Genomic DNA, 144,179 nt, shown 5'->3' on the forward strand with positions numbered 1-144,179 from the left:
CACCTCCGAACAAGCTCAGCTGCATCTTTCTTCATGGTGGACCAGTAATATCTCCGTCGTAGAACTTTATAAGCCAATGATTTACGTCCCAAGTGATTTTCATAAATTTCTTTATGGACTTCTTGGAGAGCATAGTCGGCTTCAGTAGGTCTCAAATATTTAAGTAGAGAAAGAGAGAACGATATTTTGTACAACTGTCCATTCATCAAGATACTGTGAAGCCATCCACCTGAGTCATTTGGCTTCTAAGAAATCTTTGAAAAGAGTACCATCGATTAAGTATTAAATAATCGAATTTATCCAGCCTGATTCATCATTTATTTGTAGCACTTCGTCGACCTTATCGATACTCAATTGTTCGAGATATTCAATAAATATTCAGTCAAGTAGATTCAAGTAGATTGAAAGAAGTAGTTGTGAGTCAAAAAAGTACGTCGGCACATGTATTTTTACTTCTTAGAATATGAGAGATCTCAAAATATTTGACGGTTTGGACAAGATCCCTCACTTTTTGAAGGTACTTCATCATGGTTGGGTCTCAAGCTTCAAATTCACCTTTGACCTGTCCAGTGATTAGTTGTGAGTCAGTGAAGACCTTCAAGTTGTCTGTGCCAAGCTCTTTAGCAATCTTCAAGTTGGCTAGCAATCCTTCATATTCGGCTTGATTATTGGATGCTTTGAAATTGAATCGAAGGACATATTCAGTCACAATCCCTTCGGAGTCGGTGAGGATGAGACCGACTCTACTCCCTTGGGCATTGGATGCTCTATTAACATGTAGCACCTATACCGATTTAGGTTCGACCTCTAGATTCTCAACTTGCTCCGATTGGTCGTCAGATTTATGCTTAGGTTTGTCGTCGGGTATAGTACACTTAACGACAAAGTCGGTAAAGACTTAAGCCTTCATTGATGATCATGGATGATACTATATGTCGAATTTATGGAGTTTGATCACCCACTTTGCCATCCGATCAGAGGTATCTACTCGATGTAAGATCACCTTCAAAAGTTGGTCTGTCAAGATGACCACCGAGTGAGCTTGAAAGTATGATCAAAGATGCTGAGTCGATATGATCAGAGCATAGATCATTTTCTTCACTTTCAAATATTTGGTCTAAGCATTGTAAGGTACTTTGCTCATATAGTATATTGGTCATTGAATCCGATTTTCATCTTCTCAAACAAAAATCAAGCTGACCACTTTCGAAGAAGTTGCCAAGTAGAGATACAACACTTCTCCCTCTTTTGGTTTTGTGAGTAGTAGGAGAGACATCAAGTATTTTTTCAAAACTTTGAAGGACTGTCAGTATTTATCCGACCATGAGAAGTCCTTCGTTTGCCATAGGATCTTGAAGAGGGGCAGACACCTTTCTGTTGACTTCAAAATGAATCGACTGAGTACGTCAATCTTTCTGTTTAGTTACTATATCTCTTTCTTAGAATTAGGATGCTTCATATCGATAATAGCCTTTATTTTCTCTGGATCAGTCTCGATTCTCCATTGCAACATGAAAAATATGAGAAATTTTCTAACAGTTACCTCGAATGTACACTTGATTGGATTCAACTTCATCCGATATTATCGAAGTGTGTCGAAGGCTTCTTCTAAGTTTCGGACATGATCGTGGGTCTCGACACTTTTCACCAGTATGTCATCGATGTAGACTTCCATGTTCTATCCAATTTGTTTCTTGAAAATTATTGACCAATCGTTGATAGGTTGCTTCGATATTTTTTAAATCGAATGACATCACTTTGTAGTAGTAGATGCCCTTGTTGGTTGTGAAGGCTATTTTTTTTCATCTTCAGGCACCATTCGGATCTGATTCCATCCCAAAAAAGCATCCATGAAGCTTAGGAGTTTGTATCCTGATGTTGCATTAACTAACTGACCGATCTTCGATAGAGAAAAGCTGTCTTTCAGACATGCTTCGTTCAAATTAGTATAGTCGATGCAAATCCTTCATTTTTCGTTAGCTTTTTCACCATTATGACGTTGGCTAGCTAATCTGGATAGTTGCCTTCCTTGATGAAGCCTGTCGCAAGAAGATTGTCTTGTCCACTTCTTCATTAGTGACGTTCTGCCTCTCTGGCACAAAAGATCTTTTCTTGTCTCACCGATTTGGCTTTTAGATCGACGTTCAACCAATGAGTTATTATTTTTGAAAAAATTCCTGACGTATCCACTGTCAACCAAGCAAAAATATCGATGTTGGCTCTTAGTAGTTCTACCAGTTGCTTTCGCTTCGACTCAGATAATTGTGACCTAATTTGAATAGTTTTAGTCGGATCCTCTCTCAATGGGATCGAAATCGATTGTTCGACGGGTTCGTCCCTTTCTTCATTATCTCTCTAGTCCAGTTTGTCAATGGACAGAGGATCTTCAGGTTTGTTGCCTTCGGCAGAAATCATGAAGCAGCATTGGGTCAGTTGCTGATCCTCTTGCATCTCTCTGACTCTACTCTTTATTGGGAATCGGATGAGGAGATGATAAGTTGAACTATCACTTTCAATGCATTAAGTCCCGATCGTCTGAATATGGTGTTGTAAGCTGAAGGAACTCAGACAACTGTGAATGTTAAAAGAATGGTGCTTTATCGTCGTTCGATTCCTGCAATCAGAGGGAGAGTAATTTTGCCCTCCACATTAACTGAATCTCCAATAAAACTGACCAAGGGTGTAGAGACTCTTCTGAGTCGTTCAGTCAACAGTCGCATTTGGAAGAAAGCAGAGTAAAATAACATGTCTGTAGAGCTTTCATTATCTACAAATTTTTTTTATATCATAATATGCTATTGTCATAGAGACGATGACAGCATCATCATGAGAAATTTGTACTCATCGAACATCATCATCCGAAAAAGAGATTATATTATCATGTCGTTGCTTTTTTGATAACTCTTCTTCGAAGTTTCCCTCTCAGTCTCTCGGTCATCCGAAATCATATTGATGACTCCCACCATTGGTCGATTGTCGATTGCTTCCTCAAGTTGATACTGAGGTTGTTGATCAGCAAGAGATTGAGTCGGGCAATCACATCAAAATTTTTCGAGATAGCCTCATCGAATCAGGACTTCTATTTCATCCCTAAGTTGAATGCACTATTTGGTGTCATGACTATGATCACGATGAAATCGACAGTACTTCTTATCACGGCTCCTCGATGGTGCTTTCATTGATGGAGGGTGATGGAGGTACTCTTCTCCCTCGATCTCTATCAGAATCTGCGTACGAGGGACAGAGAGAGGATTGTTAAAGTCATACCTGAAACCAAAATTATTCGATCTCAAACTCTGTCGATGGGATGAAGCTCCTTTGTTGTTTGCTGTCCAATTTGGCTCAGTTGGAGCTCCACTCTTCTTTTATTTTTTCTTCTGATCTTTTCCTTCCGATTGATACCGGTCCATAGCACTTTCATCTATGCAAATGTATTTGTACGCACACTCCAAAAGTTCGGTATATGTCCAAGGGAGGGTCTTATCCAAAGAATAGGTAAATCTGGATCCTCTCAAATCTTTCGTCATAGCCGAGATAGCCATATCTTCGTTGAGGTCTTGGACCTCAAGTGTGACAATGTTGAAATGTGCCACAAAGCTTCACAGAGTCTCTCCTTCATTTTGCTTGATGAAGAAGAGACAGTCGGATGTTCACGGCATTCTTCTGCTGGTACTGAAGTGGGCCACAAATGATTATTCTAGTTGCTCGAAGGAGTAAATATTTTTCGATTGGAGCCTAGAATATCAAGCTCGAGAAGCTTTTCGAATAGTAGCGGAGAAGCCAAGACATAGGAGGGTGTCAGTTACCCCATGAATCATCATGAGAGCTTTGTAGCTCTCCAAATGATCGACGGGGTTGGTAGAGCCATCATCAGACTCCATCTGTGGCATCTTGAACCAAGTCGGGTTCGGCTTGTCTAAGATGCACCGAGAGAAAGGTGGAGATGTATGGATGCCAAGGTCATTGGAGGAGCCTCAGCCATCCAACTGAAGCTAGTTGAGTCGGCGATCGATTTTCTTGAACTTGCGCTCATAATCATCGAGTCGCCATTGCTGATAGAATACTGGGATAGAATCTTCTAAAGAATTTGAGAAAGGAGAAGGAGAAGGTGAACGCAGCCTTTTTCCCTTCTTAATGTTATGGTGGCGAGAAAGAAAAGTAGACCATCGCTGTCGGCAGGCGGTACGGTGGAGTGCTGGAAAGGTGGTGGCTTAACATGATGGGAATGTCGAGTTGATCATCATTTCGAAGATGGAGAAGGAGATTGTCGAAGGACGTGGCAACTATGCCTAAATGGCATTGTACGCGCTGCTGGCTCTTCTGCCATCGGTTGCTGCTGCTGTTGCTGTGTTTGTTGCTGTTAGAGGCTATATACTGCCTTCATCAGTATTTTCATTTGCTACATCAAACCAGCATATTATTGTACGTCCATAGTAATAACTGGACACACGGAACTAGGCTTTGCCGGTGGAAGTGGAGGTTGAAGATTTTTTCGATGGAAAGAGTGCCTGGCAAAGCCAGTAGAATTGTTCTGAGCTCTTATTTTTGTCATGATTGGATTAGTTGTCCCCTCTACCTAACATGCCAATCTGTTGTGGCCAATCCCTGGTTGTGTCTAACTCCGACGAAGAGCAATCTGCAAATGAAGTCCACTGGTCAGAATTGTATCTGGCGGAGATACTCCGATGCCTAAGTCCATGGGGAGTGGTGAATAGCAGATATTTTAAAATAGAATATAGCAGAATCTAGCCCTGAAGTGTCTTACCATAGTTGTTCCCTTATCTCCCCTTTATATAGGTAATTTAAGTGTAACTGTCTGTAACGGTTTGGCACGTGGGATCCCGCTTATCTCAGCATTATGTAATCATGGAGTGGATAGTTAATACTTACTAATAATCATGGGAAGTAGCCGTTACGTACTTTTTACGTTGGTGGTTTCTGATATACTAACTATGTATCGATGATTATAATATACCGACTGACTATCGATTGGTGACTTTGATATACCGACTGGCCATCGGTTATGAAGTCGATTGAATCGTTATAGTTGATTTGGATTCATCAGAAAAGTCGATTGAGAATTACCGACTGTCTGTCGGTATACCGACTGATAGTCGGATGCCCATATCTTTGGTGCAGATAGAAAGTCGGACGATGAGTCTTGTAGATATCATAATTGAATTAGAATTCATTCAGCGGTCTGGCTTTGACGGTTCTTCATAGGGTACCGACATATATTCGGATGGCCAACCATGAATCGAAGGGAGCAGGTCCGATTGCCCCAACAGGATTATCTCCAATCAAACATAATGATCATCTTCTGGTGTCATTTTTCAATATAATTTTTCTACAAAACAAACATAATAAAAATTATTTTTATTTATAATTATTTTTTAAATAAATAATTTTTAAAAATCATTAGACTATTCCATTAGGATACATCCCAGCCAAATGGATCTGAGTTATAAGACAATCTCACCAACATGGAATTGAAATAAAGGATTATTTGACCCTTATGAGGCATCACATATCCACAAAAAACCTGATAGTGCGGCTAATTAAATGGTAATTTATATGGCCAACCACATTGAAACTAAATTATGGGACTCCACGGCTGCTCTTTCTCCTCAATTTTCAACTATTTTTTTTCTTCCATCAAAAAAAAAAATTTTTTTTTTTTTTTTGACTCTCACGGATTATGCTAAAATAGTTTAATATATCCGGTTTACCCAAAAAAAAAAAAACAAAAAAAACAAAAACAAAAACAAAGGAGGAACTCCTTGTTAGCACCATTCACTTTACCCGAAGACTCGAAAAGCCTTAGAGCAGCTATCGACACAACTAAGATTCACTTCTTCGTGCTAAGGAATATCCTCCAAAGTTCCCAACAGGAAGCCAACACTGTTGTGCCCATTCTTTTGAGTTTCTCGTAGGAATTCTCTTCTGAGTCCATGGAGATGGTAGTGTTGCTGGCCCACCTTTAACATTTGCACAGGTTTTGATTGCGGACCAGATGCTTTTGGTAAAAGATGGATGCAGTAAAAGATGATCAGCAGTTTGTAGCTTGGACATGGCTCATTAACCTTTAATCCTTTTTCTCACCAGCAGATCTTTTGTGTCTATACTCTTCTTAAGAGCTAGCCAAGTAAAAACCAGGATCTCAGTCTCAATTACATCACTAGGCACCAGGCTCATGTTAGGTCCAACCCATGCTTGACCAACATGTCTGGCCCAACTCCAGCCCAATGTGAGACATGCTTGGGCCAAAATCAGGTTGAATGATACCAAAACATTCCTCCATCTAATCAAATTTTGATCCTTGCTTCAATCACATTTTGATTTTTTTTTTTTAAAAAAAACCCTTCCGGTTCGGTTAAATGTTCGATATTAGATAGAACAAAAGGTCCCTAAAACTACAGCTGACTGATGGGAAAAATGGCAGGTTAATTACATACACACACATATGTACATGGAATGCCCAACATGAGGATTCTGGATGGAAGAATCATTTTGGAAACGACAAGGTGGAGTGGAGAATGTGAGGCTCACCTGGAGGAAAATGGACATCCCATGGAATTCCCATTCCAGGGCAATGCACATATATCTGTATGCAGTTTGTTTTTGCATTGCACATTTTTGTTGGTTATTTAAGATTAAATATAATTTTTGCCAAGCATCAATTGTTACCATCTTGATTTTTAACACACAGAATTGTTCCATATTGATCGTTTTCATTGCTTTCAAATCTTGATTCCCATTTTCTTCAAGTTTTACTGAGACTATATATATATATATATATATATATATATATATATATATAAGAACACACGCTTGGAATCTAGAGAGATTTTCATAATTCCATTACCTCATTTATTTTGTACTTAAATATGGAAAGATAGCATGGAACTGATGATATAGTGAACACAAGGAATTAGATAACAAATTAAAGTAGTCAGCCTATCTTATCAAAAAGATATTCATATTTACCATAGAAAAGTGAAGTCCAGTTATCAGCATTGATAAACTCATTATGGATTATTACTAAAAAAATTAGAAATTAAATTGAGACTAGAGAAGAAAAAATACATGGCTGATTATTGTCAGCTATTCTTATGGAAAATCACACAGGGCTGACTCTTGTGTTGATATGCAGGCTAATTGACAATTAAAAAAAAAAATAAAGAAAATTAAAGAGAGGAGCAAAACTCTTTGGCTATTAACATGTCATTGTTATGATCAATATCAAAGTAGGACCTAATTTAATATTTTTATTTCCCTTTGTTGCTTTCTATGTTTTATATTGATCCTACAAATTTGGAAAAAAGAAAAAAAAAAAAAACAAATGACCAATCAACATTGTTTAAGAATAATCAAGTCCAGAAAGTCAAACAAATGAGTGCTTTGAAATTAAATAATTATTGGCTAATTATTTTACCTTAATTAATAATGAACATCTTCTTCACCTTGCATTTCACATCTTTCTTGTCTTTTACATATTTTACATCCATTTTAGATTTTTATTGCACCTTTCTCTTCCATTTGCTTTGGAATAAGTATTTAGTTAATTTGAGTTAAAAATAGTTGAACCAAAAAAAAAATTATAATATAAAAAAATAAGAAATGAATATCATGCAAAATAAAGAGAAAAGAAGTTGAATAAGGATGTAAGGTAAATATAAAGCAATCATAAAGACATGCACAAATCATAAGGTGCAAGTTGATAGATTTGAAATCGGCACAGATTAGCTTGAATATTATCATCACGCTAATCTTTTGAAATTAAAAAGCACAAAATTTTGATGTTTAAAAAATAAAATATAAAAACAAGGATCTGTGAAAAAATTATGAAAAAATACAAAATTTATATACAAATCTTCCTCTAAATAAGCTAGCAAGACAAAAGGACTTTGCTTAAATATGATAAATCAAACAAGGAATATGATAATACACTAATAAACTGCCCATAAGCACTAAATATGATAATGCATGAAAAAGAAAAAGAAATATACATGTAACACAAACGGGAAATTTTAATTGAACATCTGTAATTACAAGTTACAGAAAAGAACGGAATGTGAAAAGGCATTGAAAAAAACAGGTAACATCCTAATCCGGTTGCACGGACCTCAAGTACATAATAAAAAAATCATTTTCTAAAATCAAATAATATACAAATCTAATAAAAGTTATATGACTCATGGAACCGGTGCCATCTAAATTGACCCAATATACGTACAGCCTTGAGAGTGAGAGAGAGCGAGACCAGAGAGCTTTGGGTCCCTTCCCAGCTCTAAAATCCAAAAGGAGATAAAAGAAATTACAAGGAAAAGGAAACAGAGTCCTCTCAAGTTCACAACTCCCCCCTCCCCCAATATATCTCCCTTCCAATTCTCCAGGATAAAACCAACCAAGCGAGAAGCCCTCTCCTCTCCAATTCTATTTCTCTCCGCCCCTCAGAGGTAACCCCAACCGCTGCTCCTCTCCAACCCAAGTGCAGTCCTCCGGGAAAAAAAATCCCATATCGAGATAGAAACTAAAATTTCGGAAGCGTAAGAAGAAGGAATAGAGAGAAAGAGAGAGAGATTTTTGTGAGAGTTAGAAGGAAGGGGGAAAGCAAAGAAAGAAAGAAGGGAAGAATCAGAGAAAGACTGGACTCTCCTTTCCCTCCGCCGCAAGGTCTCTCCTCACTATAAATATAAAATCGCATCTAAATTCTAATCCTCACCCCTCCCCCAACTCCTCCTCTCTTTCTTCTATTGAAGCGCGACTCTTGAAGCAAAACGGGAAACACCGCCGCCGAAATCGAAGCGAGGGTTAGGGTTTCCCACTTCCCCTGCAACTTCTCGCAGAGGGGAGGAGGGTTTGATTTCGAATCTCCTCTCCCCGTCCCATCTCTTTGCCCCCTTCCTGTCTCTAGGGTTTCTCTCAAAATCGCTGTTTTTTTTTTTTTCCTGGATTCTTGGTTCCTGGTTTCCCCGATCCTAGGGTTTCGGTTCGGCACCAATCTTCTACAAAAGATGGTCCCTTGGATGGATTAAGGTTCTTCTTCGTTCTTCCCATCTTTTTTTGGTTCGATTTCTGCACGATTTTTCTTTTCTTTTTTCGTTTTTTTTTTTTTTTTGGGTTGAGATGAGGGTCTCTTAAGGGCATTTGGAGGTTCTTCTTTTTCTATGAATTAGGGTTCGTTTTTGCGATGAGGATATTCTGATTCCTTGGCTTGTTTGGTTTGAAACGTGGGTGTGTCTGATTCGTTCGGAAGCCAGTTGGAGATACCCACTAATCTTCTGCTGCATTCTTGAAGCCGTCTGAGGTATTTGGATTTTGGGCGCTTGAAGCTTTTCTGGAGGAATACAAAGGTGGGGTGGCTTCGGCATCCCAAGTGGATGCCGGGTTCTGGCCTCCATTAGGCCAGCAGGGGCGTCGCAATTTCCAGATTGAGATCAGGAGTCAGTTTGGAGGTTGGATTATAGAGGGTGGAGGGTGGATTGAAAGTCTGCAGATATAGCAAATTTTTTTGTTTAGATGATGGTCTGTATTCGTTATGGAGCGAGGTGAGCCGACATTTGTTCCCGAGTGGTATAAAAGTTCGTCTACCAGCGCCAGTGGCAGTAGCAGTTCAAACCACCATAGTGGGTCTTCCTCGCATTTAGGTATTAAATTATTGATTCTTGTATTTGTCTTACGGGTTATTTGTTATTTATATTCATTGTATTGCTTGAGCTGCAACTTATTTGAGCTTTTTATTGCTTTAGACGACCATGGTGTTGGACATTCCTCAAGAAACAGATTGTTGGTGAGTGCGAGTGAGCATGATGCTCCCCGAAGCTCCCCTTTCCGGAGGAGTGCAAGCAGTAATGGATCCATGAGCCATGATAAGGATAACTCTTTGCACTCACGGCCATATGCTAGTTTTGGTAGGAGCTATCGTGATAGGGATTGGGAGAAGGAGAAGGATGTCGACCTTCGTGACAAAGATAGGTCCCATTTGGTGGACAATGGATTCGGTGACTATTCTGATTCATTCATGGGAAGTAGGTCTGAGAAAGACACACTCAGGCGCTCCCACTCTATGGTATCAGGAAAGCGAGTTGAGTCATTGCTTAAAAGACCGGGGAATGATTTGAAAAATGGTATACTATCTGGGGTGAGTATTATTGGTGGCATCGGTAAAACGTCCTTCGAGAGAGACTTTCCATCTCTCGGAGCTGAAGAAAAGCTGGGCCAACCAGAAATAGGCAGGATTTCTTCTCCTGGTCTTACCTCTGCAATTCAGAACCTTCCTAAAGGGATTGGCATTGATGGTTGGACCTCAGCTCTGGTAGATGTTCCAGTTACAGTTGGAGGCAGTGGAACAGTTCCTTCATCCACTCCACAAAACACTTCTGCAAGTCTGGGATCTACTGTTTCGAGTAGTAGTACAGGGTTAAACATGGCCGAAACACTGGCTCAGGTACCTTCACGAGTTCGTACACCACCTCAGGTAACTTAGTAAATCTATTGCTTTCTTTATTTTTTAGGTACTTGTATATAAATGACATTTTTTCTTTGATTTCCTGGTTGTAGTTATCCATTGATACCCAGAGGATTGAAGAACGGACTCGTCTACAATACAGCAAGCTGATACCTGTGACTCCTTCAATGCCTAAAAGCTCGGTAGGTCTCTTAGTACGTGCATTGCATGGTTTGCTTATATAATTGTCAGAAATTTGTAGCATTTTCTTCAGGCATATATGTATTTTGAAATTGTATTTAAACATGCATGCATGATCTCTAAGAAAATGGATATTCACTAGGTGGTAAGATTTCAAATCATGTTCAGTACGCTTTTACTGGTGCTTAGTTGGAAATTGCAAAGTTTTTTTATTGGTGATCCGAAGAAAGTTCATGATGATGTTTTATCCACTATCTCGAGTGCATGTCGGTTTTGGTTTTTTATTTGTTTTCTTGCTTCCATTTGATGTTGTCAAAATGTTGCATTCTCAAAAGGAAAGTTAATCTAGTGATAACACTTTTGGAATAGCACATCCTCTATTCAAGTATAAGCTTTTGTTTCGATTATGGCCTTTTTGATTTTAGTAATAAGATTCATTGATATTGCTGCTCATGTTTGCTGAAACATAGCTGTCATTCAGTTCCCTTGCTTTTGTTCACTATTGAGCATGAACAAACTATATCATACTAGTTGATAAAAGTCGAGAATTTTACTAGCTGACAAAAGTTTGAGAATTTACTATTAGGTTCGTGAAGAAAACATAGGAGTTTATATTAAACATTTTGATTTTGAAATGCTTGTCAAGTATTGCTACTTTACTGCAAAGTTGGGAACAGAAAGGTGAGAGTTCTTATCAGACATTGTGATTTTGGTCAAGGACTTTGTTGAGCTAGGTTAAACAAGAGTTCAAGGGTAGTGTTACTGGGGTCTGGAAGGAGGTCAATTTCCACTTGATAATCAATTTTTCTTTTCAAATTTACAAGTCTTTCACTTCTCCTTTCAGAAAAAAAAAAGTTATAACCATGTACGATTTCATGCAAGACTAGCAATGATGCAAATGATGGCGGACATTTGGTGATTATACTGAATCTTTGAAATTTGTAACTGAAAATTACTAAATGGTTGAATCCTTAGCTTTTAAGCTTAGAATAATATCTGCCATTCTAGGTATACCCAATGGAGGGGAGTACAGAGGTGTTTGAGGTTGGGTGAAGGTTTGCTTGAAGATTTGAGAAGATGGAGGGGATATTAGATTGTCAGCAATGTAGCTATTCCCAGGTTGGTTATGTTCCTTCAGGAGGATAGGGTAGTTGTTTTCTGTAGGACAATCTTCTTTTTTGGTAGAGTGTTCCTCTATCAAGGTGTTCAAGCTGAGTCCTGTTGACAGTAAATGGCTTTAGGAAAGTTTAAGGTATTTGGGATCAGGAAGCAAACTTTGGGGAATAAGTTTCATTTGAAGGTTGGGGAATAAGTTTCATTTGAAGTTTGTATCGTTTTTAGAGAAAATTATTGGTGGCTGTTAAATAACGTTGTAGTTTTTTTTTGTTATGATACTGAGTTCAGTAGGGAGGTGAAGGTCACTGAATTAAGAATGATCCAAAAAAAGTAGTAGTAGTAGATGCGTGATATGTCTTGCATGCTTTTTTTTTATGCGATGGGATTTTCATGATCAAAGTTGGTTCACCTAGTTAGGCAAGAACATGTGGCTTAAGAAGTGGGTAGTTTGGTAGTGGAGTATGCTAACATATCTTGACATTTATCAAATACACATACGTGAGCACGATTTTACTAAAATTGTGGGATAGTTTTGATGTGCTTTTGGCATATTAGTGTCATGGGCATGTGGATCATTTGCAAGCGTGGATTAGAAGATTGTACATGTTTTCTATTAGGACTCCAATAGAGTCAAAGCTCTCTTTTTTTATAATCTAATCGTATCTTGTATGTAATTTTGGAACTAGTTGAGATGGTATGGATGTATTCAATAAAGACTTGAAGAAGACTCGCTTGAAAGGATGCTTGATATATATGAGGGGCATGGATAGAGAACAATAGAACTGTTTGGTGAGTTGATCTGGGAGGTAATGTGAAGTATTTGAGGAATATTAGAATGTTTTATGTGATTCTGACAATGGACAAAGTGTAATAAAGGGGTCTAAGAATGGAGTGACCATCAAAAGGATTTGGAACAGCTTCACCATTAGACCATCATGTGGAACAATTTGTGACATAGAGCATCTGGTTCTTCTCTGTTTGCTTGAATAAGTTTGATGCTTTGTCATTCAAGACTCTTGGAAGATTGTTTTCTGTTTGGTCCATCTGTGAATATTTTTGTTGTCTATAAGGCACTTCCTTCTTTTTATGCTTTGAATACCTGTTGCAGGTGTATCATTTCAACCATGGTTAATTATGCAAGACTTATGCTTCATTTTTTTGTCAATGAGGCATTTTGGATTTCTAAATACCTTTCATTATCTGGGTTGGAAGCTCAGTGAGTTTACTAGCCTTGATTATTAGACTACAGCATATGCAGGAGGACGTTGGTAGTGGTAGCTCCAATAAGCAGGAAACTGATTGGCAGTCTTGTTGGATAATGTCATCAAAAAATTTTTTGAGAAGAGCTTATAAAATTATATAACTTTGAATTACCTCTTAATCACAATTGGGAGGTAATTAGGGCTAGAATTTGGCTTAATGTAGTTTTAAGGGAGAAAATTCTGTGGAATTTTAATGTGACGGCTAACGGAAAGGAATTTTAAGGTGATTTACAAGATATATCTAAACGAAATATCCTTAATTAAGAATTAAGCTTTAACATTTTGATGATGCTGTAGCTTCGAGTTGTGTTATTGTTTTGGGTTTGGATGTTGCAATCAGAGGAGTTCAGTTGACGTGATGTTCTGGTGTTAGTTTTGTTTTTTATAACTAGAGAGTGACGTGCTACACACTTGAGTGAAGATGTATGGCCTCCTGAGTGAAGCCTCATGAATGCCGTTTGGGAGTTTGAATATAATAGTGGAATAGATTTGCTGATCTTGAGCAGTGCTTGTTGGTTAACATTTTTTATGGCTTATTGGATTTATTCTATGGATTAATGTATTAGAAATTTGATTGTGTATATTGGTGGTTGAATGCTTAGGATATTATGGGTGACCTGAACTTATGGAGTTTTATGATTTGTGCATCATGTGTATGCCTTCATATTCAACTACACTTCCAGTGGATCTCTTCATTTGCATATACTCATCTATTCTAGCTTTGTGCCATTTACAGGTGCAACAATTATTTTTACAATACTATAAATAAAAGTTTGATCGATATATTTTTACATCAAGTGTATGATTAGCTTTATTTTCATATTTATTAGAACTTGCAACAATTATTTGTACAATAATATAATGTACAGTTTGCTCAATATATTATTTACATCAAGTGTATGAGTAGCTTTATTTCATGCTTCTTAAAGCTTTGCCTGGGTCGATATCAAATGGATAATTCTTGGGGTCAATATGGTGAATTTTGTTGGCTCCATATATCTTTTGCGACAATATCTTTTCACATGTCAGATGTGATTTTGCTATTTGTATACAGCTTAGTCCAAACTAATGGAATCTGCACCAAAACTAGGTTCTAACCAAAGGCTATCCTTGTTGGAAACCTAACTTAGGTTGTCTCAACATACAATTTCTGTAAAAAAAAAAAATCTAATAATTTCTGATTTTACCCTGTTTCCATATCTATGAAGCAAATATCAGATATTGGGAATGGGTAACTTAAATTTTGTGGATTGCTAGGGTCGTATTCTCTTATTTGTCATTTTATTACGAAGCATGGTTTGCTTTTGTTGATCATCGAATAACACCTCATGGTTTATTGTATTCATGATTAGAGTTTAGTGCTTGTGACCAAGGTTCGCTGTCTTGATACCGGACCCCATACCAGTACCATCCTATTATAGTGTCGGTACATAGTTCGGTATGGTACAACATTGTCAGTATGGCAAACACTGCCTGTGACATTGTAGTTGCACTTTGCCACCTCTAAAGCAAGTTGAAGGGTAACCTCCTGTTTTTCATGTTGTATCTATAATGGAGTACCATGTTGGTTCATTAGTGAACTTTGCTGTCTTTCTCTGATCACATCCTCATTGGATAAATGTTTTGCATCTCTGCCATGTCTAATGTGCACAATTCATTGTTCCAATTTTGTAAAGCTTCATCGTAGATGGGTGGCATACAAATTTTTTGCAACCATATGACCGATAGCCATTCAAGGACAGAACTAGTTCGAGCCTATATATGGGATTGTTATATTTGGAACCAAGAAAGATCAGTTCTTGATGAAACCTGTATGTTTGGGTCTGTTTAGCTGTAACTTTAGGGAGTACGAAGTCACTGGTGAATTTGAGAGGGTATTGGGCTTGATGAAAACAAGCTGGAAGGGGTTGTTCTGAACGAAAGACATCAGCAATCATAGTTATGTCCAGTGTGTGGATCAGACCTCCAGTTTGCTATCTATATCTGCAGTAAACTGCATATCTTCTCTAGATAGTAGGTGATAATTTTGGATGTTGGATGTCCCTTGTTTGCTTAGGGCCTTAGATCACCTAAAGGCTAAAGCCATTGTAGCTTACTCCATTGTAGCATTTTTAAAGGAACTCTTGCATTGTTATTAGAAAGTTCCATACTTTTCCCTATGGTTGTCCCTAATTTAACATGCAAGATTTCAATTAAAAACTCTACCAATGATTTCCTTTAAAATGCTAATATTTGTACATCTCTAAAGTACCTTGGATGATGCTTTCTTATCGTTTCTATAGTTGACTTCGCATTTGACTTCTGCATTGGAATATTGTTTAACATTTCCTTTAGTTGTGGCTCAGAGGTTGGAGAGTAGCTGCAAGATCATTTGTAGACTTTTTTCTAGTTAAACACTCAATGGTTTTTAAATGTGGCGAGTATTTTCTTGATCACATGTATGATGCTATTGTTTGTATAATGATTACATTGGGGATATATTGATAAATGTTACTGTTGAACTATTAATGTTCCTATCATGCTGAACATTCCAAACTTCATTCAAGGGTTTAACTGCTTTTTCTTGTTTTCCTTGCAATTGTCTAAGATGTATGTTGGCTGTTGAAGTGAAATTTTGTAGGTCTAGTGAATTTTGTGATTTAAAATTTATTTTTATGAAGTGTCTCATATATATGTGCAATATGTTTAATATATCCAATAGAGCTTGATTTGTTTGAAATTCTAGTTGCTTATTCAAATTACAAAGTGATATTGGTGGACAAATATGATTGTGATTGCCTTGGTTTGAAGGCCGGATAACAGTGGAGCATATTGTAATTGAATTTGACAAGTTATGGGTTTGTGTATGTTGGAAGATAGCAACTATTGTAATACATAAAGAGGATCTTAGTCTTTAATATTAGTGGTTGTATTTCATATTGGAGGCATGAAATGAGGGTAGGGTGAGAGGGACCAATGATGTTAGGCCATCAAGATCAAAACTAACTAGTGCTCCAGATTCCAAGGAAGTGCTCATACTGTCATACATCTATAAATTGCTAAAATTTTGTTGATTGTTATATATTTAAGAGGTCTTCACTGATTGAGTAAAAAGTGAAGGGAAAACTAGAATGTTTTGTGCTTCGAAGTAATAACCGCAGGTCAAAATTCATGAGTAGGAATCTTAGTTGAAGACTTAGTATGCATTAAGAGTCAAAGTAGTACTCTATAGCAAGCTAGGTCCGCATGGAATTTAAAATTAAGAGAGCCATGGGAAGGTTCTTTGTATAAGATTCTTAATGGATCAATCATAAGATTTATGGTCTTATGACCACCGTACTGATTAACCATCAAAACAATAAGAAATTACAATTCTGCCGCTGTTTCCATCCATAAAAGCATCGATTATAAAAACCAAAATTTTGTTCCAACTTTGTTTGGTTCTTTAAGCCTCCAAGATATGTGGCTTCGATTTTCTGGTAAAGCCTATTTTAGTCTATTTTTAGGGTTTTGGTAACTTTCAACCATGGATAACCTTGTTAATTGTCCTTGAAAATAGATTTGGTGCTTTGAGGATTATGTTTAATGAAGCTTTAAGCTTCATGGTAGATTTTCCTCTAGTTATCCTTTACTTGAGGAGTCTCACATGTTTTTCCTTTTTTGGTTCTTGTACATGCTCCTTTTCTTCTATTTGTTTTTGCCATCCTTTTCTCTTTTGGCTTCAAGCCAGATCAATAGTTACTTCCTGGATTTTTGGAGTTATATTTCAAGGAGCGTTTTTTCTGGAGGCAGAGATTGTAAATTTGGTCTGCCTTTTTTTTTTTTCCAAAATAAAAAATGCTTTTGCTTTTTTCCTTGTGCATTTTGGTTTGTCACTTTCTAGAAACTTATTGCTTTTATGCGTTGTTGGGTCCACTTTCATTCTTATCTTGGTCTATGCTTTCTACGGGGTTCTCTGGGAACTTGTAATTCTGGGTTCTTTTTTATTTGTCAGAATGTGGTAGTCGAACTATTATGTGGATTTTTTTTTTTAAATCCATGTATGGACAGAAATTGCTGTTGTGCTTGTATGGTTGTTATATATTTGATCGTGTTCGTGGCTTATATATAATGGTGTGAGCAAGATGATTTACCATAGCACTAGTCTATAAGAACTGGTTGTGCAATATGTTGGTCTGTGCCTATGGGACTCAGCCACAAGGGCACACTATTTTACTGTGTTTGGTAGAAACTCTAATCTACTGTAGTTGAAATATTATATGGAGATTTCTTTTTTTGACTTTTTATTTTTACATATCATTATCCTTATCAACTTCTGGGGACAGGGTAGAGGGGAGAAGAGTAGTGATTTTGCAGCACCTTGTGGGCTGCTTAGGAGTTCAAGGCTTTCGATTTTTCCCTTCAATTAATTATCTTTGTGGACTAAGCTCTTTATACTTTGTATGGCATGTTTTTTCTATAAGCTTGGTGACATTGTTCCCTCCATTTTGGATTTCAGATGTAAGGCTTGTTGTGGCCTACTTATGGGCCTCTGCTGGCATTTGTTGCACATGCTGCTGTTGTCTCAATTGATTTTCCTTTTTTAAAACTTTGATTTTTAAGTTAGATATATTTTGAAGAATGAAAGAGCCTTTTAGGAAAGCACTTTATAACCATTTAAATTACTGTCAAATGAACAAAGTCTGCTTTCCACAGTCTCCATCTTTTGTCTCAATGGTGAACACTACATTGGAACTAAAATATATTTATCTATGACAAATTTAATATATTACTTTCTTATTGTCTTAGGATCTGTTTGTTCACATTTAGATGTTGACCTAAAGTTTAGATATATGGGTTCTGTTTTATGATTAGGGAGCATTCAGACGTACAGCAAAAACATGATGTGAGTGCATTAAAGGATTGAAGTACCAATAGTGCCTGTTGGCATGAACCTGCTCATATGTTGAGAGTGCTGAACTGGCATGTGGCAAGGCATTGTCCGTCTGTGTGCACGTGGCAATACCATGCCAAGCACCGCATGACACAACATGTCTTATACCAGTTAAGCAATGGTACAACACCGGCATGCAACCATTAAACCTTGATTGCATGTTCTTGAAATTACTAGTATTTCCGTACAAGTGGGTGTACTGAAAGATCATAAAATGACTAAATTTTTTGAATTTAAATATTCAACTTTGAATAGAACTTTTCAAATTCATGTTCAATCGTTTCACTTTACACTCTTTTATCTTTTAACTTTCTTTTTAAGTGCAGTAACTTACTGAAAGAAAAAATTATCTCTTGGTTTAGAAAAACTGAATTAAGATAAAATCACTGACTTGTGATTTTGAATTAGAATACTTCTAAGTGCAGCAGTCTTGATCATATAACATTTTGGTTTCTTACTAGATTTTGTAAAATTAAATCTTTTAAATGTGGGTTATCTCCCAGCTGCACCTTTGCCCTCCCCCTATCTTCACCTCTTCATTTATTTAAAATGCCCACATAGTAATTTACAATGTGCCAAACTTGTGAACTGTTTTCCTGGATTAGATGCTTTTCTACAAGGACTGACTTCCATGCATTTTGTGTATTCATGGATACAAAAAATTATCCGGTTTGTAGAGCAACCAATTGCACCCTGAAATTGTATTTATCATGCAAAAACGAATATATTTTTCTGATTCGTTTTACTTTTGTTTGAGCATCTTCTGTCGATAAAATAGTGCTGATGAGGAAGGGCTGAGAATCTGTTAGCTATTAGGTCCTCTTGTGTTTTTTGAATTTTAGTTGGTTCAGGTCTCTTTCATCATTTAAGGTCATTTGTTTTAAAAAAAGTAATTGTAGTTGGGGACTTTGTTACCTAAACTGGATTCGGTTGTGGTTTGGATGAAGTGAAGTTCTTAACAAGATCGCGCAACATTGTACTTGGAAATGGGTGTGGAACCCTAGTTTTAAGACTCTGTCTACTATGCTCGGGTTGCATCTTGGATGGGCAAGCTTTGGCCAAGCATATCCTTGACTAGCACCACCAGTTTTGGTCAAGCATAACCTTGACTATTAGCGCACCCACCAATCAATGCTGCTTGAAGGTTTTATGGTGTTTTTTATGTAAGGAGTATTTTTTACCATATTTAGAAATGATTACAATGGCAACTTAAAAACACAACTTGTAGATTCAAGCATCCATTCTAGCTTTATAATTGCATCATGTGGTGTGCCTTGATCAGTTACATCTTTCATTCAAATTATCATAGTGATTCATAGGGACCAAGGCTTAAATTTGAACATGGGCATAGTTGTATCTTTTTTTTTTCTTTTTCTTTTCATATTATTAGGATTGATTTTTATTAAATTAATTACTTGGATTAAGTATTTTTTTTGTTTTTTGGCTTAAGTTATCATGCATTTTACTCATAGTGGAATGAATTCCAAAGTAGATTGAGTAGGTCTAGAGGAAACTTAATTTGTAGTTCTGTTTCGCTTTTGTGCTTGTTGGAGTCTATGCTTTGGTAGATGGCTTTGCTTGGCTTGAGGATTTGCAACTATGATTATGGATCTGATGAGCTCCATATTTTCATTATCGTTTCTTGAAGTCTGGTTAAACTATCATATCTATCCTAATTTTGATCTATCCATCAAACTGGTATTAGAGCAAATGTTCTTGCTGAGCACAAGTCTGATCTATCTGTTTAGTATGTGGATGAGTAATAATTGTGCAAGTTGTCTTGATCATGAAGCAAGGATGCTTAATGTCAAGGTCTTAAATACTGCAGGACTTGGCCTTTCTAGTTTTTTAATGGAATGGGATTGTGCAGTGTGCTCACATTGAGGGCAGTTGACATCTCGCCCCATCCTGGTCTATTTCACAACCTCATCCTGTCTACATACTCAGTGCCTTCCTGTCTCAATTCTCTGGATGTGGTATGCCCCACTATCCCACCAGTACGTAGAACCTGAGTTAACCTTGTAAAAGCTGGAAGACATTATCAGATTGTGTGGTGAGGAGGTTCTGATTGTAAGGATGGGTAAGTTGCTTTAGGCACTAGTGGATGACTCAACCATGATGGATTAATGATAGACTGCTCAATATAGGAAACTCTACTATGGCCACCAGTTGGAGATCCCTTTTGGTCCATTTGTTATCATACGCTCAACAGTCAAATTGTCTTTTGGACCATTGATTCAAAGTAGTGAATGGTAGATTATTATGCAATCAGCTTTTGCATTCTAGAAGCCCCCTAATATGCTCACATAGAGCTTTTGTAAAATGCCAAAACATTGTTAGGAGTTTTGCTTCCCTCTAATACAACTTCAATGCAAATGTTGATTCCATCTCAGTGACCATTGGCAGGAATCTATAGTTTCCCGCTATCCTCTGATGTGAATGTTTCATACCATATGCAATTCAATTTTGATGGATTTTGAACTTAGCTTGACTAGGTATGACTTAACATGCAGATAGAGATAACAGAGGAAGAAGAAGAGGGAGGACGTGAATTAGCTATGTAAATGTTCTACCATAAAAAAGTAATGACTTATAAATTATAACTTTTCCTACTAGGCCATGCTCATATCATGGAGCACTTTTAAAAATTTAAGTTGTAATTTTAAGCAATTCTCTTTGTTATTCAAATTTAAATTAGATCTAATGCTTTTTAAATTGTAAGTATTCGGTTTCATACTAAATAGATACTCTAGGTTATGTGATTCTTAATCAGCCTAAATGAGAGAAAATTGCATGGTAGATAATAAGATTGTGCTTCTGGTATACCAGATTCATATCGACCTGAAACAAGTTGAAATTGCATTGTGATCAGAAGTCCACTTATGTGATGTTCTCTAAAGAGCTTCCTTTAGGTTTATATTCCTGAGCCTAGTTATTTTGTAATTTGAATTTTTTATTTGTGTTTTTTGATGGGATCTTAATAGAAACATGTTGCGATGTTTTTTCTGTGATTTTGGCATGTTCTACATCTATTGTTTCAATTGTGTGAAATTTGCATGCATGTTGAGAAACGATTTTTGTGCTCTTTGTGATCATTTTAGAGTCTAAGAATTCCCTTGGAGCTTTTTCACATTATGTTTATTGTTTTGTTTTTTCAAGCTTTGGAGATTGAAGTAGCCCCACCATTACTTGGATTCATATGAAGTTTAAGATTTTCTAAAAAGGAGATGGAAGTGTGAGATCTTACCCTCTTATTTAGCCAGCGAATTATTCACCTGATATCAAGGTTATCTTGATTGGCATCCGGGGAGAACCCGAGCCAAATCTGGAGGCAAACATTTCTTTTGGTACTTACGGACATCTTATTGTGCTTCACATTGACCTTTGAAATATGATCAGCCATCTAATCTCACTGCAGATCCATCCAATTAGAATTTTAATGATTTTCCATGTTCTGCTTGACATGTTCTTTTTTTATAATCTCATTCTATATTAGGTTGTGGGAAATGCACATAGAGCTTCAGAATCTAATATCGGACAATATTTTCAAAAGTCTCGGTTTTGATTCCTATGGAAGATAAATGGAATCCCTGTATATAATGTGTGAAGGAGCTACAATTTGGCAATGAAAATGATAGACAGAAGAAAAGAGGAGGAGGAGATGGTGGGGAGGCAATTTTTATTGCAATGCACAAAGTAACTACCAAATAATAATGCAGATAGTATGACCCAAGCACAAAGCATGATTTTGATTGACAACTTGCTGAAAGATGCACCAATCCAAATGGGTTCCAGGCATTAATTTGAAGTGTAACAGTGTTGTTGATTTTAAACTGAAATGTAATACAAAACTCTAGGGAGATTGCCGGACTAAATTTGTTTTAGTTTATTAAAATGAGTTCCAAATGATCCCTTGAAATATGCTCCGTATTTGGATCAATGATATCAGACAAGTGAAATTTGCTGGGAGATATCCAGTTAAGAAATATTTTTTGAAGTCGACAACTTCATTCTTTAGCTTTTTCATTTTTTAGGGTTTTATTTGACGAATGTCAATGCTTGGATGCATTATTCAAGGTCTCTGCCAACATTCCTTATATTGGAAAGTTTGTTGAATTTATAGCTTTTTTTTATGAGCATAATATGAATTTGATTCAAAATTGAGCTCTGATATTCACATGGCAGGCAGACTCTTGTTTAACATTCATTTTTTTTTTTTTGCTCTTTTAGGCTCTCAACTCTTCAGAGAAGTCAAAAGCCAAAGGAGCAAGAATTGGAGATCTTGGTGGTCCTTCCAAGGTTGGGCAGCCGCCATCTCAACTAGTCAGTCTCACCCCCCGTGCACCTGCTAGAACAGAGACTTCAAAGGTGTCTCAGGTGGGAAATTTTCAAGTCCTCAACCGTGAGAGAAATGGCCTCTCTCCTACTGCCAAAGATAGCCCAGGTCTGATGAATGCCAGCAGAATTGCAACCCCACACAGCAGTGTTCAGACAACTGCAATTCATCAACCAAAGGGTGCTGTTAACCCGAAGCTGAAGCCAGACGGCAAGGCAGGTGCTCCATCTTCTACTCAGAGTTCCTTTGGGGAAAAAAGGCCTATTTCTCAGGCGCAGAATCGTAATGATTTCTTCAATATCATTCGGAAGAAATCACCTACAAGCCATTCTGCTGATATTACTGAGCCAAGCTGTGTTGCCTCCGCATCCTGCTCGGCGAAGTTGGATGAGCAGGTAACAGGGACTTCCACTTCTGTTAATCAAGGAAAGGACAGTTCTGCATCTTGTTCTGAATTGGAGTGCCCAGTGGAGGATGGGAATGGTTGTACTGAAGATAGTACCGGTGTCTGTGAAGTGTCCAGCAGGTCTGTTCCTGGCAATGAAGAGGAGAGTTCATCTTCAGACCCTGCTGTCCCAGATTCTGGTCCTGGCAATGCGGGAGAGAGTTCTTCGGGCCCTGTTCTTGCCCCAGCATCTGCTCCTGACAGCATCGATGGAAGTTCATCTTCAGACCCTGTTGTTGTTCCAAGTGAGGAAGAATTAGACTTACTGCGACGACTTGGATGGGATGAAAATGCAGAGGGAGATGCTCTAACACCTGAGGAGATTGATGATTTTGTCCGTCGGGTAACTGATGCTATCTGAGAAGGATTATAATTTTGTTAATGGTGTTTGGTTGAGATTTTTATTAATTTGAGGAACCCAATAATTATATATATTTTCTAACCTTTTGCAGTATAAGGGTCGAAGGACATCTTTGAGGGTGGGCCAACGTGAGATACGGCCATTGAGGATGGTGCTTCCAGACTCAGGTCAGAGTGACGTAGCTGGCAATCGTTTGAATTGAACTCATCTGAGAAGTGGAAGCGTGATTTTGCTGAACAACCACTGCTTCCATGGCTAAGAAGGCTCAAATTTTTGCGGTCAAAGGAATTTTTCAATTGACTTCAAGAGGATTTGAAATGCGAAGAAAATGGAGTGGTATGGAAATCTGCGAGGTTAAAAGAAGAGGAAGTAGTTTTTTCCTGTCTTGCTTCCAAAAAGAAACGTGATGTGAAATGCAAAATAAGATGCATTGCTTCAGTCCTCAAACTCATGTGCTGTCCTACCAAACTTTAGGGTGCTTTTTCATAGAAGCCTCTTCCCTTTTGATTTTGTTGGATTGGTTGAGGGTTAACAGGAAAGGTAGATAGGGTACTAGGGTACAAGAAAATTGCACAGTTTGGAAACATCAGGGCTTTTTTACCTTTTTGTCTTTTGTTTTATTTTCTTTTTAACTTTTTGGCAATATTCAAAGAAAGATTATGGTGCTTTTAGTGATAGAGAGGAAAAGTAGCCAGTTTCATCAACCTGGACCCGCTTTTGCATGAATCAATGCAGTAGTTATTGTATGGGGATGCACCTAAATGAACCTCATCAATAGGAATGGCAGCTAGTTGATTTGCTTTCTTTGTTTATTTTTTATTTTTAGTGAACACAAGGCCTAAGATCCATAATGAAGGGGTTGATTATCTAGAACGGGTATTTGAATGCCGAGGCGTCAGGCCTTTTTGCTTCAGCATTGTCGGTGGCCTGTACCTGGTTTTATGTGGCTATTGTTGACAGATATTGCTTTGTGATGGGCTTCGGAACCCTTGAATGTGGTTGGAAGAATGCGTGAGAAAGATGCAAGCAGTATCAAATGTGGAATTTTAGTTTGTACAAATCACTGAAAGATAATAAAACATTTTTGCAACTGAATATTTGAGGGCAGCATTTATTGGTATTCTCAACTTGCAAGCACAGTTTATTAACATTGGCATTTGATGGATGGCTGTGATTGCAATATATTTGATAAATACATTCTTTACTTGTCTCAAATACTTTTGCTAACTCATCAATTTGAGTTCGTATAGAGAGAATTTACAGATAAGAGGATAATATTTGAGGTAACGGGATTAACAAGCTCCACAGCAGCATTCAAGAAAACCGAAGGTCTTACAGCGGTGGGAGTTCATTTTGCATTCGTTCTAATTAATTAATCTCTCCACAACCCTTCCACCTCCCTTTTTGGGATGTTAAGAAAATTATCTGGCCGAGAATTAAGAGAGCAGCAAGAAAGCTTGATGTGATTCTTTAAAGTAAAATAATTTGGTACCGTAACTACGTTATACGGTCATGGTTAGAATTCGCCTATAAGTGCCACCGTGAGCTCCAATCTGGCTTTGAACACAATACTCAATTGTTGAGATCTTGAACTTCTTCACCTAAAACTTCTTCGCCGTGGGCCCCTCTCTCTCTCTCCGGAGGAAAATAAATGAATAAACATAGAATTCTTCTTGGTCACACTCACGCCGTCGTGTTAGCAATTATTTTCGTGTTAGCAATTATTGAAAAATGAGCCAATATCTCAAATGATCATGGCAGAAAATTTATGAATTGTCCTTGTTCTAATCAGGTCTAGTTTTAGTTTGGTAATCTAATTTCACCCATTGCCTTGGTTCTTAATGATCTGTTCGTGCCCCCCTTTTTTTGATTTTTTGGATGCTTCTAGATTAGATCCTGACTGCCAAACAGTATGTTTTATCTGCAGAGTCGTCCATCATTTGTCCTTTTCTTTTTAAACGGCCAAGCACTTCTATATTCTTGGCACAATAATAGTTGAGATTTTACCAAGCAAACGTAGCCTTGCGGATAATACTTATATATATATATATATATATATATATATATATATATATATATACATACATTCATGCATTCATCTCATCAAGATTTGAGTGCATATCCAGTACTCTTTTCTGCACCCAAATACATGATCGGCTTTGCAGGATATGAACCAAGACAACACAGGAACTATCCCAAAAAAAAAAAAATCTTAAAAAAAAAAAAATCATACTACTGTTGACACTCTCAGACACAATGGAAAAGGAAAACTTTATTCATCGCCTTCCAAGAATCTGCTTGTAAATCAGGACAGGATCCAACCTCCAGCATGCTCTCATTTTTAGTTAATTCCATCAATCATTACCATGGGTGGAGGAACCGGATCCCAAAGAAGATGCCAGCCGTCTCATCACAAACGGATGCTCTAATAGTTGAGCAGCAGAAGGCCGTTCATCTGGGCTAACCTTCACACATTGACTGATAAAATCACGGGCATCTCTTGACAAGGAGTTGGGGATAAGAGGTGGTTCGCCACGGCCAATCCTAAATAAAGCTTGAGTCTGCAAATTAGAGAGAATGAACAATTAGTCATAACATCTTGATGCATTGAGTGGCTACTAAATCCTTCCAACAATTATAAAACTGATTGTTTGCAGCTTGCATCATGAAACAAAAATGAGAATATCTTCAGTCTTTCAAATTTGACTTAAAAAGGAAAAGGCAAGCATAGAGGTTGCATGATATATAGGCAAGAAAAACTAATAAGATGGAGACATCTAAAGGAGTTGCAATTTCTACGCCAGCTGCGTTAACTGCTAGAAGCACTTTCTATGACACCAAGACCCCAATGTTAATTATGATCTTCTGCTGTTTACTTTCAGGAGAGATTGTTTATTCTTCTGTAACTTTATAAGATGGGCAAGACATTTTCGTCGCTGAGAATTGGATTCATCATCTCAAACTCCTGTGTTTTATAAAATGGCATGAAATTTTCATAAATAAGAATTAGATTTATTTTCTGAAACTCTTGTATATTTCTGGTATTGGAAGTGGCCATTTGCTGGTCAAGGTCTGTCATATAACCATCGAGGGGTCTGATCAGCTCAATCATGAAGGAAATTCTACATTTAGGCTCGAACTACTTGCTATATGTCACAAATAAAACCTGATGACATAATCCGACCAACCAGCCAACTCGAACAGGTTGCACCTCCAATCCTCTTAGGTTTGATCCAACCAGTTTGTTGGCATACAGGTACAGGGACATACCAGACAGATCTGACCAAGTTGTTTTATATGTCAATACCGGTGTTTTTCCATCACTTTATGAGCAACGTCCCATAAAGATATTTCCTTAATTACAACTTCAAATAATAGACGAGCTACCAGACAAGCTTGCTGCTAGAGCTACTTTTACCTTCCTTTGTGGGATATAGTTTATTAAACAGTTGTATATGATTTGAACCAAGTTTCTTATAATATCTGGTCACTCTGAATAGACTCACCCTCTCCAAAATTATAGCAAGGATAAATTATTCTGAATAAAAGATGCGGCAATAAGCATATTGTTACTTGAACTACTATCTAGCTGTTCCTAATTGCATTATAGAGTACTGACATAGATGTGGAACAAGTTTGAAGAAAAGGCTTCAGCTTGAAAGTTAAAACATGGAACAATTTTGAGCAAGGGATGAAAAGTACACAAACAGCCTGTTACTTCAACGCTGCCATAAGTCAGTCCTAAATGATAAAACAGATATTGAATTTTGAAGGGACCTCACAACCCACATGTATCAGAATGTACATGAGCGTCTTTATCTGAAAGCATGAGTGCTAAGACCAAAATACTAAAAAAAGGTTTGCTTTGACACTTACTTTCACATAAGCATAAGTAAGACAATTTATATTGGAAACAAAAGTAGCAGCCGCTAGCTACTTATAATGAAAGCATTCTTTAAGGATGCTTCAAATTTGAGAGATGATCCCATATATGAAATCTCAAATCTATAAGAAAGTTAGTAAAAGAGTTCATTCAGCTTAGCCAACGCACACTCGTTTCCAGAAAAAGTTCGGCAAACAGCAGAGGCAATCCAATGGATTGAGGAATGAGATCTAATGGTTCATGCAAGTTGTGTCATTTCTGGGTGCAACGCATTCAGACTGTTGTATCTCTAGTGGTGATCATCCACATCATGAGGAGATCGATCAGCTCATGATATGAACCAAAGCAATTCACTTGTTTGCGAACTCGCTTTGGCACAGGGAGGTTAAAATCAACCACAATGGGTAGTATTTCTACCTAGCTACCCATCATCTACATAACCACCTTTTACAACATTATTTATTCCTTTATTTTAAAGGAAACTTTGAGTCCTTGCTACCTCCAACTGGCCCTTTCTGCATCTTCCAATCCAGAAGCACTTCTTATCATAATGGGCTGTGTATAGCATAAAGTTGAACCTGCGAGCCATAATATCAAACTTTTCTAAACTTGCTACCCCTTTCTTCCTTCATCTGCATTCTTGATTCATTCTCCTCCATAAACTAATCCCGTAAGTGTTCCACATTTTCTGTGCCCTTCTACTCATCTTATCTCATCCTCCAGGATTTATTACCCAATCCCAGTGCTAACGTAGGTGTTCAGAATTTGAAAGCAAGTTCAACTGGAGCTATTGAATTAAATCCTTATATTCCTTTTTTTTCAATTTTATAACATACCGTTTATGCATATAAACCTTATCCTGTTAATATATTGTATACTTAGATGACCTCTCTTTTGTATTGAAAAATTACATGTCCTGAACTATTCAAGTCATCTAGATGCAACTGATTATTAGTGAAATTCTATGGACCCTGTGCTTGCTATTCCACAGCTGGCTGTTCCAAAAGTGTAGATAGCTTTCAGCTGTTAAGGAATCTAGACTTGAGGCATCAAATAAATAGGTTTGTAGTTAAGGCACGTGAACTTTCAGATGTAAAAGAAATCAAGCAGGAATATTGTTTATTATTTTGTTACTGAACTGGCAGAAAAGTCCTTTCAAGACAAAAAAGAACAGTAGCTATCTATTTCAAATAAACAGATTACTCACCCACTCCAGATTGGGATAAGGAAGTTGCTGTGTTAACATCTCCAAGACAGTGCACCCAAGACTCCAAATATCAGCTGCAGGCCCATATGTTTTTCTAGGATCAACAACCTGAAAATGAGAACTCCCCATTTAATAGGAATTTGCAGAGCCATGCACAAATTTATGTAATGGCATCCTTAAAAGTTACATGCAATACTATTCTAAAAACAGTAGATGATGAAAAAAATAACAACATCATCCTCCATTCAGTCACAAAAGGTAAAGACTCCATCCACAAGTCCAACAGGAAAAATAATCTGTAAAAGAGTTGTAAGAGATTATCTGATTTGGGTTTGGATCCAGAGATACCTGAACCCAATAACCTGATGAATAACATAGCATAACATATGCGCATACATCCACATATAACTGTTTATGTGCATGTGTTTTCTTTTTCCAAGGAATTTAAGTTGAAATTTAGATGAGAAGCAAACATGTTCTTCATCTCCAGGTCAGTATATGGTTAGGAATCACCACCAGCAAATGCTTAAATCTGGACTCAAATTGAGTATAAGGTCAGATACAGTGCCATTACAGAACACATAGCGCACATTCAGTGGGAGTGAAAAAGTAACAAGTGCATTGTGAAGAATGGAAAGGCTACATCATCTACCTTGGGAGAGCAATCATATCATCTAAGCTTGATTTTTAAACAGACTTGATTCTATATATTGGTGCAAGTTATAAAAGAACAACGAACAACTACAATACATGACACCCCTAAAGGCATCCTTTACTTTTCGAACGATTTGCCAGATAATGTCCTGCATATAGTAATCAGTACTAATAGGCAGCAATTATTCACAATGAAGAGTAATGCATCTATACAAAGACAAATATGTTAATTTGAGGATCACTTATTTATACCCTTTCAAGCTTTTGCAAGTATCTGTCCTCATTCTAGTTTGCAGCAACATAAATATCAGATCAAAGATATCTAGAAAGATCATTTTACCACAAGATCTATCTAGCAGCTAGCCTGTTTAAAATGTGAAGAAATTTAGGACAAGCTACTAATCAGGTTGGTTGGTCAATATAAGACAAATCTCAAGATTTATTTCAACTTTCAAAAGATTTGATCAAACAAACAAAAAAAATCATGGAGTGTGTCTAAGACATGATTTCTGCATAATTCACAAAGGCAACATATAACAGCCACCTACCATTACTATTACCATGCAAAGAAAGGATGTGCATCACCACGAAATGAAGTGACCCTCAATGCATAGCTGTGTTATTTAGTTATTACAAACTTACATATAATTGCAGCCACTATACATGTGAGGATCCATGCAGGCATGTCCTTAGTTCCATATTGGTTGTGTGCTGGGAAGATCTTGGATGCTCAAGCAATATGAAGAATTCCAAAATATAACTTCTGGCTAGTCTTTTTGGGTGAGGTCCTAAGTCACCATAAATAGCATCAAAGCCGATCTGACCAATGGCACTTGTGGACTAGGGGACATTGCAGCTGTGGATTATGGTGTTTGTGATTTTGATTTGGACAATTTCCCTTGACAAGAATGCTAAGGCTTAAATAGGTGGAATGTGAGATGACCTATGCAGACATGTATTTAGTCCCACATCAATTATTAACTAGGAAGATTTTGGATACTTAAACATAGGCAAGGCCCTCAAAATATAACTTTTGGCGAGTCTTTTTTGGTGAGATCCTGGGATGTTGCAATTTTGTCGTATTATTATCACTATCTCAAACGCAAAGACACAATATTAGAAATGAAAGAAATCAATTTAAGACTCAATAAGTGGACTTTGTGATGAACTCAAATGAAAATGAAACAGAAGTATTTCATCTTCAGACTTAAGTAAAATTTAATACTAGAGCAAACTGCGATGAGATGCTTTTTATGCACAAGCTTGTAACAACTATTTCAATATAAGATATCTTAGATCTGTTTTAATCGGATACTACTTAAATTCTTTCTTTAACATAATCAGTTCGCCTGTTTCTTGTTCTAACTTTGTGAAATTAAGCCCATATCATTACTATTATATTTTTTCTATTCTTCATCTGCCCATAAAATATGCAATGATATATATCCATAAAATATGCAGTGCTAAAGTTTCTTATTTCAATTGCTTTGCATCAGTCACAACCAGCATAAAGGAACTTCTCTACAAAAATAACTGCACACAAGGGATGCATGACCATACAAATTAAATAATCTCGGAAAGCATGAAACCAATTCATAGGCCCCAACCATCAGCAGGACCCTCATTTTCATATATTTTTCTTTTTCTTTTTTTTTTTGGGACTCCATGTCTGTAGTGGCATTTTTTTTTCACAACACATATTCCCCATATACAAAAAGACACAAGTTTAACATGAAAAAAGGTGTTATATATGCCTTTTGCATTGCATTGCTCACTACTTTCAGAATTTATGGAGTTAAGATGATGCCTAATGGCATATGACGTCCATTACAGATGGTTAAATAAATAAAAGAATATTAAGCTAACCTCTGGAGCCATCCAGTACACACTTCCTTTACATGATTTCAGCATGTCAAACTTGGTGATCTGATAATGTACATAGGAGAAGCACTGCATCAGCTAACTTCCAAACATTTGAAAAGTCACATGCATTGAGAGAGAGAGAGAGAGAGAGACTGACCTCCTTAGCCAATCCAAAATCAGCAAGTTTTACAGATCCATTTACATGAACCAAAATGTTGGCGCATTTAATATCCCTGGCAAGAAAACAGGACAATAACATCAGTTGAAGAAAAGGATTGCCTCATCTATATACTAAGAAACTGCTGAAATTAGGAATGTTTTGAATCACTAATAATCAAAATTACATCATACAAACCAGATTTATCTTGAATAATATACCATGATAAAGTCTTGTAATCCGATGTTTGTATATTTTTCATGTACATAACATATCAGTGTAGATTTTTTTTGTTAGAAGATGCTTAATTATTTAATAATTTTTTTCTATTTTTTGTTGGAAAGGTTCAACCATTAAAGCCTTTAACTCTTAACTAATTCATTTAAGTTTAGTCCCACACTGGAGAATATATGCAAGTTGAGTTGTATTTAGTACTTCCTCAACTAGCGGACTATAGTTGGGTATGTGGGCCTTTCACCAGACATGCAAATGTGCACTCAACTAGGCAGGCTATGCATGCTGCATTGCAAGCACAAGCGGTTACTGGGCTAGCCGATGGAGAGGCCTTCATGACCAGGCTAGCTGTTCCAGATGGCTTTATTAGCCCATAATGCCTACTATCCCCCTAGCCGCTTATTGCAACTTCTATAGGCCAGGAGATTGGTGCACATGCCATGGTCAGGTACACCACACAGATTAGAGATCAGAAGTCCCTTTCTCCTTATGACAGCTAACCATTGCTCTCCTTCTTGCTTGCCAACAATTTCCATCACTTTCATTGCTACCTTTTTCCACATTTTATACAGTTTCAAAAGTATTAATGTCAAGCTACTGAAGGAGTCATTCGGGTCAAGCTTTAAACATGCTCATGTCGCACCAGAAAGAAGCCAAACTAAAATAGGGAACAATTGTACGTTGGGAGCATTAGAGCCACCTACCTTGCATGAGAGGCTACAATGCCAAGCATGCCTCTGATCCAATTTCCTCTATATTTTTTATTTTGAATTTCATATTATTTTCAAAATTATTTTTCTCCTGAATTAATATTTCAATTTTAACATGATTTTCATCATATAAATTCCTGATTTATTCAATTTATTTTCAGTTACCTCCAACAATCTAAAAGCGCTATTGGGCTTAAATCAATTTACAACTTTTGGAAAAACTTTGTTAAATTATGTTATATGCATGCTTAGATTCTGATTTATAGATGTAGAAATCAAATCCTCTTATACATGTTGATATTCTCCATATTCTGTGGTTGATCAAGTAATTAGATATTTTTAGGATCAATTTCCATCAATTTTCTATTTTACAAACATTATTGGATTATAGAAACTTTTACTATTTTACATTGTTTTGTATCTGGATAAGCATCCATAGTCTATATTAAACACAAAACAGTAAACAAATAAACACCTGTGACTTTCTGGGAGCATATAGTCTGCACTGATAAACAATTTTGCATCTATATTATATTGCTGTTATCTATTCCAAAATTTTGGTAATGCACGAATCTGCCTTCGGTAAACACATTCTACATCACAGTAAGCACAATTCTGATCTAGTAAATAACTGTAGTCTGTAGTGGTAGTTTGTTTTCTGTTCATTGTTTCAGATTTTTCAGCATACAGTAACATGTTTTGAATAAATAATTTCTGCACCTGTGTAAATACTAGCTGTATTCTGATAAATAGAAACCCTATTTTTCAGTCTTACATGCACACTGATTTTGTGGCCTAATTTCTGACATCAGCATTTTCAAAAATGATTCTTAAAGCTTGATTTATATCAGTTAATTATTGTAGTAATTCAGAATTACTAACTAAAGACCTAAAGAACTAGACAAAGATTTCTTTGCCTTGCTTTTGAAAGTGAACCTTCCTCTTATGCGGAGACTGTCCTCTTCCAATACACCTTTCTAGAAGAAAGCTATCAAGAGTGAGTTTGAGTCCGTCTTTCAAAGTAAGACTTGAATCCTTTCCAATGTTCCTTCTGGTTGTAAGACATTAGGTTGTAGATGGGTATTCCATAGAAAGCTATAGCAAGATAAGTCAACAGAAAAATATAAGACCTGGTTATTAGCCAAAGATTTCCATCAAAAGAAATGTAAAGATTACTTCGATACTTATTCACCTGTACCTCAGACTACAACTCTTAGGATCCTCACAGTTACTTCTATTCATAAGTTGATAATCCATGAAATGGATATGAAAACTGCTTTTCTAAATGGGTATCTTGAAGAAGAGATCTACATGAAAAAGAGGTTTATCATTAAAGGCAAGAAAACAAAGTTTGTAAATTAGTAAAATCCCCATATGGCCTCAAACAACCTCCAAAGCAATGACACGAGAAATATGACAAAACTATCTTATCCTTTGGATTTTCTTTCAACGATCATAATAAATGTGTCTATTTCAAGATGCCTGTGTTATCCCTTTGTCCCCATGTAGATGAGCCTGATCTTAAGTACAACTCTCAAAATAATAGAAGAAACTCAATCCTTTCCATCCAGCAAATTTAGCATGAAAGATCTAGGAGAGGCTGATGTAATCCTAGGGATGAAGATATTAAATCCCCCAAAGTGACTGCTCTCTCTCATTCCATTGAAAAGATGATCAAGAAATTTGAGTATTATGATATAAAATGTCCATCCATTCCTTATGATCCTAGTGTACATGTAATAAAAAATCTTAATGAACCTATATCACAACTTAGATACTCTCAATCTGCAGAAACGGTTTTCTGATCTCAACAAAAGCAACATTCTACTACTGGAAGCTCTCAGTCATGTAAGGAAGATGCTTAATATGTCTTTCCAAACACTGAAGGGAAGTTTGGACAGAGAAATTGATATTTATCAAGAAAAAGACCCAGGATGTCGAACTATTGAAGACAAATTATTTAATGTGTCTTTGTAATCTGCAGCTGTCCTTAAGGTATGATGTGAGTTTAATCAAAATGGTATTTCTGGCCCTCCTTTCTTTGGTCATCTTTTGCTGTCAGTTTCCCAATTTCTGTATTATCTTGATAGCAGAACAGGGTACCTTGTATCCGTTTTTTCTCCTGCTCCTTGATACACTTACAATTTTTATTGCTTCGCAGACAATGAAGGGAAATAATCAAAGACCTTGCAGAACAGTGAACGTGACTACCTCAAATCAGGAGCCTCAAATATTTGACTTATTGTGTCTAATAATCCAAAAGGAAGATGAGAAGAGAAGAAGGAGAAGAAGAGGAAGAAGGAGAAGAAAAAGGGCAGCAAATATGGGCTTCAATAAGTAACTTTCTTTTGATATGTGAGAATGCACCCTTTTTCTAAGCTAAGATTACTTAGTGGCATATATTCATCATAAAAATGAACAACAATCGAGGAACAAAGGATCAGATTATAGGGTGTTGTATCAAAATATCGGAACACAACATCAAGAAACCCAATGTATGAGTAAAGTATATTCATATAAACTAAAACAGCTGCCTCACCTGTGCACCACATTTCGGTCATGAAGATACTTCAAACCATTTAAGATCTGCCTGGTAAATGCAGAGACTTGACAATCGACCAGACGATACTTCTGATAGAGAGATGCAAGAGATCCTTGAGTAACAAGCTCAAGGAAGATAAACAGTTTGGAATCTTCCTGCAAGATAATCCATGTCTTAGTAAAAAGAAATAGTAACACAACAGAGTATGCAACCACAGATCTGCAGTAGAATAGGCAATACAACAGTATTGATCAACTCAAAACAAATAAACTACAATATCCAGCAATTCTGTAAGCATAAGTTCATAATGACCAATAAGCTATAAGAAATTCAGACTTATGATAACATTTTCTTTTCATACACCATAGTCACCACGCAACAAGAAATAATCAACTTCAAGGAGTGCCAAACAGTTTGGTGTCTCAACAGTGAAACATCAGGGGGGAATCAGGAAAAAGAAACTTAAGAGAATTCATTTATCATTGGAACTAAATGTTAATAGAATAGAAATATTGATGCAAGGCTCAATAACTCAATTGTACATCAAATTGTCTATGCAAGAGTACCTTGTCTGTTCCATAATATTGAACTATGTTTTCGTGTTCAAACTGACTTAAAAGCACAATTTCCTGAAAGGATAAGTCACAAGTTAGAAGATAACATGCTCGATAAAAGAATTATGAAAACAAACAGATGAATTTTCAATTGACATATTTGAAGGAGTCAATAAAGTTTCACGACATTCACAAGAAAGAGAAAAGGAATAACTCAAGAACAATAGCGGGCAGAATAAATATTAAGGCATCTAGTGTAACACGGTTAAAATAGAGTTGATGACACCCCACCTGCTCAAGTTGAAGAATGCATTGTTGGGCATTGCTTCCATGGTCAAGCAAAGATACTTCTTTAACAGCAAAGAATACACCCTCACTGTGAAGATAACAGAAATAAGCATAGTCGATCACAAAAAATGCCAACATGACTCATACCAGTATGATAACAAACTAAACATAGCTAATATCCTGCAGAGGAAGTGATATTGGCCAGAAAATTATTTTTATTTGCTACTCCATGGAGTTGGATATATGATTATTATATACAGAACTCAAGTCTGATACACTGTGCAGATAAATATGTTTCATAAAAGACTAGCGTAGGACCTCACGACAAAGGATCATAATCAAGTTGCAGAGAAGATATTTCTCAAATAGGATTGATAATTGTAACCACCAAACGAAGTTCAGACAATAAAAACAGATACAATCCAGCTCATGCAAAGATATAATAGTACTATTTTCAAGAGTAAAGGAGAACTTCAAAAAAAAAAAAAAAAAAAAGAGTACTAGCGATTAAGAGAAGCTTTTGAGGATTTTGTGCGCAGATATTCCAAAAACATAATAGCAAAATACAGTTATAGAGAGGAATTTGCAGATCTCTTATCAAGTGACTAAGAGCTTTTGAAGCTCCTGGATGAAGGATTTCAATAGTCATATGTTGCATTTGAGTCCCTTAGCTTCTATGCACCTCCTTTTGTACTTTTTCCTATTTTTCTCCTCTCTGCCTCCTCTTTGAGAACTCTCCTCTCTTTGCATTGTTTTGGTAGTAGACTAGAGCTCAAGGCACTTACATAAATTTTTTCCCTCTCTTGTTGGTTCCAACCTTTTCTTTTAACAGGAATTCTTTTTGAAAGCGAACAAAGGCCCAGGTGCATAAGCAGATATTTTCACATGTAAGGTGTTGGCAATTAGCATTTTGGCATGAGACAAAAAAAAAGTGCCTTTTGTTCACAAGCAAGTACAGCAGTTACTAGCCCTCATCTATAGTCATAGAGTGGGGCTTTTCTTGGGAATGGGCTTAATGTAATAATAAGAAGTTGTGCAATCAATAAGATTTTTTATGACTTTCATGTGTCAATAACATTGTTACATTGTCTTTAGCAATCCAAAATAGGTTTAGTTAATCAAATTAGTGGTCTTCTATTTAAAGGGGTACAGGTTGAAAGTTGATTGTAAATAATAAACATTTACAGCATCAACATTTTGGAGGGGAGTTAGTTTAAAAGTGGAGAATCTTTCTCCTATTGTTGCAACTTAGCTCTGCCACCATCTTCTGCTTTAAATATATTAGACTAGTGGATCACCGACTCTAAACATGGAAATCAGAGATAATGATCAAGAAGAATAATTTTGAATATAACAAAGTGTAATTCCCAGTGATGACATTGATTATTAATCACCATTGTCAAAGTATTTTTTAAAGAAAATTTTATTTGATGCCCTAAATGAGAGAACAGACCAATCCATGAAAAGTACCAATGGGTGTTTCCCTGTTTTTTGTGGCTGAAGCTTAGAAAGAATAATAACTGGTGATGCAAAGAGAAATGCGCGGTGTGCCACCAGCCAAAGCCGAAATTCAAAGAAATGTTGGGTTCGGATTGTCTTGAAACTTCAGGACTTTGTGATTACAGAATTACCGCCTATTTCTATAAAATCTGAGAAATCAAAAATGATAAAGATAAAGATAAAGACAAGATTAAAAACAAAGTGTAGTAAACTGACAGTTTCATTGATCTTCTCTGATGATTGTATTATACCATTACATCATTTAAATAAAGTTAAAATACAGTTACACCCCACTCACCCACTCTTGCAAAACCATTTTATCTTTTAAATGGTTCCCAGTGTTACTTTTGTTTTCTCTGGAACATCCACGTGTTTCCTTTCTTTGCACCAATTTCACTCGCTTCTTTGCACGAACTTCACTCGCCCGTTCACCAAACCCAAACCACTTATGGTGCAATTTAATGGTACAAACAGGGTGACAATCATGTTAAACTTATCAACTTGATTTAATTTTTGGCTATTCTAAATGCATGAAAGTTCAAACACTACCAGTCAACCAAAGTGATAGGTAAAAGAATTAAAGAAACTCTTGACGGATCATTTGTTGGGGTACCCCATACTAACTGCATAGTTAGAACTCCCCTCTTCAAATTTTGGAACATCCCAAGGTAGATTTATGACTCTATCTCACCTCTTATCAACATGTACTAGAAATGGTTCTCGATCATCATCATCGTCATCTTCATAACTGTGTGCGACCTATTGCTAAAATTCACGCTAATGCCTCTTTGAGGATTTAAAATTCACGAGCAATATGAAATATATCTGACGAAAAAAACACCTACATAATTTGCAAACCTAATCATCATCATTTGTGTGCGACCTATTGCTAAAATTCACTCTAATGCCTCTTTGAGGATTTAAAATTCACGAGCAATATGCAATATATCTGACGACAAAAATACTTACATAAATTGATCATAATGGAATGACTTCAATTATGCTTGCTTCACAAAACGTTGAGGAATTATCCACTGACAAGGACTAAATTTTAAAATACCAATAAATTATCAAATAAATGCAGTTCTAACAGAAATCAGTTGCAGTTACTCATAAAAAGGTGACACAGATATGAGAATAGGAGTTGAGAGGGAAGTAGGAGTTATGTGAATGGTGCAGAAACATTTGTCATGGCTTAACAGATTGTTGTGATGGTTATATGCACGTGTAAAAATCTACACAAAAAAAAACATAGATGAAGAAGATGCAGCAGCTTATAAGGTTGCACGATTACTTACTCGCTGATTGCTTCATAGACCATCCCAAATGAACCGCTCCCAAGAAGCCCACCTCGCATCCATGTCCTGATCCTCCTCATGAACTTGCCATTCGGCGAGACGATAAACATTGTTTCAGTAGTTGTACTTGAGGTGTCGTCGTCAATGGTGGAGTATGACGATGTCCCGGTAAAGCTCTCGGAGGTCTCCCCCAATGTCAACTCCACCACTGCAACCTCTCCACCAGCAGGAGCTTCTTCCTCCTCGTCCTCCTCTGAGTTGAAGGATTTCCTTCTCCCCCCTTCCGCGCCAAGATCATTGTTTTCTTCATCAGGAGCAAAGGACCTCAATATATCCCAGGTCGAGCCTACCTTGTCAATGGCAGGAATGGAGATTGATGGAGGCGGCGCGAGTGGCCTCCCTGGTGGAGGGGGAAGAATCAAAATTGCAGGGGGAGGAGCAAGAGCTGGAGGGCGAACACCTCTAATTCCTCCGTCTCCTCCTTTTACAACTGGGAATGGAGTTGAATTCTTCGGACTTTCACCATCAAGAACCTTACTTTCAGCCACGGGCTTGTCAGGCTGGCTTGGAACTTTCACCTGGACAACCTGCCGGCCGACGGATTTTTCAGCCGATAAGCTAGAAGGACCGGCAGGAGTAGAATTCGGGGCAAAGGTGGGATCTTGTGGCCTGGGGCTATCAGGGTAGAGGCGGGACCTGGGGAGGAGGTCGGAAGAGGACCGGACCTTGCGGGCCTCCCAGGCGGCTACAGGAATGGCGAAGTCCTCAGGTCCCGTCAACCCAAGGCTTCGGCAGAGGAGATCGACCTCGCCCTCCACGCTGCCCCCAATTCGGAAACTCTTCTGGTCCAACAACGACGACGGCGGGAGGTCCAGCGATCGGGTGATGCGGATTCGGGGGGACTCGTCCGACGAAGTGGAGGACCACGACACACCGCCACCAACCACCGACGACGACGCGTCGTAGTCGATGTTCTTCTCTGCGTTCCGTCGCTCCAGCCGCCGCGTCCCCCTCCCCTTCCCCTGGAGCTGCCGCAGCTGCTCCATCTCCCCCCGCTCCGACCGAAAGGCGTCTCTTTTATGGCTCCGAAAGAACATAGGCGAAAGACCGCCAAAATCCCATCAGAAAAATCAGGAAAAAAAGAGATCTTGGAAGAATTCCAAGACCGTCGGAGTGAAGAAGATGCCCAAACTGAAGCTGGAGAAGAGAAGAAGAGAAAGAATGAGGAAGGAAGAGGAAAAAAGTGGCAATACAGGATAGATTTTTGATCTTTCGGAGCTGAGGATAAGGAGGTTTCGGGAAACCGTAGGGTTTGGAATAAGCTTGGAAGAAAGAAAGGGAACAGGAGTGAGAGAGTTGACCGGTCACAGGAGAGAACGCGGCCGTGGGGAAGACTTCGCGGGAGGGGGTAAAAATCCACGGATGGATGGCTCGTGTCATCCCATCTCATCTCATGGCATCACATGGCATCGGGATGGTGGAATGGATGATGAACGACGATGCCTCTTTTTTGGAACCACAGGGACGGAATTAGCGTCGATGATTAATTGATATATATATATATATATATATATCTAGAAAAATAGGAAAGAAATCGGTAATTGAGATGGAGGTGGAGGGATGGGGTCCACAGAGCTCGCTACGTGGCTGGCGGTGAGGCGTAGGAGAGGGGGAGGTCAAAAATCGCGGTCGTAGCATGTCGGAGGGAACAGCCGTTGGCTGGCATGATATGCCTGTTCAGTGTTTTTTACTTCCGATATTAACGCTTTGTTACACTTGCTTTTTGAGCGTGGGGGCAATAAGCTGACCTCAAGGAATTATTTGATCCACGAAAAAATATATATATATTTTACTAAAATATGAATATATATTTTAAAAAATAATTGATAACATAAATTCATTATATCCAAAAAAAATTTTGATATATTTTATTGACTATAAAAAAAGATACAAGAAGAAGATTTTTCGAAATAACTTAAATTTGATAGAGCATTTAGCTACCTAAGAATATTATGGAAAATGTTTTATATTTTTAAAATATTGACTACAAGAAGAAAAAAGATAAGCTATTAGGATTAAGGATATTTTTGAAAAAATATTTTGATGTTCTACATGTGCCTCTATTTTTCATGAGAGATAAAAAATTTATATTTATTTTCATATAAAAATATTTTTTCATCCTCTTCCTTGAAACTCTAATAGAATATAAGCTACTTCATAATTTTTTGTTGACCACACTCCACTATCCTTTTATAGCGAACCAAATCTGTCCCAAAAGATATTGAGAAGGGAATTAGAGTGAATTTACTAATCTGCAAGATAATATGGAACTATTCTCCCTCTTTGAGAGAAAAAAATTAGAAAAAATTGGAAGATACTAATTTTATTCTCATTTTTCAAATACAGATAAATTTTTAAACATAATTTATTTTAATTTTATTTATTAATATAAAAATATTCTTATATACTCCAATTTATTGTAGACCTTGTTCAAAATGTAAGATACTAGTTTTCAAGAAAACATGCATTTAATTGCTTTTCAAAAACCTTCACGTTTTGTAAAATCTAGAAAATAAGATTTAAGAGACAGGGATATATTATATATCATGATAAATTTGTTTTATAAAGAACCATAACTACCATCATTTATCAGAAAAATATCAAAAATTCTATTCCTCTAAATAAAAAAAGACCTATACAAGATTATCAAACGCATGAGAACTACATCAATTCCCTCATGCTATATTATTTGGATCTTTATTATCCTTATAGGGAAAGAAATTATATCCAATACATATGATTATGTCCCAGATCGATCACAACCACTTATGTCTAGAGATTTTATTCATCAAGCGTTCATCATAAGTACAAGTGGCTGCTAATGGCATTGTCCGTCTGTGATATATACGGTGTAAGATATAATTTTTTTAGTAGAGACTTACAGTATTAGTCTTTTAACAACAAAATAACTAAGAATGACTTTGGTTAGTCACTAAAAAAATATTTTTTTATTTTTAATTTTTAAAAAATAAAAATTAAAAAGTAATATTTGATAACACCATAAAAAATATTTAGTAACATCATAAAAAATAAAAATTAAAATTAAAATAATTAAAATAATTATTTTATATGCAAAGTAAAAATTTTTTACTTTTTAAAAATTAATTTTCTATTTTTTTTTTTACTTTCGCACCTCTAAAATATCAAATCAAAAAGTAAAGAGTCCGAATGCTTCTCTTTCATCGAGCTCTCACCTTCCCATCCCCTTTTCCCTTTCTTCCTAAACCCTTCTCTCTCATCGAGCTGTTCACCTGCCATCTCTAAATATTACTTTTTATTTTATAGCAATGTAATTATCAAATATATTTTTTATTTTTTATTTTTATTCAATAGTAAAAATTAAAAAAAATAAAAAATATTTTTTAAAATTAAAAATCAAAAAGCGTAACCAAACGCACTCTAAATGTGCACCTGCATGCATATCATGCCAATGAATAGTGCAAAAACCTGGCTTGGTTGCATGAAAAAAATTTTAAGGGACCACCTAAAGGTCTAGCGAATGTAAATGAAGACATCTGAGATTCGTATCAAAGGGTTGCGCAAATATAGTCTTCGAGATGGACTTCCCTTGAACTTTGAACGTGACAAGAACAAGGAGAGCATGTAGAAGAAGATTAATAATAATTTATCATCAGGACACTTTATTTGTCAACAAAATACTGTAACTTATATCTCTTCCATTAGTTGGTACACTACGTCAAAGATAGGTGGGCGTCAAACAGGGCTGGGGCGCAATTAAGGTCAGCATCTTGCTGAAGCAATGCATACACAATCCAAGATCTCCCTTGAAAGCAGGTCATTAGAAAAAGGTGTCCAAAGTTAAATCCAAGTCATGCTAGTAACAGTTCTCGTTTTTAGATAATAAATACATATATTTTTTTATTTCTTTATAAATAATTTATATTAAAATCTGTAAATATTGCATATAAGCATCTCTCTTTTGGATAGCTGCTGAGCTACGTGCACAACCATTTTAAAACTATGCTATTTTCATCAGGTGGAAAATCGATAAATTGTCACTAACTTCTCTTAAACTTTAATCACTCTGATCATTATATCTTACTTCTCCTTTATGGTTACACCCGTATAACAGCAAACAACCATACTTAATCTAAAACCCAAAGAAATAAAAATATAGATATGTCAAGGGGACCATTTTGAAATATTATGCAAGTGAAGATCAGAGGAGTTCGCATTAGTTCTCTAGAAAGACTTCATAGATATCTGTTATGGAGTAGAGAGGGCTTCTTTAGTCCACATCGATTAGAGTCAAGCGAGAGTATGGCTTATATAGATTAGAATCTTCTCTTCCACGTGAGCATCTTTTAAAGGACAAAATCGTGAGGTTCTAAATGACCAAGGTCCACTGAAGTCTAAGCCCACTGAAGCTCAAAGATAGTCATGAGCCAAAGAATACCACGTATGCGGAGATCCGATCCATTGACCCATAACCGCAACATTGGCACCGTCTGTGGGAACCCTCCTATCCATACATACTTCTCTTGACTGGGGGCTGTATTGTGGTGTAGAGAGGTTTCTTTATCCCACATCGGTTATATAGAAGTCTTCCATAGAGAGCTTTTAAAGGGCAAAATCGTGCTGCTCTAAATGATAAAACTCACTGAAGTCCAAAGATGTCATGAGCCAAAACGGATAATACTTACGTATGCGGAGATCCGACCATTGACTAACAATATCTAAATCAGATTTTGATGAACATTCTTCTATCTTGTTAAATATATTTTGGATTAGAATTTACAGATATTATATGATAGAGCAGCAAGCTCTACTTAGAGCCCGCCACAAGCAGAAGAGAAACAGGGAGGGAGTTGCCAACAGCAAAGCACCAAAGAAATAGAGCAAAAAAAAAAAAAACATCCAAAGAAAAGCTTCAAGGGCAAAACAAAACCCATATCCCCATTCACCTTAATAAAACGGGGGTAGATCTGCTACCTCCTGTTCATGTCAAAAAAAAAAAAAAACCTTCGATCTGGATGTAGCGCATATCCCTGTAGAAGGCTAAAGTTTTCTCTTTTACATTTGCATATATGCTCAAAAGAGATCTGATAAAAAAAATTTGATCTGATCCCTGTTAAGATTTGATGCTTGAGATTCGGTCCATATTGAGCCATAATGAGATCTGCGATGAGAAATGCAGTCCAACGAGTCCAAGATCACCTCAAATAAAGTCCGAATATCCGATTGAAATTGACACGAAATTCAGAGCAGCGACGTCATGGCCGCATGCGGCCCAGGCATGGCAGCGCGCAGCCTGAGCTCAACAGCGTGCAGCCCTGCGACAGGCCGTGGCCCAAGCCCAGGACGCGCACGGGCACAGCCCAGGCCCGCACTGCTTGCCTGGAGCCCATAGCCGATCCACCATGGACCGAGCAGTGCACAAGGAGGCTTCTGGACCGAGGGGGCGTTTCCCCTCGATTTCATATTTCACGTCCGTTTCTCGTGGTCCACGGCTTATTCTGTGGACCGATGTGCGATCGGACGGTATGGAAGTTTCAGTCGAGATCCAATGGTTCCAGGGTTTTTCACGGTCTCTAAGAGTCCTTATCATATTCTAACTTGTTTTTTAAGGCTATAAAGGCCTGATATGTGAACAGAGAGTGGGTTTTGTGGATGGTGTGTCACATGACTTCATTAGCTATGGAAAACCCAGAGAGAGAACAGAGAGGTGATGCGACACTGAGAGGAGCAAGAGCAGGACTCTTGGACAGTAGACAGCGATCACTTCAAAGGTTCAAAGAGTCTTCCTAGAAAAGGGCTTTTATGAGAGAGAACTTCTTGTTAGGAAAAATTGGGTGTACGAGGGTTGAGGATGAGATCTTCTCTTTAATATTTTTTTTTCTCATAGTGAAGTTTGCATGCCCCATAGAGGCAAGCCATTTTTTGGCTGATCCACGTATTTGATTGTTTCTATTTTATTTCTTCTTTTTTCCTGCTACAATGCCGGTATCAAAAAGATCCTGGGAGTGGTGTCTGACCAGACATCCACTTACAAGTGGTATCAGAGCGAGGCGGTACAAAGATGCATATTGCAGGAGTGGTGAGCAAGACTGAAGATGGAGAAGACAGGATCAATCAAGATGAAGATCAACAAGTTTGATGGAAAGAACAATTTCTTCTTGTGACAGGTAAGGATGAAGGACGTGCTCATCCAACAAAGGTTGATCGATGCTCTCGTGCGAGGAGAAGCCGACCACCATGAAAGTGCAGGATTGGAGATGGCTACAAATACAGACGATGGTACCATCTGTATGTACCTAATGGATGAGGTGATGATCATATGCTTAGCGAGATTTTTCCGATGATGCTGTGGTCGAAGCTCGAGAATTGTACATGGTGAAATCTCTCACCAATACTTTTTTCTCTAGATGTAGTTCTACCAGCTGCGGATAATTGAGGGACAGAGCGTGCAGGAGCATCTCAGCCACTTCTAGAAGATCCTCATCGATCTCCTCAACATTGGTAAAATATTGAGGAGAAGATAAGGGCGCTGATTTTGCTAGCGTCGCTTTCTCCTTCGCATGAGTCCTTGATGATTGCTCTTCTAGTGAAGAAAAGCACCATCAAGATGACGAGGTCACCGCGGTGATTTCTCAAACGAGATTCTCAAGAAGGAGAATCCAGCTTCAAGCTCAGGTGGCGGCAGTCAGCTTTGGTGTTTCTGAAGGAGCAGGAGGTGGTAGACGGAGCGACAAGAGATCGTGATGAGGCAGTCCAAATCCAGGACGAGGGACATGAGCAAGACCAGATGTTATCGGTTAACGAGTTGGGCATCTAGTCAAAATTGCTCTCAACTCAGGATCGGACGATGGCTGCTGTAGTGACGACCAGTAGCGATTCAGAGGGAGATGTCCTTGAGATATCTGACGAGTATCTACTTCTTTCCAGCAGTGGATCTTAGATTCTGCATGCACCTATCATGTATGCTGCAAAGAGAACAATTCAACTCCTTAGAGAACAGTGATGGCATGTTTATTGCCGGATGATCGAGCTGTGCGATCAGAGACATCGGGACGGTTAGCTGGAGGACACATATGGTGCAGTAAGGAGATTAGAGAAGGTCCGATCATACCTAATTTCAAGTGGAATCTTATCTCACTGAGTAGACTGGATTCGAGAGACTACAGGATGGTAGCTGGTGGAGGAATCTGAAGGTACTACGTGGGATAGGATTATTCTAAGGAGAAGAAGAGACGGAGGGCATTACTACTTGACGGGAAGCCCAATGCCAGGTGGAGCTTCGGGAGCCAGGAAGAGCTTAGAATGAATGGAGCTCCAAGTGGAGGTGGATCGGACACGAGATGCGAGACTCGTGAGGATGAAAGGCGATATCGTAAGGTGAGATTCTTATTGCTGCAGGATGACATCTCGAGCAGGTCTCAGTCATAGGAGCACAGCATACGATGGAGATGAGATCGAGCAATCTGGTTCGACTCCCATATTTGTCCATCCATGATCAGCAGGCGATTGCCCCAGAGCATGGGGCGAGGAGATCCAGAAGCTCTCATATTAGAGGAGATCGAATGTCGAGTCGAGGTAGAGATTGTTAGAATTTGACGTCTTGAATTCATCCACATTAAGCCTACAGCGAGGTTAGCGATGAAAAACGAAATCCAACAAGCATAAGATCATCTCAAACGGAGTCCAGATGAAGAGATACGTCCGATTGAAATTGGCATAAAATTCGAAGTGGCGGAGGACTGTCGACGGCCGGTAGCGGGCTGGCGGAGCGGCAGTGGTGCGGCCGCGCACGGCGGTGCGCGGCCTCACGCAGCGCGGCCCAGGCCAGGTGCGCGGCCTCACGCAGCGGCGGCCCAGCCAGGGCGCACACGCGGGCGTGGCCCAAGCCTAGGCGTGTGTGCCGGGCGCTGCCCAGCCCACATGCGCACCCGCGTGGGTTCAGAGCCCGAATATTCCGATCCATGGTGGATCGGGCAGTGCACGATTGGGTTTGTGGACCGAGGGGCATTTTCCTCATTTCTCGTGGTCCACTATAGATCGACGTCATTTCTGGGTGGTTTCTCACGGTCTATGATTTTTTTCATGACCAGATTGTGATCTAACGGTCCTGGGTGTTGCCGGTCATGATCCAAGGGTCCAGGGAGGATTTTAGTGCTGTAAGGAGTCTGTTTCCGATGTAACTTGGGTTTTAGGCCTTTAAAATCCTCTGATCACCGAACAGAAAGGTGTGGCACAGTTTTGGATGGCACAAACCCAGGAGAGAGAGAGCAGATGCGATGTGCCAACAGGAGCAGAGCAAAGACTCCAGAGAGGCTGTTGGAGAGCGGACAGCGATCGCTTTAAGGGTTCAGGGGTTCTTCTAGAAGAGCTTTTGTGAAGGAGAACTTTCTGTGACGGAGATTGGTGTATGAAGTTGATGATGAGATCTCTTTTTGTAATATTTTTTTTTATAATGAAGTTACATGCTTATGAGACGAGCCTTTTTGACTGATCCACGTATTTGACTGCTTTCTGTTTATTTTCTTTCTTTCTGCTGTAATACGTATCGAAAAGATCTTGAAAGATGTATTCTGATCAGACATTCACTAATGTGTTGTAACTAGTAATAATTTTAAATTATAATAAAAAAATCCATTGAAATCATATCGTAGAATGAAAATTAAGGACAAGCAAAGACAATAAGTTAAGGGGCAGATGAGCCGGACTACGTACACTCATATAATAAAACTAAGTTCTAATTTTTTTGAAACATTGTTTCTTATTTTTATAATCAAATATTTATTTGAGATCATAGTAGAATGAAAAAAATATGAACAAATAAAGATCATAATAAGGATGCCGAATAAAGATCCACTGAAAGCTCGTCAATCTAATTAAAAATATATATATTCATAATATTATTTTTTATTTATGATATATATTATTAAATTTAATAATTTAAAATATAATATTAAATTATATTTTATTTTAATTTGAAGTTAAATATGATTTAGTTGACAAGTTAATGTTGAATATTATTTTTTTTCAATCAAATTAATTTGATCTTAAATATTAAATTTAATTTTAAATTTAAATATTTTAACCAAATGAAACTCAGATCAGATATTTGACTCTGTCCGGCTCTATTGCATCCCTGTAACAAACCAAGAGATTGGATAATGCCATGACAATTTTCTATAAAACCTTGGCATTCCATCCGAATAGATGGGTGTAGAGTCTTCAAGCGTGGGGAAGGAGTCAAAGTGGATTCCGTTCCAAACAAGTGCCCGACGACCGATAATACGTAGACGATGAACGGATGAGATTTATAAAAGTCTACCACCTAAAGTTGCCTGCATGCTATTCTATTCAATAGACGATGGCTGACAAATGTCAAGTATGTTGCTTTATCTAGCAGCAGAGGTTATAAAAATAAACAATTTACGGATAATGCAATAAATTTATTACTTCATACAGCATCAAAAATCTCATCAATTAACAAGGATGGTGTAAAATAATATCATGACCTTCGTCAAACGAGCACTGGAGTGAAGCCTAATATCTTGCAACTGGAAGCAGAGATATTTTTTGCATGAATGGCGGCCCGTTTGCTAGAAGAGTTGGGATTGTATCATTCGCGTGAAACACTGATTGCGAACATCGATCATTGGATCACACACTATATAAATCTTCAAGCATTCCGACTACATTCCTCCATCTGTTGCATAGATCTCGAAATAATCATTGCATGATCTGATGATGGGTTAAGAAAGATGAAACCTTCCTTCCAAAGATTCACCTCCAGCCCTTGCCAGACTGGCGCGCCAAGAGCCTTGCACAAGACTACAAGAAAAGATCCACCGGTGAATGGCAAAATAAACAGCTGTGAACAGCCCGGCCAATCACAATCAAATGAAGCTGATTCATTGTTTATGGCGATTAATGCCAGAAGGCGGCATTTTTAATTAATGAATCGGGGTAACTTCCAGTACAAGGGATAATTTCAAAAAGAAACCTAGTGATCGCTTTCGAGTTTTGGTGAAGAGGAAGGGCAAGGCCTCCGAGTCCACCACGTGCGTGGAAAATGAGAAGATGCGTTCACGCGTCCCGGTCAAGGTCGATCGCATGCCGCAACATGACCACTCAGCTTCGCACGTGACAATTGAGAGAGAGTGGTGTCTTAAGTTGAATTAATTAAGGTGGAGGGTTAAGGAAATTTGAAGAGAACGTTACTATTTTTTTTTGAGGCCACCACCACCTCCACCATTATTATTATTTTTTATATTTTTAGTTCTGAAAATTAAAAAATAAAGTGATGCCAAATTAGTGGTCCTTACTTTTTGGTGACTAAAGATCTATAGCAAGAGATGGTGAGCAAAATTTAAAATATCTCAACCAATATAATAATTTTATGGCTATTAGCTTCTTCTCATTTCTTTTTTGAAAAGTACATATAATTCAATAGGATTGTAATGGCCTGGCTTGTCACATGGAGAGTTTGTTTGAATGAACAGCTGCAAATTTGATTGAATTTGTGAATTAGATCAGTAAAATTACTTAAACAATAGATTTACGCACAAATTGAGTTGGACTACATCCATAGCTATCTAGTATTGATTTTGGAGTGAGTCGGTCCAATCTCATAGGTCTTTTTTTTTTTATGGATTTCAAGCCACCCTATTCCAAAATCAATCTTGAAGAGTTATGATATAGGTCTAGTCCAATCTATAAGTTTTTATCTAACTGATGTTATCAGCCCAATCCATGAATTCAAACGGGCCTTAAGAATTTAGAGTTCAATATGGTGGGAGAAGAGAATTCTTTGTGCACCACGGGTGGTATAGAAAATCTGATGTGATTGATCACGTAGCAACCGCTTCCAATGTACATTGAATGTTTGTAATTTCGTTTTTCGTTTAAAAATTTTATATGATAAAAATATTCTTATCATTTGGAAAAAATTATGACATCATATGACATATTATAATTTTCTATACGTAGGATATCGAAAAATTTTGACATCTGCATCAAATTATAATTTTTTACATGCAGGATGTCATGATATAGCGCAAGATGTCATAATATGGAAGGGAGAAAAAAGATGGAAAAAAGAGAAAAAAGGAGGTAAAATTAAAAACTACGTTCCACGATAAAAATAGGATGGACAAGAGAGGAAAAGAGAGATAAAATTAAAAATCATGTTCCATTAGATGAGAAAAAGAGATGGAATAGATCTATAAAATATATAAATTTACCATTATATATAGAGAGAGAGAGAGAGACACACACGCAAGGAAATTCTTTCCCTCCAAAACCCACTGATTTGGTGGGATTGAAAAATGAGATTTGGAAGGTTTCGTGGAAACCCCCCAAAACTTTTTCCTTAACTTAAAAGTTTTGTGGAATGTGGCAAGATTTCTTGGAAACCCTTCCTTTCTCTCTCTTTCCCACCAAAACCTTCATATGGAACATAATGTTAATGACTGCAACTTTATTTATTTATTTAAAAATTTTGAATGATAAAAATATTATTATTCTTTAAAAAAATTATGACATCTCGTGCATATTATGACATTGTACGTTATATTATGACATCTTGTGGATATAAATTATGATTTTTGGATGTAGGATGTCATAATGTAAACATAGGATATCATAATTTTTTCAAAAAATAAGAGCATTTTTGTCATTCAAAATTTTAAACGAAAAAGTAAAATTGTAAATATTAAATACACTTTGAAAAGTGGTGACTATGTGAACCAATCAGACAAGACAGTGCACTCTATGTCGGATTTTCTACACCTGAACTAGTCAACGACCCATGCGTTACGCAAGGCCGGATGTACGACAATAATTTTTTTTCTAAATCTTATCATATTAAAAAATATATATATATAAATAATAAAATAATATTTATTCAAATTTTTATGTTATTTCATATTCTCAACTACCTATATAAATAGATTTTAATTATAAAAATATATAATACCATATATTAATAATATAATTTAATATGAAGAAGTGTTTCTAGGTGGCACCACAAAATTTATTGAAGAAGCAAATTTGGCAATACTTCAATACTCTTTTATAATATATATATATATAATATATATATATATATATATATATATATGATAAGTCAAGAATATTCAAGATTAGGCAACGTCACAGCTCAACATGGAACCTGGCACGCTAAGTGACGTCATGAGCAACTTGGACTTCTCGTGAGGCGCAGATGCAACTAATTGTGCTATGGAATGGCTAGAAGAAAGCAAAATATTTTTCCCATTGCTTATAATCTTTTCATCTTGACCACTCCATGTGGGAAAAAGAGTAGTTGATGAGTCCGCTGACCAATCTGGAATTGTCAATCACCGTAGAAGCTTACCTTTTCGCTACATCTATCCCTTCCTCCAAGTCAATCTAAGAGCCATTAGAATTCTTATATGCATCTTTCGAGTCAACTACCTTGGCTTTCCTTGTTTTCTCCAGGAATTTTCTGGTCTATGCCACACACAATGGATTCATGATCTCATGTCTCTAGAGGCAAATACCGAGGCCGCTGATATCAGAAAACTAAGAACTCTTGGGTCAACTCTTTTAACGTGTCCTTGGTCATGAGCTTTCCATTCTACGTAGCGTTTGTAGAAACAAAGTATATCGTAATAAAAGATCGTGAAAAGTATAACATAAGCAAAATAAGCCAATGCTTATCGGAGCATAAATTAAGATAAGTAGAGAAATTTATCATCATAGCGTGAAGTATGATTCAAAAGACATTGTAAATCATAATTAACGGTACAAGTTATTTGCTTTGGGAGTCATGTATTGATTCTATATTGAAAATGTAAAGATATAATGCACGTATACGTATGTATATACATACACACATGGTTAAATGTACAAAAGTAGATACATACGTAGATACGATGTATGTGAGTGTGTATGTGTGTACATACATACATACGTCCGATACTTTCTATTCCCTTTTGCTGGGCATATTACAGCATCCTAAGGGACTCAGATATTGATATTTTGCATCAGGGTGATGGATTTAGAACTTGGACGAAGGTTCAAGAGGGTTACAAGTCTGTTACATCGCAGGATGATCCACATGACTTCAATCTTGCTTTTCCCGAGGAGCTTGCTTGGGATAGATCGACTTCCTTTAGCTACCCTACTTCATGTTTAAGGGGTGAGCCACCTGATCATCTAATTAGATCCTATGTGGTCCCAAAGATGCATTGTAGAGAGCTATGCAAGTTTGGATCTCCACCACATTGTTAATCTTCGAAATGAAAGGCGCTCACACAATTGTTGTACCTTGTGTTTTTGACTACTACCACATATGTTTGGCATCTGTTGAGACAAATTTCGGATACAAACTTGGCAATCTAATCTTGATCAAACGACCAGGCCAAAACTCTCAGGAGGTTGGTAGACCTTGCTGAACCACTCATCCACAGGCTGAAAGTTTTGGATTCTCTTTCAGGTTGATTTTCACTTCTTACCCAAGTGTTAGACCTTAACATTGGTTGCATTTTTGAAGTTCCTGCCAAATCAACCATGTCAACGTTATGCCTTGGATGGTGCACCTCGTGGACTGATCTCAACCTTAGCACTTACAAATTCTTTTCCATCTTGATTATATGGAATTCCTTCCTTTCTTTGGAATGGAAACCTTGGATGAACGGTAACCCTATCCACCACGTCCAGCTGTACCTCTCATTCCTCGGCCACGACCATAAAAACCTCCTCTGACTGGTCCGGTTTGAACAAAGTATTGGTCTGAATCATCTGACCAATCTTCTTCTTCATCACCCCAGGCAAATCTTTTCTTCATCGGATGAGTCTGTGCTGATCTCCCAAACAACTTGTCTGGCTACTTATAACCAACTTGATTCCTCGTAGTGAACTCAAGTGATGAACCAATCCTAAGCTGTCCTAATCCCAGAGAAGGAGATGACATAACTTCCTTTCCTTTTGCTTGGTTTAATTTTCCTGTAACCTGATTGCCTTGAGACATCTTAGGAACATCCATCACCATCTTTTCCTTCTTACTTTCTTCTTTCTGTTGATTCATAATTGATGCAAAAGAAGGAGCCCCACTCTCCATCTTGTTTGAAGGTGTCGTCTGAGTCTTGGTTGGAGTTGCTTGCTTGCTCATACAATCAGCTAAACACTTATCAACTATTTCAGCAATCTTTTCTTTTGTAACTTCAATTTTCTGTTTACCTGCATCATCAGCTTCTTCATCCTCCAATACTTTTCTAAATATCTTTCCAACTAACTTAGGATGCGTTTGGTTAGCATTAAAAAAATATTTTAAAAAAAAAAAAAAAAAAAAAAAAAAAAAAAAAAAAAAAAAAAAAAAAAAATTAAAAAAAAAATTTTTTTTTATTTTTTATTTTTTTTGCAATTAAAACAAAAAAAATAAAGAGCCGAATCTTCTCCTCGTCGAGCTTTTCACCTCCCCACCCTCTTCTCTCTCTTTCTGAACCTTCTCCCTTGTCAGCTCTTCACCCTTGGCTTTTCAATATGTTTTTTTTTTTTGCTTTACCATAGCAAAAAAAAAAAAAAAAAAAAAAAAAAAAAAAAAAAAAAAAAAAAATTGAAACTCCCAACGTTGTTTTTTTTTTTTTTTTTTTTTTTTTTTTTTTTTTTTTTTTTTTTTTTTTTTTTTTTTTTTTTTTTTTTTTTTTTTTTTTTTTTTTTTTTTTTTTTTTTTTTTTTTTTTTTTTTTTTTTTTTTTTTTTTTTTTTTTTTTTTTTTTTTTTTTTTTTTTTTTTTTTTTTTTTTTTTTTTTTTTTTTTTTTTTTTTTTTTTTTTTTTTTTTTTTTTTTTTTTTTTTTTGCTTTTATTAGTCCTGAATTGAGCATGGAACATAGATTCCAACTGGTTCCAACTTTAAATTGAGTTTGGTGGCAAACTTATATACCAATTAAAGGCTACACCAGTCAATAAATTACCAAATAGCCTAAGTTTGATATAGTCATTGACATCCCCACCCTTGACTGTGAACCTACCTACATGCTCTAAGGTTGATTGGTTATCTTCACCTGAAAAGGTTGCAAATTCAGGTATCTTACACCTCTAGACAAAGGATAATATGTGTCAATCCAATCAGGATAAAGCTTTCGATATGTTGGCCTTAACATAGGCCTCAAACCATGACCAAATTGTTCTTGGATCAAATTTTGAACTTGTTCTCTCAACCTTGGATCAAATTTTGTTGTCCAAATACCGGCGCATAACCTTGATGGCTTGGAGGATAATAAGGATTAGCTATTGGAGGTTGCCCCCAACCTTGGTTAAGTTGAAAATGATTATTAACTTGAGGTATGCCTTGCTGCCCCCATGCTTGGTTACCTTGTTGGTTGACATTAGCTTGCTGACCAATGTGATTGAAATAATCTCAAGCTTGGTTATTTTCAAGAACATTAGCTTGCCCCCAACCTACGTTTTGTTGAACTCCTAATCCAACATTTGGTTGTGCACCATAATGTGATTTGGTCGAACCCCTTGACCTAGGTTAGGTCGAACACCTAAACCGACATTTGCTTGTGCCCTCAAACCATGATTTGGTTGAGCACCAACACATTGGTGAACTTGATCTCCTAAGCCATGATTTGGCTGAACATCTACACATTGGTTACCTTGTGCACCTTGGTTAACTTGCACTCCCAATCCTAAATTTGGTTGGGCATCTAAGGCTGGATTGGGGTTCCGTGGACCGACTTGCAATTGATCAACAATTACATCTTCTTTGTTAACATTGTCATTTTGAAGTTGGTTCAAATTTAAACCTTGTTTCACCTTGACCAACGTCTGGGCCTAAGGCTCTAGTCCTGGTTTCAACCCTTAAATCAGGTGGTCTCCCAACACCTCCAAGTTGAGCATCAACTTGATTATTACCAACTATATTCCTATGCTGAACAGGTTGTGGAAACATTGAAAACGTGTTCGACAACCGAGTAACATTATGATTTAAAATGTTCATGGCATCAACCAAAATATAGTTGTGGCTTTCAAACGCATTCTCAATTGACAAACTAATAGAGTTTCTTACCCTTTCCATGCTGAAACCGCTGCTCTCCATGATACCAAGCAACGCTTCCTGGAAAGCTGCCGTGAGCATGGCTTGAGTCAACCTCTGGTTGTTCACCTTGGCCTTGACCTTGTTGATCCACTTGAACATTATGTTGTGGAACATCTCCAACAACTTCTTCACCCTCTGGATGCACATCATCTTCCAAAGCATGAGTCTTTCTTCTTGGAGCCATAACCTTCCAACTTGTCCCACCGAGCGTGCCACTTCTGTTGAGACAAATTTTGGATACAAACTGGGCAATCTAACCTTGATCAAACGACCTGAGGGTTCTCACCTCTGATAACTACAGCAGAGATGAGGATTACAAATTTGAAGATCAAACACTAAGGGTGCGTTTGGTTACACTTTTTGATTTTTAAAAAGTATTTTTTATTTTTTTTGATTTTTGCTATTGGCTAATTTGACCATGTTGAAAATATCTCTCAACAGCATCCTAATACGCTCTCCATTTCTCAGATGAGAGGGAGCTCTTCATTCCTAAGATGGTCCACATGCGCTGATCCGCCTATGCAACACTCTTTATGGTGTAAAAAATGCACCATAGAGAATCCAGACTTGAGCCGCCTTGCCAACATTACCATGGTAGAGTAGAAAACGATCTTCCTTTTTCTTGTCCCAACGTGACACCTCCATGGACCATGGTTGACATGCCTCCTCTCCACTCTCCAGACTTTGAACCAAGCGAGGGAAGATTTGGGTTCGGATAATGCACCCAATTCTCCATCTACAGATTAATGTACAAACCTTCTTGTTATACATACTAGGGAGGAGGAACAATGAGCTATTTCAAACTTAGGTGTCACCTTCCAAAATTGTGCTTTGTCGAGCTACATTAGTGGCCATAGAAGTTTGTCATTCCATTGATCCATGAAGCAATATACATTCCAATCTCTAAGGCTACCCTTTAAAGTCTAAATTTTGGGCTTTCTCTACCCCCACCCGTCGGTTGGCAACCTCCTCGGCTAGGAATCCTCAATAAATTTTGATAGATCTTTTCATCAAAATTCTAACAATGTCGGCTTCTTTATCAAAGATTATATGGGAAGAACTCTACTAGCAGTTATCATTTTAGGTGACCTCTGCTTCTGTTTTAGTGGTGGAGCTTATAACGGCATGGCAGGGCAACATGGCTGCTATCTTTAGCTTTGGATGACTCATATGATCCTCGGAGAAATCTCGATCACTATAATATCTTGGTGCATGGCAAAAAAACTACTATGCAACCTTCTCCTCCAGCGTAATTTTGTGGTCTTCTCTCCCCACTCTCCTTTTAATTGTAGCTTCAATGAGGCCAACTAGTCGATAGATTGCCTTATGAACCATACCACATTTACTTGCATACCTCTTCAACTTCTTCCTTTTCTCTTGCACTTTTCTCTCCGGATGATCTTTTTTTTAAATAATAATAATAATAATTTTCCTTAAGTTCCCCCTCCCGGCCATCAGACACTTGTATATGCATGTCTATATATATTATATACATGTGTGCATATATATGTATATACACTTATGTATATGTAAGTTTCATGTATTGGATTTGTGCAAGTTTTAGAGACTAACCTCTCTAACATGATAATTATGATTTATGAATATTTAGACACATAAAATTATGAATATTTATCAAGGTTTTTTAGGAGGGACTACCTAGAGATGTAGTGCAAGAAAAATGATGTGGTTCCACATATTTGGGATTATTTCACTGTGCAATATATAACATGCACCAATCATTAACAAATTGGAAATATGGCTGACCCAATTGCATGCTCCATAGTGCACACATGTTCCACACATCATGCATATTAACATCATGATGAATGATTAAGTTTGAACAATTAATTGCAATAAATAATAAATTTATTGTTAGATTATAGTGCAAATTTTGTGGGTGTCGTTTAACGCCCTGCCTATTACCTTATATACAAAGGATCGCAGAATTATTTACTCTATTCTATTGTTTTATTGCGAACAGATTGGTACAATCCAAGGTACTCGATTTCTCTCCGTTTTTCTCTTTCGGTTTCTTTTTTTTTTTTTTTTGGTACAATCCTCTTTTAGTTTCTGACAATTTCTTCGGCTAGGTTGCTCTTATGTTCCTCCAATTCGAATCAAGTGCACCCTAGTTCGACCAATGATCTCAATCCATTGTCTTTCATACTTTCTGAGGTTCAAGATCGAAAGTTATCAAGTTTTGATAGAAGACGTGGATGGGCTATTTTTTTCAATCCGTTAACTATTAATATATAATTTATGTGCTTGGTTGTTTACCTATAGTCTTGATCTCTTTTAATCCGATATTCTTGATTTTTGATGGCGAAATATTGTTGGGTTTTATTATTTTATATGCTTATTCATTTCTTTGTTTGTTTTTTTATTTTTAGTGGGGGAGATTTTCTTGGATATAGATTGTGCTAGGTATTCAGAGATGCAATTTTAATATCCAATTTTGGAAAATTCGTCCGAGATATATGAATCGCGTTCGTGCTCGAGTTTGTGTCCATGGCCTTATCCGATCATTTCCTATTCGCTCTCTCTCTCCTTTCTGAGTAAAAGTTAATGGAGGTATGGAGTGGCTTATTGGAAAAAGTTATCAAAGGGAACTTTTGGCAATCACCCGATGCGGGTTATCCTGGTACTTGCCAATTTATTCTAGGGTTCATGTTTTTCTTCGGAACGAAGGGAAAATATTGATGCTTTCTATGGTTCATAAGATGCTCCGTCTTTTAGATATTGACCATTTGCTACTTGCATGTCTGATGCTTATCAGGCAATGGTGGGGTCAGGTTGTGGACACTTTCAGATGGAGGTCTATTAATGTGTTTTGATCTTGCCAAATAACTTTAACTGGGTGGAGAGCAATTGATCCTTTTCCAACTGTGGGACCACCTACCACTTTTCCCACTGCCTTGACCAATTCCAGAAGGCATACGCTAAAGAGACGTCCACTCATAATGAGCCTGTGGTGGAAAACCCGAGCCATGGATTGCCTGCATGGAAGAAATCTGAGGTAATGGAGATAACATGCCCTCTATGCCGTGGGCAAGTGAAGGGGTGGAGTCTGGTGGAACCGGCACGAGAACATCTCAGCAGCAAGAAGAGAAGCTGCGTGCAGGACAACTGCTCATTCATCGGGACATATATACAAAGAGCTCCAAAAGCATGTGAAAGCTGAGCGGGCACTGGCAGATGTGCTGAGTACCATAAGGTCACCGATGCCAGGGGCAGTGGTGTTTGGGGATTATGTAATAGACGTGGATGATAGTGAACGTGAGACTGATGATGATGGCAATGGAATCTTTGAAGGAAATAGGGGTATTATTTATTTGATACTTTGGGAGGCTGCTCGTCTCCGAGGTCAGGGAAGAGGGCGATGGTGTTGTTCCTGTCATGGCTACCGGTGGTGGTGCTGCTGCTGATTTGACTGTGGATCGTCCCTCGGAGGAATATGATGAAACTATCATGATTGCAATCAGATCTGTCGGACAACAAAGACAGCGTTGCAGGAGACGGGGAGAAGCGTAAGTTGAAGAAGAATCAAGATGGCACTGAGGATCATGATTGGAATGCTAGTTAAGTGGAGGAATTCCACATTTATGATGTTTAGTTCCCAAATATATATGTTTGAATCATCATCTTCTTCTTGTTTTTCTTTTTTCTTTTTTTTCAAATTATGTTCATTTACCAAAGGCGTTCTTCGGTATTAAGTAGCTATGTGAACGATTCACCTAGTTTCAAGAGATGGTTGGAGCAGCAGCAGCCCAGAAAGCATTGATAAATCCTGATAAGCGTTGTTGGTTTGCATTTGCGTATTCCAGTCAAAACCCATGGCTAAATCCACATCCAGACTCCCATCTGATTTCTGGTTTTAGTTTAATTTGGAATTATTGTCTGTTTCTGTCCTTCGAATATGTTGAATATTGTGGTTCTTTCTTCACCTTATTTGTTTGATCGGCATAGTCGTAGGTTCTCTTCTATCCTGCTAGATGTTCGAAGCACTAGTTCTTCGTCGTCTTAAAAAGGGTAATTGAGCTTGGGCATGGAATTGCCTGGAGTTTTAATTGATACACTGGTTAGAAAGGATGATGCCCGTTAGAACATACTGGATTGGTTGGCAACTGTTCCAAACAAGATTTGCCAATACCATACTGTACCATTTTGATATCAGTATATGGTATAAGGGGTGTACTGGCATTCGACATGCACATTGATACTGGTATGGGATCTGATATCAAGATGGCAAACTTTAATTCTAGAATGCTAAAGGTTAGACTGCCACAATAAAAAAAAGATTTATTTCATGCCTATTACCAAGGAAATTTATTCCATATAAGTTTTTACTTCAATGTTCGTTAATCTCCAAATCTACACTTGAGATAACCAATGGCATAGTTCTGTAATTAACTATCACAATGGTTAGGAAGATTTTTATTTGTCCAAAATAGCTAGAATGAGATTTTTCAGATTTAAAATAATAATCATTATAACAGCTGTTGTTTACTGTTTTAATGGAAAATAACAGATGATGGAAAAATAATGCAATTATTTACCCAAATCAGTATTATCAACTATACTAGTTATCTTAATATTCAATATTAATATATCCTATGATTCTACGAAATAAGTATATTAATTCTATGAAGTAGTTATAACAGCCATTAACATCCGTTTTCACAAACGTTTTCTCCGGATATGCTTGTTTTAAAAGATTCTATGGCACCTGATTGTGAGATCTTATGTATCTCATCCCAGCTAAACTTTAATCATCCTTTTTGACGTGAGGATCATTATATCGTAGCAGCGGATGCTAGGTCAAAGTGACTAAGAAAATTTTGAAATGGTAATTGTAAGGAAAGCATCGCAGGTCTCGGAAGCTTGCAGAGAATAGGGCAAACAGGAAACAATTTTAATATGATAATATGAGAGTCCAAAATCTTCACTGACTTCCCAAGTCTTAAAAAGTATTCATTCATATTTCAAGTTAGCCTGAGGCATTAGCAGCCCATAAACATGATTCTTCAGGGCTGTCTATAAGGATGATTGTTAGTTTAGCATTTTCTGAAAATTAGAGGGAGTCTTCCATCATTAGTCTTTTCTTTTAAACAGCCAAGCACTTCTACATTCTCGACACAAGAATGCTTGAGATCTTTACCAAGAAAACATAGCCTTCCAAATAATACTTAAATAAATATACATATTTACATGCATTCAGGCATTCATCTCATCAAGATTTGGGTGCATATCCAGTTCTCTGTTCTGCACCCAAGTCCATGATCAAACTTTGTAAGTATATGAACCAAAACAACACCGGAACTATCTCGAACAAAAAAAAATTAAGGACCTGTTTGGATAATTAGGCCTAAAATTTTATAAAATTCATGGACCTACCATAAAAAAATATTAGATTCTTTTTTTTTTCCTACGAGATTCAGACCACCTCATTCAAAAAGTGATTCTAGATATTTATAAACAAATAGCCTAACCTGCTTATAGTTCATTATTTTTTATGCTTGGACTACGAACTTCATGGGATTTTGGACCCAATCATTTAAAAAAAAAAAAAAAAATCATACTACTGTCAAAACTCTTAAACACAATAAAAAAGAAAAGTTTTATTCATTGCCTTCCAAGAATCTGTTTGTAAATCAGGACAGGATCCAACCTCCTGCGCGCTCATTTGCGCAAAAACCTGCAAATATCTGTTTTACCCTTCAGATGGTCATCCGACAAACAAAAATTTAACCACCTATAGTCAACAACATCATTGGGAGGACACCAGGACGAACGGCAGTGCCAGCTCTCATTTTTACTTAATTCCATCAATCATTACCATGCACGCAGGAACCGGATCCCGAAGAAGATGCCAGCCATTTCATCACAAACGGATGCTCCAATAGTTGAGCAGCAGAAGGCCGTTCATCTGGGTTAACCTGCACATCTCTTGACAAGGAGTTGGGGAGCTCGGCACGGCCCAATCCTAAATAAAGCTTGAGTCTGCAAATTAGAGAGAATGAACGATTAGTCATAACATGTTGATGCATTGAGGTGGCTACTAAATCCTTCCAACAATTATAAAACTGATGATTGTTTGCAGCTTGCATCATGAAACAAAAGTGAAAATATCTTCAGTCTTTCAAATTTGACTTAAAAAGGAAAAGGCAAGCATAGAGGTTGCATGATATATAGGCATGAAAAAGTAATAAGATGGAGACATCTAAAGGAGTTGCAATTTCTACGCCAGCTGCGTTAACTGCTAGAAGCACCTTCTATGACAAGAAGACCCCAGTGTTATTATGATCTTCTGCTGTTTACTTTACTTTCAGGAGAGATTGTTTATTCTGGAACTTTATAAGATGGGCAAGATATTTTCATGACCCGGATCCTCGCAAAACCCGTGTTCTTCAACTGGTCCGTGAAGTCGTCGATGGAGACCGGGTTGCCCGCTTCCTTCACGATGCCCAAAAGTCGCCGAGTGGTCCAAAACTCCATCGGGAGGCCGGGGAGGCGTAACCGTACCATGGCCATCTTGACAATGTTGGTGCCGGGGACAAAATCCGGCACCCAAGGTTCCATGGCCCTCCATGGAGAACAGAGTTGGTCTCCTCCTCCGATTTGGAGCGGAATAGGAGGTGGTCTTCCGCCAGAGAGAAGGATTCAACCTCGTTTGGGAGCTTGCCCTTCACCTTGAAATCCCTTGCAATCCAGTCCACAGGAACCCGCCGGCCCAAGCTTCGTACCAAGACGGAGACCCTCTCTCACTTGCCCCTCTCCTCCTCCATTTCCTCCTCCGGGAACTCCAAGATTTTGGTGAAGTATCGCTGGAGTTGTTCGACCTCCGACTCGGAGATTTTGTGGCATAGGTTGCCGCGCTTGGCCCCCAGCCACCCTTGCCCAGGCCCTCCCCACTTCGCCTGAGACGGGCTTTGATCCACTATCATTCCCAACAGCTTCCCCTTTGCCTTCCACCCCACCTGCCATCATCCCTACGACCTGCTCGTGGAAAAGCCGGAGAGAGCCCAAAAGAAGCCGAAACACGCCAAATGCTCGCCGATGGTCTTAAGTTTTTCGGAGACGGAATCTAGCTCTTTACAGGTTCTCTTCTTTCTTGCTAGATCTTTGAAGCAGTGGTTCTTCATCGTCTTCAAAATGGTAATTGAGCTTGGGCATGGAATTGCCTGGAGTTTTAACTGATACACTGGCCCAGAAAGGATGATGCTTGTTGTTAGAACATGCTGGACTGATCGACAACTATTTCAGGCAAGATTTGCTAATACCGAACGGTACCGGTTTGATATCAGTATATGCTATAAGGGCTTATACATGATTCTTCAAGGCTGTCTATGAGGGTGACGGTGATTGCTAGTTTAGCATATTATTAGTTTAGCATTTTCTGAAACTAAATTAGAGGGAGATGGTACCTTATTTGTACCTGCTGAAATTTTACATTGCACCTCTCGTAATGGGAGGCATTTAAGGGACATTGGTTGGGGAGAGTGGAGGTCTGAAATCGGAATCGGAATGGATGACTCTCGTTCCAACCGTTTGGTTGGAAGGAGTCTCATTTCGATTCCGATTTCAGGATGGAATGAGAATAGTTCAATCTATATAAAACTTAATCCCTATTCTCCTCTATGGATTCGAATTTTCATTTCGATTTCGATTTCGGTTACGAATCAAACGCTTCGAAGAATTTGACTATTTCGATTTCGATTCCAAGCCATTCTGATTCTCATTTTCATTCCGATTTCGGTTACGAATCAAACACCCCCTTAATATGTTGTGGTGCAACCCAAAAGCTTGAACCACCGTTGAAGTTTGAGCACAAGCATAAAGCCTCGCCAAATTTTAGGACTTCAGCATAGTTGCACCTCTAGCCATAATCTCGAACCGTCTTATGATGACAAAATCTGGACCGGGTAAGTTAGCTAACTAGAAAAGGAGCAATTTATCTCTTGCAGGGCAAGTTATGCTGGCCAACACTCTGCTTAACACCATTCCAAAATCATTGGTAGACTCTAACATGGGTGCATCAATCCACTCTCGACGAAGTGAACTTCAAGAAAGCCCATTTGGATATGTAGGGTGGGATAAACTTCTTAGGCCTAAGTTGGTGGCTTGTTGCGATAAAATTTCAAGATGGGACAAGCAAGTAGAGTATTATGATACAGTACTCTTGACCCATGGTGAATTCATTCCACTGACACAGGTGCCTTGGTGCTGGGTGTTGTGTTAGTTGTCTTCATCACACTAGAGATGGTTTCAGCCCTGGGGATGGTTGGACTTATCATAGCCTGTGGTAGTTTCGTTCGTTGTCCATTAAGCCTTCTTATTTCCATATAAATAGTGTTATAAATGTTTATAGAGGTGATCTTAATATCAATAACACTTTGTATGGTGATGAGATTGTACAGCTTTTTGATCTAGATATGGCTCACTCTTTAGCAGGTGCCATCAGGTCTCGGTGGAGGAAAGGAGATGGGAGAGGGGTGAAAGAGGAGGACAAGAACAAGTGAAGTTGACAGCAGGGGAGACATGGAGATCAGCGGTGGCAACAGATGGTGAGGAGACCAGCAATGGTGGTGGATGGCAAGGAAGTCAGTAATGGAGGGATGAGAGAAGAAAGATAGAGAGAGGAAGAATGGAAGGAGAATATGGGACAAGGTTCAATATTCAAAATAAGTTGAAGTACCTTGAGATGAGAATAAAGAGAGTAAAAACCCACCTACCATGTAATTGCGAATTCCATCCCTATGATATAAGGGCAAAGTACTCTTTTACCACTAGTTTCTCAAGAAAGGATATGAAGGCAAATTACAGATCGAACTGGCAAGAAGGGAACGTAAAATGGTAAATATCTGTCACCAGTCTGAGAACATGTACAACTGCAAGCATGAACTTTGCGAGCGTAAGTACCAAATTAAGATAAATATTTTCAGTGCAAAACTTCACCCACACATTTAACATAATAAGTACACCAACCATATAGACGCAGGTCCCAAAATCAATTTATCTGGTACTGGTGTTGGCTAAGAACACCCACAACTAAAATGAGCATACAACCCACAGGATTTCATGAAAGGGCACTCAGCCAGTCGAAATTAGGATCTTGGCAAGTTGTTCATCCAGTTAGTGCAACTCATGAAACCAGATTTGCCTTACTGTCCTCCAAAAGTTTCAGTTCTTCACGCCATCCTTCCATTTTTTCCATCTTCTCTAACTGCTCAGACTTCATATTTTGTTGGTTTCCCTGTAACTGTGCTTCTGCCAGCCGAATCTGCAACACATGATACCAGATATAAATTTAAAATACTTAATTTCAGATTTAAGCATGGTATTTTGCCTTGTTTTGGTGGGACATACTAAACCCATTTCATCATTCCAAACAACATTAACAGCTGGAAGGTCCACGTGTTCGCCTCCAATTTCACATGAAAAACCTAACGAAGATGCACCAAGGATGCATTGCAATTGGTGAAAGATTTGTTCAGTGCAGAAATTTCAGAGTAATAAGGCAAATTGAAGATCCTACCAGCAAATTAACACTCTAAGATCTTAAACATATGGCAGAATTCTCAGAGCCAGAGCTTGGTTACCAAATGTTACATGTTTATGATGCAAATAAATGAACCGCAGGCTTGAAACCTGCGTAGCAACAATAAAATGTAGCAAATTATGGTAACCAGTCAGCTGCTTTGAAATGAGGGTAATGTAACCAATTCATAACATATAAATACTCAGCTATAAATCGAGCTTTTTCATTAATAGCAGCTTTAGGAATAGAACCAGTGCAAATTGTGACATTTTCTATGTCGAGTAACAAACTATATACATGCTTGCAGAATCTAGACAGTTCCCATAGAAACAACTTGATTTTCTTAAAAACTGGTATTGCTTGAAGCCACACACAAGGAGAAATTCACTTCAAATTCCCAGGAAATGAAAATAGACAATAAAGATCCTCCTGACTGCCAAAAAATAATGAAGAAAACCATGTCTTTTCACATGTTTCTAGCATTATGTTTTAGCATCTCAGATAAGTGGACATGACAATTTGTCATTTAACTTGAACCAGAAAGATATGATTGATGGTTGCTCAGTGTGACATCAGCTGCCCAAATACAACCACTTGATTGTGTGCTTGCATGTCTATGTGTTATTTTATGGGTTCTGAACAAAAATGATCCCAGGTCTAAAGATTCAACAAGTGATATAACAAGGGGAAAAACTGTAAATACCATGTATATTTCTAAATTTATATGATTCGTTCTTTAAAAAGTCTTCAGAAAAACTCAGGAATATAAACCACAAAAATTCAACATCGTTCCACATATTTTAACTCTGACCAGAAGGAAAAGAAACATAAAGACACCTTCAACGAAAGCTGAACACTGCTAAGCCTCCTATAAAATGTTATCTAAACAAAGGTCATAATAATAAAAGTTACCTTCTTTTTCAGTGCTCGAATTCTTTTATCTATATCAGGACCAGAATTTTCAGGTTTTGGACCTTCCTTTGAATCAGTGGAAGGCCTAACCACCACTGATGTTGTGGAAACAGAGATCCTACCCATCTGGTCGGTTACCGAGTCCACAGATTCCAATCTCTGGGGAGCAAGTTCAGCAGAAGGCATCTCTTCAGACTTTACCATCCCGGCTTGCTCTGAATCCAAGTTCTTGCCCTTCTCAGTTGATGAAGCAAGTGCAGCCTGCCATCAGATGGCCACATTCCAGGTGATGATGGCTTCAATGAATCATCAAAAACAACCAGTAAAAAAAACAGATTTGAATTCTAACATTGATCAAGCAACCATACAAGAAAACATCAGGTACAACCACACAATGTAGCTGCCAAAGAAATGATGTGTTTTACCACTGCCAGGATAGATGCATCAGTTCCAAAATGTCTAGAGAAGTTATAGGTGGTAAATCATGGTAAGATATTGGCAGCAGCATTTGTACAACAATGTTATGGGCGCCAGTGCAAAGCTATGGGATTAGTCAGAATAAATGTCATCAGTGGATGTTTGCATGCACTGGAATGCTATGCTGGGAAGCAGTTTTCAAAGTAAAATAGCCCAGCATAGGGTGCATACTGGAGAAGAGAATACATAGATGGCAGAAATCACAGAAATCGAGCCCTAGTGCTGGGCATTTGCAATGTATCTGATTATAGATCCTTACAAGTTTATATAAACTGATGAATACACTCCCTTTTGACCAGTAATTTTTCATATTTCTATCCCTTGAATAAAGCAAAAAAAAAATTGAACCAAAAGAGATGCATTTCAGATCCAAGAACTTGGAGTGAGATGAGTCATGCAATCATGATAAAGGCCCAGATTGGTTCAAGAATGGCAGTGGTGATAAGCAGTTTTCATCCCTCTTATTCAACCAAACATGACATTCACCTTGGCAGAGGGGCAATAATCGGGGTCAAACTTGCTGGATGGCAGTTCTATTGAAGGAAAAAGAGATAGCTGCAAATTTAACTGATTTATAGGGAAGATATGCATTTAAAATTCAAGCACTTTGAGCAAGATGAGCAATGCAATCACAATAGAGGCCCATAGTTGTTCATGAATAGGGTTGGCTAAGCGGTTTCATCCCTCTTATTCAACCAAACATGACAAATTCATCTTGGCAGGGGGGCTACAATCAGGGTCAAACTTGCTGGATGGTAGTTCTATTGAAGGAAAAGAGAGAGCTGCAAATTTAACTGATTTATAGGGACGTGCGACCCAAGAAATCTCAAGCTTATATATGACATAATAGACATGAATGTGTATAATTTGCTTGAATTCTTCTTCTTCTACTTCTACCCCTGAATATATTATTATTTTGTGGTTAGAAAGGACATGTTGTTTAATCTTCTTCTTCTCCTTATTCTTCTTCTCCTACTCCTCCTCTTCTATCCTTGAATATGTTTTTATTTTGTGGGTAAGAATGGACTTGTTATTTAACATTTTAATAAAAATCTTTCACCCCATCATATTTATAGAAAGCGAATCCCTATTAGGCTCACACACATAACTCCAACTTCCATTTTCCAAATATGGGAACTTTCTTTTTACCTATTTGAAATGACTTAATGATGTTTTTGGCAAGAGTCACCTTATTTGAGTTGTTTATTCAAATGGCAATAATGATCTGCCATCTATGATCCCCTGAACAACACTGTACAAGTTAATTTTGAGGAATTTACATTCTACAAGCACGCTCACTTTACATTTCTAATTCCAATTGTGCTAAACAAACTAAAATTAAGCCAACATATGAACGACCTAATGCAATGAAGTAAATTGGGCTTTGACACTATTAAGGAAGGCCTAGTGAACTTAGACATTTGATTTATATAACAAAGAACTTTGAAAACAATTTGTATGATCAAAAAATTATATTTAATGAAGAAAAGTGAAAGCGACATGGCAAACCATCATACATGGAGAAAAAAAGAAGAATAATGTTGTCATAAATGTAATAATGGATAAAATAAAGAAAGTAGAGAGTTTTAATCATGTGTGTGCAGCCAAGATCAAAACAGAGCTCCACTTTCAAATGGCAACTCCTTTCTTTGTTCATCTAGATGTGCCAATTTCCTTGATTTCCCTTTTTCCTTCTTAATTGGGGAACAGATTATCTAGTTGTAGACTAAATTAGACCTCCGGGACTTCTAGGAACAGCTTGATTGGTTAACCAGGGATCTTAAAATACATTAAAGATCTCGTGTCATTGTCTAAATTAAACAAACATGATCTTAAAATATAAGCAACTATTCAAAATATTTATTCATTAAAACTTGCTTCTAACAATGCTTTGAAGATAATATCCCATGCACAAGTGAAGTTTAATATAAAAAACATTAATTTACTCATCTCCAAAGCTCTCCACCTTCTGTTAATCCATTTTTGCATTTCCTCCAATTCAATCTTATTCCAGCACTCTTTCACATAAAACACATAATTCATTTGCATTGCATTAGATCTAAACCATTTAAACATTAAAATTTTCAAATTATATCATATGAATCAAACTATAGCTCCACTTATGAGTCCACATCTTTAACATTGGTATCAAAGCCTCATCATCAAAAGCCTAGGTATTTTGTTATTACATAAGGGTATTATTTTGATGATCAAATTTAAATTAAAATTCATAACGGATTGCAATAACCAGTCCAAAGCCCATAAAACCCAACCTACATTTCAAGAGAACTTTTTTTTTTTTTTGAATAACAATGGGTTGGTTTGGCATGAGCTCAAGCATCCATATAAACAACCTTGGGCCAGCCCTTCATAATAACGACAACCAATCAGAATAAATACAATATCTACTTACCATATCATGAATAGATTGATGTGGATGTGTCTATATAGTAGTTAATCCATCGCTAGAATATCAAAGGGACTGTGCTTGTGCCGAACATGATTATGGCCAAACCACATCAAATCATAGGCTAGCCTATGCTCTTTCCAATTAGGGGCCAACCCAAGAATGATCCCTTGGAAGACCACAAAAGAAATAGCGATTAGTTATTTTTGTGAAAAGACTAATGCATATTGCTCTGAGCTTTTGAATTCTTCAAGGTTTTTAATTATTTTGTTAAATTTAAGCTTATACGTATAAAATAAGTTAAGGACTTGTTTGTTTGAATTGAAGTTCCTGATGTTTTGATTATACAAGGCACCAAAAATAATTACACCTAATAAAAAATCAGTTTGAGTATTATTTGAATGGAAAAGAGGCAACAACATAAAGACTTTTAAGTTATGTTTTATTCTACAAATCTAAAAGGGCCTTGCTTTTTTAAAAACAAACAAAGATAGACAGGGAGAAAAAGAGCATAAAATTAAAAGAGGGCTAAAAGTTTGAAAGACTTTAGAAGCATATGCTGCATGGAGACTGTTTTCATTTCTTCTCATGAGGAATGCACCATAAACACATACCCGGAGCTGCTCCCAACAGAACAAATTTCCCATTGTGATTTGAGGAACAAAGACCAACAGTCATGTGTGAGTGATCAAAGAAATGTAATTACAACAATTCAGATTTCATCTATATAAGATAAATAATCCATTGTTTACTCGGATGGGCACCAATCAACTATGAACAAATAGTGGGACTATATGGTCAACATTTGAACCACTTACACACATACTGTTGGATTGGTGTGATGATGGAGAAGACTAGCTCGACACAGGAATTAGAATTTGTATAGTATGTGAGAATGATGGAAAGAGCATTTAAACAAAACAGTTTTTTTTTTTTTTTTTTAATGTTCATTCTAAAAATAGCGATATGGAAGCTTCAAGATTGGCTCTAATATAAGTGACTATGATCACTGTGGTAAGCAAAACAAAGTAAAGCATACCATCAGCAGTTTCTGTGCTGTATCAATCCAAGTCAGCTTATTTATCAGACATAGTTGGATAACTTAAAACATAATAAAAATGGTGTGAAATAATTTGCTTCATTCATTTTATTTTTAGAATTTTTAGATATTTGTAACTTTTTTGACCAAACTTCAAAATTTGGGATGAATCTGCAAATGGCACTTTAGCGGAGGGACCAAAACAGGGTTTAAAACCGCTTATATATCTCTCAAAAACCTTGAAGACATCAAAATAATTAATATAAGAAGGGAAAAATCCAATAAGCACCAATTATTGTTTCTGAATCTTCTCCAAACAACAATAATATTTATCTAAAACAATATCCAAATCACTTTTTTATTGCAACAAACGATATTATTCTTGTTTAGCTTTTTCACTAGGCTTTTAAGGCCCAACTAAACCCTTTTGTTAACGGTGGAGGGAGCAACGAATTACTGATAGAGTTGTGCCTAAAAGCTATCTGAGCTGAGGGTTTTCTTCTCTACGAGCTGAGGTGCCCAAAATGAAGATTAAGCATGGAGACTCTTTCCTCCATTGGAACTACCATCTCTGGCAAGCAGTCATTCTGCTTTGACCTTGGTCGAGACCCTAGGCTACCAAATTCAGGTGGAAAGCCTAGCGGAAATCGACAACATAGGTTCTTTCAAGAATATTTCGATTGATGCTTCGATTCGTGATATCCCTATGAGTATTCCAACGGGGATCACAGTATTGGACATGATGTGAATTCTTCGGAAGTTGATATCAAAAGAGAAAATAACTTTCGTCTCTAATAGAAACATCTCAGATAACATCATTGTAGAGTCACATTCCCTCAACAAAGCCCGTGGAGCCTCTTCCACGATGGCTATCAAGCTAGATATGGAAAGAGCACATGATAGCGTATGTTTGTCTTACCTCAAAAGTTTCCAGAAAATGGATTCAGTGATTTCAGCTTGCATTCGGGAACCATCCTCTATCCCTGTCAACTAGTAACCTACATCCTTCTTTGAACCTTCCATAAGTCTTCAACAAGGGTGTCCCTTCCCCCTCTTTCTCATCTCATGTTCAAAAATGCTAACGATATACTTGAATAGTGAATTGGGATTACAAAGGATTAACAATTATCGGCCACATCATGGGAGTGTCTTAATCAATCATAATCTTCACCGACGATTGCCTTCTGCTTTGAAAAGCTCGAGTTCATGATTGCTTGGTTTTTCAGGAGATGCTGTAGGCCTACTGTCAACAATCTGGGCAGAGAGTCAATTTCCATAAATCCACGGTGGCCTTCAGCCCTAACTTACCTTCTTCTTCAACTACAGAACTTCTATCTATTAGGGGTGCCATCAAGTGACTGATGGTGATCTACAATTCATCAAGGATAAACTCTAGAGGCAGTTGGATAGTTTGAAATGACAACACCTAAACTTAGGTGGTAGAGCTATTGTAGTGAAACCCGTTCTTTGTGCTTTCCCTGTACCCCTTTTATATAATGTCATTTTACCCAAGCACTTTATTAATTAGGTGGATAGATTGAATAGATGCATCCACCATCTTTCATCTAGGGGCATCATGGATGAGAGGCATTTGCACACCATCTCATAGGAAAACATGTCATCCAAAATCCCAAGGTGGACTTGGACTGCCAAACTTGCACTTTCAATGGGAGGCCCTACCTATCTGAGGAACATTTCCAGTTGGCCAACTCCTTTCAAATATTCACTGCAAAGCATGTCTTCCAGGAAGTCAGCCAGCCGACTTTCTCGCCAACATCGCTATTTCTCATCCTGATCCCATTGTTCGGTCTTCCAATTTTTCCCCTTATTTTGTATATTCAGCTTTGGTGGATGCGACTGGCATTGTCTATCAAAAAAGGAGCAATACATTGTTTCTCTAATGATTTACTCCATCACAATATGAAAGAGACAGTTCAGCAAGAGGAAAGATATGCAAACAACCTCAGCAAAGATAATGATAAGGTTATATTGGTTCCAATAGAAAATGGATGCATTTCTAATCCCAAACTAGATGAATACAAAAGACTTCTTTCCTTGCATGGTCTGAAAGCTGTAGTTGCAGGAAAAGATGGAAAGAAATTAATGGTGCTACAACCCATAAACAATATTCATTTGTCAGAACCCAAGGCTAGCTCTAAAAGAACCAAGTGTGAAAGCATTTATTCTGAAGAGTGAACACGATATAATACTATACAAAGCCAACAAGCACAACACAAAAGGGAGGAACAAATGTTGGAAAGTTTGAACATAACGTGGGCACGTGCACAAAAGTCACAGTAATACATTTTCCCATACTAAATACAAATTAATGAAGGATAAAATCATGGTGTTAATCTAAAATAGGCATCCCTCAGCAGTCACACCCCTCCGGTGATTGGAGGCGGTTCTGGGTATGTCTTGAATAGATCAGCCCCAAGAATTTAGACCCGGGTGAATATTTTTAAGGGAGATCTTTAAGTAAAGGTTCAGTACTGGAAACGGGAGACAAGTTTGTTCGACCAACGACGGATGATTCAAATCACATATAAAAGAAGGGAAAAAAAAGAAAAGAAAAAGGAATTAAGGGCTGGTAAGCGGGCTAAGAAATTAGCAAATTTTGTGTTTGGAGATATCATTGACAGGAGAAGTTGAGAAGGTATCCGAAAACCACATCCAAGAAAAGAGAGACAATTGGAACCCTGTCAAATGCCTCCTCTAGATACCTTTGGATAAACTCAGTTCATATGGATAGTCCTACAGATATATTTGCCAGCAATAATCTCCCGTGCCAGCAAAAATTCTAACTTGTATTCTGCCACAAGGGAAACAAAAAAAAAATCAAAACCTTCTGCTTATCTATTTGATTTTGTTAGTCCTACTTTAACAAATCAATGAGTCAATTGGATGATGAATCTTTGTAGTCCTTTACAACAACAATAACTATTCCTCCATCAATCTCCAATAGTAAGCCATTATTACACTAAGGCAGCAAAAAAGGAAAAGACCTGATGCCGCTTCTCCTTCTTCCTCTCGTTCCTCTTCGCCGACTTGGTCTTGGGTTTCGCATCCAGCGCCGGATCGTAGCCAGGTGGAACATCGGGCTGAAGTCCTTTCCTCAACTGCATTGCGGGCAGCCATAAAGCAGACAACTTTAACCCAAGAATCAAAGAAAGACGAAAGATTTGAGCGAGAGAGAAGGGAAGTAGCTCACGAGGGCGCCCTTGGACTGGTAGATGGCGACTTCGTCCTGGGGGACGTAGCCGGCCCGGATACGGATGGGCTTCCGGAGGGTGCCGTCGGGCCGCCGCGTGGGCGCGAGGATCCGCTCCCCTTCCTTGGGGATGCTAAGGATGCGGGTGGTGGGTGGCCGCTCACCTCCGGCGGCGCTTCCCATCACCTCGCCGGAGAGACGGCGGACGGCAACAGAGGAGGGGAGAAAGGAAAGGGAAGGAGTTGCGGCCTCGACGGGGCCGCTCGGCGTATCTTGCGATCGTGTTTTGAGTTCACTGCCGCTATTTACACTGCCGCAAGGCCCGACACCGCTGTAAGAGACCCGCCACCAATGGAAGAAAATCCAGGGGAAGTCCCGGTTCGTATATGGGCTTGGTCGGATGCGGACTCGTCAAAGAAAGGGATTGGGTTGAATCGACGGAGGGTTTTGTGGTAACATGCCTCTCCGTCATGTGCAACAGTGATCATGATAGATGAGAAAATTATCGATATAGGAATGAAGAAAGGAAAAAAGTCTCTATCGCAATATGTTATGATGTCAAAATATTCAAAAAGGAATGATGGGGTGTTTGTACGATAAGATCCAACATTTCGAGAGATCTACACTATTCGTGAGAATTGGTGTGAAATATAAGAGCTTCATGTTCTACTCACACATCTTTGATCCATCATCTATCATTTTGAATAGAAAGATATTCAATGATAGATTTTACCATATCTTATTGTAACTATGTTCTAAATTATTGATTGAGGATATTTAATTTCTTGCTCATTTTTCTCAATAGAAAGGTAAAAATCCTCCATCATATAATGACTTATCTCCTACCAAAATAGTAAGGGTCAGGATAGCCTAACTTTTCTAATCTATAGTAATCATGATTTAAATAGTTTTTCTATTTGGATAGACTGGATTTTCTACTTGAATTTTGTGTTTTTCCTACTCTTAGGAGTACTAGGTACTTTTAAAAGAATTATCATTCTAAAATTTTTAATTTACTTATAAAGTCATGGTGATTCTCTTTTTCCACTTTATTTAGTGTTCTAAAACATTAAAGTAGCATCGAAAAAATTTTTAAACTAGTAATGCACTGCAATTACATAGTTGATACACTTAATCATATGGATGCAAACAAAACTTTGTTTTATTATAGTGGTCAGACTCCTAGATGTGATTTTTTTTTGGTAGCAAACTCCTAGATGTAATTGAGGTTGATGTATATCTTTTGTGGCTTGAATGCTGTATATCTAAGACTTTGTATCATCCTTTCTACTATGTTATAGTGAAGCTTTTCTCCTTTTATCAAGAAAAATTTCTAGATGTGATTGTGAGTGTGACGGCCCAACCCATGTAAGAATCCAAACGAACAAAAAAAAAAAAAATAGAAAAATAGGGGAGAAGACTCCCGAAGGGAGTCTTCTTCCTCCTCTCGCCGGCTCCCAATCAGAGTCGGAGACGAGCTCCCTCCGGTTCTATTTAAGGAGGAGAGCCATCCTCTCTCCCTTCCACTAAAGATCACAAGCTCAGTCGGCGGCAATCGCTGAAAAATTCTCACGGAAGATCCGTCCCTGTGCCGTCCAATTGCTCGCCGGAAAAGCCTCGCCGGCGTCGGAGGTAAGCCTCCTCCCCTTCCTCTCTTCTCCTCTTTCCTTTCCATGCCAGTGTGCATGCTCGCCGGCGACCGGAGTCGCCGGATTTTATTGCGGAAGAACCTCTATATTTTGCTCGTTTTTTTTTTATTTCCGACGTCGGTGGTCGCCGCCGACCATCGATTTTGGCCCTCTTCTTATCGGCGAGTCACCCTCCTCCTGCCGACGGCCGTCCCATGTCGGCTATGCCGCCGGCCGGCCAACCAATGAGGGGACCTCACAGTCCCCTGTTTTGGCCCAAAGGAACCCACAGGAGAAGAAGAAAAGAAGAAGAAGGAAAAAAAAAAGAAAAAGAAAAGAAGAAGGAAAAGAAAAGAAAAAGAAAAAAAAAAGAAAAGAAAAGAAAAAAGAAAAAGAAAAAAAAAGAAAGAAGAAAAATAAAATAATAATAATTTAATAATATAATAAATAGGATTTTTTTCTTCTCTCTTCCGTGAAGAAAAAGAAAAAAAAAAGAAAGGAAAGAAAAGAAGAAGAAAAAAAAATAAATTAATAAATAATGATATAAATAATAAAATATGAGAAAGAGAGTTTCTCTCTCTTCCCTCTCTCTCTTCAGCCTGAACTAGTATTTTCTCTCTCTAGAATTAGATTTTCTCTCTCTACTTTCTCTCTCTAGAATCTTCTCTCTAGATTATTTCTCTCCTAAGATTTCTAAAATTTTGAGAAGAATGATGATGAATTTAAATGATCCTCGTGATGGATTTTTGATCCGTGATCGTCGGACGGTACACTGACATCCACTTTGATCAGATCGAGTATTTTTAGATTTTATTTCGCATGATCTTATTGAATTGTCCACATGATAATCTTAGCATAATTTGATCTGATCGATCGAATTTGTTGAATCATATCGTCTGAGGAGTTCAAGATGAGTTTTCTCTCTCTAAAATTTTCTCTCTCTAAAATTTTCTCTCTCTAAAGTCATTTATCTCTCTCGATCGATTTCTCTCTCTTGATCGATTTATCAATGAAGAAATTCTTTCAATAGTCCTGATCTGATTCTAATGAAGAATCCTGATCCATGATTGTTAGACAGCATACTGGCACCCACCTTAATCAGACCATGAATCTTTAGATTTGATTATCCATGATTTCGATCTAGCCATGACTTGATTTAATCATGTTGATTTTACCAATTGAGATATTGGACCAATCGTAATGTTGGATTGTATCTCCTGATCAATTCGAATTGTACCTCATGAATTCTCTCTCCTCTGATTTTCTCTCTCCACTTGATTTTATGAAATCGATGAAGAAACCTCGATCCTATCACTTCGAATCCGATTTGATCTGATAGTCAAACTTTGGATCGTTTAGATCCTAATTAGATTTTGATTAAATGAAATTAGATGATCGGACCCAATCTAAACCGTTGAAATATGGTATTCGTATTCTTTCTAATTATTGAAATTGATTCTGTATAGGATTGTGGATGTTTGATCATGGGATATCGCGATATGATCTACGAACAGAATTTTTGAAAGAAAATTTATAGAATTATGTGGATTTATTGGAATACGTTTGAGGTAAGTAATGTTTCACTTTTTCTAGATTTATCGATAAATTATAATATATTTTTCTGACATGATTTGTGAAATGATGCATGAATTGGATGAATGATATTTTGTTATGAAAATATCTTATTTGAAATGTTATGATGAAGCATGATTGAACATATTGATTTCATGATGCATTATATTGATTGATTTCGATACTACATGATTATATGTTTTATTATCGAAATTAGAATATAAAATATAATTTATGAAGAATTATGATATAAGAAACACTATGAATTGACAACCTGACTATGTAAAGGACCCTGCCAATAGGGGCATATACGTTGGTAATTGATTGTCTTGAGGGTTTATGTCGCCAGCGAGACCAGCGACATGTCGCCAGAGAGACCAGCGACAAACCATCAGAGAGACCAGCGGTTCCGAAGGACTTTGCTGCCAGATGATTCGCAGCTCACCGCAAGCAGATACGCGGTATTATGACCCTGCCACAGGAAAAATATGGTCATAGCTCATGGTTGACGAAAAGAATTTAAGAATGAAAGAAATTAAAATTTATAAAGAAACTTGAATTTTCGAAAAAGAAATGAATTTGGCATGAATTATGTTGCATAATTGAAATTGATTTCGAATTGATGAACTCTATATACTTATTTTCTATAAATGATGATTTACTTAAATACCTGATGAAATCTGTTGAAAAGTGATCATTGCTTATTGGGCTGTCTAGCTCATTACCTCCTATTTTTATTATTTTTACAGATGTTGAGGAATTAAGATAATACAAGATATGAATGGAAGAGTGATCAGAAGTAGAATCCCTATACTTTTATTTTAGGTTGAAAGTCTTATTGAATTTGATGTAAGGCCTATGAATCATTGTTGAATTTATTGAGATATTAAAGAAAAAAAATTTAGGTCGTTATATTTTGGATTTAAATTATTGACTAATTATTCTGCTGTTATTTTAAGATAACATGATAAGATGCCTTGCATGTTTATGGGAAGAGTTTTCTATGATAATGCGGCGGTTGTCATGATCCTCGATTCACAATCTCGAGTCGGGGGCGTGACAGTGAGCATTGACCTTTGCCTTGGAATACTGCACTTCTCATTGCCACTATAGCTATTTATATTTTAAATAAATAAATATAAATATTTTTCAAAAAAATAAGTATTCCAAGATTTAATATCTAAGTAAATATATGAATTTCAAAAAACTAATCATATTAAAAGACCATAACCATCAATGCTGTCTGTGATATTCTTTGATCCACCTGCAAGAAGGAACCTTGAGAAGCAGCCAATTAGGATGCATTGAGATCATCACCATCCAGACGTAGCATAATGCTTTGATGTTGAGGTAATCTACCGAAGGTTACAGCATTTGTTTACCCTCGTCCGACATCAGATCCTCCCGCCTCTCTCTCTCTCTCTCTTCCATGGATCTCGCTGCCCTACTCGCCTTTCTCCTCCTTTTCTCCGCCACCACTCTCACCGACGTGGGAAGGGTCGAGGGTTCTATCCACACCTACGACCGCAAGCCCTTCAAGGAAGTCGGCAATGCCTTCCTTATCTCCGGCGGCAGCGAAGGGATCGTCGCCTCCGACCCCGCAGCCCCCCTAAGTTCATCCGGGATCGCTGATGGCCGCTCCTATATCCGGTAATCGAACACTTCATCTTAATCTCCATGCCTTATTCGATTCTCATGATAATTGGAACCATTTAGTTGATTTTTAGTTGTAAAAGGAGTTTTGGGAAATCAGTTTGATAAGTTATTGTTGTACTGAAATCAGTCAGTACTGGGGTCTGTTTGTAATCTATCTTATTGTTAGTTATAGATGTAAAGAAATTATTTTTAAAAAAAAAAAAAAAAACTGTTTTTGGACGGAGTTTTGGGAGATGGAAGTGGCTGTCATGGTGGATGGAAGAGCCCAATTTTGTAATGAAACAGCAGTCGGTCCTTAGGATGCCATATTTTAGGTAAACCTGTACTTTCTCTAGGATGGTGATAAAATTGTTTTCTTGGGGATGTGAGTTGAGCTTTGGCTCTTTGTTTTGGGTAATTTTCCCCTTGTTAACTAATTTCTGAGGCTAGCAAGGATAACTGGTAGTGTTGATAAAATTCTGGCAGAATGATTTGGTGAAGTCAGTTGTTAACTCAGCTGGTCCTAGACATAAGTTAGGATGTTGGGCTGTGAAGAAAGACCTTGAGTTAAGATGAGTGGAGCAGATATGACAATGCCAAGGTGCATACCAGCTAAGATGTGCATAAAGAATTAGAAATGTTTATGATAGAGTGTATACTTGGAAGAGAATAGTAAATTTACATGAAAGCTTTTTTTTTTTTTTTTTTAATGTTTCATGCTATTAGAGTTTCAAAATGCAGAGTCCATATAATATCAGGATTAAAAAGCTTTTGTGATCATGTTTCTGTTTTCTTTCCTTTTGAATTTGCTTTGAACAATCAAGAAGAGAATTCAATGGAACTTGTTTTTGTTGCCCTTCCTCATTCTTTTTCATTTTAGTTTTTAAGAACAGCAAAGACAAAATGGGTGTGCAAGCAGACATGTCTTTGATTTATCATGTCATCATTCCTTAACAGTATTAACAAAACAGGGCTAGATGGTTGTGGGAATTTGATGGGCCATCTTCTGGCGAATGTCAAAATATATTATATATGTGTGCTTTCGTAAATCTAGAAAGGATCAAGTGATGATTGAGTACGTTAGAGGACTTCTAGGAGTCACAACAACCACAAATGAAGTTATGGAGAACCAAATGAAATGGTATGGGCATGAAAACCTTGATATGAGGGAATTGGGAGGAGGACTAGTACTTTGATGAAAGATTAAAGAAGAGAAGGGAGGACTGAAGGTGACATAAATGGAAGTTGTCAAAAAAAGATATGGACAAGCTTGATTGAAGATCTATGCTTTGCTTTTTTGAAGCTTATTAGAATTTCTTTGATTACATAGATTTTGTTTCAAGTTTCAACCATTTATTAATACAGCCAATATTGTTTCCATTCTCTATGAATTTACCTCATAAATCATGTATAAGACACACCTAACATTAAGACACATCTTTAAGGCCTGGTACTTTGCTTTCTTCGGTGTCACTGGGGTTGGCAACAGGTTTGGTTTGGGTACGATTTGACGATATCCATACTAAACTCAAAGTACATATTAGCTAAATCTAATCTAAATTCAAACCTATTTACAACCTCATGCCTATACCAAATAGCATACCAAACGTACTTAGGACAAGGGTTGGATATCAGATAGTGCTTGGGCATTTATTAAGCTATTCTGATATATCTTTAGACTATTTTTTCAATGTACTGCTTGCACATAAAAGTTACTTTATGAATACAAGCATCTGCACTATTACTCATCGCCATACTTTTACAAGAGTTCGGTATCAGATGGTTGAAGGTTGGGGATTGGACGGGGCATGACATATCGCTAAAGCCTGACCATATGTTAATTATGACTGGTTTGTGGGACCTACCGGATTCAACTATGTCTGTAATTTTGAATTTTCTTAACTATTAATCAATAGAATGCTCTATTACTTACCCATTGCAAATGCATGGTTGGAATTAATCTAAATATAACATGCATGTATTATATTGAGTTCTGGATTTTGGGTATGCATTGCCATAGGCCCTGATCTGAGCTAATAATGCTCTGATTTAAATTTAGGACCCAAAACCAACCCAATAGATTACCGGCTTATTTTCTAGATCCAATTCCAATATTTAGGATTGGATTTGGATCAGGTCACCAGGTTATTAGCCCCTATTTCCAACCTTAGGTGTCACGCTAGAGATTCTAGTGCTGATTGTGATGTGCCATATAACATTTGCAGTGTTCCATGTTTTCAAATATCATAAAGGGGATGAATATAGATATCAATCAGATTGATGTGTATTGCCTAGAACTTGTCAATATGGAAATGAAATATAACAGTACATAATGTTACAGGATACTGCATTACTTGGATTGCACATAGATTTAGTCAAACACAGTTGAAGTAAATCAGTTCATGTGACTATGTTGTATTATTATTGTTATTAATATTTATTTTTTCCAATTTTTCTTTTGAGCTATTTGTATTTTTTGAATTCAAAGATTTAATCTAACATGATGCTAATTCATGTTAGTTTTGATCTCAGATTTCTTTAAAGGTATAGAACAATGTGTAGGGACAATTTATTAGCTAATGATGTTTTCTTTGATATGGCTTTAAATTTTTAATCCTATATTTCTTTTGAGGGGTCAAAAATATGTTTGATTGTTTACTGAGCTGATATGGCATGATATGATATGATATTAGTTTACTGACCAAACTTTGACAGGTCTAATGTGATGCGTAGTTATGTACTATCATGAACTTTGGCTGTCATGTGCACTAGATGCAATATTTTAGTCCTTAGTGTCACATGATTAACATTTGATGACTCCTCTTGACCTCTATATCTATGTATATGTGTGCATGTGTTTGGCGGAACACAGTGTTTGGTCCAGGCACCTGCCCCTCATATACTTAACAAGGCATATGCGTATAAGTTATAACTTTATCTACTAATGGTGGAGTACTTAATCTTTTCTGTTGGAATCCACTATTTTGCATATGTAATTGTTTAATTGTTGCAGGTTTAAGAACATCACATTCTGGAGGACTAAGTATTCAGCTGAGCAGCATTCAAGCATGGAGCATAGTACTGGGTTGATCCAAGCTATTATATTTGAAGCATCCGATCGGGATAATATTGGTGGATCTGCTTATGGTGGACAAAGATCCATATGCTGTACCCCTGATCTTGCTAAGCTTGAGGGTTGCAAACAAGGAGAAGTTATTAGGAGACTATCATCAGTAGATTTGAATTGGCCTGTTGTCATAAATACACATTTTAGTGCAAATTATTTATCAACAGCATTGGAGACTGAGGATATTCCTATAACAAAGACTGGAATGTATAACTTGTTCTTTATCTCTTGTGATCCAAAGCTGAGAGGGCTCTCAGTGAGTGGAAAGACAGTCTGGAAAAACCCTGGTGGTTATTTGCCAGGAAGGATGGCTCCCTCGATGACATTCTACATATTCATGTCATTGGCATATTTGCTGCTAAGTTTCATCTGGTTTGCTCAGTATGCAAGATTTTGGAGAGATGTACTGCCACTACAGAACTGTATCACCCTTGTTATTGCTCTTGGCTTGTTTGAAACCACTCTGTGGTACTTCGAATATTTGAATTTTAATAACACTGGCATGAGGCCTGTTGGGATAACAACTTGGGTAGTGACTGTTGGAGCTGTTAGAAAAACAGTTTCACGTCTAATTTTACTCTCCATTTCTATGGGATATGGTGTTGTCCGGCCAACTCTTGGAGGTCTTACCTCAAAGGTGCTTCTTCTTGGAGTAACATATTTTTTGGCATCAGAGTTACTGGATATTGAAGAAAATGTTGGAACCATTAATGACTTCTCAGGAAAAGCAAAGCTTTTCCTAGTCCTTCCAGATGCGTTTTTAGATGCTTTCATAATACTCTGGATTTTCACTTCTCTTTCTCGGACACTAGAAAAGCTACAGGTATATAAAACCAAATCTAAATATATAGAGTTTTATTAGCCATACTGGCAGACTATTTCAACATTGTGGTTTCAAAAACTCTGGTTTACTTCTTATTCTTTTGTCAGTTTCTTATGACAAGGGCACCATAACCTACATACTAACTTGTTTTAGTGCGAACTTTTTAGGCAAGGAGAAGTTCTGTGAAATTGGACATATACAGGAAGTTTGCTAATGCATTGGTAATTGCTGTGATTTCTTCAGTTGCTTGGATTGGATATGAGGTAGAAAAACAGCTTCTTGTTAACTTTTGTAAGATAATGATTTGTATGAGTTCATATCTGCAGGTCTTTTTGCATTGTAAACAAATTTTCATCTCAAGTCTTTCTATTAACTCGGTATGTTGTGTTGCCTTTTTACCTAGGAACCAAATGGAGTCTTTGTGCGTGTAGGAAACAAGAAAAAGAAAGAAAAGGAAACATACCATACTGCATGCCTGCAAATTTGCAATATAATCTTTTTTTCTTTTCTCTTTCATGAAATTTGCTTTACTTTAGACTGCCATGCCTTTTTAATGTTTCCTATTGCAACAAAATGTTTTTTTTTTTTTTTATTCACTCAGTTTATGAGCTGGAATCTATTTTGAAAATCCCCAGGTTCTTCCTTAATAACATTGTAAGATCAAGGAAATAGTTTGAAGATGCAAATGCTCATGTTTCTCTTCAGCTTCTATACATAAAATAGACACTATTAAACCCAAAGCAATATGAAATCTTATTCGAAATGTAAGAAGGTGTACATACATTGCATGTATGTATGTATGCATACAGGAACTATAAAATGATTATGTGGTATTACTAGGTTTCTGCAAGAGCATCAAGATCATTAACAGCTACTTGCTTTGATTATTGGAAGCAGATAATTATTTGCAGCATTTCAGAGAGAGTACTGTATTTCTCATTTTGTCTCGTGTATGGAGTAAAGATGTTTCAGGTTTTAGATTTTGCCTGTTAAATTATCACACAATAACTTGGTATAAATGCATGCGGTGGAAAAGTTATGTAAAGCATGATTTCACGTGCATTGCCTTACAAACAAAATTTGATAGTTTGCATATATGTGAAATTGCAAGGCTTCTTACTGCAGTAAATAAAATGCTCACCCTCCAAATAAAAATCCTCCATTCCACAGGTTTACTTCAAGGCAACAGACCCGTTTAGTGAACGTTGGCAGAGTGCATGGATCATCACTGCCTTCTGGGACATTCTTTCCTTTGCATTGCTCTGTGTTGTGTGCTATCTGTGGGCGCCATCTCAAAGCTCTCAAAGGTAAAGCTATTGCTTTGCCCCCTTCAAAGAAGGCTATAGCGTCAGCTTTTGACTCTCTTTCTTTTATATCAGATATGCCTATTCTGGTGAAATTGGAGAAGATGATGATGAAGAAGCTCAATCTCTAACCAAAGGGACATCAGATGGTGACCTAGGATTGGTGAAGCTCGATAAGAAAGAAAGGAGTGTGGATCACACTGATGCCTACAGTCTTGAAGACGAGTCTGAGGAGGACAAGCGAGAATAAGTACTTCCTGAACTTGAACACTATTTGCATTAAAGAGATTTGTTCAAGCTGGGGAGCCAAAGATCACCTGCTGAGATCTCACAGTGCTTTGATAGAAGTCTCCTTATCACCATTCTTTTTTCCCTTTTACCTTTTTAACTTTCGCTTCCACCTTGGTTTGCAAGTACTAGTTACGGCAGAATGTGCATCATTTTTAACGCAGGGCTATACGGTGAAATTGTCTGTAACTGCTCTGTATATATATGATGCAGTAATCAAAAACATACATTTGGTGAGTCATGATTAGCCTGTATGGTTTATTGGATAGTAGACCGTCCTTCGGAGTCTTCTACAATTTGAATTGCAGCAGATGCTGACACAGCTGAAAGTTGATATTTATAAAGAAGCCAAAGATGATATAAAATTTAGATGGGTACGGTAGGCTGTTGCTTCTGGGGCTTAATTAGATTGGCTGGCCAGCACCGATACAATTTTGATCTCATCTAAAATGGAACCTATTGTACCAGAATGAAAACGTTTGGCAGGGAGTTAAGTGAGTGAGATTAGATTTCTGTCAAGCTTGGCCTTGATATCAAACAAGGATCATCTCATTTCTTGCCTTGATTCTTAGTGATATTCCATGGCTGTTCAGAGAGCAAGACTCGGTGTTACGGTAGTGGAGGATCCCCGAAGTGCTTACAGTATACAGCAGGTGAGTTCATGGAAAAGATTCAAACGAGATTAAATAGATATAATGCTCGTAGAGACACAGACCCCAACATTCTGAGTGCTTTACCTAATTAATTTTAAAAAAAAAATATTTATAAAAATAACTTATTTTTTAATTTATTTATTAAAATGATATAAATAGGATAAAATATCATTCAAAATGGCATTTTATGATGATCACGTCATCCATTTTTTTCTCCCATTTTTTACGTAGACGACGAAAAAAAACATAAAATCGCCAAATCAAATGGTGTTTTAAAAAAAGTCATTTAATTTGACGATTTTATTTTTTTCCAAAATAAAGAGAAAAAATAAAAAAAATTGAAATTATAATTTAAAATTTATAAAAAAAATAAAAATTATAATTTTTATTAAAATAAAAATCATCATTTCAAATTAGTATCTCTATTTCAAATTATCTTTTTAAAAAAATATCTAAAAAATATTGATGTAAAAAAAAATAAAAAATATCATAAAAAAGAATTAAAAAAATAAAAAATTATAATTCTAAATTTTAAGAAAATAAAAATTTTAATTTTAATTCAAATAAAAATCATCATTTCAAATTACAATCTCCATTTCAAATTAATTTTTTTAAAAATATCATAAAAGAAAAAAAAATGAGAAAAAAAATAAAAATTATAATTTTAAATTTAAAAAAATAAAAATAATAATTTTAATTTAAATAAAAAAAATTATTTCAAATTATTTTTCCCATTTAAATTTAAATTTTTTTAAAAAAAATATCCTAAAAAAATTTTAAAAAATTAAAAAAATAAAAAATACCATAAAAGAAGAAAATAATGAGAAAGAAATAAAAAAATAAAAATTATAATTTTGAATAAATTTTAAAAAATAAAAATTTTAATTTTAAATCAAATAAAAAACATCATTTCAAATTATTTTCTTCATTTAAAATTAATTTTTTAAAAAATATCCCAAAAAAAATCTTAAAAAATTAAAAAAATAAAAAGTGGCATAAAAATGAAAAAAATAAAAAATTATATTTTTAAATTTAAAAAAAATTAAAATTTTAATTTTAATTAAAATAAAAAATATCATTTCAAATTACTTTCCCCATTTCAAATTAATTTTTTTAAAAAATATTTCAAACAAAGAAAAAAATACATAAAAAAATATCATAAAAACAAAAAAATGGTAAAAATATGAAAAAATTATAATTATAATTTTAAATTATAAAAAAAATTAAAATTTTAATTTGAATTCAAAAAAAATAAAAAAATAAAAAATACCATAAAAAAGTGAAAAAATGGAAAAAAAATAAAAATTATAAATTAAAATTTAAAAAAATAAAAATTTTAACTTTAATTCAAATAAAAAATATCATTTCAAATTACTTTCCCCATTTGAAATTATTTTTTCAAAAAAGTATTTGAAGAAAAAAAAATTGGTGTAAAAAAATAAAAAACACCATAAAAAAAGAGAAAAGGGAAAAGAATTGAATTGAAAAAAAATAAAAATTGTAATTGTAATTCAAAAATTATAATTATAATTTTAAATTTAAAAAAATAAAAATTATAATTATAATTAAAATAAAAAACATCATTTCAAATTACTAAATTAATTTAAATTTAATTTTTTAAAAAATATTCCAAACAAAGGAAAAAATACCTAAAAATGCCAAAAAGGGTAAAAATAGAATAAAATTAAAATTTTAATTTTAAATTATAAAAATTTTAATTTGAATTTCAAAAAATTAAAAAAAATGCCATAAAAAAGTGAATAAAAGGGGAAAAATGGCAAAAAAATAAAAATTATAATTATAATTTTTTTTAAAAAAAATTAACTTTAATTCAAATAAAAAATTATCATTTCAAATTACTATCTCCATTTTAAATTAATTTTTTATTAAAAAATCATATAAAAATAACTTAAAAAATTAAAAAAAATTAAAAATATCATAAAAAATGAAAAAAATAAAAGAAATAAAAATTTCAAATAAAAATGCCAAAAGAAATGGCATTTTTGAAAAGGCCATCCCTTTTGGCATTTTTGAACCTTAAAACCCAAAAAAAAACCCTCTTCTCCCTCTTCTCCAGCGTTTCTCCAGCATTTTCTCCTCTTCGATGGCATGGCGGCGAGCTCCCGACGGCGGTGAGCTCCCTCTTCTCTCTTTCCTCTTTCTCTCTCTCTCTCTCCCTCTTCTCTCCCTCTTCCTCTCTCTCTCCCTCTTTTTTCTTGGCCCGTCGGCGACAGACGGCTGGCGGTGGGCCTGCGCGCCCCCACGGTTGGTCTGCCGGTGGGCCGCCGGCGGCCACCCTGTCCCTCCCCTTCCCTTGACCGACCGCCTGCTCTCTTTCCTCTTCCTCTCTCTCTCTCCCTCTTCCTTCCCTCTTCCTCTTTCTCTCTCCCTCTTTTTCCTTGGCCCACCGACGACAGCCGGCCGGCGGCGGTCTCCTTCCCTTGGCCGGCGGCCGCCCTGCCCCGCCCCTCCCCTTCCCTTGGTCGACGGCGGGCCTCTTCCCTTCCCTTGGCCGGTCGCCCCGCCCCATCCCCACCCGCGATGGCCCATCCCCGACGGGGGCCCGTGCGACCCTGCGGTGCCCTTCTATTTCGATCTTTTTATTTTTTATTTTTACCTCATTATTTTTTTATTTTTTATTTTTATCTCATTAGATTCAGATTTATTTTAAAATTCAATTCGATCCTAATTTAAAAATTTTAAAATATATTGCATTTTATGAAAATGTAGACATGTCAGTTGATCAATGTGGGATATTCTATGATATCCGTATAAAATATATATTTGATTATATATTTTTATATGGGTACCATAAAATATATACATTGGTCAATTGATTGTCCAGTTTGGATAGTTTAGAAATTATATTTAATTTTATAAGTAATTACATTATTCGAACGATATACAGAGGGTTCGAAAAAAATTTCGGACAGTATTTTTTTTAGTTCTTCCCACACATTTTCAGTCGTGTGGGAGAACTAAGGAGAAATACTGTCAAAATTTTTTTCGATCCCTGTTGCGTATTGTTTGATTAATATAATTAACCTATAGAATTAATGTAATTTTCAAATGGGATAGGATCTATAATTGATGAAATTGATGATATAATGCATTTATAATGTAAATCTTTTAAAACGATAAAATAATTAGTAATACTAATTTTTTTTATTTTGATTTTGTCATAGGTTTCTCTGAAAAAATAGTCAGTACTCGAGTTCGTATACTATTGTATTATGATGGCATGATACAGAATGATGAAACTGGTGTGCAGTACAATCACCCTGCAAATCGGATGATTAGAGTATCTTCATCATTATCACATCAAGAATTATTGGATTATTTATACAGCAGTATTTCTATAGACAAAGAAAAATATGAAATAAAATTGAAATGAAAATCTCTTAATCTGTCGGGACAGTTAATGCAGAGCAAGTATATCTTAGTTTCAATTGATGACAATGAAGATATCGAAGAAATACTGACATTTCTTTTGAAATATTCAGAATATTGATTTTTAGAATTATATATTGAAAAGAAAGATGTACCGAGCTTTGAATACTATAGTCGGTTTTTAACTCAAGCAGACAATAATGTTGGGCCTTTCTCACCTTTCGTAACTCCGATGGTGCAAACCGATAGTGTTGAGGCAATATTTGCAAAACAATATTCTACTACTGCCGGTCCTAGTTGTCCAATTATTCAGAGTCCTATGGTGACTTCTCCTGTGTCTTCTGCTATGGTGACTTCTTCTTTGCTAAAAATAGTGGTAAGTGCGGGAGACGATACTCATATAGAGAACGATGACTGGGTAGTCGGTGGAATAAATTCTGATAATCTAGACTTTGAGTCAGATGAAAGCAGAGATGAAGACTATTGGATGGATGAGGACAGTAGCAGTAATGATGATGATGGTGAAGATGAGAATGATGATGAAGATGTTCAGCCTAATATTAATGTGGGAGAATCTCAATCTCGTTTGCACGAACCCCCATAATTTCTTAATGGTATAAATTTAGATAATGGTGGTTGTATTAGTGCTGGTCGAAGATTGAACTTTGACTATCAGTTTTGGGACTCCTCGATGACTGAATTTTTCAAAGATCTAATATTTGAGAGTAAAGATTATGTAAGGAGAGCGGTTGATCTTTATCACATTATGAAACATCGGACATACAATGTAATTCAGTCGCATTCAAAATTATGGTCCGTACGATGCGCATCATCAGATAATGTTCAAAATTATAAATGGAGGCTTCGTGTTGCATTGTTGAAAAAATATGGATATTTTCAAATCATAAAATATGAAGATCCTCACACATGTTTGTTTACGAAGTTGAGTCGAACCACAAATATGTCAGTGGAAGGATGATTGGCACACTAGTCCGACATATTGTTGAGAAAGATCTCGGTGTTAAAGTTAAAGCTATTGTGACAACCGTTAATGATCAATTTTAATATACAGTGTCAAAAAGGAAAGCATGGTGTGGAAAACAAAAGGCATTGGTTGATATTTATGGAGAATGGGAGCCGTCTTATGCTAAATTATCCTATTATATGGCTGCACTTCAACATGCAAATCCCGGTACAATTGTTTCATGGAATTTTTTTCAAACTGTGAATTTCAATATTTGAGTTTTAAATTATATTTTTTAAGCTTTCAAACCATCCATCCAGAGTTTTACGCACTGTCATCCTGTAATCAACATTGATGACATACACTTGTATGAAAAGTTTAAAGGTAAGATGTTAATTGCAACAGGAATTGATGCATAGAATGAGATATTTTCATTAGCATATGCAATTGTGGATGAGGAGATGACTGCAAGTTGGAGTTGGTTTCTTTTCCAGCTCAGAACACATATCGTCAAAGATAGAAATGGAATATGCTTAATTTTTGACAGGCATCCAGGTATATTAAATGCAATCGCAGATGAGTCTATTGGATGGAGTCCACCACGTGCCTATCACCGATACTGCTTAAGACATATCTGCAGTAATTTCAACACTCATTTTAAAAATGTACAGCTGAAAATAGCAATATGGCAAGCAGGAAGCACTCATCAAGTTCGCAAGTTCAACTTTATCATGGGTAGGATCAGAACAGTGAATGAAGAAACTTGGAGCTGGTTGTCTGAGATAGAAAAAGAGAAGTGGACGTTGGCACATGATGATGGCCTGCACTATGGTGTCTTAACTATAAATTTGTCGGAGATTTTTAATAGTATTTTATGAGGAGCTAGAAATGTGCCAATTACAGTTTGTGTTCAAATGACATTTTATCGTCTTGTGAAATACTTCAATACGAGGCATGCCCAAACCTTGAGATATATAGAAGAGAATCCAAATAATTTTTTTACTCCTCATATTACAATTAAGATTGTTGAAGATCATGTTAAAGCTAACCAGCACCGAGTAACAACATTCAACTTTCAAAGAGGCATATATGAAGTGCTTACGAGGAGAGCAAGCACAGGATTATGAGATGGAGAAAATTCCCATACTGTTACTTTAGCTGAAAGAAAATATTCTTATGGAAAGTGAAGCATGTACAAATATCCATGTTCACACATTTTAACTGTATGTCAAGAAATTGCTGTACATTTTAGTGGTTTGTGGATGATGCATATACAATTACAGCATATATGAATGCTTGGAGCGATGACTTTAATCCATTACCACATGAAGATTATTGGATGCATACATGTATGTTCAAATGTATGCCTGATCATCATCATTTAAGATCCAAGCAGAAAGGTAGACCAAAGTCAACAAGACTACGAAATGAGATGGATGATAGGCAAATAAAAAGTAAGAACCACTGTGGCATTTGTAAGGAGCAGGGTCATGACCGCCGTCGCTGTCCTAGGATACTTCAACACACTTCAACTTCAAATAGTGGAAGAAATTAAAGACTCCGAAGATGTATTTTCGTCATTGTTTTATGTGTTTCTATGAGATTGTATTTGAATATACGTGTTTAATATCTAGAGATTAACTGAATTGTGTGTTTAAGTTGTATTGTGTAACAATATTGTGTTTAAAATATATTTTTTATTAAATAAATGGCTATCATATTTTTTATTTTTTAATATACTTGTGATAATATTATTATTTTAGATTCATTAGCGTATTATGGCTTACGATCCACGACATCCCGATCTTCGAGACAGTAATATTCTTACATTACAAGAGCACCATCGATCACAGACTATTTTAGATGGCGGCGTAAGCATTCCAATCCTACTCTTATCATTTAATTTTTTTTTTGAAAAATTATATACATTATCTAATTATTATATCTTATTGCAGGAGCCAAGACACCTTCGTCTACGATGATCCGATGCTGACTTCTGGAGGACATCCCACATAGAGTGCTGGATTATTTACGATATCTTGAATTCTATGGAGTATATCGGATTGGTTGTATACAGATGGACGTTGGTCTTATTACTGTTTTGCTTGAGAGATGGCGTTCAGAGACCCACATTTCATCTTCCATTTGGTGAGGCGACCATCACTTTACAAGATGTCAGCATCTTTACTAGACTACCAGTTGATGGCGATCCAGTTATCGGAGTTGATCCCATGCTTACTATTTCGGAGTGGCAGGCTTTGTGCTTGCGATTGCTAGGGTTTGAGCCCGACGTCCAGTTTTTCGATCATTCTCGACTCAAGATTGAGTATTTGGATGATCGTTATCGATATTTTTATATTGAGAAAGATGCACCAGAGGAGATGGTGCAGCAGTATGTTAGGGTTCAGATGCTGCAGTTGTTAGATGGTATCCTGTTACCCAATACTTCATCGAATAAGATGAAGTTGATATTTTTGCCATTATTAGAGGATTTAGACTTCACTCGTAGACTCAGTTGGGGCAGTACAGTACTAGCTTGCCTGTACAGAGCTATATGTCGGAGTTCTTATGCTGATCAGAGTGAGATTGATGGTTATCTTGTATTATTACAGGTATGTGAATTAAAAATTTTTATTTTAATATTCAATTATAGTTCACCTTGGGTATATCATGTATGATTTTTTTGAAATTTGCAGATTTGGGTATGGAAGCATATGCCGACTATCAGTCCATTACGATGACAGTTGCTCGAGATGCCATCAGAGCAGCATGATCCTGACATTCCATTCAGACTAGACAGACCATTGGGATATAGGTATAAAAATATTACTTTTTTTACTTGAAACTTATTATTTTAAATTCGATAAAATTTATTTAACATGAGTAGATTGTGAAACAGATGGAACGTTGCATTCAACGTTCATCACGTATCGACGAGAGTGGCACGGATTTATAGGTGCCAGTTGGATACATTAGTTGATACATATAGATGAATAAATTTAATTTTTTTATAAATATCATTTTACAGTATTCATAATCTATTAAAATTTTACCTTACTAATTTTTTTTATTTTAACTCTATCAGTTTTTGTGGGAGCCATATACAAATGAGATATTGGCTATATTGCCGCAGATGTGTACAGTTAGACATGACATATGGTGCTATGGAGAAATTCAGTGCAGGGGTAAAATGATAATTTTAAAACTTTTTTAAAATCACTATTTTACAGCAGAAATTATTAATTAATCTAATTAATTAACATGAATATACCCTATACTAGGATCTAAATATGATATATAGCATGCATTCATTTAAATTTGAAATTCAAATGCGAACAGTAAACAATTTACTGTAATGTATTCAGAACACAATATTTTTGTACGGATAGTAGATCGCCGCAATCTGATCATCCTTGGGAGAGTCTGATCGTCGCGATGCAGTCACACAGCATGTCTGGTCTCTGCGGATCATCCACACAAAGCTTCCGATCTGATCGACTCCTCACGAGTGCTAGCTCGTTGTAGAGTCCTTTTGACGGTGGATGCTGATCGAACTTCTTCGATCGATGTCTGTCGATTTTTTGGATGCTCCAGATCGTCAACAGACGTGCTTGAGAGGATGTTGAAGATCTTCCTAAGATTTTGTGGGCTCACGATACTCGTAGCTCACTTTCTCACTTCCCGAATCTCAGGCTAAAACTCTAGGAAACTCATCGGAAACCTTGCACCCACTTTTCTTTCTTTTTCTCTTGGAAGGATATGGACTTTCTTCTCATGCACAAGACTTCTCACGTCCCAGAATTTTTCTTCAAAAATCTTCTTCTTGCACGCCCCACTCTTCTCCTCCTTTTATAACAACGTCAAACGTCTTATCCAAAAGAAAGGATAAAGATGAGTAATTGCACATTTGAATTCAAATCAAATTTTGAATTCAAATGGACACCAACTCATCTCTTATCCACTAAAGGCGTGAGGCGTGGCTTAAATTGTGCATGGAGTGATTTCATGAGAAACCTTTTCTCATGTAATAAATGGGGCGTAAAAAAAGGGATAAGATGTAAAGATTGATTGCCCATTCAAATTCAAACTTTATTTTGAATTTGAATGGCCAACCAATCATCCTTATCCATTCATTTGGCACATTAAAGTGGGGCGTGGAGAAGGCTTGGCGTGAGAAAAAAAATTCATGAGAAGTTCCTTCTCATGAATTCAAATGGGTGCAATGGAAGTGAGGTGGCGCATGGAGATTAGGTCAAGATGGTTTAATTATTTAAACCAACCTAATTGAACCATATAAGTTAAGTTCAATTAGACTAATTTAAATCCAACTTAATTAGGCTTAATTAGGCTCAATAAAATTCTAATCAAATCAAGAATTGACTAAACCCAACCCTTGATCAAATCAGGGATCAAACCATCTCGATGATTAGGTCAACTCTTAACCTAATCGAGTCAAACCCAACTGAATCCAATTCAATTGGACTTGATCCAAAAATAATTACTCAATCAAATTGAGTTAATTAGCGATCAAATCATTAATTAAACCTCTCATAAATATTGAGTCCAAATTCGATGGGTAATCGGACATCAGAATTCATCGATATGTAACCCTGATCGAAGAGTTCCAAACCAGTAGGACTCTTGACCTCGGTATCCAAAATGTGTGGGACTCATGATTAGAGAATCCTGATTCTCGATCACAGAGTCCCAGACACGTAGGACTCATAGTCCATGAGTATTAGGACTCTTCATCAGCCATCAGATCAGATAGGAACCTCTAATGTGTGGGACCCCACAGGTTCGAACCAAGCCGGTGGCACAGGAACCAATTTCTGTACTAATCGAAGTGACCATCTAGCAATGGTACCCGATGATCGGATAGATCGAATAGTCGCAATCGCAATACTCAGAACCTACATGAATATGGTTACTGTATAATTCATCCTTTTGACCTCTGTGTTTAGGACGACTCAGGGTTAAACTGTCAACCCTGATTAGATCATCCGAATCGTGCTCAACTCAAACAGTCCTGTGACTCCTCACAAGGACTACTCTGGCCAAAGTTTTGCTAAATTGAAACACAACTGTACACAGCTCCTAAACTGAAGTGGTCAATCCCATCTTGACACACGCACCGACAAGTCAAGTACTTGACTACACCCAGCAGCCTTCCGTCATTGAATTAAAAATTCAGGTAGTCCAGTGCCTAAGTGCAGTGAGTTGCTTGCAAGTCACCGTGGCGGTCTCAGGTCGGAGGGATATTTATATCCATATTCCATCGGAGCAAATCTTGACAGCAGAAATAGCTCCGGAGTCGGTCACGTTCAGTGCAGATGTACCCTTACATCTCACCTGTATGCCATACCAGTGTCTCCACACTCATTGGTTAAGAGGACAACCAACCTATATGGCACACAACGACCAATGCTTGATAAACATTGTCGTCTTTGGTAACAACGTATCATTTGGTCGCGAACAGATTTAAGGACTAAACGATAAATCCTCCTTTGTCGAGTCTAAATAATCCTAAGGACTTCACCACAACATAGGAGTTCATTAGAAAATGAAACATTTTGTGATGAAAAATATCAAAATAATTTTTATTAATTCATAATTCATGTACAAATATAAAAATGAGCACAACCGTTAACAGGCTGACGATTGACTTTGGGACACTATTCCCAACAATCTCCCACTTGGCCTAAAGCCAATTGGTGCAGTATCTAATACCCATCTTCGACTTGTAGTTGTCGAACTCCTTCACCGCAATGGCTTTAGTGAATGAGTCAGCCAAGTTCTCCTTTCCGTCGATCTTCTGAAGATCGACATCACCTCGATCCATAATTTTTCGGATGAGATGGTAGCGGTGCAGAATATGCTTCGTCCGCTGGTGTGCCTTTGGTTCCTTCGCCTAAGCAATGGCTCCAGAGCTGTCACAGTAGAGCAGAACTGGACCAACAAAGGAGGGTGCTACTTCGAGCTCGGTGATGAATTTCCTCAGCCACACCGCTTCTTTGGCAGCATCTGATGCAGCGACATACTCCACCTCGCAAACTGAATCAGCCACTGTGTGCTGCTTGAAATTTTTTCAGTAGATAACCCCACCATTAAGGGTAAAAATAAATTCCGACACACTTTTATTGTCATCATGATCAGACTAAAAATTAGAGTCTGTAAACCCTATAAGTCTCTAGTCCGATTCACTATAAACAAGCCACTGGTCCTTAGTATTTCTTAAATACTTCAGGATGGTTTTAACAACCTTTCAGTGATTCTCCCCTGGATCAGATTGGTATCTACTCACTACCCCTAGTGAGTATGCCACACTGATCGTGTACATATCATAGCGTACATGATAGATCCCACTGCCGAAGCATATAGAATTCTACTCATACGCTTTCTCTCTTGAGGTGTTGTCGGACAATCCCTCTTCGAGAGAGAAATTTCATGGCCTATCGGTAGATAGCCTTTCTTGAAATTCTCTATGCTGAACCTCTTCAGCATAGTATCAATGTACGTGGACTGAGATAACCAAGCAACCTTTTAGATCTATCCCTATAGATCCTCATCCCTAGGATGTAGGAAGCTTCTCCTAGATCCTTCATGGAGAACTGTGACGACAGCCAAATCTTTATTCCCTGTAATGCAGGGACATCATTCCCGATTAAAAGAATGTCATCCACATACAATACAAGAAATACTACTACTGGACCATTAGTCCACTTATAAATGCAGGGCTCTTCTCCATTCTTAACGAAGCCATACGTCTTGATCGTCCTATCAAAATGTATGTTCCAACTCCGGGATGCCTGCTTAAGTCCATAAATGGTCCTTTGTAGTCTGCACACCTTAGACTCATCAGTGGATGTGAATCCTTCAGGTTGTATCATATACACCTCTTCATCCAGCTCTTCATTTAGGAAAGCTGTCTTCACATCCATCTGCTAGATTTCATAGTCCAGATGGGCAGCTATCGCAAGCATAATCCGAATGAATTTGAGCATTGCCACAGGAGAAAATGTCTCGTCATAGTCTATACCATAACGTTGACGATATCCCTTGGCAACCAGACGGGCTTTATAGGTTTCCACCTTTCCGTCTGCGCCCCTCTTCCTCTTGAAGACCCACTCACACCCTATGGATTTTACTCCTTCGGGTGGGTCAACCAATGTCCACACATCGTTGACCTTCATGGACTTCATTTCGGATTTCATGGCCTCTAGCCATTTCTCAGAGTCGGATCTCTGCATTGCATCCATATAGGTGATCGGATCCTCATCGTTTTCATCAAGTTTGATAGGATCGTCGTCCTGGACCAAAAAATCATAGTATCTGTCCGGTTGACGTGGTACTCTATCAGATCGCCTTAAGGGTGCTTGAACAATGGGCTCCGGATCTGATCTAACCAAATCCGGTTCAGATTCAGCAATTTGTGTCGATTTTTTCACATACCGAACTTCATCAAATTCGATCTTAGAGGCAACAGTCCCTTCACCAAGGAACTTCTTTTTCAAAAAGATTGCCTTAAGGCTGACAAACATTTTTTGCTCATCAGCTAGGTTGAAGTAATACCCTTTGGTCTCTTTTGGGTACCCTGTAAAATTACACTTGTCAGACCTAGGTCCAAGCTTGTCCGTAATTAAACGTTTAACATAAGCCGGACACCCTCAAATCCTAAGGTGCGAGAGTACTGACTTACGTCCTATCCATATCTCATATGGTGTTTTGGTTACAGACTTACTCGGAACTCTATTTAGAAAGTAACAAGCCGATTCGAGCGCATATCTCTAGAGGGAGATCGGCAGACCAGCAAACTCCATCATGGATCGAACCATGTCCAACAAGGTTCGATTCTTCCTTTCAGATACACCATTATATTGTGGTGTTCCAGGAGAAGTCCACTGAGAGAGAATCCCATTCTCCCCAAGATATGTCAGAAAATTATTGGAAAGATATTCACCTCCTCGATCAGATCGAAGAGTTTTAATACACTTTTCAGTTTATTTTTTTACCTCATTTCGGAATAGTTTGAACATTTCAAATGACTCCAATTTATGCTTCATTAAATAGACATACCCATACCTCGATAGGTCGTCTGTGAAGGTTATGAAGTAGAAATATCCATCTCTTGCACTTGAGCTCATGGGTCCACATACATCAGAATGTACCAGAGCCAAGAGTTCACTGGCTCGCTCATTTTTTCCAGTAAAAGGTGATTTGGTCATTTTACCAAGAAGACAGGACTCACAGGTTGGAAGTGATTCACAATCACCTACTTCAAGAATTCCTTCTTGAGCCAACCTGTTTATCCTGTTCTTATTGATATGACCTAGCCTACAGTGCCAAAGGTAGACTTCTGACACATTATCTATTCTAGAGTATTTACTGGAGGTTTGAATCACATTAACAGGTTGTGATAGAAAGTAAATTACATTATTAAGTTGTCCAACAAACATTGTAACACCATTCAAAATGATATTGTAAATGTTTCTTTTTATTAAAAATTGATAATCGTTCATGGCCAAAAGGCCTACAAAAATAATATTTAATAAAAAGCTTAGACAATAGTGACATTCACTCAGAATTATATTTCGAAAATTGATTACAAGGTTCATGATTCCTAATACTAGAACTGAAACTTTGCTTCCATCTCCAACGTTCAGGAATCTCTCGTCTTCATCAAATCCCCTACTGACCTGTAGACCCTGCATCGAATTGCAAATATGATAAGGACTTCCGATATCCAATACCCAGGCAGTAGTATCACAAATGAAAAAGTTGCAAGGCGTTATCATATAAGTACCTTGCTTCTTCAGCCTGTTCGGATCCAGGGAAGCAATGTATAGAGGACAGTTCCTCTTCCAGTGCCCCTGCTTCTTGCAAAAGAAGCACTCCGCCTGGCTCTGGTCGGGCTTGCGCTTCTTGGTCTGACCCTGTGCAGACGTCCCAGCATGCAGCTGCACCTTCTTATTCTTCTTCTTCTTATTCTTCTTCTTCCCTTTCTTAAAGGGTTGACGACCAGAAGAAGATCCTCCCACAATATTCACCGACTCCTTATGGAGCTGGTGATCCTTCTCAAAGTTCTGCAGCAATCCCAACAAGCCGTGGAAGTTCACTGCAGGCTTTGTCATTCAAAAATGAGTAAGGAAGGGAAGGTAAGACTTGGGCAGAGAATTAAGGATCGCATCCTTACCGAGCTGCTCGTGCAGAGGAAAGCCCAGTTTACTTAGGCGCTCAATCATTTCGATCATGTACAGTACATGATCAGTGACTAAGACTCCATCCCTCATCCGAGCATTGAAAATGGCATAACTAGTTTTGTGCCTTTCAACGTCGTCAGGCGTGCCAAAGGAGTCGTTCAATATTTGAAGCATCTCCTGTGGTTGGGCATTCTCGAACCTGCGGTTGAACTCATCATTCATTGCCGCCAGCATAATGCACCGAACGGTGGTGCGGTCGTTGAGCCACTTCTGATAAGTGTCTCGGACCGTCCCTCTAACGTTCGGGGCTGGCTCCTCAGGTGCCGGATCCGTTACTACATAAAGGATCCGCTCATGCTCAAGGATGATTTTTAATTTTCGATACCAACTATCAAAATTAGGTCCCATGAGCTTGTCATTATCTAATAATGACCAGAGGGACAGGGTAGTGGCCATAGCTGCATAAAGAAAAATCAGACCTCTATTAATACATGAATTATAAATACTAAAGACTTGAACTTTAGTCTAAAGTTTCTCTCAGTATTTTTATGAACTGGTAGCCTCAACCTCCAATTCGAGGAATTACTTTAATTCCTTAGTAGGTATTAGAATCCACACAGACTACACACAAGTCCAACTTTGGTTGGTCAACCCATGTGCATCTATGGGTAGGTTCATAACCAGTTGTTTCTCTAAACAACTTCTAGTAATTGATTTTGTCCCAGAACCTAATCAGTAGGCTTTGGCCTCCACTGAAAAGATCTGATTAGGTCAACCATTAACATGATTTGATTTGGTGAATCAAACCAATAAATGATCAGGCCCGACTTTGGCCGGCCAGCCTGACCACCATCAGAAAGACTCAAACTAAATTATCATATTATGAATGATAATTCCATTAGTCAATAAGCACCAGGCCTTTGGGCCTCCAATGATTATTAAACTAATGACTCATTATCACTCACTTAATGGGAGGCTATGACTTAGTTATCAATATAACATAATCATTTTTAGGGACCTAATAATTTTTGAGGATTTTATTAAAGGATAGATGAGAAGAAAATATCCAACCAATTTCAATCCTCCCACTGACTTCACCAAGTCAGATTAAAAAGGATTTAATTAAAGCTGGCATTAGGAGCACCTAAATCAGTCAAACTGATTTACCTAATGACATGGGTGAGCCCTAATCACCAAGTGATCTAATCAAAATCTAATTCACCAGATTGGCTAGATAAGTGAGATCAGTGGTGGGGATAAGCCATTAACTCGTCAAAGATCGAATCACTGCGAGTAGCTTCCGCTTAAAAACCACTGGTCAAACTGCCAAACTTACCTTAGACACCAACCGGTTCATTAGTTTTAATTTGATCAACTTAGTAAATAGGGTTCCACCGCGTAGCCATGAATTAAGTCCATCTTGGTCTAGTTAAAGACATGGACCCATTCAACTATAACTATTGGAGTTGAGTCTAGAGTATCCTTGACCTAATCTAATTCAACTTTTGATTAGATTTGACCAATTACTCTAATTTAGTCCATTTCTTTAAGCTAACCTTAGGTCTAACCCAATTATGGACCTAATCCATCTAACCCATTGACCCACAAGTTTATGCAATTGTCTTAGATCTTAATTCATAATTCTAGACCTACTAGACAACACTTAATTTTTTTAATTAAGTATTTGGGCTGATGGGTCAGGGTTTGGCATTTCGAAAATAATTTTCAAATTTGAAAGGTTTTATTTTTTGTTCACCAAATATGTTGACTCATTTCACAAATAGATCAGCATATTTCATAAATAGCAATCCTATTGCTAATTACATAACAGAAAATAACTTAATCAAAATAAATCATGAATATTCCTTTAGATCTAATCTAACACATTCATGATAAATTTCACAATTGAATCTTTACATCTTAATTTCTTTCGCTGCTTCATCTGCATGGGATATAATTGCAGCAGCACCCCTACCACCATAGGAGACCCCATTGAATGAGAGGAGAGGGCCTTTAAACCCTACTTTTCTCCTATGACCGGACGGTCATGGCAACCAACCCAATTCGATTACTTGCTACTTGGATCAAGTATATCTAAATATACCAATTTCAAAATTTAAATTTTAAATTTTAAATTTTGAATTTCAAATTTCAAATTTTAAAATTTTAAATTTCAAATTTTGAATTTTAAATTTTGAATTTTAAATTTTAAATTTTACCCAAATTTCAAATTTTGAATTTCAAATTTTTGAATTTTGAATTTCAAATTACAAATTTTAAAATTCAAATTTTAAAATTTGAATTTCAAATTTTTTGAATTTTGAATTTCGAACAACTTTCAAAATTCAAATTTCAAATTTTAAATTTCAAAATTTTGAATTTTAAATTTCGAACAACTTTCAAAATTCAAATTTCAAATTTTGAATTTTAAATTTTAAATTTAAACTTTAGATTACAACTTAATCTACACATGCATATATATATATATCATATCTAAGAACCCGCTCTGATACCATTATGCTGTGGAGAAATTCAGTGCAGGGGTAAAATGGTAATTTTAAAATTTTTTCAAAATCACTATTTTACAGTAAAAATTATTAATTAATCTAATTAATTAATATAAATTTATCCTATACTAGGATCTAAATATGATATATAGCATGCATTCATTTAAATTTGAAATTCAAATGTGAACAGTAAACACTTTACTGTAATGTGTTCAGAATACAATACCTTTGTGCGGGTAGTAGATCACCTCAATCTGATCATCCTCGAAAGAGTCTGATCATCGTAATGTAGCCACACAGCATGTCTGATCTCTGCGGATCGTCCACACGAAGCTTCCGGTCTGATCGACTCCTCACGAGTGCTAACTCATTGTAGAGCCCTTTTGACGGTGGATGCTGATCGAACTCCTTCGATCGATGTCTGTCGATTTTTCAAATACTCCGGATCATCAATAGACGTGCTTGAGAGGATGTTGAAGATCTTCTTAAGATTTTGTGGGCTCACGACACTCGTAGCTCATTTTCTCACTTCCCGAACCCCAGACTAAAACTCTAGGGAACTCATCGGAAACCTTGCACCCACTTTTCTTTCTTTTCTTTCTTTTTCTCTTGGAAGGATATGGACTTCCTTCTCACGCACAAGACTTCTCACGCCCCAGAATTTTTCTCCAAAAATCTTCTTCTTGCACTTCCCACTCTTCTTCTTCTTTTATAACAACGTCAAACATCTTATCCAAAAGAAAGGATAAATATGAGTAATTGCACATTTGAATTCAAATCAAATTTTGAATTCAAATGGACACCAACTCATCCCTCATCCACTAAAGGCGTGAGGCATGGCTTAAATTATGTATGGAGTGATTTCATGAGAAATCTTTTCTCATGTAATAAATGGGACGTAAAAAAAGGGATAAGGTGCAAAGATTGATTGCCCATTCAAATTCAAATTTTATTTTGAATTTGAATGGCCAACCAATCATCCTTATCCATTCATTTGGCACATTAAAGTGGGGCGTGGAGAAGGCTTGGCGTGAGGAAAAAATTCATGAGAAGTTCTTTCTCATGAATTCAAATGGGTGCAATGGAAGTGAGGTGGCGCATGGAGATTGGGTCAAGGTGGTTTAATTATTTAAACCAACCTAATTGAACCATATAAGTTAGGTCCAATTAGACTAATTTAAACCTAACTTAATTAGACTTAATTAGGCTCAATAAAATCTTAATCAAATCAGGAATTGACTAAGCCCAACCCCTGATCAAATCAGTGACCAAACCATCTCGACGATTAGGTCAACTCTTAACCTAATCGGATCAAACCCAACTGAATCCAATTCAATTGGACTTGATCCAAAGATAATTACTCAATCAAATTGAGTTAATTAGCGATCAAATCACTAATTAAACCTCTCATAAATATTGAGTTCAAATCCGATGGGTAATCGAACATCAGAATTCATCGATATGTAACCCTGATCGAAGAGTCCCAAACTAGTGGGACTCTTGACCCCGGTACCCAAAATGTGTGGGACTCGTGATCAGAGAATCCTGATTCTCGATCACAGAGTCTTAGACACGTAGGACTCATAGTCCACGAGCATTAGGACCCTTCATCAGCCATCAGATCAGATAGGAACTTCTAATGTGTGTGACCCCGCAGGTTCGAACCTAAGTCGGTAGCACAGGAACCAATTCCTGTACTAATCGAAGTGATCATCTAGCAATGATACCCGATGATCGGATAGATCGAATAGTTGCAATCACAACACTCAGAATCTACGTGAATATGGTTACTGTATAATTCATTCTTTTGACCTCTGTATTTAGGACGACTCAGGGTTAAACTGTCAACCCTGATTAGATCATCCGAATCATGCTCAACTCAAACAGTCCTGTGACTCCTCACAAGGACTACCCTGGCCAAGATTTTGCTAAATTGAAATACGACTGTACACAGCTCCTAAACTGGAGTGGTCAATCCCATCTTGACACACGCACCGACAAGTCAAGTACTTGACTACACCCAGCAGCCTTCCGTCACTGAATTAAAAATTCAGGTAGTCCAGTGCCTAAGTGCAGTGAGTTGCTTGCAAGTCACCGTGGCGGTCTCAGATCGGAGGGATATTTATACCCATATTCCATCAGATCAAATCTTGACAGCAGAAATAGCTCCGGAGTCGGTCACGTTCAGTGCAGATGTACCCTTACATCTCACCTGTATGCCATACCAGTGTCTCCACACTCATTGGTTAAGAGGACAACCAACCTATATGGCACACAATGACCTATGCTTGATAAATATTGTCATCCTTGGTAACAACGTATCATTTGGTCGCGAACAGATTTAAGGACTAAACGACAAATCCTCCTTTGTCGAGTCTAAATAGTCCTAAGGACTTCACCACAACATAGGAGTTCATTAAAAGATGAAACATTTTGTGATGAAAATGTCAAAATAATTTTTATTAATTCATAATTCATGTACAAATACAAAAATGAGCACAACCGTCAACAGGCTGATGATTGGCTTTGGGACACTATTCCCAACATATGGACTGCTAGGATGCCACTTATTTATTTTGATATGGTAGAATGGCATCTTTTCGATCGTATCCTGTGGCAGTTTGGTCAGATTCAGGACATCCTAGAGCAATTTGATACCAGCAAGGGACTTAATCGTATTGATCGACGAGAGAGAGCTTGTATTGATTGGCGTATCAGACATGCAGAGTACATCAATATTTGGAATGCACGTCGAGATCACATTGTTCATGGTGATCCCATTTTGAGAGACCGTCCATATATCGAGGACTACATGGCTTGATTTTTTAGCATTACGGTGCGAGTCATTGGACAGCCTTGGTATGCAGTTTCCGGATACAAGGGCGAGAGTTCTGCTGTGCATCTTTTGGTAAGACTACGAAAATTAATTTATATTATTTGTGTTATATTTTTATTTTATATTTTACAGTATATTTACTATTTTATTTTTATTATGTAGACTGATTCTATGTTGGGTCATGTGTTGGACGCTCGTCGTACTTTATCTACGACTGATGAGGACGAACGGATTCGGATACTGCGTGAGATAGAGAGAACAAGTTTCGAAACATTGGTGGCGATTGGTGTTGACCCATATAGCTGTGCGCCTTGGTATGGAGCAGCCGATGCGTCAGATATGAGATATACGTCATCACCATATATTCCATATATGCCATCACTGCATATTCCGCAGATATCATCACTAGATGCTGCACAGATACCACCGCCTTTTGATCCATAGATGGCGGCACCTTCTTCTTCCTACATCCTCCAGATGACATCACCTGATATCAGTTGGCCACATGAGTATGACACTTTCTTTTCAGGCCCATCTGTGTATCCAGATGAGAGGGTTGAGGGGGTCGCTCAGTTCGTAGATGATCTGACAGCATCACTTATTTTCGAGCAGCATGACCAGCAAATCTCCACTGATATAGGGGAGGAGCCATCACAGCAGGAGCAGGAGCAGCCGTTGAGAACCTTCCTGAGAAGGTCCAAGCGACTACGGGCACCACGATGTCCTTGTGAGACTTAGTATTTTTTTTATTTGTACTTAATATTTTTAAAATTTTTATTGTATTATTTTTTATACACTTGATATTTTTATTCTATTTTATATTATTAATTATTGATTTTATTCTATATTATTTAATTTCAAGTGATCGGATATTATGCTTTGTGGATTTGGATACAAATACTCTCATATATCTCAAAACATTAGGAGAGAAAAAGTTATGCTAAAAGGGCTATAGAAATTATAATGTAAACAATAATAATATGTCGGATAATTTAATTATATATCTTAAAATATCTAAAAATAAGCTAAATCAGACAAGTCGGTGAGGAACCATCAAAGTTCAAGCTAATTTTTCGATATATGAGATGAATCAGACCGTACTGGTACATCTCGATCTAGTACGGACACGAACAGCTACGTATGGTGTAGTATAGGTCGATATAGGATGGTAAGATTTCGATATAATTTTAAATTTTAAATTATAATTTTTATTTTTTTCATATTTTTTTTATTTTTTTCTTTTTTTGGTATTTTTTATTTTTTTAATTTTTTAAGATATATTTTTTGGGATATTTTTTTTAAAAAATTAATTTTAAAAGGGGATTGTAATTTGAAATGATGATTTTTATTTAAATTAAAATTAATATTTTTTTAAAATTTAAAATTATAATTTTTATATTTTTCTCATTTTTTCTTTTTCAATTCTATTTTTTATTTTTTTATTTTTTTAAGGTTTTTTTGGGATATTTTTTTAACAAAATTAATTTTAAAAGGAGATTGTAATTTAAAATTATGATTTTAATTTGAATTAAAATTAAAATTTTTATTTTCTTAAAATTAAGAATTATAATTTTTATTTTTTTTCAATTCAATTCTTTTCCCTTTTTTTTCTTTTTTATGGTGTTTTTTTATTTTTTTACACCAATTTTTTTTAGATATTTTTTAAAAAAAATAATTTGAAATGGAGTTAGTAATTTGAAATGATATTTTTTATTTGAATTAAAGTTAAAATTTTAATTTTTTTAAATATTTCATTTTATAATTTTTATTTCTTTTCCCATTTCTTTCCCTTTTTTTTCACTTTTTTATGGCATTTCTTATTTTTTTATTTTTTTGAATTCAACTTAAAATTTTAATTTTATTTATAATTTCAAATTTTAATTTTATTTTTTCCCATTTTTTCCATTTTTTTATTTTTATGGTATTTTTTTCTTTGTTTGAAATATTTTTTTAAAAAATTAATTTAAAATAGAGAAAGTAATTTAAAATGATATTTTTTATTTGAATTAAAATTAAAATTTTTATTTTCTTTAAATTTAAAATTATAATTTTTATTTTCTTCCCTTTTTTTATTTTTTTCCTTTTGTATGGTATTTTTATTTTTTTTATTTTAAAAAAAATTGAGATATTTTTTTAAAAAATTAATTTGAAATGGAGAAAGTAATTTGAAATGATATTTTTTATTTAAATTAAAATTAGAATTTTTATTTTTTTAAATTTAAAATTATAATTTTTATTTTTTTCTCATTTCTTTCTGATTTTTTCTTTTTTATGGGATTTTTTATTTTTTTAAATTTTTAAGATTTTTTTGGGATAGTTTTTAAAAAAATTAATTCAAAATGGGAAAAATAATTTGAAATTATATTTTTTATTTTAATTAAAATTAAACTTTTATATTTTTTTAAATTAAAAATTTTAATTTTAATTTTTTCTCATTTTTTCCTCATTTTTTTCTTCTTTTATGGTATTGTTTTAAAAAAAAATAATTTGAAAAAGAGATTATAATTTGATATGATGATTTTTATTTGAATAAAAATTAAAATTTTTATTTTTTAAAATTTAGAATTATAATTTTTTATTTTTTTTATGATTTTTTTAATTTTTTTTACACCAATTTTTTTCAGATATTTTTTTAAAAAGATAATTTAAAATAGGGATACTAATTTGAAATGATGATTTTTATTTGAATCAAAATTATAATTTTTATTTTTTTAAAAAAATTAAAATTAAAATTTTTATTTTTTTATATTTTTTTATATTTTTTTTGAGAATTAATAATTAAAATCGTTATTTCGAATGGTATTTTTGAAAACACCATTTGATTTGATGATTTTATTTTATTTTTCGTCGTCTACGTGAAAAATGAGGAAAAAAAGATGGATGACGTGGTATCATAAAACGTCATTTTGAATGACGTTTTATCTTATTTACATCATTTTGATAAATAAATTAAAAATTAAATTATTTTTATAAATAATTTTTTTTTAAATTAATTAGGTAAAGCATTCCCAATATTCTCCATACTACTGAAAACTGAGACCACGGGAGGCAGCTAGATGTTATTTAGGGTTTGTGGCAGCTGGCAGGGCTCTAAGAACGAGGTGGGGGCAGCAAGCAAAGGATGACTGGATGAGCGAAAGAGGAATCACGTACTAAACAACCAAAGTTAGAAGCGGAAAAAAGAATCCTTGAGCTGGCATTTTAACACATTTGAGCCTCGAATCCTATCAGTGCAAAAGTTTTGACTTAAACATTGTTTAATCATACATTATCTAAAAACAGTATTGGACCTTTTTAATGGCAAACATAATCTTTTGATTGAGTGGATGTATTCACCCAAGCACATTGAGTTTTGGTGAAGTTGTTTAAGTTGTGTAAATCATGATCCATGGAGAAATCTCCATCCATAAACAAACGATTGTTTAGGGATTTTAAAAATTTTGTAATCAGAACCAACAAGGTGACTCTTTAATGCAGATGACTCATCATTGGTTTTGCACTGATTTGAATATTTTAAATAAAATTATCCCTAATTGACTGCAATTACCAAGCTGCTGACCTGCTGTTGGATGAGATATTAGATGAGGAAAATATAGCAACAAAGAAAAGGATAGAAAAGGCAAGGATAATCACTACACTTTGAGAGGAAGTTGAAGGCACATTTCAATTGCTGAAACTCGGATTATAAAAAATTCACATGCTACTGTTTAATTTGAGATTAATTGAATAATTTATTTTTCAAATATAAGTTTACAAGTTCTAAGTGGTATGAATTGGAAGGAAAAAAAAAAAAAGAAAAATTCTGACATCCTATGTAAGCCCCTACATTTTGGCTTCTTGTATTACCAGTTCGGATTCTCCATCCAAATCAATTATATATTGTGCCTTAATACTTCCCCAATGAGGGGCTATTGCTCCATATTAGGTGCAGATACGTTTAAAACTGACTAACTTGTTTGCAATTTTCCTTTTCCTTTTTGCCCCCTTTTTTTTGAACCATTTGGCATTTGTCCTTTGTTTACTTGGAGCAAATGACAGGGTGGGGCATTATCCATGGCCGCACTGCCTGATAACCTGGTTCTCTTTAAGCTGGATTTCCCCATGACATCACAAAAGAGTTTCCAATGCCCCGCATCATGATCATTCACATGATTGATGTTCATTATGTACTGTTCATGCTGCCTTCATCTTCCATAATTTGACTACTATTAGGGCTGCCTAAATATTTCACAATTCGACTACCGTTAGTGCTGCCTTCATCTTTCAGAACTGAATCCACAGGATTCTGGTCAGCCCAGACTGCTGCATCCAGATAACCGAGCTCATACAGTTTGTCAAGGATATAGTCTTCTGCAGGTTCCAGTGCCCAGTTGAAGAGCTGAAATTGGTAGAAGGGAACAGTTAACAATAGGCAAGAATCTGCTAAAACAGGACATGCAAACAGGCTGCCTTTTAAAAACTAAAAGCACCTGTCGAGGTGTAGCTCTATTCTCTGGATTGCAATCCGGGCTGATTCCAATCCCATTCAATCCCAAACCATTGGTGGGAAAAGCACAAACACGAACCTGCAATTGTCACTAGCAAGCAGTCACACCACGTTTTTCATTTTCACTAAAACCAACTCTAAGAAGCAGACATAAAGAGAATCATTTTAACACAAATATTATACCTCTCTTTTTTTAGGAAGCTCCGCTTGTATCTAAATGACCTATTGAAAACTTATGATAGGTACAAGCATTGGCGGATGTATGCATATAAATGTGGGGTCAATTGACCCCACAAAAAAACTAAAATATATTAGGCACATCTATGTATGTGTGTGTGTGTGTATTAGTAGAAAATTCAAACCCCATTAATTTTATAAATTGACCCTATATTTCATATAAAATTTTGAAAATATAAAGGTTAAAAAAAACTACATAAAAAGAGTAATTATGACATGCATTCTCTTTTTTTAATAACTCGCATATCCTCCCTCTCTCATTCTTCCTCTTTCTTTATTAATTACTTCTTTATTTATCTTTTAATATCCCATCCCAACCTCATCCATCCATCTCTTATATTTAAACCCCACATCAATTTATTTTTTCAATCCTAGAAGGACTGACCACATCAAAAGATGAAAGAGCAATTATTACCTATATTCTCTCTCTTTAATGACTTTCATATCCCCCATCTCTCTCATGTCACTTTGACCTCTCTCTTCCTCTCTGTCATTCTTTCTCTTTCTTCACTCATTACTTCTTTATTTATCTTTTAATGCCCCACCCCAACCCCATGGTCCCCGTCCATCCACCCCTTATATTTAAACCCCACATCAATTCCTTTTTTATATCCTAATCAATTCAAATATAATAGAAAACCTTATGTTCTTCCTATCTCTCTTCTCAATGTGAATTAGGTATGTCCCTTTTAGCTTCTTTTTTTTTGCAAAACTCTTTTAGTTTTTTCTTTGTTTCTCGATTTTTTCACTCATATCAAATATATATGATTAGAATAATTTTTGGTTAGCCATTATAATTTTAACATTTAATAATATCTAGGATTTTGCTACGGTGTTCATTTATAATATTTTATTATAAAAGATAGTTAAGATATTATTTATTATCATTTTTTAATATTTTTTAATATTTTTTAAAAATAATATTTTATTATTATTACTATTTTCCTTTCTTATTTCTCCCTTACAGCTTCTCTGCTTTTTTTATTATATTGATCCCATAAAGCAAAATTTCTGGATCCGTCATTAGGTACAAGGAGAGGTTATCTGATGGAGTCTGGAAGTTGTCTACTAGGATATGTATTAATGTGACAAGGGAAGGCATCAGGGTGCAACAAGTGTATCAGCAAATTATGACATAAGTTATGAATTTCTGGTGATTAATGGATCTAGGATCCAGCCTATAACTTTTATATCTTTTGTGCTGCAAGATGGGTTAATGATAAAATTCAAGAGGAACTCTTATGTAAGACCTGAAAAAGAGGAAGTGGCAGTGGCACACTGTTTCTTTGTTGATAAACCAAACAATGCAATTGAGACTTAACAATTACGTTGGAGTCATGCAGGAGAAGTTTTTGAAGGATACAGGTCTGAAAATCAGATTAGGGTTGCCAATTTTGGACCTGACCCAACTTGATTCACTTTTGACAAGCCAATTTTGAATTGCTTTGTTCCATTGGTTTTACGGGTCAGTCAAGCCTAAACACTAGTTATTGGCACAGGCCCATTACTTTTGATGGTGGAAATTGGTCCAACCTGATTACTACACATTTAGGACTGGCAAAATAAGACCCAAATTGTTCTGATCCATGGGATGGGTACAGGTCAGGCAGCTTTAACCAGTGAGAGTAGATTTGGATTGGTACCGATCAGGAGCTTAAACCAGCGAACGTATACAGTTGGATTCAATTAAAGCATATTTAATGAGGCCAGAACTATGCACGTAGAACAATGATCAATGTGAGATCAAGAGAAAGCATGTAAGTTGGATATTTAATATGTGAGCATGACAGAAAACATATAAGTGTGTTATAGAGAGACCAAATGAGGAGGAGCCACCAGTTGAAATTGTTGATAGGAACAACCCTAGAGTCAACATTCAGTTATTTCCATTATCTACTCTATTATATGGTAAACTCAGCCGGGCACATCTCCAAACCCTGAGAACCTTTATCCAGGCCAAACATCTCGTTTGACTCCAACATCCAGATTTTATTTATTATTATTTTTCTCTTTTGATCAATTTATCTTCAACCAGGGAGGTTCCTGGCATCCCTGGTCTTGTGGACTCTGCTCTCAAAGCCAATGCATCACTCTTCTATTGTTTTGAAACAGTGCCTTCTGTCTCCTCACATGAATTGCACATGCTAAAGTCTAGTAAACAAGTATAGAAAGATATAAAGATTCTTCAAAGAGGACTGAATATAAAACAGATGAAGAGGAATAATTCCATTGAAGTACCAAGTCGTAGATGCATATTGGGAAGATCCAAAGTAAATAATATAAGACAAGAAGACTTGCTATGTTACATAGTTTAGGATAAGCAAGAAATTGCATGCTCCAACATTAAGTGAAGGGGGATATAGATGTAGATGTCTGATAAAAGAAGAACAAGGTTGTATTGATGAAACCAAGGGAAGTTAAACATTATTTAAATTGAAGATGTTTCAGAATACAGATTAGAATACTTGATTCATGTTTTGACCAGATCTAAAGAGGAAGCACAAATAAAGAGATCAGAGAGCAGGCAGATGGATTTAGAAAGGTAGGCTAAGGATTGTGTTGCATGGAACTGTGGAAATAGTACAAAAAATTATAAAGATACTCGATTTTATGATGAACTTGAGAACTCAGCTTGATACATAATCAAATAGCAAAAACTTAATGACTATATCCAAAGAAGTTTTTGATTGGAGCTCAGAATACTAGTAATACTAGTCCGAAAGAGAGGATAATAGTGGGAAAATTGATCAATGGTTAACTTCTTACTTTATCTAAATTTTTTAAGTAATATACTATAGATGCACTTCTAACTTATTTCTTCCTTCATACCTTGCCCTCCTTTCCTCTTCTTCCTTCCTTTTAAATAGGACCTTCTACCTGCCAACTGGCCTAAACTAGAATTGTTGGCATAACTCAGAGGAGATTAGCATCAGGTGGAGATCCAATCACAAATCTCATTCACTTCTTTATGGATTGCAGTGCACTCCATAACTGATCCTATTGTGATGGTAATGGTTGTTATTATCTTTGTTGCTGTCTCATACATATCTGATTTACATTATAGCCATCTAAGACACCATGTCAAAGCCGTATCCCCATCATAGCAACTAATTTTTTCACTTAAAGTGGCATGACAAGAGCCTAATCATGGTTCGAATTTGCATGCAACATAGGCAAAATCAAAAAAAAAAAAAAAAAAAGAAAAGAAAAAAAGAAAATAAAAGTAAAAAACTTTATTTTGATAAAGCACTATTGCACACACACAAGCACATCAGTCCACAAAGTTACACATTGCTATGGAAATAAGCATCACAATTAATTCAACTAACAGGTTAAGGGTCACAATGTCTTAAATGGATAGATTTATGAAAATCTGATGGAAATGATGCTTCAAACAATAGTTGGAAGTCACTTGCCACACTTTCCATGAAATGTGCTTAAGGAAGATGATGTGCAGTGCAATTCTATCAAGGAAAAGATTTCTCAGAAGTGGTGCCTGAGTAAAGCAATATATTTAAAGCATATATATATTTAAGGCATATTGTTATTGTTTATGAGACGATGTTAGCATGAGAAGTCTGTCCCATACAAGATAGATTCATGGGATGGGAATGTTGTGCAAAACTAGATTGCTACATACAATTGGGGAGAACTAGAGTTTCATTTCTTCATTATAAAATAATCATAGATAGGGATGGGTTTTGGTAACTTATTCATGTGGCTACCAACTGTATGATGATTGTAAGATGCCAGCCACCTTTCTCAGTTGCTGAAATAGACTTCATTGGATGTGCAATCATACACCAACTGGCAGACTTAAGAGCACATTTGGATGAAATCAAATTGTCAGGGTACATGTAAGCATGCATGTCCAAATTTGTGTTGTTACATGCATGTCAATGCTACTATTTGCAAACATATTAGATTCCTCAAAACTCCCTATTGCTCAATTTGAAATTGACACAACATTTTCTAAAATTGTGCTACAATTATTCAACCAAATGATACATTATTACTTAAATGTAGCATTAGAATTGTCCAAAGGATTGAAGCCAAATAGGCTTTCATAAAGGCAGTGGTCAAAAAATATCATGTTAGGATATCTGAGTGCATAGTTGCATACTGTTTCTGAAGCAGATGTTGGTGGCATAAACAATGTCAGACCGCCATCAATGCACAAGCGGTTACGGAATATAGTTGCAGGCCTAGGAGCTAGATAGCTGTACAAGGTCAAAAATTAGCTTATTGTTCTTTCACTTCACAAGCACAAGATTAGCACCTGCAAATCTTAAAAGCAAAATCCAGAAACAGCATACCCTGGAATAAAGGAAGAGGTGAAGACTGCATTAATGAGGTCTTCTTTAGAGTCAAATTGATCCACAAGTAATCCCTTTGGCCTCCAAAATAATTGAGTGATAGCAACTGTGCAAAAAGAGAATCAGTGAACATGAAATCTAAGATGTTTTGGATGATGCTGATAATAATAGTACTAGTACTGATATTTGCAGTGATGGTTAAAATATTTCAAAATCTTGAATTAAATTCCTCTGTAGGTGTGCTAAACCTTGTCAACTTGGTTTGGACAAAATTACAACTAGCAAACAGTATCCACAATCAATAATCTAACTGGTAATCAGATAACAAAATCACTTACAAAAGGATAGGTGAGCAAAATCAACAAATCAGGCAGTAATAATGCTTGAAGGCAAGATGTAGGGTGAAAAACAAATGACTCTTAGAAGGAGTGAAAAAGAAACATGACAATGTAAACAAGAGTTGAATGTAGAGAAAAAGGTGAATAATGGGACAAATATATGTAACTATAGGCACAGGAAGAAAAAAGTAAAAAGCAATGAAAGCAAATACCGCCAATTAAAAATGAATAACTCAGGCCTGCTGCTGGCCATGCACAAATAAAAACTGAGCTTACCACGAACCCTTCCACTCGACTTAATGTGCACATCGTCTGGCAGAAAATTGCTAAGAACATCCCTAAGTACTGCCTGCACATCATAACATAGAGGAATCTAATAGAATAACATTCCTTTTTATAAACAAGCAAGATTGCAGGCACTCAAGAATCACTTGAAATAATTAATCACTAAGGTTTTTCTCATAAAAAAAGAAATACTTACAGGAAAGCCAGGAACATATCATGCGTAATTTATTTAATTTAGAATTAGATGGAAACAAACAGGAGGGAACGTAGGCTCTTCTTCCAATTGCAAAAGAAAATTACCAAGAGAGACATTGCAGTTTTTAGGAGCAAAGATTTCAAGAAATACTCAAGCACCCAGATAACTGGAGAAGCAAACACTCAAAGACTGATAAAAGTCCATTCAGAACCCTGCAATAATGAATGAAAGAACTAATCATGTTGGTAGCAGACTTCTATCACCACTCCGCAAAGGCGCAAACACTTTTGTTTCTAAATGCAGACATCTGTCTACTTAAACACATTTTCTGAATCCAGAAAGTTCCCTTTTGTTCCCTTTATTGATCTTCTCGTTCTTTTCCTCCATGCCATGTTCACCTCTCCCCCTTCTACCTCTGTAAACTTTCTCAAATTTTTACTTTTTTTTTGGCATGGATAAACGTGGCAAATCACCACAGAAAATGTGAAAAAAAAAGCAGCAGAAGGGGCTCTCCTCTTTACAATGATCGCTCAACCCAAAGGCAACCATAACTTCTCCTTTTTATTCCACATCCTTAAACCATTACCCCACACAGTCCTTTTAATTTCATCATTTAGAATGATTTAGTTGTATTTTAAAGACTAAAATTGAAATCCAAAAACCTAGATATGAAGTCCTAACCATATTTTTCAATGAATGAATCATAGATCATATATCCATATATTGTCTTCCCTATTACCTGTATGACATACAATGCAGACATTGGCAAAAAGGCCTGAATGATCAAGCAACTAAATATTTTAAATTAATCTCCCTGGAGATAACAATAGTTACATGAACAAAAATTCATGCTAGACCTAAAAGAAAAAAAAGAAGTGGTGAAAACAATTATGAGTGAAGAACATGTACAAGTGCACTAAAGAATCCACCACAGCAAAGCATCAAAAGCTCTTTGCAACTGTTCTCTCATATAAGCCAGTTTGTTGTCCCAATTCAAGATAACCTAAATGGTCTATCCAGTCAGATATTTAATAGTTAGAATTGTTCACCATGATCAAATGGATCAAACATGCACATATTTAAGGATCTGTGATATGCATTTGGCAAGCTGTTCTTGAAACAATAAGGACCCTAGAGGGTTGCCAGTTTTAATCACTCGCGGCACCAAAAGCTCAAATAATAACAAACCAAATCAAAACATGTAAATAGACCTTCAAGCGACAATGTATATTATGAGCAGTCAATGCCTCCATATCTTTACATGCAACATATCCAAGCCCCAGATCATCCCATGAATCACTCAAAGTCTCTCTCTCAAGAACGAAAAGAAACTCTCAAAGTTGAGCTGTATGACATGAAGTACATGAGTAAATTGCAGCTAGTGATATCTGAAAGTTCCGATTGTGTCTCAAAATGACTCATTTAGCAAGTCCCTCCAATAAGCCCATATTTCTTACTCAGACAAGAGATGCAAAGATAATAGAAAATGATATATATAAAAATGTTTCATGGATAAAAGTTTGCAATGAATAATGAATCTTCTTTTCTGACCTTCTAACAAAAACCATTCCCAAACTAAGCTACCCCCAAAAAGCACCGCATTGAAAGCAACAGGAACTACACCTTGGGGATTCCTCCCTGACCTGAGTCAATCAAAAAAATGCTTTTATCTGAAATCTCACTCATGCAGAAGCATAGGGAACGAACGGAGCGCGGATGCATGAAGTGAAAACTAGCAATGCACGTTGGGAATTTTTACCCTTCGATGTGGAATGATATACAGCACAAAAGTCAATATGCATATAAAAAAAGTCATTAAGATTTTAACAAAGAAAAACGGGATTTTTTTTTTTTTTTGGGTAAGGGAAAACAGGATTTAATATCAAAAGAAACAGAAAAAACACAGTTTGTACATTTACACATCAATCTATTGACTGCTTCATGAAAAAATAATGCTTTAGTTTACAGTATTAGGAATAGTCCCAAAAATTAATACACCTAATTAAGACAACTTGTGCTCCTAATTCAAGATATTGGACAATATTTTTAATTATAAATTCTGTAACATATATATGAAGCTACATAGACACATAAATATCATACTTTTCCTTTTTTTCAAGCATTTACCATAAATATGTTATGTTTTTGAATTTAATTTAGACAAGAAAAACCATCTAAAATATAATGGCTTTGACGTTTCTTCCAATAAGGTTGAGCAGAAAGCTGCCATGAAATCAATAAGTTTAGCCATGGCCTGGCAGTGAAATTAGTGGCACAATAGAACACTTAATTTATTCAAAGTATCTTGAAACACTCTCTTCATGCTCTCTTAGCAAAGTTTTGGGAAGTCATCTAAACCTACCCACACAATTTGCTAGCTGATTTTCTTTTCTTTGTGCAACAGATGGTCAGCACAAGCCAATACACTCATCTTGAGGACTCTGCTTGTGGGCAATGACATTGACTGAAACATCTTCTCACTATACAGTTCACATGCAGACAGAGAGACTTGCACAGATACACACAAGCACAGACAAGCACACATCCATCCACCCACACGTATGCACACAAGTGCACATGCACACATGTGGACACTAACACACACACTCACACAAACACACACACACACACACATAAACATCTAAACATATACACCTACACACATCCACACATGCCGGCATGCATGCGCACAAGCACATGCACATGCACACATGAATGCACATACTTGTGTGCACGAGTGCACACACAGGCAACATGCACAGCACCCACATTGCACACAAATGCAAGAGCACACAGACACACAGGTGTGTGCACTCATGGACATATATATGTATTTGAGAATTTTTTTGTTTGGGGGTGGGGGTTGGACCAAAAGGAAAAATGTTTTGATCGAAAACTACCTATTTGGGCTTTGAAGCTAAGATAGCCTTGACAACATGCCAAGGAAATTTCCACCAAGCTATAACATGTCCAGAAGTTTTTTTCCTTATATCTTTATTATTTCCCTATTTTTAAGGTTTACAAATTTTCCATATATCTTTAGGCTTCAAGGTCTTTCTTTTTTCAGATTCAATTTATTCCTTTCAGATTCAAACTATTCCAGTTTTGATAGGTTTCAGTTTCAGATTCAAAATGTTCCAATTCAGCGAATAAATCCTGTCAAAAATTGGCCATATTTCTTCTCAACCAACATATAAAACCCTAATCAGTCTCCCATGGATTATGAAGGTAGTAGAGATGCTCAAAAGCCACATCTAAGACATTATTGTGATGGCATCTCATTGATAGTATGTGCAATATGCATTCATTGTTTCCAAACCGTAATTTGATAATTGAAGTGTTGTATGTCTAGCTGTCTTATCAATCTCCACCTTTTTGGCAAGATGGCCTGATAAGTAGGTTCCCTCGATCGTGCTCTAATGTAGTTCGAACAAGGGTTTAAATCCCATGATCACCAAACGAGTCTGCTCCCCGGTCAATACACAATGGTCTAGCATCCCAATGACATATCAGGATGCTCTCTTTTTTTTTCTTCTTCTTCTTCTTCTTCTTTTCAATTTTTTACTTTTTTGTCTTGAATGGATTTTTATTTAAATATTTTAAGATCCTTAAACATGGTTTATAAGTCAATGATGGGGGTGTATGGTGCCAATATAGGTACCAGCACCTATTGAGGAGGTTGAATTTCAATAAGAGCAAGCTGGATTTGTTTCTAACTCTAAGCCTTCCTTCTTCCCTTTCTTTCCATTCTCCCTTCCTCTCTCTCACTCTCTGGGCCTAAGACCCTCTTGTGACTGTAGATAAGAGAAAAGAGAGCAATAGGAAGGCCACAACTCATTTTTAAAAAAACAAAAGGACCCAATTGGTCCCTGCTAGTACTGACCAAACCAGCCTTGGTACCGGTTAGTCTTGATTGGTTCTGACCATCATGGGTAGGATATCCTCATTCATGCCCTAACTGGTGCCCCACACCCATCTCATGTGCTGTTGCACAGTACCATTATGACAAGTTGACACTGCAGGTACCTTAATCCTTGAGTTCTGATGATGCATATCCATCACAAAGCATGTTTCTGAAAGTAGACAATAAGAGCAAGCATAAAGCATGAGGATATAAAAGTCTTTGACACATTAAAATGTGTACAACTACCCATTTCATAAAATGTAAGAACTTCTACTATACCCCAGCATACCGACATTACAAGTTAGTTAAGAAAATGCATAAAACATGATTAAAGAGAATATTAATGCATATTTTAATGAATAGAAAATACAATTGGCAAACAAGCAGGATTAATTCAACAAAAATCACTGCTAATTAATAAATACCCCCAGCCGAAATGCAGTGCCTTTAAGCCGGCAATCTTCAGCCAGAATCTTGGTTGCTTGCAAGGCATCTTGCATGCTATTTCCTGAAGCAATTACCGCACAGACTATTGCACCAGCTGATGAGCCAGCTAATGGTGTGGTTTCCTAAATCAGCAAAATGATTCAATTCATATGAGATTCAAAAGATGGTCTTGTATGACATGGTCTAATTAATTACTATTAATAAATAAAATGGAACCATTGACTAGCATAAATTGTAGCATTGGCATATCAGAAACAAATCTGCGATGTCATCCACAGCCACACCTCTACAGCATACAGGTCTATATCAATATGTCCATAGGCCAACTTAATTTTCTGAAGCATTTCTTGGAAAATTATTGTATTAAAAAACAAAAAATCCATTGATATCCAACAGATGTGTAGTCTAAGATTGCTAGCGACAAATCCTAAACTAAGCAAAGTTCCAGAAACTTGGAGCAAATCTAGTCATTAGAGGTATTTAGGTTTCTTGACTTGTAAGATAAGCTCGATATTATACTAAAGGTATTCAAATATACTAGTATCTGACTCTGATAAAAGTATTCCTTACTTCTTGTAAGGTCATAGGCATCATTCGTAAACCAAAATCCAGAAAAAAAAAAAGGGCATATATAAGTGCTCCAGATAGATCATAACAGTCTTTTTGCTTATAACTATCACTAAAATGAACAGGCAATATCTACAACCAGTACTTAAATTCTTGAAAGCATATTTTTGCATCTTAATTTAAACAGGTAATGATAGCACTTGCACATATAGATCACATGTGGAATCCTCTGGTCGCTGGTAATGTGTAAATCATTTTGCTACCCTTTTTCCTTTTATAAACTTAACAAAGGAACCAAAACAAACATTGTCATCACTTAGTAAGAATGCTGAGGCGCTGAAAATCAATGTTTTTACGCAGCACAGAAGCCTAATTTCCATTTCTCAAAAAGATTTGAACTTTAACTTTAAACAGAAGCACCAGATAGAAGACATGCAGCATGGTCCGACTCAAAATTCTTCATGCAAAACAGTTTCATGGCCCCAAGTCATTAATTTCCAGAGCTTAGAAACGTTGAATATCTATTTATGAATTGTTTTTTTCTCTTAACGTATATAATTTACCAGAGTGCGTTTTAGATAATCTACTTTTTGAGCTAAAAGGATTACCGTGATGTAGCCTTTCTCAAGAAGGAACTGTGCAACCCCGAGATGATAGGGAAAGAGAAGGCCAGCGGCCGAGAAGCTGAACCCAGGGCTGGTCACCTTCTTCCTCTCCTTCTCGGCCTCCAAATCCTTCAACCTCTGCTCCCAGATCACCTCTTGATCCACCGGGTCCTCCACCAATGACGCAATGGACTCCCCTTTTCCTGAGAAGGACGCCTCCTCCCGATCCTGGAACACCTCCGAGCCACCAGGCGGCACTGAGACAGGGGCGGTGGTGCTCCTGCTGCGGAGGAGCAAGGAGGCGAGGCCGAGGAAGAGTTCACCCGTGGCGACGGCGAGGGACTTCTTCTCCGTCTCCGGCGGTGGTCGCGGCCAATTGCGGCCTCTTTCCCCGTCGGCCCTGATGCGGAACTTGGCGCGGATCGGGACAAAACGAGGGTTGGGGTTGCGGGAGGAGAAGGGGAGGGGTTTGGGGAGGAGGAACGGGAGGGAGCAAAGAGAGGCCATGAGGTAACGGGGGGAGGCAACCCGCTCCGGAAGTATCGCCCCCGCGTATTTATAGCGTTACGATGATCGATAATATAACGCAGAGAAGAATCGTATGTGGCTGTTTGCGTACTATGCAGGGATAAAGAAAAGAATTAGGCGGGGGAGGGAGCCGGGGGAGAGGAATGTGAACGTACCGCAGTGGGCCCCCACAAGCGCCGTCATGTCACTTCATTCAGAGAAATCACTATCAAACATGTGATTGGATCTGCGTACAACACATGGTACATGGAAAAAAATATCATTGGGTATTTTTTTAATACATCCAATAAATTAACTAATAAAATATAAATATATTCATAAATATTGAAGAATAAAATATTTAAAAATTTAAAAAAAAAAATGTTGAAGAATCCCCGTCCAACAAAATAGCCTTGATTGTTAGCATAAATCGACGTCCAACCAACAATACTACTAACTTCCCCATAAATATATGATGCTTTGACAGGGAGTAAAGAGAGGATCATTCACTGTATAAGAGAAGTGAACAGATTTACAAATTTTTTTTAAAATAAATATATAACTTTTGTACAGCATTAATCAATCTTTTCTATGCAACATATATTTTGTCATAGGTATAGTGGTATCAAATATCTTAATATCTTCAATAATTAATAAAATATCATTAGTATTTATAACAAAATTCGCCCCATCAAAAATATATATTCAATAGGATATTTGACATTATGTTAAACGATGATGACACGTTGGTCGTCAAAAGTTATATCATTCTCTGCAATACAAAATATTGTATCATAAAAAATTTAAAATTTTATAAAAATGAGTTTGGATTGGATAAATATTGTTTATTTGTCGATATATAAAAGGAGAATGTGGAAACGAAATTAGAGTGAGATGTACTTGATTATATCACATATCATGTACATGATATTTTACTTAATAAATATTGTTTAAGATTTCATACATTATTATTGGATTTATATGCCGATTTAAGTGAATTCTTTCCATCTAATAAAATGTCTACTTGGCCCAAAGAGTTGAGTTTCTTATTTAGAAATTTGAAATGAGTTGTCAACGCCCATGAGCATTCTTGTTATACAGCTCATGTATATAGATTTTTATTTATCCAATAACAAATAAATTTAAGGATTCAATTATGTTTGACATGTAGCTGTAGTTGTACTGTAGTTGTATTGGGCTGTAACTGTGGCCTAAGCTATGAGCTGTAGTCATAGTTATAGCTGTATTAATCTAAGTATTTGATAAAAATTAGCTATGTAAGTAAGTTGTCATGTACAAAATGACATAAAAGAACGTAACCTCGTATTATTTATTTTCAACATCACTTTAAATATTTAGTTCAATTAAATAAAATAGATATAATAAAAATTAATTTTATTAAATTATAAAAAAAATAAATTATAAAATAATAAAAATAAAAATTATGTGATATTTTTTAAGTTTGAATTAAGAATTAACGGAATCATATCATTGTTCATAGCATTATTTTTGTAGATAAATTTTAAAAATTTTAATTCATAATAAAATAAAAATTTTCTATTATTATGGGATAGAGGTTGTTTACAAAAATTACATGAATATTTTGGAGGAAAGAGGAGAGATGGATACGAGAAGAATAAAGGAGAGAGGAAGAAGCTTAAATATTAAATATGTGAATAATTTTAGAAAAAGATAAAAGATAAATTTAGAGCTAAAAAATATACAATTAGTTGTAGCTTTTGAATCCTTAGGTGAGGGAGCTGTCAACAAAAACTAGCTTATAGACTATAAGCTATCCTCATCAAACACTAATATTGCTATGCTGTAGCTTAAATAAGCTAAAGTTATCTCAAAAACTGCATGTCAAATACAGTTTTTTTTATATAATTATTTTTATTATATATTTATATAATTATTATAGTGGATATTTTTAATTAAAAAATAATATAGATGCTTGTGCATTTAAATCTTGACCTTATTTACTTTAATTGGTTTTAAAACAACTTTATTCAAATTTAATTTAAAAATTAATATTATGAATGTGACAGATTAGAAGACTAGAGCTTAAATTTTACACGTTTTAGAAGCCACCTATAGCAAATATGTTACATCTTATTCTTGTTGAATAATTTTATTGAACGATCTAACTGAAGAATAAAAACTACAATCAAGCTACATCTTGATATGCGAGAGATACAAATTAAGCTCATCTATTTTCAAAAGGCAAAATATAATCTCTTGTATTCATCATATAAGAAGTATTGTAGAAACAAACAAATGGATTACTAGTAAAGTAAAATTAACTCTTGCATTTTATATATCTCTACATGAATAAAGATGGGTTGAAAAATAGGTAATTTGTGTTGCAAAATATTAAAAATAATATAAAAATAAAAAATATTTATTTTTTATCAGATTTTTATTATTAATTATATAATTTAGATCAAATTAACTGGTTTTATAAAATATATTATTTTTTTCCCAATTCCTCGACGTTACGTGTTCCCTTGATGCATCAATGACCAGAAACAGACAAGCAAGAACGAAGAACCGTAGGCGGCCATTTCCGTCTTGGCTCTCTCCCAATTTCAACTTTTCTAATGACAAGAAAATAGGACCAAGCGCAAGCTGTCTTCCATAACTGTCACCTGCGTCCCCCCACCCCACCGTATATTACACCCACCGTCTCGGCCCTCTCTTCCGCTTTCGTTTTAGGGCTTCGCCCGCCGATGTGAACCCCCAATTCCGCTTCCCTGATCGAGCGCCGTTCCGTTGCCGGGATCGTTCGGGAGCTTTTCGGCGGATCCTTCGGGGATCTCGTCGCTCCCCATGCTGCTTGCGGCTTACCCCCTAGAATGAAACTGAGATCCCTTCCACCCATCGCCGCCTCCTGCTGCTCGTCCGCTCGCACCGTTGCCCTCGTCTCCATGGCTCCCCTCCGGGTCGCCGCCGTTCGGGACGTGGAGAGCACCCTCTCCGACGAGTCCCCCACCACCAAGAAGCCCGTCGGCGCCCGTGACACCAGGTTCCCGCTTAGCCAGTGGGAGGCCGCCGCCGCCGCCTCCATCTTCATGATCTTCGCTGTCGGCCTATTCTGCATCTACCTCACCATGCCGGAGGCCGACTACGATAAGATCTTCCGGCTGCCGCACAACCTCGCCGATCTTCGCGTCCTCAAGTGAGTTCCCGTTTTCCCCATTTCAGCTGAATGCAGGTCGCTTTGGTTTTTATTTGCTTTATTTGTTAATCCACTCCCCCTTTTTGGAATATATAATGATATTAAAGCAGAATTTTGAGCCCTGTTCGGCGATGAATTACATTGTCTACCTACGGATGTCCGATGATGTTGATGGACTGCTTTTGCCTGCATAAATGTCGTTGGTTTCCTTCTGTTGATCAGATTTGATGGGGATAACAATTGGCTGTAGTGTTATTATGCATAACAAATAGCTATTACGGGGGCAAAATATTTTTTTCCCCATCTTGATTGAAAAAGAGAGAGTTTCTGGAGCATCCTGCTTCTAGCTGGCTGGAGAGATGGCTTCTCTGACCTTATCAATGTGTGCAATTCCAAAATCACTTTATCAAAGTTGACTAAGGGCCCTTTTGGCATTGCTTCTGTTTTCTCTTTTGTTTTCAAGAACCCAAGAAGACATTGAAATTGACTGAAGATGTATGTATAATGAAACCCTTTTTTTTAGAACTGTTTAGAACCGTTTGAGCTTTTGGTGGCAAAGATTTGTTGCTTTCAAAATTAAAGGGAAAATAAAAGCAAGGAATGACTCAATGACAGAAGTTCCATGCAAAAGCTATTTTCAACATCAATCTCCAGGTGGTATTTCATTTACTTGTGTGCAAATGAAAACACAAAAATAACAACAATACCAAACAGGCCCTAAGGTAATCTTCGCACACATCTCTGAGAGGCATTGTGTCTGTAAGTCCTCTTTTGTCTACCCTTCCCTGTGATACATACTTTGTGCCTGCTATTTACAGTTCAAACCTGATGTCTTGGTGTGCTATGCTTGCATATCCAGACACTTGCTGAGCATTTTTGCCATCGTACATATCAAAAAGACTGGAGGCAGTTTTCTGCTTGCTCTTCCACTCATTCATGGATATTTTAAAAATAAGAAATCAAGTTTGGCTGTCATGCCAACACCTGTAGATGCAGAGGCAACTAGGCAAGGTATCTGTGAAGAAAATTACTAACTAGAGCACAGCCATGAAGAGTTCTGATCATGCAACTTAGTTCCATTAGAAAGTGGAGTACATTTTCAGGAGATTACATCATAAATAATATTTAGCTTGCAATTTCTGTGTGTTAGATGATTGCGGGTGCTTTCACATTCAATCCTATGATCCAGCTATAGATGTGTGATAAGTTAGGTTTTATATCATCTAAATAAACATATTCAACCTTCTAAGTTTTTATTGGCTTAACTTGGGGAAGTTTATCTTAGACATAGTTTATGAGTTTGTGTATAGTTTGTTCATTTATGTATTTTTCCTTAGTACTTATCATGTTCATTTTAAGGAAAAATAGTCTAGTATTGAAGGGTTTTTGGATTGGGAGACATCATATTGGGGTAATTCTTAAGGTATGGAGATGCATCATTTCATTTGGAATATCTGTAGGGACCTACTGTGTGAATAGTTAGGTTTGATAGGGTTGATGATAGGAAACCATGTTCTTACACTATTCTTTGTTTTCAAAAGTGGGTTATTTTCAACCCTTAATTTATAGATGATTGTTTTTATTCCTGTTTCACACAAATTTCTGAAGTAAATAAAGGAATATATGAGATGAGGTTGAGCAGCTTATAATAGATACATATAGCACATGCCTAAAAGAGTTGAGAAACAAAACAAATACAAAGACAGGAAGAAAGCGACAGAGTGGACAACAAGGAAAGCTCATGCATGAGTTTGCATTCTCTCCCGGGATTATGGATAGAAATACCATTCGCTTTTATCATTGGTCCTTAGAGACAACAACCACCTAGAAGTTGACCAGGTGATGCGATATGAGAAGAGCGAAGGGAGAATTTTATTGGTATCAAAAAGTAAAATCTTAGGCCTCTAGCTATCATTCAAGTCCTAGCAATCTTCCTTATGAGCTTTAGGAATCCATCTCATAGTTCTCTGTTTTCAGGGGGTTAATTATAAGTTCTTAAACTTTCCGGGACCTCCCTCCCCTACTCTTTCTTTGTTTTTTCTCTTAAGAAAATAAGTGGCTGATCTCTTCTGCATAGGTGTGGATACAAGGGTTTGTCTGATTGCCTTTTATGCTGAAAAAAATAAGATAAAGGGAGAAAGAAGAGAAGTGATAAAAGAAAGGAAAAAAGAGAGAGTATCAAGAAAAGAGACTCATAGTTCCATCTAGCTGACACAGCTCTCCCATCTTGTGGCCAGAGATCTGCGGTTCCAATTATCATATACACCACCAGATAACACCATGATTACCCTTAGAACTTGCTTGTGTTTTTCTCATGTGGTTGCATTTTTTTCACTGAGGGTGCACATCTAAAGGGCTTTTTATGTTAAAAGTAATGCAAAGTGCCCTGAAATGCACGGCAACAGCTCTGTATGCAGCCTGATCAACTCTTTATATGTGTGCTTTCTGTGCTTCACTCTTTTCAGTCAAAAAAAAACATATGCAGAATGGAGGTTTTGAAGCTAGGTTACTTAAAGCTCTTTTTTTTTTTAGACGGCAAGCATGACAAGTAATTTCATATTGGTTGTATTCTGTAGCATGCTCTAGTCTTGAATTATTCTTTATTATTTATCTCTTCTGCTTCAGATTGATATGAGAATGTGAGATACTTTCGCTACATCATCTATTACAGTGTTCCTTTTTAAAATATTGTCCGCTAGCACATTTATAATGATGAGAACTATTTTTAATTTTTGGTGAGTCTCTTATGCAGGGATAATATTGCTGTGTATGCAAGAGACTGTCAAGCAAAATTTATGCTAGGGTACTGTGCAACATACATCTTCATGCAGACATTTATGATTCCGGGCACTATATTCATGTCATTGCTGGCTGGAGCTCTTTTTGGGGTCGTCAAGGGTGTTGTTTTGGTCGTTTTTACTGCCACTTCTGGTGCATCCTCCTGCTATTTTCTTTCCAAGTTGATTGGAAGGCCTCTGGTTAGCTGGTTGTGGCCTGAAAAGTTGAGATTCTTTCAGGCAGAGGTATATCTTAAATGTGGTCCATGAAGCATTTCTCTGTTAAATCTCCTTTAGGGAATTTATTTTATTAAACCTAGCTTACATCTCCCATTTGATGGATTAGTCATCATTTCATGTCTCAGATTATGTGCTCCTTTAAATGCAGGTAGCAAAACGCAGAGACAAGCTGTTAAATTATATGCTTTTTCTGAGGATAACTCCATCATTGCCTAACACATTTATAAATGTGGCATCTCCAATTGTGGACATACCTTTCCATGTTTTTTTTCTTGCAACATTGGTTGGTCTTATTCCAGCATCTTACATCACTGTCAGAGTGAGTTTCTTCTAGCTACTGTATTATCATCCTTTCAGCCTTCTTGATATCCTTGATTTTTTTTTTTTAAAAATTTAAAGATAGTGATTTGTTAGTTTTGATGGCAAAGTATCGGATTAAGATTCAGATTGCTTCTATTCTTTGTACCAGTTTGCATCAAAATTATTTTTTTCTTTTCAAAAAATCATTTACTGCAGTCAGGCCTGGATGCAATGCATCTTTTGTGGTTTGCCTACCAATTTTAAAAATTGAAATATTAATATTTATATTTCATTCGAGTTCTGAGCAACTGAAACAAGGTGTTGTGACACCCTGTGTATGTATTTACTATTTAGTTATTCCAATAATCTACCCATTCCTGGAACAAGAGGTTTTGTCTAGTTACTTGACCAACAAAAATAACCTATTCAAAATAACCACAACTTTTATTTGTTTTTATCTCTTTTATGTAGGGCTGGAAAATGGCTGGGCTGGCAGGGCCAGCAGGGCCATGCCCCTAGCTAAGCGTGTCTCAAATTTTTTTTTTTGGGGGCTTCGGACCGGGTTTAGGCCTGAAAACATTTGGAAAATCCAGGCCTGCCCTTGACCTGAACCTGATTGGGCTGGCCTGAATTTGCCATTTGGGCCAAAATTGGACCGGCCCAAATTTGTGGACATGAACTCTCATCCGCCAATTGTTCATTTAAGACCTACTTTGTGTTATATACTGTCCAAAACTCATGCTCGACCCATAAATTAAGAAGCTAGGACCTGCTCAAGAATAAGCCACAACTCTGCTATTAAGAAGGAGGCCGAAATAAATAAATATTTCAAGTATTTGGATGACATAACATGGTTATGACTCCACTTTGCCTAGCCACGACACCATCTGCATCTGTTCTTTGTTGCCTCTTAAAAAAACCATGAAGACACTGTACAAACCAACACTATTTTAGGAACCAACAGCACAAGTGTCTTGGCATTTGCTAGTTGGGCTCTGGTTTTTTCATCATCATTTGTTAATGCTATTCGTGCATGCACCAGTGAAGATCTTTTGCGCAATCCTAGCCAAAATTAAGGATAATTAAGCAAACATATATAATTTACTTATCTTCCCATTTACTATCATGCATGAAAGCAGCCTTAGTCCATAGCCCAGACGAACAAAAGACATAAATATATTGGCTGTATTTCTAAAACATAAGCACCACAGTTACATTATGTCATTGCTCAATGAAAAAATAGGAAAAAACCATTCTGTTGCCTATGATGAGGCCAATCAATCTGCTGCTACTTATCAAACACCATGTAATGATAACAGTGTCACATATATGGAAACAAATCAATTCAATCAGCAATGTTTGATTAGTGCATTGATGCAAAGTATTCTTTTGCTTATATCAAGGCTAATCAGTCAGCACCTACTTCTTAAATCTCAAACACCATATGACAACAACAGTATCACACTGCATATATAGAAAGAAGTCAATTCTAAAAGCATTGTTTGACTAGTATTTTAGTGGGAAACATTCCATTGCTTATACAAAGTCTGAATGATCAACAACTTCTTTTCAAACACCATGTGAGAATAATAGTATAGAGAGAAATCAGTTCTAACTTCATAACTTTCTAACTTCATAACTTTACTAGTACTTTAACTGGAACTAAACTTTCCAATAAGCATCCATGTGGAATCAATCTTGGTAGAGGGAAGAGAGAAATTGTTCCCTCTTCACTCATTCATTGTTGTGACAACCTACATTTTGAATAAAACAAATAATTAGAATATGAAGAAAATTAAATATGTAAACTTGTAACTTGATATGAATAAAAAAAATTATAAAGACGATGACTAAATTATCAAGATATATCCTGAGATAGATTCCAGCTTCTAGTTCATCACCATACAATAAACAAAGAAAAAGAATAAAGGAATTCAAGATCAGATAATGAAACATAGCAAAATCTAGAAGCAGGAAAGCATAAATAATTTGACAATGCACCGATTATATTCAAGGCTTAGAGTGTGAATGTTACATCAAGCAGCTATGACAACCATAATTTTTAACAAAGATCATGCTAACGTATACTTTTGTATGTGCATCCACCTAAGAAATGTCATAGTATTTAGTGACATGAACTGAATCCAGTGCCCACTTCCCTGTGAGTATTTCACAACCCGAAATGAGCTGCTGGTTTCCTAAATATGGAACTGATAGTGTACTGCTCTAAAGCAGACTTCTAGGAGCCCAATGTTGTGGAATCATGTAGTCTTGTAAATTATACAGGCAAGGAAGTCCGCAAAATTTCTGGAAATACAATAAGAACTCAAAAGATGAAAGTCCAAGGTTGCAACCAGTGGTAAGGTGGCAAGTCTGGTTTCCTATTTATTATTGATTTTCATATGCTACAGAAGATGGTTTTACCTAAAGTCCCAGCCCTTCATTGCCAGCAATATGATTTCCAAAGTTTCCAATATAAGTTAATTGCTAATCAGAAATATGGTTAGTTAAACAATGAGTGGATATGGTCAGTTCTTTGTAACTCCTCCAATTAGAAAGATGCCCTTCTATGCTGGCCAACAGATAAAATTACATCATGTCTAGAGGGGAAATCACTATGAGTTAGATGGCTCTAATTAACATACAATATAATGGATCCCTGAAGTTAACACATAGTGTCCTTTTTATCTTTTGATATGCAGGAGCAGGAGGGGCAAAAGCAAAGCTCCACCTTTTTGGTTTGGGTGAAGGCCAGAATCAAACCAAGTTCTCTAGTAACAAATAGGATTAAAGACCCAATCCACCATTAACATTGCATATTAACAATAAAATTAAAAGAAACACAAGTTTAGAACCCACATAGAACTCCAGCTATTGCACTTAATCTAATGCAAGGTAGATATATTGCAATCGAAATCACTGCAATGAAAGGATAAAATCGAGATATCACATCATGACTTACTCAAATGCAATGAAACCCTAGAAATGTCAATGGGTGGGAAGACTTGGAAGAACTTAGCAAAAGAGAAGTCGAGGATGGTCATAGGCTAGTGATGTAGTGGCAAGCTAAGGGTCTCAAAATCTCCTTTATGATCAACCAAGTTTCAAGTTCCAAGTTGTAAGAAGTCAATCCTTGAAGAATGTAGTGGCAAGCCAAGGGTCTCAAAATCTCATTTATAGTCAACCAAGTTCCAAGAAGACAATCTTTGAAAAAGAAGTCAAATCAAGAACCAAAAGACGTCTTGAGGACTGAGACATCAACATCGAAAGTTTCTCTTTATTTAAATTTCTATTTCTAATTTTATGAGTCATTAAGAGTGTGCTGTTTAGACTATAAAAGCCCTAGTACTAGAATAAGATGGGCAGACTTGAATTAACTATCTTTAAAAAAAAAAAATCTGATACAGTTTGTATCTTGTTATCCTTTTACTTGTGAAGTGGAATACGGCACCCTTCGAGTTTCATCTATCCTTTTGTTTCCTCCCTCATCATTTGGTATCAGAGCCTGGCTACGCTCTTGGCCTTTTTATTTCTTTTCCCATTGCCGCAAGGGGAAGAAGAGGTGGACGTGGCAGAGGTGACCCTATAAGGGAGAATGTGGATGATGAACGTGATGCTGAGATTCGGGAGCTTCGAAGACAAGTTGAGGAGTTGACCTTACGTCTTAAAAGTCAGGAAGCTAGAAGTGAACGAAGTTCTAGTCGTGGCTATTCCAGTGATGATTCAGACCAAGTGAATCCTTTTGCCAATTGGCGAACTCGAAATTTATATGAGAAGTTCGCATGAGATGACTCCATTAAGATTGATTTGCCAGAATTTCATGGCCGTTTACAACCAGAAGAATTTCTGGATTGGTTGAGTGCCATAGAGAAATTCTTAGAGTATAAAGACATCCCCGATGATCAAAAGGTGAAGCTTGTTGCGACAAAGCTTCGAGGCTATGCATCCACATGGTGGGATAAGGTGCAAGAGATGAGATTGCGAAAAGGAAAGTCTGAGATTGCTTCTTAGGAGAAGATGAAGGCAAGGTTACGTGAGAATTTCTTTCCTTCAAATTTTGCTCAGACTATTTTTATGCAATTCAGCAGTTTGCAGCAAGGCAACAGGAGTGTTACTGATTATACAGAAGAATTCTATAAGTTGATGGCCAGGTACAATATACAAGAAACAGAAGATCAACTTGTGGCCAGATATGTTAGTGGGCTGAAGTTACCTATTAGAGATGAAGTGGAGTTGCAACAGATATGGAGTTTGAATGATGTTTACTAATTAGCTCTGAAGATCGAGACAAAACTCTCTAGACATGGAGCAAGGAAGTATGCAGATGTTCAGAGCTTTTATCTCTCAAAAGTTGAATCTTCCAGCAAGAATGGTTCAAAGAAAGGAGGTAGTGGTTCAATTCTAAATAGCCAAGTTAAGGGCAAGTCCATTATTTGTTTCACATATGGTCAATTTGGTCATTATATGAATGAGTGTCCAAAAAGCAAAAATGATGCTCGTGCGAATTTTGTGAATGAAGAAGAAGAACAGCAAGCTAAAGATGTCAAGCCAAAGTATGATGATGATGCTGAACAAGAACGAGAGGAGATTGAACCAGAAGATGGAGAATGCTTGGTGATTCAAAAGGTTCTTGCAGCCCCAAAACAAAATAATGAACAAGATTGGTTGCGATATAACATCTTCAAAATCAGGTGTAGGGCCAATGGGAGAGTATGTTCCATAGTCATTGATGGAGGCAGCTTTGGGAACTTTGTTTCTCAAGAGATAGTAGACAAGCTCAAACTCAACACTGTGCCACATCCTTATCCATATTCTGTCTCATGGACGAAGAATGACAATGAAGTAAAAATTGATAAGAAATGTCTTGTTTTATTTTCTATGGGTAAAAATTATCATGATGAAGTTTGGTGTGGTATTGCTCCTATGGATATTGGACATATACTCTTGGGTAGACCTTGGCAATATGACAAGGGTGCGATGCATGATGGCAGGAAGAAAACATACATTCATTATTGGAAAAATTGAAATTGTTCTTCTACCATGTAAAAACATATGTGTTCCCAAACCTTGTATAAAAGGGGAGGGAAATGCTTTACTTACCTTGTCATAGTTTGAGAAAGAGACCACCCATAATGAGGAGATTTATGTTTTGGTGGCTAAAGAGCAGACAGCCAATGGAAGTTCCAAAAAAAGTTTAGATTCTCTTAGAAGAATTTGGTGATATCATCCTAGATGAGCTACCTAGTGGTCTTCCTCCATTGAGGGATATCCAACATCAAATTGATCTGGTTTCAGGGTCTGCTCTGCCCGATAAAGCTCATTACCGGATGAGTTCAAAGGAGCACAAAGAACTTCATCATCAGGTGCAGGACCTCTTGAACAGAGGCTACATCAAGGAAAGTTTGAGTCCAGTTGTTGTTCCTGCCCTTTTAGCTCCAGAAAAAGATGGTTCTTGGCGTATGTGTGTTGACAGCCGAGCACTTAATTGAATCACCATCAAGTATAAATTTTCAATTCCAAGAATTGATGATATGTTCGACATGCTTACTGGTGCACAAGTGTTTTCAAAAATTGATCTTAGAAGTGGCTATCACCAAATTCGAATCAAGCCTGGTGATGAATGGAAGACGGCGTTTAAGATACGTGGAGGGTTGTTTGAGTGGCTTGTTATGCCGTTTGGTCTATCCATTGCTTCCAGTACCTTCATGAGGGTAATGAATTAAGCTCTTAGCTCTTTCATTGGACAGTTTGTTATTGTTTATTTTGATGATATTCTTGTTTATGGTCAAAATTCATCTGACCATATTGAGCATTTGAGAGCTGTTCTTACGACTTTGAGGAGAGAAAAGCTTTATGTGAACCTCAAAAAGTGTTCATTCTTGATCACTCGTCTCATTTTTCTAGGTTTTGTTCTAACTCCTGTAGGTGTGATGATGGATGAAGAAAGATTAAAGCTGTTCAGGATGGTCTATTCCAAAGAATATACAATAAGTGAGGAGTTTTCATGGATTGGTTTCATTCTATCGTCGATTCATTAAGGACTTCAGCACCATTGCCGCACCTTTGACTGATTGTCTCAAAAGAGAATTCAAATGGACAGAGGAGGCGGAGAAAAGCTTTAATCTTGTTAAAAAGAAGCTGTCCATAGCATCAATACTTATACTTCCAAATTTTGAGAAGATTTTCGAAGTTGATTGTGATGCTTCTTATGTTGGAATTGGTGGAATCTTTAGTCAAGAAGGTCATCCAATCATCTTCTACAGTGAAAAGCTAAATGAGACAAGGAAGAAGTATTCTACTTATGATGTTGAGCTTTATGCTATTGTTCAAGCTCTTCATCATTGGAGGCCGTATCTCATTCAAAGAGAGTTTATTCTTAACTCTGATCATGAGGCTCTCAAATATGTTAATTCTCAAGCAAAGCTAAATAGAAAGCATGCTAGCTGGATCTCTTTTTTGCAAGAATATACTTTTATGTTGAGGCATAAGAGTGGAAGGCTGAATAAAGTCGCTGATGCTTTAAGCAGGAGGATTTCTCTCTTAAACACAATGACTGTGCAGTTGGAAGGAGTTGGGTTCATATGAGAATGGTATGCAGAGGATCTTGATTTCAAAGAAATTTATCAAAAGTGCAAAGAAGACAGATATGAAGATTATTTATTCCATGATGATTTTCTGTTCAAGGAAACGTGTTTGTGCGTTCCAAGATGTTCTTATTAAGGAGCTCTATTGTGGCAGACTTGGTGGCCATCTTGGTAGAGATAAAACTCTTTTGCTGGTTAAAGAAAAGTATTTTTGACCAAATCTTTATCGTGATGTTGCACAATTTGTGAAGAGGTGCCATATTTGTCAAACTTGCAAAGGCCAAAGTCAGAATTCAGGTGCTTATATGCCATTGCCTATTCCTAATGCTGCTTGGGAGGATATTAGTATGGATTTTGTGGTTGGTTTGCGAAAGACTTAAAGAAACATTGATTCTATTTTTGTAGTGGTTGATCGGTTTTTCAAAATGGCTCACTTCATTCCTTGCAAGAAGACAATGGATGCTTCCTATATTGCTGATCTTTATTTCAAAGAATTAGTTAGATTCCATGGTTTTCCTAAGTCTATTACTTCTGATTGTGATACAAAATTTTTTAATTATTTTTGGAGGAGCTTGTGGAAAAAAATTGGCACTAAATTGTTCTATAGTAGTGCTTATCATCCTCAAACCGATGGGCAAACGGAGGTGGTTAATAGAACTTTGGAGAATTTGCTTCGAAGTCTTGCTTCAAAGAGGCCAAAGTAGTGGGATTTGGTTCTTTTTAGAGCTGAGTTTGCTTATAATTCAGCTGTGAATCAGTCTACAGGAAAAAATCTTTTTGAAATTGTTAATGGATGAATTTCTACCTATTATCTTGATCTTGTTAGTACTCCTATTTGTTGTAAAAAGGCTGATGATTTTATTACCACTATGACAAGAATTCATGAAGAGGTGAGGAAGAAGCTTGAGGAAAGTAACAAGTCTTGCAGAGAAGCAGCTGATGTTCATAGAAAAATTCAAATTTTCAAAAAAGATGATCTTGTATGGGTTTATCTTAGGAAGGAGAGGTTTTTTGCTCAAATTTTCAAAGAAGGTGATCTTGTATGGGTTTATCTTAGGAAAGAGAGGTTTTTTGCTGGTATATACAACAAGCTCAAAAAGAAGAAGATTGGCCCTTGTAAGATTTTGAAGAAGATCAACGACAATGCATACAAGGTTGAGTTGCCAGCACACATACAAACCCATTCAACCTTCAATGTTCGTGATTTATCTATTTACCATGGTGAAAACGATTCTGAACTCGTGGACGAGTTTTTTTCACCTAGTGAGGATGATGTAGCGGCAAACCAAGGGTCTCAAAATCTCATTTATGGTCAACCAAGTTCCTAGTTCTAAGAAGTCAATCCTTGAAGAATGTAGTGGCAAGCTAAGCGTTTCAAAATCTCATTTATAGTCAACCAAGTTTCAAGAAGACAATTCTTGAAGAAGTCAAATCAAGAACCAAGAGACATCTTGAGGATTGAGAAATCAATATCAAAAGTTTTTCTTTATTTAAATTTTTATTTCTAATTTTTTGAGTCATTGAGAGTGTGCTGTTTAGACTATAAAAGTCCTAGTACTAGAATAAGATAGGCAGACTTGAATTAACTATCTTAAAAAAAAGACAATATCTGATACAGTTTGTATCTTGTTATCCTTTTACTTGTAAAGTGGAATACAACACCCTTCGAGTTTCATCTATCCTTTTGTTTCCTCCCCCATCAGCCAGGGCAAGAGAGGAAGCCAAGAATCCTTTGTACCTGTATGGAAACTTTGTTGATCGATGAGAGGAGTGTTGCATGACTCACATCTACTTGCTTTGATCGGAGAATGGCGATTGGCAACTGGCGACCGACAATGGCAACAATTTGAAGGGCTGGAGCTCACTCACGAGATTGAAGGCGAAGAGGATGGAGAGGTGGTGGGGTTGGAGAATGGGAGAAGAAACCCAAGTGGAGCTGTGGTGTGGTGGGGAGACATGAGACTTCATTCAAATTAAGGGTCTAGCCTTCGAGTGATGGGAGATTAGTGATTAGCAGATTAGGGGTTCAGGGTGGAGCTTGTGAATTAGTCAAGCCACATAATGTAAAATGGTCAAAGGCGAATTGAGCAAGGATTCAAGTGCTAGTGGGGCATTCTTTGAGACACTAGGATGGGGTACCATTTATGTATCAAAATAGGACCGTCCTACCATTGTTTTTTCAGCATCCTGATTGGCACGTTTTGGGGCATCGTCTGTCCCCCAAGTGTTGAGACAGGATAGGATAACGGCATGTCTTGTTCCGTAGAAAAATCATGACAACCTCGTCCTATAGGATTTAAAACCTTGGGATTGAGGACTGAGCCTATTTGGGGAGTGAGACTTGGCTGGGTTCGAGCTCTGTTTTGGTCTTGTGCAAACTTGGGCTCGGGCCAAGCCTAAGCCAAGACAATGATTTACCCAAGCCCGGCCTAGAAAATACATGGGCTCTACATTTAAGCTCAAATGCAATCTGAACACTTTCAAGTTTAGCTTGTAGCTCGACGTAGAGTCAGCCTACTCTTCTGGGCTTCGAGCCAGTCTAGGCCCATTTCCAGCCCTATTTTATGTATATTTGTGTTGGTGTTCATGCACATGCTTATGCTCGTGTGTGCATGTGCTTGTGTTTAAATCTAAGATAGACATGTAAGTGCATGTTCTAAGGGCAAGGCTTGTTGATTTTGGTTAAGGCTCATTAATGTTGCATGTTGAATGTAATACCCAACATGCTTCTGGTAAAAGGAGAAATGGCTTGTGAATTGACTGCAATTGGGCATTGGCATTTAGATATCATGAGAAAAATAGAAACATGATTGGTGTCATTTGTGTGTTCTCATAGTAGCTTGTTATCTCTGCTAATGTATTCTACACCCTTTTTTGACTCATTTTGACGCATATGAATGTTTCTCTTAAATCTTGAATATGCACGGCATGTTTACCTTCTGCATATACAAACAGGTTGCTTAGTCATCACTGGCCAGTATTTCAGTCCTTGTCATGTCATACAATTAACAGTTTTAGAGGCATCTTGACTGGGGTAATAAGTGAAAATATGAAAAAATTTGGCATTATTATGGTGCTTATTCCAGTGATAATGGATAAGAATTGTAGGAACTTTTTTTTTTTTGCTGGTATTTTTATATATGCCAATAATTTTTTAGGATCACTGTGTTTATGTTAGAATGCCTAGAAATGGAGGCTATTTTCTAGTTTAGGCAAAATAATGGAAACATTTGGAGAGGCGATTACCTAAAGACTCTACATATGGTATTCACTGAACAAAAATAATGCATATAATCAATCACAATGAGAAGTAACTCTACGAAATGTAGGAAGAAAAATGTACTTAATGATTATTCAGAAATTTGTTTAGGGCATATATGGAGGAGAATGACAAGCTGTTTATGGTAATTGTAGGCTAAACACCACCATTCTTTTTCTGATGTATTACAAGGATAAGGCAATTAGTTAGCCTATTAAAATCAGAAGAAAATATCAAACTAGAAGTGGGTTCTTTGTGCAATCACCTTCTTGATATTGACCATAATAGCCTTTATAATATGATTTGCTTGGAGTTAACTAGGGCCGCCTTTTAAGCTGTAACTACTTAGACCTCTAATTCTCATCTTGTCATGAAAAAGGAGGTCAAAAGGAAAGGACGCAGAGGAGAGTGCCCTTCATATCAGTCATTTTTAGTCCCAGGTCTTTTGAAGTAAATATAGCATATGAACAAATTATTATGTGCTTCAATCAAACTTTTGTGCTACATGATCTTATTTTGCATAAAAGTATGTCTATCAGAAAGATATTTCAACATTATCATAATTGTATGGTAAAATTGCTAAACAATGTGCTGATTCTATTTTAGTTTTATATTTAAAATGAAGAAAATATCTGTTATATGTATATTTTTTTTTTTTTAATACACGTATTGTTTTCTTTTGGTGAAAATCTTGGAAATGTGAGAAGATTTTCAAATGCCTTGGAGAGATTTGTTACCATAGGCTCTCCTGTTTAAGGCTTTGTCTGCAGCCCAGTTTGATTGACTGGGCACTGCAGGCATAAACAGCCAAGACAGCCATGTGGATCTTCTTTTTTTGAACTACATTGCAATATTTTTTGAAATTGGTCAAACTGAATTCTTGAGTTTTTTCTTTCGCTGCTAATTTTAGGTGAATTCTATCTTTCACTTGATCAGGCTTTTTGTTAGTTTAATTCCTCTCGTGAGCCCTTAAAACTTTATCCCAATGCCTTTTTCATATGACTGTGACTGGTTTAGGTTTATTCTTTAATTCTTGGTATCCTCTATTGCTCCATTGATGGTGAGGTTATGCACTCTCAATGATGACACACCGTCTATGCCACACTGATACATACAAAATGTGTTCATATACAAAAGATTTTCCTGGACCTTCTTTCTTCACTCTGAGCTGTATGGTTGCTGTATGGAACTCTGGAATCAATCACTTGCAATTTCTTGAAATCTTGCAAATTCTATTTTATTGTAATTTATGTGGAGGGCCGGCTTCAATAGAGGCCAAGATGCTGATGAAAAAAGAAAAGGTCTGTTGGTGATTGCTTTTTCATACTTGTTGTTGCTACTCTGAAGGCAGTCTTTATTTTTCTGCTCTATCGTGTAATTTTTACTGCCGTCGACCTTCAGTTACGTCAACATTCATCACATAAATGTTACTTTTGAACATTCCCCGTCTAACCACACACAACTATTGTTAACCTGCAGGCTGGTCTTGCCTTGGGATTTAAAATCACTCAGATCCTATGACTTTAAGACATTGGTAGTTCTGTTTTTTATTGGATCTATCTCATATTACCAGCCGTCCTCAAGAGGAAGCGACATATGAATGAGTCTTCCATGATCAATTTGCTCGGCCCATTAGAACTCTGAAGAAAGGGAAAGTTGTGCAGAGTGATAGCGCATTTGTTTTTGTTTGGTTATATCTGTGGATGGCAGGCATTGGCGTATTTTCACATTTCATAATTTAATTAGATCACCAAAATGCACCTAAAAGGAAGCTATATTGCAGAACTGAAATGTAATCTTTTGACTGATAAAAGAAGGAATCAACTTTTTTTTTTTGACACTCTTCTAATGGATTAGCTTTGTTAGTTATAAGTGCAGTGTCTTGTAGACAAGTAAATATACAAATGTGAGTTGCAACGGATCATCAACAACAACCACAACTATCTATTATTTGATTTCCATAAACAGATCTGTTTAGATTCTCGATTAATTTGTCCAAAGATTCGGATCTGGTATTTGGTGTGGTTCCACACATGCTGATTCTTGGTTGTGATTGGTGATACGATTCTTGATTTTTGGGTTGTACTTGGCAGCTGATTGATTACAAGTAGATCCCAACTCCCATCAGCTTCAGAACTGCTATGTTCAAGATACACTAGTGTACAGATAGAAGTTTTTTAGGGCCTGCCGAAGTCTTAGTAAGAATATAATTTCAGATTCTTTATTATCAGAGAAATCTGAGTGCAATTAAAGATTAATTTTCTTGGATTTCAGATAGGAAACTTGGAACTAAATTATATAAAAGTACATACTATAACTGTGTATATCGAGCAAAGAAAGAAGGTAAAATTTAGAAAATTGATTTTATATATTTCAATTATATATCATGATAATATGGTACACTTATTAAAATTATTTACTTTCTTATAGTTTAAATAAAAATGTTATTAAAATTATTTAATAAATGGTTTTAATCATCTTTGCAGGTTCTGAAGAACATTGATAGATTGTGAGAAAACAAAAATATTGGTACGGTCGTTGGAATTGCTTCCTACTTCTCTCATGTTATCTCATAATTTCATTGTCTTGTCCACTCTTCCCATGTAGCATGCTGCTGCCCCATCTTTTCTTTTTTCATGGAAATGCTAGCAGTCAGTCTGTCACCTCTTAAACTTTGACATCCACATTCTTTTGATTAAATGTCCAAGCACAATGATCCAACATTCTACTTCCCTCCCTTTTGCCGAGATCTTCATAGGAGTTTCAGCAGCCACCATTTGTACCAACAATTGTTGTGATCTTCCATTCGAAGTGTCCAATCATCAAGCCAAAACATGTTACAGCTTATATTCGTAACATTTGCTGCAAGGAAAAATCACCGAGTATGTATTTCAAATGCCCTGTTCTATACTGCCGTCGCATGTCTAGAATCCAGGTGGTTCCATATCTATCGATTACTAATTTTCTTTTTGATACATGCAGACGATCACACCACTTGATATGAGAGCAGTACTAGAAGTTAGAATACAAAAATTTTCACAGAGTCGATAGAATACTGTCATCCTATCGTCAAGTCTAATCTCCAAAATACTGTGCAACAAAATATGATCCAATCTACTATGCTGTTCATCCTCGATATATATACGTACACATACAGCTAGGGGGTGCGCGCAGTCAGATGTTGAAAAGAAGTGGATGGGCTTCTAGTTGCCTCTTACGTCATGGATTCATCTAATGATGGTGGCAGAGTCACCTCGACAAAGTCTCTCCGCCGCAGCTTCTGCTAGTAAAAATGATACTCGTCCAAATGTATGAAGCTTAGCTTCCGAACTAAAGACTCAAAAAGATGGAAACTCCAGCTGCCAACAGCTTGGTATCTGAACCTCGGATAAAACTCACACCATCCTTCCATCTCTAACACTGCCATCAAAGTTTTCTTAACAATTCGAAGAAGAGGCTCTGCAGGAGCAGCAACGGTTCCCAGTGAATGGGGCATCAAGGGACGGGCTAGCAGTATTAAAATGATTGTACTCCACGGCCAAGCAGATCGCTCTCTCCAAAATGTGTGTAGGAACCGCCTCACCTCAAAGATCAAGCTGTTTTTGGAAGTCAATTTGGTAGGCGATGTAAACCAACCTACCCCCAAGTGGAGGTCATCTCTCAGCAGTGCTCCGATGGATCATACTCAAAAAAGATGCCAGCCAATAGTCCCAGTCATCTCTCAGGGTAGCCGTCCGTCCTCCTCCAAATCAGTCTGACCCTCAGATAGCATAGGATGGCGTGCTCTGTTGACTCATCCTCCAACCCGTAGATTGGTAAGAACTGGCAACTCCATGCTCTATCTCTGAGCAGCATGCGCATCGAGAATCGGTCCCATGCAGCCTCCAGAGAAAGAGTCACTCTGGGATGGATGGGTACTCTCCAAATCTAAGCAGCCTCGATCTTTTTGACAGTCACCAGCCTGCACATCTCAGAAAGGTCCCTCCAGAAATTCTAGGGCAGTAAGATCGGCCTCACACCCTTAGATCCTGATACGGTAAATAGGAATAGGACTGGCGAAGATCCGCTCAGCAAGTGGACCGTCAAATAATCTAGTGATCTCCTATACTCTCCAGCCTCTACATATATATTGAGTAGGTGCAGACACATAGATGATCATCCACCTCACTGATGATGTAGGTCAGCCATTGAAAAATGAAAAGCTAGAGATCTAAGCATCCTGACTTATAATCATCAAAGTCCTATTCCCAATCAGTCATCTGACCTGAGCCAAAATAGCAGGCCCGCAAGCATAAATCTCCTCTAGAGGAAAGAGCACTATGGGGGGCCTTGACTTGGGACTCCTGGCTCCATGTCGCTGCGCCAAAAACTGTCTGCTGGATAAGAAATCTGCGGTATGTCTGAAATCATAGCCTCCTCCTGTCTATCAGGAACAAATCCCAGACCACATCCTCACAGGTTGGCAAAACTACCTCCCAGAATAGCAAGTGGATCCCATACCTGTCATTTCCCAAGCCCACAGGAATTTTGAATCGTTCTCTAGTCTTTGAGATAGAAATTGAGACAATCGTGTTGGCAAAAAGTACACCAAGATGGAACTGAGCATTGATCTTGCAGAGTCATCCTGCCATCATGGAGAGGACGTTGGTTGCCAATAGGCTTGGCAATGGGTCAGATCGGGTGTAGATTTAGATCAACCTGAATCCAACTCGATACCCCAGTATTTTGATCCGAATCGACTCGTGACCCGACGGTCAACATTTTCTTTATCATATCCTACCCGATGGATATTGGGTTATTTGATCGGATACTCATCCCACTTAACGAGAATTTTTAGATGAAATAGAAGCTTGAATAATGCCACTACATTCTTCGACCCTTGAATCTTAACCAAGCCTAAATGCCATAAGATCCATATTTCATACAATCAGCCCACATTTGAACATATATATACATAAGATGGGGTCGGATTTGGGTCGGGTGGCCACTATCCGAATCCGATCCGATCCGAGATATAAATTTATTAGGTTTAGGTTGGATTGGATCAAACCTGATCAACACATTGACCAACCCGACCCATTAGGGCCAGGTCGGGTCAGGATCCGTCTGGGTAGGATGTAATTGCCAAGCACTTACCAACATTCGAGTCGATCTTGAATCCACTGCTCCAAAGGCCTACACTCAATCCCCTGGAGATGTCGATCGATGATAGAAACGTCCAGATACGTCAAGGTCTCGATCAATTTCAAGATTCCAACTGCTCTCGAATCACCTACTTCACTTGGATCTTCGTCTTAGGGTAGAAGATGATCGCAGACTTTTGCAAGTTCACAAGTTGGCCTGACGTCCGACAGTAAGCCTCAATAATGGATGCAAATGCCTCGCATTCCACATCGAGGCCTGTCCAATGAAGAGATAGTCATCTGCAAAGAGAAGATGCGAGAGTGGCTATGCCCCAGGGGCAGGCTGTAGGGCTCCAACACCGACTTTGGACCATGCCATCAACGTCCAAGATAAAGCGTCAGCACACAAATAAATAGGTAAAGGAGAGTGGGCAACCTTGACGATGCCGACGATCGAGTGAAAGAACTCCATCGGGGCATCATTAATTAGGATAGCAAAGTTAGGAGTCTCCACACAATTCATAGTCCAGTCAATCCATCTCTTTTGAATCTGAACTCCCGAAAGGTCAACTTGAGTAACTACCAGCTCATCGATCATTCACTCGCTTCATATCCAGCTTGATCATCATGAGGCTCTGGCGGATGGGAGCACGCTACATATCATGCATAACTTCTGGGCAAGTAAGATATTGTCGGTGATGTTCTGACTGCTGACAAAAGCATCCTACTCCAGACAAATCAGGCAAGATATAATCAGCTTCAGACGACCGACCAAGATCCTGACATACACCGTATAAATAGTGGTACAGAGACTGATCAGTCTAAAATATCCTGGAGTTAATGCATCCTGTCAGTTTGGGATAAGGGTAATCCGCATCTTCTTCCACTCCTCCGGAATGCCCTTGAATTCGAAGACCATCTATACCACCTCCACCAACTCCTCCCTGACAATAGACCAATACTGGTGGAAAAAGAGTGGGGCGAAGCCATCCGATCCGCCTTGAGAGACCAAAGAGTCCTCCGCACTTCCTTAGCCAACACCAGATAGGTCAGAGCCTCATTCTCTAGATCAGAGATACGAGTCATGGGCTGGGTCTCTTGAAGGGACAGATCATTGCCCAAGGATACCGTCCAACGAGATCTGAAAATTGAAATATCTATTCTCTAATCTCCTCATTATCATCCACAACTCTACCGCTGCTCTCTCTTAGCTGTCTGATATGGTTGACAGACCTTTTGATCAAAATAGACTGGTGAAAAAATTTAATGTTTCAATATCCTCCCTGATCCACTGCATCCTGAACTTCTGCCTCCACAGCATCTTTTGTTGACGCAACAAAGACTAGTGGACCAAGAGCTTATGATGAAGCTCTCTCTCAAATCAGGCTCCTGAACGCCCTCTCCTGATCCTCCGTCAGCTGCAATGTTATAATGTCCGCCTCCACCCCCTCGAGGCATCTGAATATATCACCAACCTCCATACGGTTCCATCGCAGGAGCCTATGTCTAACTAACTCTAACCTCTGGATCACCTGGTACCTCACATCCCATAGACCGACATCTACCACATCTCCCTAATTAGATCCTACGATCAAGGGTAAAAGGTCCAAAACTTCTCAAACCTGAATAGGGCCTTGGGCAAGCGAAGGCCATCTATTGAGATGAGAATCGGACAATGATCCGATGCAATCCTCGGAAGGTGCGAAACTTGGTGCTCTGAAAATCATTGGACCTACTCAATAGTGGCAAGCGTTCAATCAATCCTCTCTCAGACTCGAGCCATCCCCTGCCGGTTGTTGCACCAGGTGAATCTGGGACTCGAGTTGCTGAGGTTAATCAAACCCACATTACTGATGAAGTCTCTAAACTCTCTAGTCTCTAGAGTCAATGCCATCCCCAAATTGCCTACTTTCCCTCTTCTCATGGGATCCCACAATGTAATTAAAATATTCTATGGCAAGGAAAGGCAAGCCCTACAAGACCATTCTGGAGATCTCGAAACATAGCACCCTCCATTCCTATACTTGATGCTCGCATAGACTCCAAAAAGCAGCTAAGATCCATCTGTATAGTTCGAGATGATTAAGGCCACTTGCTGCTCGCATCTATGGAAAACATCTATCCTGATGGAGCCACAATGCCACATCACTAGGATACCCGGGATAGTCCTCCAAACTCCACTGCATATGTGCTCCATGCCATCGAAATTCGACATCTAGCCCTGACTAGACTCGTTCCAGAAAGACAGACTTCAAGCATGACACAAACATCAGGACCATACTGCTGTACCAATCGATCAAAAGTCGATCGGAACGAGGGCTTCTCCATCTTTCGGATGTTTCAGATCAGCAATCTCATAGTGAAGACTCATAAGAAGTGGGGCCCATACTTATGTCCTTCTCATCTTGAGAGCCTACCTCAGTCCTAGGGGTGTAAAAAATTTTGTTCAAACCATCTCAACCGTCTAACCCGATCCGAATCGAATTAAATATGACGGTTTGACGGTTTAATTGATTTGATTCAGTTAAATAAAATAGAAAAATCGATATTTTGATTTGGTTATTGATTTATTAATTTATATGATCTGCTAAAATCGAACCGATAAACCAAAATTAAAATACCATCATTTTATATATTTATATATATTTATATTACATACTTCATATATTTATATTTACATTTATGTTATATGTTTATTCAAAGTTGGGTATATATTTTATATGAATTAAGAATTTGAAATATTGATTTGATTCTATTTCAATCCAACTTGAACCAAATTTAATTTGATTATGGAACATACGAAAGAATAAAAAATAGAAACCAAATCGATCAACCCATTTAAATCAAAAAGTCGTTTAAACTATTCAAAAATTTGAAAAAACTATATGAACAAATCGAACTGAAGAAATTGATTATATTTAATCAAATGTTTAATTTTAAGAATCTCTTAAACGTCAGTTCGGTTTGAAAAAATCATTCAAAATCGAATCAATTGAAGCATTTTCAACCTTATTCAATTCCATCAGCGTCGAATCCCTCTTTATCCCGAGAACCCGTTTCAGTCCCATTAGCTATCCAATCCATCGATTGCTAATCTTGATCGTTAAGGCTATGACCTTAGAAAAGCAACTAGTCTCGAAGTGCCGTGGCCTACCCTATACATCACAAAGAGATGAAGTCTGGATCCCGGTACCCATTGGTTACTAATCTTGGTCCTCTACCCATTGGTTACTAATCTTGGTCCTCAAGGCTTTTTTTTTTTTACTTTTTGGTAAGCTTGGTCCCCAAGGCTTTGACAACTACTAGAAGTCCAATTCCAGAAACCGTCGTTTGCTTTATCGGGTTACCTTATAAATCGTAAAGAAAGAAGGCTACTGGATGGAACGGAACTCGGCGAAGATGGCTGGCAGAGCTGGCTGCTGCGGAGGGGGTTGGTGCCGGGGCCACAACCCCGGCGGATGGGACTTCCGGTGGGGATCGGGCCACGTCGGAGGCGGCGGCCGACGAGGAGGGTGGCATGACTACTGTTGGGGTTTCGGCTCTGCGCCCCGAGGCGACGCTGGTTTTGGCTTCGGAGCTGGATCAGTCGCCGGACCATCCGGAAACGGCGCCTACGGGTTCGGATGGAGCGCCAACTCCGTCAACGGCCATGGCGGTGGTTGGGGCGGCGCCGGCGGAAACGGAGGGTTTAGGTTCGCTTTCGGCCGCGGCGGAGGACGAGGAAGGGGCTGGAACGCGGGAGGGTGCGGATTTGGGGGCGCCGGTGGAGGTCGCGCTGGCGGAATGGGCTTCGCCGACCCTCCGTTGCGTGGCGATGGTGGAGCTCAACGAGAGTGAAATTTGAAAAGGATACGATCCCAGATGATGCTTACGTATGATGTTACTGTATGATGATAAATAAGTGCAATATGAATGGAAAATAAAGGGATCTTTAGCTATATATATCCAGAAAAAGGATCTTTATGTACGTATAATTAGCCCGGATGATCTTAATATTTATTTTTTTAATATTTATTTTTTTAAATATTAAAATTTACATTATATATATATATATTATTATTTATTTATTTATTTATTTATTTTTTTTGTATATGTCTATGTCCTGTCGTTAAGAACTTAGCTACTTAAAATTGAAATAGCTGAAATATTTTTAGTTAATAAATATATAAAAATAAATATTTATAGAAATATACATACAAATCCTAGCTTTGCAGGAATATTTATGTAATTTTATAGATTTACATATAAAAAAATCTATAAAAGTTCCCTTCCTATTCTGATCAATGCTTCTTTTTCTTTTTTTTTTTAACTGATGAGCAGCTTTATTAGATGTAAAGAAGAGTAGTGATACAAAACAGAGTTATATACAGCCAAAAATAACTCAAAAGAACCAAAATTGTAACGAAGTCTACATAAAAGCCCACGGTAAAAGAAGAATAAAGGAAGCTGTAGATGACGTATGAAGAGTGTAAAAGACACTTGGACGGCAATAATTCGGCAAAATGCTGTAACGGTGAGATACTGTAGTGTTGGAGACTTTGCAGAAGCGTATACAGAAGATAAGCTTGCAATAAGCAGTGAGAAGCTGGAGAAAAAGGGCTGAAGAGTAATTGGCGCAACGGCGTTATGAAAACTGAGTAGGTTACTGACCGCGATTAGTGGAGACATTAATCATGCAATGATATATGGAATCTATAGTTCTTCATTGCAGAGATGGTAACGATTCGGATATTGATAGGATTGTTCGATATCTATATATGTCTTATCTAAAAAAAAAAAGCATATCTATATCCATTCTGTATCGATCTCGAGTCGGATCAGATTTGAAGAATGGATCAATTAGGCCAAGTATATCCGAATCGGTCTCCTCTTTTTTATTCCTCATTTTCACTACTATCCCATCTAGCCATTCGCAAACCCTACAAAATATCTTGCTTCCATCAAGAATAAGCACCGCCACAACTCGCACAAAATCACATATGCTTGGGAAGAAATCCTAATCGAAATCTAAAAACCCCTCGGATCTCACTCAGGTACTCTCCTTTCCGACATATCTCCGAAAAAGAGAATGAAATGAAAAGAAAAAGGAGCAAAAAGGAAAAAAATGATCAATCTATGTGGGAGAAGGTCTTACCTTTTAAATTTGTTCTATCTTTCCTTTGTTTTAGTTGATTTTTTTATATTTTTTCATGATGTTTCTTTTATTTTTCTCAGTCCTCAAGAGTCTCA

General features: G+C 36.9%; 6 protein-coding genes, 1 long non-coding RNA gene and 1 pseudogene across 7 annotated transcripts; 5 read left to right on the forward strand and 3 right to left on the reverse strand.

Moving 5' to 3' along the window:
• The first annotated feature begins 8,428 nt into the window (after positions 1-8,428).
• LOC105048717 (uncharacterized) lies at positions 8,429-24,178 on the forward strand. The gene is made up of 5 exons (XM_010928137.4): positions 8,429-9,650; positions 9,753-10,480; positions 10,564-10,653; positions 22,172-23,065; positions 23,175-24,178. Exons 1-5 carry the CDS (start codon positions 9,542-9,544, stop codon positions 23,283-23,285), a joined length of 1,932 nt encoding a protein of 643 aa, XP_010926439.2. The 5' UTR covers positions 8,429-9,541; the 3' UTR covers positions 23,286-24,178.
• A 1,100-nt stretch (positions 24,179-25,278) lies between these two features.
• On the reverse strand, positions 25,279-39,306 carry LOC105048718 (mitogen-activated protein kinase kinase kinase 1). Its single transcript, XM_073261400.1, has 8 exons — positions 37,974-39,306; positions 35,179-35,263; positions 34,900-34,962; positions 34,331-34,488; positions 30,848-30,923; positions 30,694-30,753; positions 28,174-28,281; positions 25,279-25,644 (listed from the first exon to the last, which is right to left on the reverse strand). Exons 1-8 carry the CDS (start codon positions 39,068-39,070, stop codon positions 25,438-25,440), a joined length of 1,854 nt encoding a protein of 617 aa, XP_073117501.1. The 5' UTR covers positions 39,071-39,306; the 3' UTR covers positions 25,279-25,437.
• A 17,357-nt stretch (positions 39,307-56,663) lies between these two features.
• On the forward strand, positions 56,664-57,998 carry LOC109506074 (uncharacterized; annotated as a pseudogene).
• Positions 57,999-59,904: 1,906 nt separating this feature from the next.
• On the forward strand, positions 59,905-62,876 carry LOC140859482 (uncharacterized). The gene is made up of 2 exons (XR_012142988.1): positions 59,905-61,188; positions 62,542-62,876. It is a non-coding gene; the product is annotated as an uncharacterized lncRNA (long non-coding RNA).
• Positions 62,877-62,992: 116 nt separating this feature from the next.
• LOC105048719 (partner of Y14 and mago) lies at positions 62,993-72,076 on the reverse strand. The gene is made up of 4 exons (XM_010928139.4): positions 71,675-72,076; positions 71,469-71,582; positions 64,541-64,801; positions 62,993-63,370 (listed from the first exon to the last, which is right to left on the reverse strand). The coding sequence occupies exons 1-4, from the start codon at positions 71,855-71,857 to the stop codon at positions 63,233-63,235; spliced, it is 696 nt and encodes a 231-aa protein (XP_010926441.1). The 5' UTR covers positions 71,858-72,076; the 3' UTR covers positions 62,993-63,232.
• Positions 72,077-76,121: 4,045 nt separating this feature from the next.
• Positions 76,122-82,347, forward strand: LOC105048721 (uncharacterized). Its single transcript, XM_010928141.4, has 5 exons — positions 76,122-76,524; positions 79,523-80,459; positions 80,627-80,722; positions 81,630-81,766; positions 81,839-82,347. Exons 1-5 carry the CDS (start codon positions 76,304-76,306, stop codon positions 82,011-82,013), a joined length of 1,566 nt encoding a protein of 521 aa, XP_010926443.1. The 5' UTR covers positions 76,122-76,303; the 3' UTR covers positions 82,014-82,347.
• Positions 82,348-105,302: 22,955 nt separating this feature from the next.
• LOC105048722 (uncharacterized) lies at positions 105,303-117,611 on the reverse strand. The gene is made up of 7 exons (XM_010928142.4): positions 116,986-117,611; positions 115,789-115,932; positions 111,255-111,327; positions 110,641-110,746; positions 110,448-110,544; positions 106,071-106,166; positions 105,303-105,979 (listed from the first exon to the last, which is right to left on the reverse strand). The coding sequence occupies exons 1-7, from the start codon at positions 117,487-117,489 to the stop codon at positions 105,764-105,766; spliced, it is 1,236 nt and encodes a 411-aa protein (XP_010926444.1). The 5' UTR covers positions 117,490-117,611; the 3' UTR covers positions 105,303-105,763.
• A 2,463-nt stretch (positions 117,612-120,074) lies between these two features.
• LOC140859349 (uncharacterized membrane protein At4g09580-like) lies at positions 120,075-135,348 on the forward strand. Its single transcript, XM_073261001.1, has 4 exons — positions 120,075-120,667; positions 123,420-123,690; positions 123,833-124,003; positions 135,307-135,348. The coding sequence occupies exons 1-4, from the start codon at positions 120,345-120,347 to the stop codon at positions 135,346-135,348; spliced, it is 807 nt and encodes a 268-aa protein (XP_073117102.1). The 5' UTR covers positions 120,075-120,344.
• The last annotated feature ends 8,831 nt before the right edge of the window (positions 135,349-144,179 follow it).

The sequence above is a fragment of the Elaeis guineensis genome, chromosome 7 (assembly GCF_000442705.2).
Source record: "Elaeis guineensis isolate ETL-2024a chromosome 7, EG11, whole genome shotgun sequence".
Taxonomy (NCBI): domain Eukaryota; kingdom Viridiplantae; phylum Streptophyta; class Magnoliopsida; order Arecales; family Arecaceae; genus Elaeis; species Elaeis guineensis.

Coding starts and splice junctions, on each gene's coding strand:
- LOC105048717 (XM_010928137.4), top strand. CDS start 9,542: ATGGAGCGAGGTGAGCCGACATTTGTTCCCGAGTGGTATAAAAGTTCG. Junction 10,481..10,563: donor GAGTTCGTACACCACCTCAG/GTAACTTAGTAA, acceptor TCCTGGTTGTAG/TTATCCATTGATACCCAGAG. Junction 10,654..22,171: donor CTTCAATGCCTAAAAGCTCG/GTAGGTCTCTTA, acceptor TTGCTCTTTTAG/GCTCTCAACTCTTCAGAGAA.
- LOC105048718 (XM_073261400.1), bottom strand. CDS start 39,070: ATGTTCTTTCGGAGCCATAAAAGAGACGCCTTTCGGTCGGAGCGGGGG. Junction 34,489..34,899: donor AATATTATGGAACAGACAAG/GTACTCTTGCAT, acceptor ATTATCTTGCAG/GAAGATTCCAAACTGTTTAT. Junction 25,645..28,173: donor CTTATCCCAATCTGGAGTGG/GTGAGTAATCTG, acceptor TCTAATTTGCAG/ACTCAAGCTTTATTTAGGAT.
- LOC105048719 (XM_010928139.4), bottom strand. CDS start 71,857: ATGGGAAGCGCCGCCGGAGGTGAGCGGCCACCCACCACCCGCATCCTT. Junction 64,802..71,468: donor AGAAGGAGAAGCGGCATCAG/GTCTTTTCCTTT, acceptor ATCTGATGGCAG/GCTGCACTTGCTTCATCAAC. Junction 63,371..64,540: donor TTCGAGCACTGAAAAAGAAG/GTAACTTTTATT, acceptor CATGTGTTGCAG/ATTCGGCTGGCAGAAGCACA.
- LOC105048721 (XM_010928141.4), top strand. CDS start 76,304: ATGGATCTCGCTGCCCTACTCGCCTTTCTCCTCCTTTTCTCCGCCACC. Junction 76,525..79,522: donor GATGGCCGCTCCTATATCCG/GTAATCGAACAC, acceptor TAATTGTTGCAG/GTTTAAGAACATCACATTCT. Junction 81,767..81,838: donor CCATCTCAAAGCTCTCAAAG/GTAAAGCTATTG, acceptor CTTTTATATCAG/ATATGCCTATTCTGGTGAAA.
- LOC105048722 (XM_010928142.4), bottom strand. CDS start 117,489: ATGGCCTCTCTTTGCTCCCTCCCGTTCCTCCTCCCCAAACCCCTCCCC. Junction 110,545..110,640: donor ACCTCTTCCTTTATTCCAGG/GTATGCTGTTTC, acceptor GACCTTGTACAG/CTATCTAGCTCCTAGGCCTG. Junction 105,980..106,070: donor ATAGAGCTACACCTCGACAG/GTGCTTTTAGTT, acceptor TACCAATTTCAG/CTCTTCAACTGGGCACTGGA.
- LOC140859349 (XM_073261001.1), top strand. CDS start 120,345: ATGAAACTGAGATCCCTTCCACCCATCGCCGCCTCCTGCTGCTCGTCC. Junction 123,691..123,832: donor TGAGATTCTTTCAGGCAGAG/GTATATCTTAAA, acceptor CTTTAAATGCAG/GTAGCAAAACGCAGAGACAA. Junction 124,004..135,306: donor CATCTTACATCACTGTCAGA/GTGAGTTTCTTC, acceptor GTTAACCTGCAG/GCTGGTCTTGCCTTGGGATT.